The 118033-nt window shown below is 39.5% G+C and overlaps 1 protein-coding gene across 1 annotated transcript; it reads left to right on the plus strand.

Moving 5' to 3' along the window:
• Nucleotides 1-36841: 36841 nt before the first annotated feature.
• Nucleotides 36842-96780, plus strand: CDH17 (cadherin 17, LI cadherin (liver-intestine)). Its single transcript, XM_006884627.1, has 17 exons — nt 36842-36952; nt 41631-41729; nt 43595-43729; nt 46121-46259; nt 50387-50545; nt 50652-50851; nt 52354-52485; nt 53738-53888; nt 57798-58013; nt 61375-61451; nt 63534-63725; nt 75641-75885; nt 81578-81708; nt 86778-87014; nt 91239-91355; nt 91491-91604; nt 96683-96780. Exons 1-17 carry the CDS (start codon nt 36842-36844, stop codon nt 96778-96780), a joined length of 2553 nt encoding a protein of 850 aa, XP_006884689.1.
• The last annotated feature ends 21253 nt before the right edge of the window (nt 96781-118033 follow it).

Genomic DNA, 118033 nt, shown 5'->3' on the forward strand with positions numbered 1-118033 from the left:
AAGAAGGAAGGAAGGAAGGAAGGAAGGAAGGAAGGAAGGAAGGAAGGAAGGAAGGAAGGAATTTCTCTTAAGTGATTGGCTAATGTTATTGGGAGCTGACAAGTCTGAGATCTACAGGGCTGGCTGGCACATTGACAACATAACATTTGTCTGTTATAGTCTTGAGGCAGAATGCCTTCTCTCCTGGAAGCCTCAGTTTTGAGCTTAAGCCTTTCAACTGATTGAACAAGGCCCACTCATGTTTATTGAAAGCAATCTCCTCTACTTTAAATCTACTGACTACTAATGCTAATCACATCTCCAAAGTATCTTCATGGCAACATCTAAATTAATGTTAGAACAAATAACTGGGCCCCAAATGACAGCTTGGCCAAGTTGACATACAAAATAAACTGTCACAGGTGCATAATCATCGCTTCTGGTGGCAAAATAACTTCTGGGATTTTTTGCTGCTTCTGGAGCAATCAGGCACCATTCGCAAAGTTTGCAAGCTCTGCAAAAGAGGAAAGCAACTGTCCAGATGACCATCTAATCAGCTGCCAGCCAACGCTGGTGTTCCCACCATGCTTCCAGGGGCCATTCGGTCAGAAACCGTATACCTAAGCTGTATTTGTCACGATATCTAATGGTGGGTCTCAAGGTTTTTGAGTTTCAAAAACCCGAGCACTTTAGTTTCTGAAATAGAAATTTCTAAAAGGATTGAAATGTAAAGTTTCTGTGGTTTCCTTTTCATTAGTTCTGATGTGTTCACAGCACTGGATTTTAATTTTAGTTTCGTGGCAGCCTCTGTAATACCACAAGACAGGGTAGTCAGCCTTCTAGTTGCTCACACTCATGACAGAAAGAGGAGATGGTGGTCAATTCCTGGTCTGAACAAGGCTAGGAGAGGGACAGGAAAGTGCTCTGAAGGCAGGTGCTGTAGTGCTGTAGGATCTTTAAAAAAGGAATTTAGAATAAATATTGAAAATTCTAATTCCCAACTTCAGTATATTATTGTTGTGTTGCAACAGGTAGACGAAATAAGTTGGTATCATTACAAAGACCCATAGTTCATCTTAGTCTTTTTGTCTCCTTGTTTGGGTCATGGCAGTTATGAGTACAAAGTTGTTGTGTACCGTTGAGTCAGAACTGATCCATACCTGATCCTCCAGTGGATTTTCAGAGGCAGTTAATTGCACAGGAGGAAGTTGCCCATCCTTCTTCATGTGAGTATAGAGAATACAATATTGTGGATCTAATTTAAGATTTCAAAATCCATGTTGGCAATAAATACAGAAGTCAAGACTGTGGTGGAATTTGAATTTGGACCCCAATTTCTCAGATATTGAAGTCCATAGTCATGAATACCATACCTTAATGACTACTAGACTTAATCTTGTTAGGGTGCTGAATAACAACGGAGGGAGATAAGTTCTCATTGTCTATGTCAGGCTTAAAAAATGTGCCACAAAAGAAAAAAAATCAAAGCCACTTGGAAATGATCAGTCCACAGCACCAATGGACCTTGGGATTCAGCTTCCATGACTCAGATCAGAGGAACTAGACGGTGCCCAGTCACCACTGCTAAACACTCCGAAATGGTTACAGTCGCAGATCTTGGATAGTGTGAGAGATAAATGTAGTACAGAACTCAAAATCATGCTAAAGGCCATGCTTACATGTCTGACAGAGACTTGAAGAGCCCCCAAGAGTATGGTCCTTAGCTAACCTCTGTGCCACAACTTGCAGTGAAAGGATAGATCTATTAGGCGAATGAGGCAGGGGGGTAGTGAAAGTGCTCAACTATACAGAGTCACAAGGGCAGGATTTGTCCAAGAATAAAGCCCAGAAGGTGGGAGAGAACAGGATGGAACCATAAATGGAAACACAAACCACAGAGCAACAAGAAGAGTGAGGATACAATGTGGAGATTGTAGTCAATGTAAATAGTTGAACGGAATATCAATCATAAAGAAAAATAATGTGCCATGGATACCACAATGTAGAAGACAGATTCTCCATTCCTTTACTTCATGATCAAAGTCAATAATTTTGTATTTAAAAATAGAGAAATATTTGTTTTAAAAAGTGGTAGGCCCCTGTAGTGAGTTCTGATGGCGTGGTCCTCTCGTTGTACTGCTAACTAAAACGCTACATTCTCTCCAGTGGTTTGAAACCGCCAGGGACTTGAGGAAGAAAGATGGGTAGTTTCCTCCCCTTAAAATTTACTGCCTTGGAAACTCATTTTACCCTCATCAGGAAGATTTCTTGTCATTGAAAGATGGTTGACTTCAGTCAACTCTCAGAGCCAGGTATTGTTGGGAATAGCATGCTCATATACTCTTTGGGAGTGGTGCTCACATATTCTCCGATGGCCTAGTGATAAGAAGCTACACTACAATCTTGAAGGCATGCAGTTCGAATCCACCAGCTACTCCTTGGGAGAAGGATAGGCAATCAGTTTCCCCACACAATTAACTGCCTTAGAAAACCTGCTGGAGGATCAACTGTGGGTTGGTCCCAACTTGATTGTACATGACAACAACATAGTTTTGAATAATACTAGATGGTTGGATCTGAACACTCTGGTGGCTTAGTGGTAAGAAATTGTGTTGCCAACAAAAAGGTATGTGGCCCAAATCCACCAGCTGTTTTATTTTATTAATTTTAATGAACATTTGCAGAGATTTTGGATTTTCATTCATTCATTGTTGCACTTTTCTCCCTGCCCAGCCCTCACCCTCCCCACCCTGTTCGCTCCTCTCTTTGAAAAGCAAAAGAAAAATTCCTTCTTTGGTATACAATTCACCCACACCCCTCCCACCGCCCTGAGTACACTCCACTCCACTGTGCAACCTTAATTCTGGACACTTGTGATAACCATAATACCCTATCATATATCCCTTTTAAATTATTCTCTCCTTCATCTGTCTCAATGCAGTATACACAATTTATCCACTTTTCCTCAGTCTTACCCCAACCCTGATGTCAGTCCCATTCTACAACAGTGGCATCATGCAGTATTTGTGCTTTTGTGACTGAGATATTTCACTCAGCATAATGTCCTCCAGGGTCACCCGTTTTGAATAATATTGCATGAGTTCCTTGTTTTTCAATGCAACATAGTAGGCTTGTTTTTTTAAAAATAAAATTTTTATTTCATACTGGTTTACTTACAAAATTTATATAAATTGTTTTTCACAACAGACTTTTTCTATTTTCTTTACTCACCATTCCCTCCACTCATCAAACTGTGCGACTCTATGATTATTGCCCTGTGCCCATCCTCACCCCTCTGTTCCCACTCCCCCCACCTTGGATCCTCATACACGTTTTCTTAGTTATCTGTTTCTACAATGATGGTCTTATATAGTATTTGTCCTAATGGGACTGAGTTCGTTCACTCAGCATCATGCTCTCCAGTCCTTCCTAAGTTAAGTAGTAATTTACAAAATCACTGCTCCTGCGTGCTGCCTAGTATTTCATTGTGTGATGATCCCGTAATTTCTCAATCCATTCTATTGTGGCTGGACATTCAGTCTGTTTCCATGTTCTTGCTATGGTGGATAAGGTTGCTGTAAACATTGGTGTCCAAGTCTCTGTGCTTCAGTTCTCCTTCTCTCAGGGTATATTCCATGCAGTAAAATAGATGGAATTTATATATTTATATGAATTTTATGTTCAGCTTTTTTAAAAACATTTACTTTTTTTTTTTTAAATTTTTTTTGTGTGTACCCTCAAATCGAATCTGACTGGTACAGGAGAAGATTGTCCCTCCTTCTCTAGCAGAACATCCGGTGGATTAGAACCATTCACGTCTGGTATTGCAGTGCTATGTTCAGCTCTTTGAGGAAATACCAAACTGTCTTCTAGAGTGGTTGTACCATTTTAGAATCCCACCAACAGTGTATGAAAGTTCCTATATCGGATTAGGTATTATTTTCTTGACAAGATTCCAGAAAAAGAAATGTATAGTAAAATGGACTGTGGACTCAGGGCAGACAGGGGTGGGGGATTGTAAAACAATGAAAGAATTTTTTTTTCTTCAAAGAGATAAACTGGAGAGGGGAGAGGGATAGACAGGGAGGACAATGTGCAAGAATGAATGAATGAATGGGGAAAAATAAATGGAAAGAATATGCTATATAAATACATATATGTTGCATTTGAAAAATCATAAATAAATTTTAAAAAGAGTTCTTATCTCTCCACTTTCTCCACACCCTCTCCAACATTTATTACTTGCTGTTCTGTTAAACTTTGCCACTGCTATTAGAGTTAGATAATATCTCATTGTAATTTTGATTTGCATCTCTCTTATTGCCAGTGATTTTGAGCATTTGTGTAGCCATCTGAATATCTTCCTCTGTGAAAAGTTTTTCCATGACTTTTGCCCATTTTGTAATTGTGTTATCAGCTTTTTCTTGTAGAGGCCCTGTATGATTTTATAAACTTTTAATACAAGACCCTTGTCTGAAATGGTATTGCCAAATATTTTTCCCCAGTCAGCAGGTTTTCTTTTCACTCTGTTGGAAAATGTTTTTGATGCGTACAGGGATTTAATCTTTCGAAAGTCCCATTCATCAATTTCATCCTCTCCAGATTATGCATTTTTGGCTGTTTGCACTCTCTTTATACCATAGACTAGGCTATGTAGGCTTGATCCCAGTTTGTGTCTTATGACCTTTTTGATTTGGGGCTTCACCCCAGGTCTCTGATCCATCTTGAGTTGATTTTTGTGTTTGGTGTGAGATGTGGATCTTGTTTCAGTTTTCCGCAGGTAGCTGTTTTGCCAGTTTTGCCAGCACCGTTTGTTGAAGTGGTTGTCATTTCCCTGTTTGATAGGTTTTATTCCCTTGTCAAATACCAGTTTACCAAAGATAGATGGGTCCATTTCTGGATTCTCAGTTCTGCTCCATTGGCCTGTGTGCCTGTCGTTGTAGTAGTTCCATGCTCTTTTGGTTATTAGTGCTGTGTAGTGGGTTTTGAGGTCGGGGAGTGCTATGCCTCCCACTTCATTTTTGTTTTACAGACATGCTTTGCTTATTTGGGATCTTCTTCCTCACCAAATAAACTTGACAATTTCCCTTTCAATCTCCTTGAAAAAGAAATTTGGTACCTATATTGGTATTATGTTGAACATGTAGATTGCTTTTGGTAGTATTGCTATTTTCACAATATTGAGTTTTCCTATCATGAACAGGGAACATTTTTCATCTATCTAGGTGAGGCAAGTGTTTTTTACTAGTTAAACTATTGGGTTTCTATATATTTGTTTGTTTGTTTGTTTATTTATTTATTTAAGAACACTTCAGAGACTATTGTAAGTTTTAAAGACTATTTTAGGGCAATAGTTTCAGAGGTTCATCAAACACCATGACTGGACCCCATGAAAATTTAAAATTGTGTTCTATATTTCCCCCCTTTTGATTCAGATTCTTTAAAGAAACTTTTGATCAGGATGTTTGCCAATGGCACCTAGGCTGGACATTTTATGAGAGTAAACCACTAAGTATTTTCTCCTGTAGAGACTCTGGTGGGTTTGAACTGCTAACCTTTTGATTAACAGCTTAATGTTTAACCATTACACCACCACCACCAGGGCTCCTTCTATAAAATCATTCCTTTTTTTTTCTCCCATAAGCCTAGGGTGAACTTGTAGTTAGTCTCAGTTATTTTAAATTATTGAATGAAATAATTGAAAGGAATTCAATTCCAAGAAATATTTCTGAGTATTCATAGCAAAGTTTGCCTTCATTGTTGTTGTTGTTAAGTGCCGTCGAGTCACAGGCGACTCATAGCGACCCTATGAAGGAGAGTCCTTGATGCTTGGGAGTCTTTCATCCTCTCTCCAGGTTCATAGGGTTTCCGGAGGCAAGTTGTTATGGAAGTGGATGACCCTCCTCCTTCCAAGCTTATTTTTAATCGGGGAGCTCCACCCCAGTCTCAGTCTGCATTGGGTAACTGACCATTAACGCATTTGACACATCAGTGTCACAGTGTTCAGCCTCACAGCAACCACAAGGTACCGCTGTATGGCAACTTGTACACCAGGGCTAAACAACCTAGAGGAATGTCTGAACAAAAACAATGAAAGACAGGCCCGAGGGCCGTGGATTAAAAGTCACTCACCTTTGGCTTGGTCGCATCACCTTCTGTCCACTGGGCCAGCTGATATCTCTCTCTATGTTGATGTTATTATTGTTAAGTGCCATCGACTTGCAAGCGACTCATAGCCACCATATGAAGGAGAGTCCTCGACACTTGGGTGTCTCTCATCCTCTCTCCAGTTGCCTTCGTTAGGGTAGCAAAAACAAGATAGTCAACCAACAGTTAAAAAATACTATTGGGTGCTCTCGTGGCCTATTGGTAAAAATCCACACTGCAATCCCTAAAAATATTATTGAGGTTTGTATGTTAATAATGCATGATCATAGCAAAATATTTCCCAAATATATGATAGGCTAGACCCAGATTAAATGAATATTAAAATGAAAGTCTCTAGGTGGCACAGATAGGTAAGCAGTAGACTACTAACCAAAAGTTTGAATTCAAACCCAAGCAGCGATGCCTTGTAATACAGACCTCACCAGGCCTGCATTTAAAGGTCGCAGCCTGGAAAGTCTCATGGAGCACTCGGAATCTACTCTCACCATGTGGAGCCACCCCAAGTTGTATTTGAGTTGGCTGTTATGGACCTCAGTAACAATAACCTTTAAGCATATGGTAAATAGAAAAGCATAGGGCATATAAGTGTCCAGGTCTTTCATTCATAGGGTCGCTATGAGTCCTCTGTGGCTTGATGGCACTTAACAATAACAACATAGAGAGAGCTCTGTTGGCCTAGTGAATAGAAAGTTATGCTACCAAGCCAAAGATGGGTGATTTTAATCTGCAGCCCTCAGGCCTGGTTTTAACTGTTTTTGGTCAAACATTCTTCTAAGTGGTAAAGCACTGATCTGTCCATTTGCTGTACAGAAGTAACTCATGGTTGCTGTGATGCTGAACTCTGAGACACTGATGTGTCTAATGTGATAATGGTTACCCATGGTGGGCAGTGTTTGGTGGAGCTTCCTGATTAAAACAAGCTTGGAAGCAGGAGTGGCACTCACTTCCAAAATAGTTTGTCTCTGAAAACTCTATGAACTTGGAGAAATGATGAAAGTTACACAAGTGTTTAGGTCTTTTGTTCATTGGGTCACTATGAGTCGTCTATGACTCAACAGCACCTAACAACAACAACAACAACAACAACAACATAGGGTGTATAAATGCCATTTACTTTACATGTTGAAAAGAAAAATAGGGAAAATGTAGCATTTTTAATGTTAAGAAAAATTCCAGGTTCCTATTAAATTTTTGTTTGAGAGGCTATCCAGATTTTATCCTTTGCTAACTAGCATTGTCCATTAATTAAAACACACTGATGTCTTTTCTAGAGTTAATGTTAGGGAATTGTTACAACATTATTATACACAAAAGTGCTATAATGCTTTCAACATCATGAAGTTGTTAATAAAAAATTTTTCCAAGTTATTTTAACCATTAGTTTCCATTATGTAAATCATTTGTATCTTTTTTTTTTTTTTGCTCTGAAAAGGGGAACAGGTAATTTTCTACTAATTACATTTTCCTTGTTCATCCTCTTGAGTTAGTATTGAACTCACTGATATAAAAGGACTTGAAATGTCTATTTTATTCATGAAAATGTGATCCTAAAATACACACAGGTCAGAACATACATGCTCTTAATCTTTGGATTTCATCAGAAAGGTTGTATTAGGGACAGAGCATATAACTCTCAAAACTGTCGACTCGCTATTTTAGAGTGAGGAGAAGCCTCCATAGTTCGGAGATGCAATTACCTGCTAATTTCCCTAATAGATGTGTCTGGCCTTTTCAAATTTTAATCAATCTCATTTTCTGGCTTGGGTGCTAGAGGTGTAAAAATACACAAGGCCAATTTAGGAACTGGGATCCACCCACCATTTTCTAACCAGAGTTAGTTTTCTCACCAAGAAGACTCTCCCTATGGATTTTTAACTCACAGTGAGCTGAACGGACGATAATCAGACCGACTCTGTAGTTGTGGTGGATAGGTTAAGCATCGAGGCTAACATAGAGGCTGGAGCCCTGATTCTGTGGTCATAGGCTACATGGCTTGGGGAAAAGTTCAAACTTCTCTGTGCCTTCATTTTCTATTTATAAATCAGAATCTATTTAAGAAACACGTTGCAAAGATTAAACAAGAAAACATTTTTTTTAAATTGTGGAAGTGAAACATGCAGCAAATAGTGATTTTATTTCGCACAACATGGCAGTCGTACTAGCCACTGAAAAGGCAGAGATGCAAGAATTGAAGAAGAGCTTGGACATTTTGTTTTGTATAACACGGCAGTTGTATTAGCCACTGAAAAGGCAGAGATGCAAGAATTGGAGAAGACCTTGGGCACCCTACCCCCACCCCCTCCCCGACCTCATTTCCCTAAACATAGTGCTGTCTGTGAGGCAAAGGAAGAAGAGCCCTTCCTGGACCTGTTGGCTTACCACACTTGCTAACCACCAGTGTGTAATGTGGTGGTTTCATTTTTCAGGTCTCAAACTCATTGCCATTTAGTCAGGACTATCCCACAGCTGACCCTCCAGAGGGTTTCCAAGAGTGTATGTAAATTCTACCAGAGGAGACGGCCCATTTTCCACCCCTGGAGATGCTGGGGGATTAGAATCTCTAGATTAGATTCTAGATTAGAACTTCTCTGTGAACACCACCAGAGTGTCCATGATTTCATTTGTTGTTGTTGTGTGCCATTGAGTCAGAACCGACCCACAGCTCACTCCCCTGTGGAGCAGCAGATGGATTTGAACTGTGTTCCTTTGGGATTGCAGCATGGTTTCTTATCACTAGGCCACTAAAGCTCCCTGATTTCATTATTGTTGTTGCTGTTGTTAGATGCTGTCAGATTGAGTATGACTCATAATGATCCTAGGAAGAACCAACCAGAACCTTGACCCACTCTGTGCCATCGTCATCATCTCTGATACACTGAAGCCCATTGCTGATTTCATTACTGTTGCTGTTGTTGTGTACCATTGTTAAAATCGACCCATAGTTGACCTTCCAGTGGGTTTTCAGAGGCAGTTCATCACACAGGAGGAGATTGTCCCTCCGTCTCCCACAGAACAGCTAGTGGCGTCAAACCACAAGCCTTTGGGATTGCATTTTAGCTTCTTGTCACTAGGCCACCAGAGCTCCCTGATTTCATTATTAGGGTTTCTAAAAGAAATGCAATCTAGTCCCATGAGTGGTTTAGTGCAATCATGGAAGCTTTTCGTGGGTTCAGGGAAGGAGGGAGCCCATCCAGAGAGCTGCACTTTTGTGCTTACACTGTGCTACGGCCGCAACTAGACCCACAGCTCGAGCAGAAAACACCACTCCATGCTGGACGAGTCCCGAAATGAGCCAGCCAGGGCTGAGCAAAACAGAGCCAAGTTGGCACGTTTGACACAGAAGACACTGAAATGTCATTGAGCCTCACATTTGAGGTGGATTCCCAGAGTCACTGAAAAAGGGAAACAGGCTGAATTGTTTTGACTTCAGAAATCTGGGGGCATTGGCTCTTATTTGTAAGCTCCTTTTGAATGAAAAGCTAATTTTGCATGAGAAGAATGCAACCTGGGTTTTAGGTACGTCCATTTTCTGAACTGTGAAAAAAAAACCAAAAAAGGGGAAAGTTTTGGTTTGTCTTTGGAAAATGCAACTGTGGGTGGGTTGTTTCCTGCAGACTTTGAAGGGCAAGCTCGGGTTTCAGAAGCAGGTGCAGCCGGTCTGAGTCATTCACAGTACCTTTGTGGCTGGTTATCACTGGATGCTTCATTGCTCGCTTGGAGCCCTGTGCCCTGCCTTCTGTCTTTACAATGATACCTTCTACACAAATATTTGTTGATTGTGTCTTCTGCACAGACCTTAAGCTGGTTTCAGGCATGCAAAATAGGAATGAAACTCTGACTTTGACATCATGGCCCTCATGCTGTAGAGATACTTGAAGCCACACATTTCCCCCACCCCCCACCCCCTCTGATTTCCCTTGGTCTTTCTAATTTTCTTATCTGTGTTCAGAGATTGAGAAACCTGCTTTGAGAGAAATGAATGTGAATAACCTCCTTTGGTACCAACCCATTTCTTCCCTGGAGCGAATGTAATGATACCTTTTATGACCACTGATGGCAGCCTCAAGTCAATAAAGGATGATTGTGGTTAATGTTTGACTGAATGTGCAGGGAGAGACTGAGGAAGTAGAACAGCGCAGACAGAGGGAGTAACGCAGACTCTTTAAGTCTCAGCGAGAGGCTCAAGGACTGAGAGGAGGAACAGAACTCTCAATAGCCATTTCACTACTTACAGCAAGGTAAGGATTGGCTTGTCTTTGCACCATCAACAAAGGTTTCATTGGAGAACAATGGAAGAGATGGGATGTGAGTGGTGGAGAGGATCCTTCCACAGCAGTGTGGGGAAGGGTACTTTATTCTTGGCATGATCATTTTTGTTTATGGGACACCATTTCTTGACTAATAATTTTCTATTATTAACTGAAATTTTAGAAATTAAATTGAAGTGGGTTTGCTTGAATACTTAGCGCTGGTCAAGGAAAGATTGCGTTCTCTGGTGTTTAAAAACCCCTCAGGACCCTGATTACAATTTCCTAATCCTGAGATGACGTAAGACTCTGCCTTTTCTGGAGGAGTTAGAATTTCTTCCTCAAAATGTAGATCATCTTTTTAATATGGTGTCCAAATACTGGAAATTCTCTGTACTTCTCAATAACGTTCCATTTAAGATTCTTGGAACTAAAAGTACTGTCTGAGATACCACTCAGTACATGGGAGGAAAAAAGTCCCCCCTTTTAATAAGAATTGAAAACCAAGAGACCTACTTTCATTTTGCCTCTTCACTGTGTTGGTCAGTGGTCACACTACTTTTGGTCTGGTTGGTTGGGGTATATACCACTTGCTATCTTTAGACCTTAAGCCATGTATAGATCTATTTGGATCTTGGTCTTAACGCTTGTTAGGATATGGAGTTCATGGATAGAAAACACCACGCTTACCAGAGGAAAGATGGAAAATGTCCTGGGTGCAGGTCAACCAAAGGTCCAGTCCCTCGCTCTGTTTCTTTCTTTATTCTGGTTGACTTACTGGGCAGCATGTGTTCTTTGTGATGAAGGACACAGGTTGGAAGATTGGAAAGGCAATGAAGTCTCTGATATCTTCTCATCCTTATTTCTTTCCAAAATTTTGCACAGGAAGTGAGACCTGGTTATAAAGAGAAAAGCGAGAGTTTAGCTAACAAGGAAAATGGATGGCATTCAACTCTCCCCAGGAAACGAGTTCTTTACAGAAAGGGAGTTTACAGTGAAAAAAAAATTGCATTGGGTCAGGGCAGGAGAAGAAGACCCAGGATGAGATGGATTGATATGGTAACTAAGGAAATTGGGGTTGGTGTGTCTGAATTAGTGAGACTGGCTCAGGACTGGAAAGGGTTCAGAGCTGCTGTGCATAGGGGTCACTATATATCACAAGCGACTCAATGGCACATAACAACAATAACATACTATGACAGGTTTGGAAGCAGAAGTGGCATCCACTTCCTAAACAGCATGCCTCTGGAAACTCTATGAACTTTGATAAGTGTCGATAGCTGTAGAGGGCCTCTTGTTCATAAGGTCGCTATGAGTCATGCTTGACTTGACAACAGACAACAACAACAACAAATTGGGCTAATGGGTTGGGTGTGTTTTATTATACCCCAGCCAGCAGGCCCGGAGCAGATAGCTCAAATTCCCTGAACCTTAATTTTTTCATCTTTAAAATGGAGACACTTGACTAACTGGACTATTGTAGGAAATATATAAGCTTGTAAAGAATTCAGTCCTTTGCTCAACACACAGTAGACACTGACTTAATATTAATGCTCTTTTTCGTGAAAAGATTTCAAGTAGAGATTCAGGTAAAATTGAGATTCTGCAGGGAAAAATCCAAACCAAAACCCAAATCAAAGCCAGTAATGCTACAGTAATACATCTTCTGTTGTACAAGAAAGTGACTAATTTCACATTAAGGAAGTGGGATCCAACAAAATAAGAGAATTGTAAAGCTGTTGGCTTATGCCTTTTTAATAAGAGGTATTTAAAGGATCTTCTAAACAAAAATATCAGTTGCCCTCAAGTTGACCTGACTTATGGTGACTCTAGTGTGTGTGTCAGAGAAGATCTTTGATCTACAGGGTCATCAATGGATGCTTTTTCAGGCCCGAGCTTACTTCTTTTTTTTTAATTTTTAAATTCTTTTTGTATGTGTGTACCGTCAAATCAGATCTGACTGGGACAGGAGGAGATTGCCCCTCCTTCTCCAGCAGAGCATCTGGTGGATTTCTGAGATATGTCTGTTTGGACTTGAATCTCTGATCTTTCAGTTAATAGCCAAGCAAATCAACCATTTACCACTCTAAACACCTCTAATGTTTCTCATATTAGTCTTTGGGTTAGGTATGTAGATGTTTCTGAAGAAAAGTCAACATTGTTGAAAGTAAAGGTTACTTTCGATATTTCCTCTTTTCTAACAGAAAGAGTCTTTACTGGCAGCAATGTAAAGGAGATTTTTAGAAAGCAGAGTCCCCATTTTTCTCACATATTGAAAGACAACTCTGAGAAAGGAAGCTGGGGGAAGATGATGTTTCTTTTCTTGAAGGGTCACAAATGTGTGTCTTCACAGAGGCCATCCTATGTTTGGGAGGAGCCCTGGTGGTGCAGTTTGTAATGTGTTAATGGGATGTTAATGAAACAATGATTTCAGCCTGTCACCATTAGCTCTTTGGAGGAAAGATGAGCAGTCTCCTCCTAAAAAGATTTACAACTTTGGAAGCCATGGAGAATGGCTGTAAGTCAGAATTGTCTTGAAGCAGTGGTTTTGGGTGAGTTTATTTTACGTGAGTAGACATGTATGTATAGACGTGTTTGATGGCATAAAACATATTCACTCACATATCCGTAGTGCCAACTTGGTAATAAGATTAGTTGTTCTGTATTATTTGGTTATCTGTTTTCGTGTTTTATATTTTTCTTTTTGTTTCTATTTTCATTCTTAAAATAAAAATCCCATTCCCTTTACTCATCTTAATATGTGTACATTTTCTGTTTACTGTACTCCTCTCTCCCTCCCTTCCCATCCCTGTTAACCTGAAAATATTTCTTTCTGTGTGTAAACTCATTGATAACCAAGGAAACAAAAAATTATGCATCTGTAATTTCTTATGCCTAAAAAAATATTGTATTATACATGAAGAAGCGCCTTTTCAAAAATAAGCTGCCCTTGGCCTTAGTGGCATAGTCCAAAGCGAGTGCACTGCTAACCCAAAGACGTCCTCTCTCCAATGGTTCAAATCCACCAGCAGCTCTAAGAGAGAAAGATGAGCAATCTCCTCCCGTGTGATTTACAGCCTCAGAAAACCTGCTGGAAGGTCAGTTGGAAGTCGGTTTCTACTCGACAGCAATGAGTTTTCCTGATTATTCTTGAGAATTTAGTAAGAATATTCATACTTTTTACTTAAATAAGTTCCATGCTTGTTAGTTCTCTAAGGGAGTCATTTATCATCTCATGAGCCCATCTCCATGATCACTAACTATTAAAAAGAGCAAAGCAAACAAACAAGCAGAGCATTTGCTATCGAGTTAGGACTCAACTAGTGACTCCACGTGTGTCTGACTAGAACTGCGGCTACCTGGTTTCCAAAGGCTGTTTTTTCAGAAGCAGATTGTCAGATCTTTCTATTAAGATGTCTCTGAGTGGACTTGAACCGGCAAGCTTTTTTGTCATTAGCAAAGCACACTGATCATTTGCACCACCTACTTCTTGGCCTAGTGGACTGAAAGCAATGCTACCAAGCCAAAGGTGGGTGACTCTAATCCGTGGCCCTAAGGCCTGCTTTTCATTGTTTTTGTTCAGTCTTCTGAGTTGTATAGCCCTGGTGTGTCCACTTGCCATACAGAGGTAACTTGTGGTTGCTGTGAAAGTGAACACTGTGACACTGATGTGTCAAATGTGATAATGGTTACCCCTGGTGGACAGTGTTTGGTGGAGCTCCCCGATTAAAACAAGCTTGGAAGCAAGAGTGGCATCCACTTCCGTAAATCGCTTGCCTCTGGAAACCCTATGAACCTGGAGAAAGGATGAAAGTCGTGCATGCAAGTGTTGAGGACTTTTGTTCATAGGGTTGCTATGAGTCACCTTTGACTCTATGGCACTTAACAACACAACTGCTTGTTGCCTTTGAGCTGACTCTGACTTATGGTTGTCCCAAGTGCATGATTCAGGGACTCAAAAATAAAAAAGGTTAATCACCTCCACTTCTGCATAAGGGGGCTCTGGTGGTATAATCTGTAGGGAATGGTGCTGTTAATCCAAGAATACTGTCTCTCCGGAAGGTCGAATCTACTAGTATTCATGGGAGAAAGATGGGCAATCTGCTCTTGTGTGATTCACAGCTTTGGAGCCTATAAGACGGTCAGCTATAGCTATGAGTTTGAGGTTGGAATTCTGCATATTCGTAAATCTAGGTTTTCGTGTATTGAACGACTGACAATTCTATATAGGACCAAGTTTAGTGAGAAAAACCAAAAGTGCTAACTTTTATGTGGGTTGGAGTTGTGGGTGTATACATATCCCTTCCCTGTGTCATTCTCAACTCTTTAGACAAACTTCCCACCTGCCTACCTCCGCCTCAAGATAAGCAGCTGTGTCAGGCAGCAGCCCTGATTTTAGCCTGTGTGTTTGTTTCTAGCTTGTTAACAGCTGCTTTAATTAGGGCTCTAATTTGTCAAGAGTGTAAATTGGTCAGATTCTCTGTGATTTTCTGAACCTTAAGTAATGTAACTGGTTGAACATTTTTTGAGCCAGACAAAAAGAAGATGGGCATGATTTATGTGAACATTGCTTAACGAACAATGGTGTGATTTATTTAAACATTGCTTAATGAACAAAGGCACCAGCGAGCTTTTAATCTCATCTTTATTCATATCTGCCCTTGTTATATAATTTACACTGCTCTTAGGAATATACAATGCAGTGCAAAATAAATGATACTCAGGATACGTGATGCTGTTTGATCCTGACGATGCTATAAACTTTGGTCATGTCCTTTCCTGTCTGTTCCACCAATGATATTTTAAAATAGGTGTTGCAGTCCTCCACTTACAGACCTTTATTCTTCAGAGATGCAAGGTTCAAGCTTAGGGTTAGGGGAATTGTTTTGTATTTAATTCAAAGCTGCTAATGCTTTTCCTTTAACAAAAAAGGATGTGAGAAGACAGGCTTCACTTGACATTGCCTATAACTCAGCTTCATTTTGTAAAGAGAAAAAAAACCAAAAACAACACACCACACTGTATGTCTGTTCAATGACTTGTGTATATGGAGACCTGGGGTCCAGAGGTTATTTATCATTATTCAAATAAGTAGAGAAATAACTAGAATGTCTAAAATGTGCTCACAGATCTTAGAGACATTGGGGTCAGTAGGAGAATCAACCAACCTTAGAAGAATTCCTGGGCACCGCATATATAGTAAATGAACGACACAGCTACATCTGGCCTCAGACGGCTGTCCTTTACCCATTCAAAAGCAGAGATCCTGGTTTTAGTTGTTATTGTGCTGGGTACAGTTCAGAGTGACTCTACATCGAACACACTGAAGCCTTGCCTTTTCCTGCACCAGCCTCATGATCTCCACCATGCTGAAGCCCATTATTGAAGTCACCATGTCAATCATTTGGGGGAGGGGTCACTGAGGGTCTTCCTCTCTTTCTCTCTCATTCTATTTTCTGCAGTATGATGTCTTTTTCCAAGGTCTAGACCAAACTGACAACATGTCTGAAGTACGTGAGATGAAGTTTCTCCATCCTTGACTAAATGAAACACCCTGGTTGCACATCGTTTAAGACACATTTGTTTATTCATTTGGCAACCCGTGATATATTCAATACTCCTGGGTTTGATTTAAAAATGGGAAGCTGTTGAGAGAAAAGAAGATTTAAAATCCCTGGGATGATTCATTAAGCAACTGATGTTGTATACTGTTGAGTAAGTACCAACTTGTGTGACCTAATTATTGGGCAGAGAAGACTTACCCCTTAGAAAGGCTGAAATCTTTAGGGAAGCAGAGTTTGAAATCTTTTTTTCTTCCATGGATCAGCTGGTGGGTTTGAACCACTGAACATTCAGTTAGCAGCTCAGCTTTTGACCACTGTATCTCTAAGGCTCTTGGGGATTAAGAAATACAATTATATTATTGACAGGATGTTATTTCTTTGGAAGGGAGAACAAAGCATAATTTAGAGCATTAGTCACTCACTTCGGTTGAGTTGGGTCTGGTCTGACTCATAATGACTCTCCATCTGTTTTCTGAGGCTGTAAATTGCTATTGCAATGGGAGAAGACCCTCTCTCTCCTCTAAAGCCACTGTTGGATTCAAACTTCGAGAGACACAAACAGCCTTTGGGTTGGCAGTGCAATGCTGTGGAATAGAAATTAGCCTGGCAGTGCAACCCTGGGAAAGTCTCTTTGTCCCTCAATTTTTCTTTTTACCTTTGCACTGGCAATGCAATTCTTTCCCACTAAGCCACCATAATCGTTAAATCTTTCCAATCTTTAATCTTTCCATAATCTTTAAAAAAACAGATTACAATAGTAGCGCCTGCTTCATAAGGTTCTTATAGGAAATCAATATAACAGTTATCAAGGTGTTAGTACTGTGCGTGGGAAATTACGCTGTCAAGAAATGTTTTCAGTCTTCATGTTGGACCCAGCCTCAGGAGTTTGGAGGGGCTCAGGCTTTTCTGAACTCCAGCAGCCCTATTCTCTAGCATCAGTGCTGATGGTACTGGTCTACCAGGTTAGGAGAATTCACATTTGAGTGACTGAGGTCTCCTTTTCAAACTGCACCTCTTTTTCTTTCTTTAAAATCTTTGACCTGCGATACTACGAATATACTTGGCCTCTCACAGTGTTACCTTGGAAACTGTCTGAATTTAGTTCATGATCTTGAGAGAAAGGGAGCCATTGTTGGTACAGTGGTTAAGTACTCATCTTCTAACCTAGTGATTGGAGGTTTGAATCCACCAGTAGCTCCACAGGGGAGAAGACCTGGTAACTGCTCCCGTACACACTCCAGCCTAGAAAGTTCAATTAGGTAATTGCACTCTATAGGGACATTGTGAGTTAGAATTTACTGTCTACAAGTTTGGAAGAACAATGGTGTCACTCTGAAGACTAAGGTGTGCCTGATACAGGCTATGGTCTTTGCAATCACTTGCTATGGGTCAGAGAGCTGGACAATGACTAGGGAGGATAGAAGGAGAGTTGATGCCTTTGAGCTGTGGTGTTGGAGAAGAGTACTGAATATACTGTGAACTGCTAAGAAGACGAACAGGTTCATCCTGGAAAGGGTTAAACCAGGCTGCTCCTTGGAGGCAAGGCTTCTGAGGCTTTGTCTGACATACTTTGGACATGTTGCAAGGAGGGACCAGTACTTGGAGAAGGACGTCATGCTTGGGAGGGTGGAGGGACAGTGCAGGAGAGGAAGACCCTCCATGAGGAGGATTGATTCAGTGACTGGGGTAATGTGGATAGATGTGTGAGAGACAGTGAGACCAGCACAGGATAGAGCAGGGTTTAGGGCTGTTGTACACAGGGTCACTATGAGTTGAAGGCAACTTGATGACACATAACAATAACAACAACATGTGAGAAAGCTTAACAAACAGGAGAAGTTCTGAGGAGATGCCTGGGCCACTTGTGTCAGGTGATTTAGATTAAATGTTACAGAAATATCTGGAATCAACCCCAATTCTTTTCTTAAGAAGTGCTTATAATAACCCATATCTGGATGGTTTGCTAGTTCTAGGCAATTTCAGTTATAAACTAGACTTTTCCTCAAGCATCATTATGACCCAAGGTAGAATATTTGTTACTGAGTTGTGTGCATACAGAAATGAAATATAATTGAGACCTGTTTGAGAGGCCAAAGTCCACTTCTGTCATAATCCTAACATTAGTGCACTTTGCCTTGAATCAGTCAATAAGGCTTGGCTTTTCCATTCATCTGGCCACATGTGGTTGTTTTTATGGAGGCTGATTCTTGAGTCTTCTCATTAACACGATCACTGAAAGGATGGAAATTATAACTTTAGGTGGTGGGTGTATATTTTAAAATTTGATAAATATTGCTCTTAATATTAACCCCTCTAATCCTATAACTCTCAGAGGTAAATGCTAGTATTAGGTTTGATTTGCAGATGGGTGATGGGCAGTGTGCGGCCCCCAGTCAGTCGCTGGAGGAGCCAGAAGTTCAACCAGCCACTTTGACTTCATGATCCCTGCTCCAGCATGGCTGCATCATGCCATGAATTTATTTTAAAATATATAATACGGCCCATGAAAGTGGAAAAGCATGACTTAATTTTTCCTAATGGGAGCCAAACTGTGGGAGATAAGCTAAATGTAAATAACATAAGAAAGAATAAGTGTGTGTCTCTTCATATCAACACCCCTGTTCAGCATGAGAGTCTGAGCCAAGAGAGTCTGCGCCCCATTCCCAAATGAGAAAGCCACAAGTGAATAAGATAATTTCTTTGTTGAAACAAACAAACAACTTAATCATCATTGGTCTATGCTTACAGTTACCCTGTATCTTCTGGTTCCCACTGGATCTTTGTCATTTCCTTCTCCCACTACCCACCAAATTGTGAAGCCCTGTGATTTCATCTCTGCCATCCTCACTCTTCTGCTCCCAACCCTCACCCTCTTGTGTCCCCATACATGATTTTCACAATTAAAAAAATAAGTGAATTTATGCTTTTACTTTCTAGATTCCATTCAAAAGCCCCTCAGATGGTGGCTTACATGAACATTCGACTAAAATCAACAAGATAAGTCTTTTCTTTTTCTTACCTATCATTGGACCTACCTATGGAAGGTTAAAGGTGTTCCAAAAACAACTCAAGGAAAGATGATCTATTTCAGGTATTTACAGAAACCAAACTAGTGCATTTAAAAAAGAAGGGCTTTTTTTCCCAGTTAAAGAAAAATTTACATATATATATATACATATATATATATTGCCTAGAATGAAAATAAACTTTCAAATTTCACATTACCTTTCTTTCTTCAACTTTTTTCTGCTTATTCTGAAAGCTTTCATAGTGGAGTCTAGATTAATAGTACATAAATTAAAATGAGTTACCTTCTTATTGATTTCCAGTCACAGCAACCTCACACACAACAGAGTAGATCTGTGTCCCCTAGGATTTTCAGTGGCTAAATTTTCAATGCTCTTTGGAGGTAAGAATGATGAGGCTTTGTCTCACATACCCTGAGCATGTTGCCAGGAGGTGCTATTCTTTGGTGGTTTGTTTTGGGGGTTTTTTTTGTGATTTTTTTTTTTCTCTCTCTCCTCGGCTATGGGGTTTATTAGGAAAGTTAAGAGGTTGCAATTCAGGTTAGCAGCAGGATATAATTTCTCAACCCAGTGAGCTTCTGAAGTGCACAATTTATTCTTTGGAGAGGGACATGATGTTGAGAAGGGTAGAGAGTTGGTGAGGGAGGGGAAGACCCTCAACCAGGTAGATTGACATGGTGACTACTGCAATGGGCTCTTGTGTGTCAGGAAGTATGAGGATGGCACAGGATAGAGCAGGGTTGAGATCTTTTGTTAATAGGGTTGCTATGAGTTGTACTTGACTCGATGGCACACAACAACAACAACAACAACAACAACAGTTTTTCAATGGTATACTGCTAGACCTTCCTGAGGCATCTCTGGATGGACTCTAGCAAGTGAGGGCATTAAAGTTTGCACTGTCCAGGGTTTCAGTGCTCTTATTGCTGTTTTTGGGTGTCCTCAAGTCAGCCTGTGTACACAGAACGAAGGCCTGCCCTGTCCGTTGCCAGCCTCACAGTCGCTGCTGTGCTCACACTGTTGTAGTCGCTGTGTCCGTTCATTTTTTCAAGAGGCTTCCGTATTTTCACTGACCCTCTACTTTACCAAAGATGATGTCTTTCTACAGGAACTGGCCATACTAGACAATATTCCCAAAGTATGTGAGTAGGTGTCACCATCTTAACTTCTTAGGCACATTCTGAGTGCACTTCTTCCAAGATGAATTTGTTTGTTCTTATGAAACTATGTGGTGTATTCAACATTCTTCACCAACACCACAATCCAAAAGCTCAAATTCTTCTGCAATCTTCCTTATTTTACTTCGTCAACTTTCATGTGCATACGAGGTGATTGATTAAAGATACCATGGGTTGGGTTAGGTGCACCTTAGTCCTCAAAGGTGTATCCTTACTCTTGAGCACTTTCAAAATGTCCTTTGCTGAAGTTTACCTAGTGCAATGCATCATTTTGTTTCTTGATTGCTGCTTCCATAAACACTGGCTGTGGATACAAGTAAATTGAGATTCTTGAAAACTTCAACCTTTTCTCCATGTCTCATGATGTTGTTTATTGGTCCAGTTGTGAGAATTTTTGTTTTCTTTATGTTGAGTTGTAGTCCATATGAAAGATTTTAGTCTTAAAATTTCATCCGTGACTACTTCAGGTTTTCTTTGTGTCTTCCTCCAATCCCTATACCACATTCTTCTTCATATAATTCAACTAGCCAATGTTTCTCACACTCATTGCTGTGGCATCTAAACTGACTCATAGCTGACCCTCCATGTGTTTCGGATATTGTAAATTGCATTGAGGAGAGTGTCCATCTTTCTCCCATAGAGCTGCTGGTGGATTTGAACTACCAAAGATGCCTTTGGGTTAGAAGCACAATTCCCTATGGACTATGCTAAAAGCTCCCTTAGCCAGTGTTAGAGAATTGAAATTATTATTATTCTTTTTGTCCAGGGCATTGCTCTTCAATTAATTCTAAGTCATAACAATCTTTCTTGAAGCGGCAGAATTGCCTTTTAGAGGTTTTTTTTTCCCTTTGGAGCAGTTGGGTGGATTCAAACTGTCAACTTTCCAGGTGGATTCAAACTGTCAACTTTCCAGTTAGCATCCTAGCACTTAGCCATTTGGACCACAGAGAGTCCCCACAAACATTTCAAAATCTAATAAACATCTATCTAGGCTTTATTATGTGAAAGATAAAGTGTAAAGAGCTATGGGAAATGGAAATTTAAAATAAGATTTCTGTCATGGAGGATTTTGTTTTCTAGTAGAAATGGTATCACGGGCAGTTAAATAAACAAAATGTGTAGCAATAGCGAATAATGGTGCCGGTCAGCTATGAGTTGATGCCAACTGGATGAAACAAAGCAACACGAAGAAGCAAGAGGGCCTTTGATATGGAAGTCACTCTGAATGGAAATCAGTAAATTTTATGAAGGGATGAGGTGTAGATTTTAGGTCCACGGTAAATGCGCAACATAGTATCTAGCATATATGGTTGTTAGCCTCTGTACTATAGTTGGTTCCAACTCATACTGACCCTGAGTTCAATAGAACAGAACATTGCCTGATTCTGTGCAACCTCACAGTTGTTGATAAGATTGAGTTCGTTACAGCAGTCATGGTGCCAATCCATGTTATTGAGAGACTTCCTCTTTCTTGCTAATATGCTATATGATGTCCTTCATTATAAACTGGTCTCTTGTAGTAACATATCCAGAGTATGTGAGATAAGCTATTGTTATCATTGCTTCTAAAGAGCAGTTATTGTTTTTGTTATGTGCTGTCAAGTCACCTGAGACTTATAGCAACCCTATGTACAATAGGTCTGAAGCCTTCCCTGTTCTGAGTCATTCTCACTGACTCTGATACACCTATTACCATTTGCCCTAGTCACTGTATCAGTCCATCTCATCTGGGGGTCTTCTTCTCCTGTGCTGTCCCTTAACTCTTCTGAGCATGATGTCCTTCTCCAAGGATTGGTCTCTCCTGGTGACATGGCCAAAGTATGTAAGAAGGAGCTTCAAATTCCTAGACTCCAAGGAGAAATTTGGTTTTACTCTCTCCAAAACACATCTATTTTTTTTTTTCTTGGCAGTCCATGGTATGTTCAATACTCTTCTGTAGCATCAGACCTCAAACACATCAATTCTTTTATCATCCTTTGTCATTATGCAGCCATCTGATACATAGCAAGTAATTACAAAAATCATGTATTGATGAGGTGCACCTTAGTCTCAGTCTCTAGACTGATATTGTTGCTTCTCAGTACTCTGGAAAGGTCCTTGACAGCAGATTTACCTAATGCAATTCATCTTTTGATTTCCTGACTGCTGATGCCAAGAGTGTTGATTGTGGATCTGAGCAAGCTGTAACTATTAACAATCTCAATCTCTTCTCCATCTATCATGGTACTGCCAATTGGCCCAGTGGTGAGAATCTTTGTCTTCTTGATGTTGAGCTTCAGTCCACATTGAAAACTACAGTCTTTGACCTTCTGCAGTATGACCATAATTTTTCCAAGACAGTATTTATTGTTCTTCCAGCAACACAGTAATTCCAATCCATCAATTTTTTCCTTTGGCTTTTCTTATTCATCGTCTATTGTCTCATTCGCTTGAGGTGGCTGAAAATACCATGACTTCAGTCAGGTGCATATTAGCTTCAAAGTGACAACACTTCTGTTTTTGAACACTGTAAAGAATTCTTCAACAACAGATTTACTGATTGCTCCTTCCTGAGATGTTAAGTATGGATCCACAAATGAAATCCTGGACAATGGTGATCCATTCATTGATCCAGTTTTGAGTATTTTGAAGTTTTGTTGGTTTTCCTTTAAGTTGAAGCATAGTCACTTGGCACATAACATAAACTTTATTAAAACTTTAAGAATAAATTAATAATATGATAAGATATGAGAAATAGAGAAGTAGAAGTGAATAAGGACAATAGCAGGCTAGTTTAATTAAGCAAATATTGATTGTCCATTTAGTCTGGCTAGTCTTTGTGCCATATGGAGAGACCAGGAAGTGAGAAACATGGAAGGAAAGCTCAGGGTACAAAGTCTATGTGAAGAGCACTAAAGGGTGTGGAAGGGAGTGACAGATAAGGTAGGGAGAGTAAGGTGGCATTTGAAGTATTTGAAAGATCTGTGCCAAGATCTTCCCTAATGAGTTTGACAAAAAGATCCTAAAATGTGTCATAACTGTCTATAATTTTACTTCTATTAAACAAATATTGGTTGGTAGTGGATCAACTACATTTTGCTATAAAGGTCAGGGGAATTAATTTGATAGTGAAGACTGTAATGAGTTTTTGCATATTTATAGTATAGATCCCATTGAATAGGGTGTTCTGGTGTGTAGGCCATAGGCGTTGCAATGCTAACCCAAATCTGGTTCAAATCCACCAGCAGCTCCACTGGAAAAAGATGGGCAGTCTCCTCCTATACAATTTATGATTTCGGAAAACCTGACTGAGGGTCAGATATGAGTGATTTTCCGTGGCAATGACTTGATTGATACTATTTTATATATATATACACACATACATACATACATACATACATACATACATACATACATACATACATATATACATAGTTGCTGTTACTGGGTACTGTTGAGTCAGAACCGACCCATAGCTTACTCTCCAGTGGGTTTTTAGAGGGAGCAGATGGTGGATTAAAAATGCATAAACTTTGCATTGGCTTTGCAATTCCTTACCACTAAGCCACCAGAGTATTCTTATAATATATATACTATGTTGTTGTTGTTGTTAAGTGCTGTCAAGTTGTAGACGACTCATAATGACCCTATGAAAGAAAGACCTGACCACTTGTATAACTCATCATTTCTCCAAGTTCATAGAGTTTTCAGAGGCAGGCTATTTCAGAAGTAGATGCCACTCCTGCTTCCAAATATACACTATAGGATCTGAAAACCTAACGGAAGGCCAGCTATTAGTTGATTTCAAGTAGATAGCAATGAGAGAGGTGGGGAGGGGGAAGAGAGTTGGGAGAGGGGAGAAGAGAGAGGGGAGTAGGGAGAAAGGAAAAGGGAGAAGAGAGGAGAGAGGAGAGAGGAGAGAGGAGAGAGAGATACTAGGGTTCTTCCCACGGAGAACTACACTGAGGGAGAAAGATGAGCAATTTCTTCTTGTGCAATTAACAACCTTGGAAACTTGCTGAAAAGTCTGGACTCCAAGGCAAAGACATAAATGATATAAAGTTCACTCCACACTCTGACATGTAGATGAAACTATATGAGTGCTCATTTCTTTATCGCTCAGAATTTGAGAAGTTAAAATAGGAAAGCGCTTTTGCCTTTTTAAGACTCAAGTACAAGCTAACCAAATGCAAGGCATTTTCAGAGTCTAAGTTCTTAAGAGAGGGGCCCTAGTTAGGTAGTGGTTAGAGAATGCAGTTGGTCATGAGTTTGTACCCACCAGTCACTCCCAGGAGGAAAGATGAAGCAATCTGTTTCCATAAAGATGACAGGATCAGAAACCACATGGGTCAAGTTCTACTCCATTCTATGAGGTTGTCCTAAGTTGGAATTGGCTTAATAATGTGGGTTCAAGCTTTTTTAAAAACCTTTCTTCATCTGCGTATGAAAGCTGTGCAATAAATAAGGAAGAGTGAATAAGAATTGATTCCTTTCAATTTTAGTGTTGGTAAGAAAAAGAATAAATTAAAAAAAAGAGCATTCCATGCACTCCTAAGAGAACAAACAAATCTTAGGGAAAAAAATATAGCTAGAATGCTCCTTAGGAGTAAGAATACCACGCCCTTTGGATGTGTTATTAGGAAAGATTAGCCCATGGAGAAGGACATCGTGGGTGGTAAAGCAGAGGCCAGAACATAGGCCAAGGCCCCTGAATGAGATGGATTGACCCTGTGGCTACAACAAAGGGCTCAAACACAGCAACGCTTGTGAGGAAAGTGCAAGACTGAGTAGCAACTTGTTCTGCAGTAAACAGGGTCACTATGAGCTGAAATCAGCCTGACCGCATCTAACAACAATAAGATTTAAAATGGTTGGAATAAAGAATATTCACTTTTCCACAAATGTAGGGAGTTGTGCTGCTAACCCAAAGGTCATACCGCTCTGGCAGTTCGTATCATCTTCCCATCACTTCACAGAACAGGGAACAATCGCTTCCCACGCAATTCACAGCCTCTGAAACCTGAGGGAGTGTCAGCAACATTGGGTCAGTTCCAACTCGATGACCATGAATTGTTTTGCTGGGTCTCCCCTCCCCCCACTCCATTTATATTAATGATAGATGATAGGGTACTGTGATTGCAATTTTAGTGCACTTTTCAGTCCTTTGCCTCTTCTTTCTTTCTTTCATGGTTCAATGTTATGATAAGCAGCATCTCTGCAGGCAATGTGGAAAATTTATCTCAGACCTTAAAATCCCTTAGTCGTGATGTGTCTCAGGGTGAAAGTTATAATTTCTGTGAAATGTAAAGCCATGGGGAGGAAAGGGAAAATATTAATGGTGAACAGAAGAGGACAATTGCAAGGTGGGGTGGTTGTTTAGCTCCTTTTAGGATGATAAGTGCATTTTTCCCTTGAGTGTATGGCATAGGTGACAACAATGTAAAGCAGAAAAACGAGGCTGCAGACAAAGTTTTTGAGTGAAGGATTGTAAAGTTCTTGGGCTCTTTCCTCTTCAAGAACTTAATTTTTTTGCACTTGTGAATCAGAACCACCAGAATTTTAGTACCTTGTTAATCTAGTTCTGTTTTTCTTTGTTGTTGTTGTGTTAGTTTAGTTAAAGTGAAATCCTTGGGTCACACACACTGTTCTGTGTTTGGCTAACAACTGATGTGTTGGTAGAAAGATTACAACCTCCAGAACATTGAGTTGGTAACTGCTTTTAGGATTTGGAAGCTGCAAACTTTATGGAGGCGACTGCTCATCTCTGTCTCCTGGTGCAGTTGATGGATTTGAACTGTTGGCCTTTTGGTTAGCAGCCTGCTACATTGCACATTATTTCACCAGGGTTCTTAAGAAGTCATTGAAAACTTTACATGCCGACTAGCTTGATTTCAGTTTTTATCCTGGCATATACAATGTATCTTATTAGGACTGTAGAATCCTTTCCTTCCTCTCCTAGAATGAAGACTGATATGATCCAATCACAGGAGACAGCAGCTGTGGTGGTTTCTCTGTCAAGGATGTGAAACTGCTCTACCTCCTTTCCCAGAAATAATTAATTACCTGAGACCCCAGCCCACTTCCCCATCTTTTAAAAAACATTTGTGAGCATCCCCCTTGCCAAGTTCCTTGTAGGAGAATACAAAACCCTTTTATTAATTTTTGGGGGGCTGGTTTTCTACTTAAGAGCCAGTCTGGCAGTTTCATCCTCAATAAACTTTCTTGACCTGAACTGGGTTCTGTCCTTCCTGGGTGATCTTACACATCTTCCTCGTCTATAAACTTATTCTTGCTGTCCATCATTCAATGTATACTGCATTGAAACAGATGAGGGAGAGAACAGTTTAAAAGCGATATATGATTGGGTATTAGGGTTATGACAAGAGTCCAGAATGAAGGTTGCAAAGGGGAGTGTACTGGGGGTGGGGTGGGGGGGGATTGTATACCAATAAAAGAATTTTTCTTTTACTTTTCAAAGAGAAGAGTAAACTGGGAGGGAGGGGTGGGCAGGGAGAAAAATGCAACAACAAATGAATGGAAATCCAAAATCTCTGTAAACGTTCATTAAAATGAATAAAATAAAAAAAAGGGGGGGGAAGAAAATGAAGCACTTAAAGAAATGGGGTTACTGAGAGCCTGGTTTTGGGGCTTGCTGTCTTGGGAGTTGTGATGGTTGAGCAACCATGAAGCTTCTAGAAGCCCAGCCATTCCATTAGAGTAGAGGTCATCCTTTGGACCCCTCTCTTGGATTCTGCCAAGTTTCTAACTGGACTTTGTACAATGAGCCTTCTTGGCTGGATAAGCATGATTTTAATAAACAGATTCCTTTTTCATCTTTGGTTTATTCACAGAAACTTGGGTAAAGGAAAACGTGATGAGTCAAGCCCATCTCCGCTCCCTGGTCCTCCTGACACTTTATTTGGTAAGATAAGAGTGTATTTTGTCTCCATTCATTTCAATATTTTCTACTCCATACCATGGAAACAATGATTATTAAAATAAAATCAATGTCCAGAAAGGTCACAAAGTTTTCCCTCATGTGACATTTCAGATGAAATGATTACAAATCACATTCATACCTTGGTTGGTCTTAAACCTGTGAAGGAAGGTTCTTTCTTCTCAGCTCTTTAAAGCTACTATAATATATAGACAACGCTCAAAACAAAACTAATCTATTTGTTTTCCTTTGAAGTTTCATATAGAACTCAAGGAATCTGTCAAGAAAAACCTACTGATAGACATATACACGTATTTGTTTATGTCCCTTAATCTTGACTTTCTTCTTGTCTTTTTTTTTTTTTTTTACTTTGACTGTGAACAACAATGACTGCACCATTACGTAAAGAATTTTCTCCATTTTCAACCCTGCTCTCTGTTGTCATTTTCTTTACACATATGATTTGCTTTTTGTGGTTTGGAGCTTACTTGTTGAGTCAACCCCATTGATTACCAGTTTTCTAGAGTTTGGACTTGGAAGAGATCTGAAGAGAATCAGCTCTCAACCTTGGGTAGATATAAGAGTATCACTCTCATTTTACTCATGGGGTACCTGATATCTATAAATGTGATGGACTTGCCACAGGGAAAAAAAAAGTGATATTATGAAATAAACTTGTGGGAAATACTTTTTTTCTTCTTAGAAGGATGCTACTACATCCTCTCATCTCAACTCTTAATTCCTTTCTTTTGGGGTCCAAAATAACAATACCAAATTTCAAGTGCCAAATAGAATGAAATTTGTATACCACCAGAACATTCCTCCTAGAATGAAAAGCTACAATGAATTCTCGTAGACAGGGCTCCCACAGCCTAGTCCCAGAAACATGGAAGGCCTAGGTCACACATCCTCCCTTGCCTTCTATCCTCGCCCTGTAGTCTTAGATGTCCTTTCTAACCTGCATCATCCTACTCTGCCGATGAAGTCAGATCTGGTTTCAAACTAAGCATTGTCACATTCCAGATTTAGGAAGCTGCATAAGCTCCTAAGTAATTTTTAATTAAGTTTTGAACTTCATTTTCCTACACTGTGAAACAGAACTAATAATAGTACTTGCCTTATGAGTTGATTGAGTGAGACAATGAGTTTTTAAAGTCCTTGGATCTTCAATGTACATAGCCTAAGGACTTAATAAATGGTATTATTGTTATTGTTACTACAGCAAATTGAATATTCAGTCTGTCTTATACTGACCTTTACCTCCAAGAGGAAGTGACTATGCTTTAGTCATCTTTGCAGACTACATATGTACGATGGTCCCAGGAGTGAGATGGACAAGAAAGAAACTGTTTTATCGTACACATTTTCTGTGCATATCAATACAAAACGATTAGAACTTAGTGGTAAATTCTGTTACAATAGAGGAAGACCCTCACATAATAGATTGCTACAGTCACTATAGCAATGGGTTTGATTGTGTCAGCAGACAGGGTTCAAGCCCATTGTTCTTCGGGTCTCTATGAGTCACAGTCAACTTGACAGTAACAGTATAACATGTTCACTTGACTCATGTCTGAGGAAAGGACATCAAATTTTCTTCCTGGATTAAAGGTAAAGGTAAATTTTCCTTCATTTTTCTCTCACTTCCAGTGGGGTTTTTACCAAGATTAAGAAATTAAAAAAAAAAAAAAAAGAAACATTGATCAAGCCACTGCATGTGGCAATTTCCTTGCCCTGGAGACAGGTCACAAACAGAGCTTCTGGCAAAGACAGGGAGGTGCTTTCTAGTGCAGAGGGATTGCCGGCATGTTCAATTAGAACCACTTGCTTGATGGAGGTTTTTTTGGTTGTTTTTTTTTCCTTTAACACAAAAACATCACTCAGCAGAAGCAGAAGTATTAACTTAAAACAGTTGCCATACATTTATTCTATACTGTGAGTGACTTTCCTGTTCTTTTCCCAAGAGCTGGTTCTCATGAAGCAGTGGAAAAACAATATGAATATATTGGGTGCTAAAGGGGGGGGGTAGAGAGAGAACCAAAGGGTATGAAAGGATACCAATAATGATACTTGTAATATTGCTATTACTACTAGTAATGTTGTTGTTGTTGATAGGTGCTGTGGAGTCAGAGCTGACTCATAGCTGACCTTCCAGTGAATCTTCAGAGGCAATTAATCACACAGGATGAAACTGTCCATCCTTCTCTCAGGGAGGAACTGGTAAATTCCAACTATGTGCCTTGGGATTGCAACACTGCTTCTTACTACTAGGCCATTAGAGCTCTGTAAGTTATAAGTTATAAGATTATAAACTATTAGTAATAGTGCTAATAATATCACTAGTAATAGAGAGGCAGCTTGGATGGCCTAGTGGATAGGAAGTTGCAATGTCAACATGAAGATGTTGTGTTGTTGTTATGTGCCGTCGAGTCGCTTGCGACTCATAGCGACCCTATGTACAACAGTCCTAAACTGTGCTCCGTCTTGTGCCAATCTCATGGTCTCTGACACTCCCATCCCAATTATCCCAGTCATTGAATCAATCCACCTCATGGAGGGTCTTCCTCTCCTGTGCTGTCCCTCCACCCTCCCAAGCATGATGTCCTTTTCCAAGGACCAGTCTTTCCTCACAACATGTCCAAAGTATGTTAGACGGAGCCTCAGATCATGAAGATAGATGGTTTAAATCCACCAGCTGCTCTGCCAAAGAAAGATGTGCAATCTGCTCCCATGCTATTTACAGCCTCTGAAAATAGCTATGAGTCAGTTCTGGTGTACAACAACAGTAGTAATAGAGATGCAAGCAAAATGAAGAAGAAATGACTCAGAGTTTTGCCTGGGATAGAATAAGAACCAGAAGGAAGAAGAGTTTGGCATAAATACTACACGATCACATGAAACACTCTTATTGGAAGGTACAGTGAGGACTTTTCTCATTAAAGTGAGAACTCTTATTGGAAAATACTACCAGACTGGCAAGCCTGACATTTGTACATGTTTTTGCTGGCCCAAAAGGTGGGATAGCAATGTACTCAAGAGTTTGAGCTCAGGGACCCACAAACGTCTCATTTGAGTCTCATTTTAGCACTATATATGGACGCTGCCTTAATTGTGGAGATATTTTCCTGCTAGTGTTGTGGGGATCAGAAGAAATGATACATACATAGTCTAGTTCCTATAAGAGCTACCACAGAGGAGAGACCCATAGTCAGTTCAATTTCTTCCCTGTCTTTCACCTCTGTGCAAGGAGGTGGGTTTTATTCTAGTCAAATCCTTCATAAACTCTTTCCCATTTTTTTATGATACCATTCTTCCCAGATCTGGCAATACGACTTGCTGACTCATAGCACACACATGCATTTTGAAATCTTTATGGCTCCAATAGTCATGTAGATTGGCAGGAAGAGAGGTGTATTATCCTGATAGAAGAACTCCACTTTGAACTCTGCAATTAAGACCACAGCCCCTCTAGTCATCATCATTTCCTGTTAGGTGAGCTAGTTAGTCCACATAGGAAACAGGCAGGGGCATTTATTCATGAGACAACTTGCCTACTGTAGATTTTTGGTGTATATCAAATGGAAAGGCTCATGTTTGCTGATGTTGGTAGAAAGTTGACTAAAGCAGTTTGCTGTTAAGTATTAGACTCATGAAAACATTGCCTTCCCTTGAGCAAACTACAGAGGCACCTGGCTGTCTATACCCCGTTCTTGTGCCACACCTTCCAGAGGAATTAATGGAGCTGAGGAAGGGGTGGGAAAGAGTGCCAGGGGAAGATAAACACAGACATGAGGAGACAGTTTGACTTTATATTGCTCATTGTATTGTTCTCGTTGAGTTGGAACTGACCCATGGCTGATACTACGGCAGGTTTTCAGGGGCAGTTAATCATTTGGGAGGAGATTGCCCATTCTTCCCCCATGGAGGAATGGGTGGCTTCATACTGTGTGCCTTTGGGGTTGCAGCACAGCTTCTTGCCACTAGGCCACAAGAGCTACATATTGCTGATAGCTCTCCAAGAGCTAGACAATAACTAAGGATGATAGAAGAAGAGTTGATGCCTTTGAGTTGTGATGCTGGAGAAGAGTGTTGATCATAACGTGGACTTCCCCAAGAAAACAAACAGGTCTGTCCTGGAGAGGGTGAAACCAACTCGCTCCCTGGAGGAAAAGATTTTGAGTCTCCGGGTCACATACTTTGGGCACAGGGCCAGAAGAGAGCAGTCCTTGAAGAAGGACATCATTAGGAGGGTGGAGGAACAGCATAGGAGAGGAAGGCCCTGGGTGAGATGGATTGACTCAGTGACTGGAGAAATGGGATTAGGTCTGTTGGAGATGATGAGACTGGCCCAGGACAGGGCAGATTTCAGCACCAGTGTACATAGGGTTGCTATGAGTCACAGGCAACTTGATGGAATATAACAATAGCAACAAAGATATTCTTAACTAGCACAATAATTTTAGATTACAGCTTTAGAGGGTCTTAAATAATGAGGTTTGTCTCAGATAGCAAAAAGTCAGAGCCAGTTAAGCACCTTCAAGATGTTAGCAGAGGCTCCAGCTTCTTCCCCTTGTTCTACCAACTTTTGAATTCGTTTTTCTGTGCATGGTTTCATAATGGCCACCATAGCTAGAGAGATACAAGGTTCACTATCAGGGCAAAAGAATGAGGGAGAGAGAAGACATATGCTAAATATATCTGTTTTATTTTCATCAAGAAAACAAGAACTAGATTAGAAGCCCCTAATCTACTTCCCGTTTTCTTCACAAATTGGAACTGGGTCATTTGGTCACCTTGTTAGCTAGTTAGGGGAGTCTGAGAAAGAAACTCAACCTCTGTAACAAAGAACAGTCAGAGAAAAAAACAACAGTCAGAGAAATGGCTTCTCACTGAGAGGTTAGTGATTCAAACCCACCCAGAGGCTCCATGAGAGAAATACTGAGGATCTGTTCTTATAAAGATTATGGATTAAAACCTCTATAGAGTAGTTCTATTTTGTTACACAAGATTATTATGAGCTGAAACAGCAGTGTACACAGTAGAAGATAATGACAAAAACCAGATAAAAAATACATAGAAATTGGATTTAATGCTTTAAAGGAACCTTCACAGAGAAGTTTAGAAGGAGAAAATATGTATATTTAAAATCAGGATACAATTTTCTGATGAGACTAACATGTAAGCTAAGGTTGAAAAGACACAGATGAAGAGTAGGGCAAAGAGTGTTTTAGGGAGAGGAAACGGCAAGTGCAAAGTCTTAGAGGCAAGGAAACCTTGGTAAGGTTGAGAAACTGAAAGGAAAGCCTTGAGAGCTGGGTAAGAAGCCTTGCACTGAGGGCTCGGATGGTGGACTGAGTACAGTGAAATGCCAATGAAAGTTAATGCACCTGAAGCTGGTATAAGGCGCCCACGTGGTACAGTGCTTAATGCAGCAGACTCACCATCCAAAGTTCAATGGTTCGAATCTACCAACTACTTTGAGGGAGAAAGAGGGTACTTTTCTTCCATAAGAAACCTAATGGAGGAAAACAACTATGAGAAATCATTCACCCCAGACAGAATAGCAAAATTTAACAGACCAGCAAGCAACAAATCTTGGCAAGGTTGTGGAGAAACTGGAACCCTTATTCACTATTGGTGGGACTGTAAAATGGTGCAACCACTGTGGAAGGTGGTATGGCACTTTCTAAAAAAGCTGCAAATAGAAATACCATTTGACCCAGCAATTCTAATACTGGGAATATACCCTAAAGAGACCATAACTGACATCCAAGCAGATATATGCACACCCATGTTTATTGCGGCATTGTTCACAATAGCAAGGAGTTGGAAACAACCTAAGTGCCCATCAACAAACGAATGGATAGAGAAACTGTGGTATATTCACACAATGGAATACGACACTGCATTCAAAAACAAGGAACTCATGCAATATTATTCAAAATGGGTGACCCTGGAGGACATTATGCTGAGTGAAGTATCTCAGTCACAAAAGGACAAAGACTGTTGGTGCCACTGTTGTAAAACAGGACTGACCTTGGGGTTGGGGAGAGACTGAGAAAGATGGGCTCAATAATGTATACTGCATTGAAACAGATGAGGGAGAAAACTGTTTAAAAGGGATATGAGATTAGGTATTTTTGTCATGACAGAAGTCTATAATGAAGGCTACATGGTGGAGTGGACCTGGGGGAGGGTTTGTAAAACAATGAAAGAATTTTTCTTTTATTTTTCCAAGAGGGTAGTGTACTACTAGGTGGGAGGGTTGGGAGGGGAGAAAAGTGCAACAATGAATGAATGGAAACCCAAAGTCTCTGTAAATTTTTACTGAAATTAATTAATAAATTTAAATTTTAAAAAAAAGAAACCTAATGGAGGGTCACTCTGGGTCAGAATTGATTTTGCACCAGTGGAGGGTAGTGCTAGTAATAAGTAACTTCAGGAGGTGGTTATAGGTATAAAATCTAAATAGGCCCAAATGTATTTTAAGTTTAAGGCATTTAATAGATTTTAAATAAATTTAAAAAAACCCAACACACCCATCTCAAAAGGGGGAAATATGAAAAAGAATTTCAGCTTCTCAAGGAATCCAGAATTTCTGGAGCCACTGACACTGGATAAATCCATGAGACTATGACCTTGAGAAAATTTTCAAACTAAAATATTCCCTAAGGTCTTCTTGAAATAAAATAAAAGTTTAAATTTATTAGTCTAGAATTAAAGAATATATGCCTTGAGCTCTTTTTTTTTTTCTTTTCCTTTTCTTGTGTACCATCAAATCAAATCTGATTGGCACAGGGGGAGATTGCCCCTCCTTCTCCAGCAGAGCATCTGGTGGATTTGAACCATGTGCCTTTGGGATTGCAGCACAGCTTCTTGCCAGTAGGCCACCAGAACTCTTTTGCCTTGAGCTCTTTTATGGGATCAAATAACAACAGCATCATGAAAGGCAATATGCGTAACTTAGAGGATTTTGCGTTTACCCAATGTGCTACAGTTTCTTTACCCATTCATCTGTTATTGGTCACTTGGGTTGTTTCCATTTCTTTGTTATTGTGAATAATTCTGCAAGAAAAGTTATTGTTGTTGTGTACCATTGAGTCAGAACAGACTCATAGCTGACCTTCCCATGAGTTTTCCAAGCAGTTAATGAAACAGGAGGAGATTGCCCATTCTTCTCTCACAAGGAACGTAGATGTGTGTATATCTGTTCACATAACAGATTTTATTTCTTTAGGCTACATAGCTAGTTATAGAATTGATGGATCAAATTGTATTTCTATTTCCAAATTTTTGAGAAAGTGCCAAACTACTTTCAGTAGTGGTTGCACCATTTTACATTCCTACTAACAGTGTATGGGAGTTCCCATCTCTCTACACCTTCACCAACATTTGTTGTTTATGGTCTTATTGAACTTGGCTATTGTAAGGAACTATGTAAGGTACAGTCACACAATGGAGTACTAGGAAACATTGAAAAACAATGAAGAATTAATGACATTTCATAAATCTAGAGGACATTATATTGAGTAAAATGTATCAGTTACACAAGAATTATATAAGAATACTATTATAGATAGATATATAAATAGAATTATACTAGTAAGTTTACCAGACTTGTAAAAGGAGAGAAGTAGATTAACAAGTGTAGAATAAACACTTATTAAGATGGGTGAGCTCTAGCGGGCTAGTTGCAAGAAGCTGCACTGCAATCCCAAAGACACACCGTTCGAGGTCATCAGCTGCTCCGGGGCAGAGGGATGGACAATCTCCTCCCGTGCAATTAACTGCCTCTGAAAACTTGCTGGAGAGTCAGCTGTGGGTCGGTTCTGGTTCTAATGTACACAACAACAACAAGATGGGTGAAAAGAAAGGCAAAATAGAGTAGGTGGATGATCAGACATGGTGATTATTACAACTGATGTTATAAAACAAAACATGAACAATTAATTAAAAAAAACAATATGCTTTGTAAACTTTTAATCAAATCACAATATTAGAGGTGAAAAATGGAGAGTGAGGATGGCAGCACTACTTGAAGAATGTAATCAATATCACTCCGTTGTACATAAGGAACTGTTGAACTGGTACAGGGTCTGTTGTGTGCATATTCAACAACAGTGACAATAACTAAAAAGAACTGTCTGTATCCTGCTCTGGGGGATAGTGACTGGTGTCATAAAGCTTGCAAGCACTCAGCCAGGATGTATCTCTTGGTCTCTCCCTGCCCAGAGCAAAGCAGAGGGAAGAAAGGCAAAGACTCGTTGATGTCATTAGTGGCTAGCACTGATCTCAAGAACCTCAACTTCCACAACCCTGGGACCAGAAGGACTAGATGGTGCCCAGATACAGCGCTGACCACTCTAAAAAGAGCACAGGAAAGCAGCCTGGATAGTTGTTGTTGTTATGTGCCATTGAGCCACTTGTGACTCACAGCAACCCTATACACTATAGCCTGAAACCTGCTCTATCCTGTGCCAACTTTACTGTTGATAAAAAATATGGAACAAACCCCTCAAAAACACAAAAATGGCTTACAGGTCTGGTAGAGACTAATTGAACCCCCAAAACTATGACCCTTTGTCACCTTTAAAACATGAAGCGAAATTCAACCTTGTGGCTCAACTTTCAGTCAAACAATAAAAAATGAGGCTGCTGCCATTGGTTGTTGTATCTATTCCAACTCATAGAAACCCTCCGTCATGTTTTCAGTATGTAAATCTTTATGGGAGAGATTGCTCATCTTTCTTCTATTGACTGGCGGATTCGAACTGTTGAATTTTGTTCTTGTTATTGTGTACTGTCTAATCAGAACCAACCCATAGCTGACCCTCCAGCAGGTTTTCAGAGGCAGTCAATCACATGAGAGGAGATTGCCCATCCTTCTCCTTTGGAGCTTGAACTGCTTGCCTTAGGAATTGCAGTGCAGCTTCTTGCCACTAAACCACCAGAGCTCCCTGACCTTTTGGTTAGCAGCCCAATATACTAACTACTATGCCAGTAGGACTCCTGGGGTAATTACTAGATAGTTCTAGAAGATGAAAAGAATACCAGGGAGCCACTCACTCCTTAGAATAGCTATAGGATAATATCAAAAGAGCAGCGTTTGCTCAAAGGTAAAACTCAGAAGGAAGGAAGGAAGGAAGGGCTAGGAGAGAAGATTAATGGAAATGAGAGTCACACGGAAGAAGCGAGAAGAACAATTATATACAAATATATAGATAGTGTAGATAATGTAATAAATATGTATAAATGATTGAACGAAAAATCAATTCGCTTTGTAAAATTTCACTCATATAATATACAAAAGAAATTAATGAATGAATTAATAAGACATTAGCTCCAACAGTGCATAAACCATAAAATTGTTATAAAGTGTTCAGATCTTGTGGTCTAGTCTGAGAAGCACTCGAGTTGAGGAGGATCAAGTGATTGAGTGATCAAGACTTAAGAGGTTTTTGCTACTTGCCTATTAATTTTTATTTCTTCATTTGTGTTTATTTCAGTAGTGTATTGAGCGGATTGTTACGTATTGTTGAGTCAGAACGCTAGTGGATTTTCAGAGGCAGTAAATTCTTTGAGAGGGGACTGTCTGTCTTCCTTCTGTGGAGCAGCTGATGGATTTGAACCACAGAACAATTCCTTACAAGATGCAATAACAGATGCAAAGCCCTTAGCCTAAACATAGAATCTCCAGGACACATAGCCAGCACTCAAAGCCTTAGCTAATTCCATGTTCTCCTATGATCTGCTCCATGGCGTCATGCCAGAGAAGATAGGACTTGTAGGGGTTGAGATCCCAGAGAGAATGATCTCAAGCAAAGTTGAAGAAGCATACACTGCAAACACAACAGCAAGTTGGATGAAGTTTCTGGTAATAGACTTTTGCATTAAATAAAAATGTCTACCTATAATCAGAACAGTCAGCTCCTAATGAAGCAAAAAGGAAAAAGTATTTTGCATGATGGAGAAAGCAAAAAAACCCTAGAAAAACCCTCAAGCTTTATTTTAAAAGTGCTCCAGATTAAACTAATGGCTATTCTCCATTTGCTTGGAACTCATTTTAATGAAGATGTATTTAAGTCTGAGATTCATAAAAATTCTCTTTGTGTCTTGCTAATGGATTTTTATTAATGAAAGTGCACTACTGATGTCATTAGGAACCATCAAGTTGGTGCTGACTCCCAGGGACCCTATACAAGACAGAACGAATACTACTCACCCCTGTGCTGTCTTCACAAGGCAGCTGAGTTTGAACCCATTGTTGCTGTCACTGTGTCAATCTCTCTTGTTGGGGGTCTTTTTGGCTCTTTGCTTTATCAAGCATGATGTTCTTCTCCATAAACTGGTCCCTTCTGATACCTTGTCCAAAATACGTAAGAAATCTCTCCCCCCTTACTCCGAAGGAGCATTATGGCTGTAAATCTTCCAAGACAGATTTGCTTATTTTTCTGGCAGTCCAGAGTGTATTCTTTCCCAGCAGCATAATTCAGAGATGTAAATTCTTTTTCTGTTTTCTATCCAGCTTTCAGCATGCTTGTGAGGTGACTTGAAATACCATGATTGGGGTGGGCACATCTTAGACCTCTGATTAACATCCTGGCTTCCACCATTCCTAAGCTGATTTATGCAGCAGACGGGCCCAGGGCAGTGCAGTGCTTGAGTTTTGATTGTGGCTTTCATAGATGTTGATTGTAGATCCAAATAAAATGAAATATTTGACAGCATCACTATTTCTCTCAATTATCGTGCTGTTGTTTATTCGTCCAGTTGTGAGAAATTTTGTGGTTGTGTGTGTTTGTGCGTGTGTGTGTGCGTGCGCGTGGTGGAGTATAATCAATCCAAGGTCTTTGATCATCAGTATTTCAAGACCTCTTCACTTTCAGGAAGCTAAGCTGTATCATCTGCTTATCATAAATTGTTAAGAAGTCTTCCTCAAAGCTCTGTATGTTCATCACATAGGCCAGATTCTCAGATTATTTGCTTTGCATACACACTAAATACATGTGAGAGGATAGAACCCTGATATATATCTTTCTTGAGTTAAAATCACACAGTATTATCCCCCTTTCCTGTTTGAACGCTTGCCTTTTGGTCTATGCATAAGATCTACATGAGAATAATTAAGTGTTCTGGAATTCTCATTCTTCACAATGTTGCTCATAATTCATTACATTTCTTCTAATTAATTGAGTGCTTTTACATAGTCAATAAAACACAGGCAAACATCTTTCTAGCATTCTTTGTTTTCAGCTAGGTTCCATGTGGCATCAGCAATGCTATCCCCAACTCTACATACTTTTCTAAATCTGACTTGCATTTCGGGCAGTTCCTTGTACACTGCAGTAACCATTTTTGAGTTATCCTCTGTGAAATTTTACTTGCATATGGTATGAACGATATTGCTTGACAATTCTTGCATCTTGTTTTAGGAATGACCACAAACATGCATTACTTTCAGTTGGGAGACCAGGTATCTATCTTGCAAATTACTTGCCATGAACAAATGACTCTTTCCAGTATTGCATTCATTTTTTTGAAAATCTCAGCTGGAATTCCAGTAGTTCCTGGAGTCTTGTTTTTTTATCACTGCTTTGCGGGGCACTTGAACTTCTTTCTTCTGTACGGCTGTTTCTTGAGCGTATGCTGCTTTCTGAAATAGAATGGTGACCATTTTTTCTAGTTTGGTGACTCTGTGCAATTCTTCCATCTTGTTTTCTTTTTCAATATTTCCTGTGCTTTTCAAGATTTTGGCCATATTGTTGTTGTTAGGTACTGTAGAGTTGAGTACAATTCATAGCGAGCCTATGAACAAAAGATTCCATTCTGCACCATCCTCACACTTCCTGACACACAAGAGCCCATTGCAGCAGTCATCACGTCAAACCATCTGTTTGAGGGTCTTCCTCACCTTCCTTCAATATTACAACTCTTCCTGAATTAGCAGCTAATGCTCAACCACTATTTCATATCCATGAGAAAATACTTTCATGGTTCTTGAGCTCTGGTGGCCTAGTGGCAACAAGCTGCACTGCACTCCCAGAGGTACTTGGTTTGAATCCATGAGATGCTCTGGTGGAGAAGGAGGGACAATCTCTTATTGTACCAGTTAGATCTGATTTGACAGTTACACACACACACACACACACACACACACACAGAGTTAGGATAAGCATACTCTTATCCTTTGTTTTTGCTCTTCTAATAGACAATCTTGGAAGCAGGAGTGGCATCCACTTCCTAAACAACATGCCTCTGGAAACTCTGAACTTTGAGAAATGACAATAGTTATAGAAAGGCATCAGGTCATTTGTTCATCAGGTCACTATGAGTTGTTCTCGATTCTACTGCAATCAACAACAACAACAGTAGACGATCAGATCAGCCTAATCAAAGTTCAATAAACAAAGAGAAGTGTGTAAGAATTTTTTCCCATATCGACTGTTTTTAGGTTATTCCCAGCAGGTAATAATTTCTTGGCTAGGACGTAACTTTCAGACTTTTCCAACAGATGTGGGAAGCAAATTCCCCTTTCCTGTCCATGTTTTTCCAATTTTCTTGGTTTTTTCCTGCATAGTTGCAGAAAATCACAGACTTGTCATATACACTTCTGCTATTGAATGATTCTACCTTTGACTTCGATTCCTAATAAGAAATTTAAAGAGCTATTTAGGAAGGAGTGGAGATAAGCATTGGCTATTGGGTGTTAAATTCTTTATCCTTTGTCTTAGGGATCTTCTCTATGGGAGTTTGTGACTGGCTGGTACTTCCTGTGAGGTTCTTGAGTGGTACAAATTGTTAAGTAGCTCAGCTTAGAACCAAAAAGTTGGAGGCTCAAGTATTCCCAGAAAATTCTTAAAATCCTGACAATCTACTTCTAGAAAACTCAGTCACTTGTAAATTTTTTTATTTTTTTTTTTTAAAGTCTTGGAAAATATAGCTAAACTCTGACACAAGGGCACAACAGGAATCAGACTTAATGTTTGACTACTGGTTTGGTCCCTTTTCCAAGCTCTCCTCAGCTCTGCTCTTTGTTTCCTCTCAGTGGTGCAGCCCTGCTCAATGATGGTGGGATGATGGTGATGCTAGGGCTGCCCTTAAACATCCTTTGTTCTCCATTGGTGAGAATGGTGGGCCTCATACTGTCACACAGATACCAAGTGAGCAGTCTAGTTGGGCTAGCTTTTCTGCAAAATTGTTTCAGCCAAGTTTGGTCCCTCTGGTGCATAGTAGCTATAAAGGGCAGGTTCTGGAGTCAGGGGTTCAAATTCTGCTATTTAGATACTATTTAGTAGTACAAACTACTTAACATTTTTCACCATAACATGTGAAAATAATAGTAAATTATTAGTTGCTTTGTGAATAAAATGTCCTTAGACCCAGCTGTGAGGATTAATTATACTTAAAACACACTTCTTGTTACTGTTTTAGCCTGAACCTACAGCTATGACAGCTTATGTTTGAGATTAATATCTTTCAAGTTTAGGATGTTTGGATTTTTTTAAAAATAATTTTATTGATTTTCATATAATAATTCCTTTACATTATGTTTCATTCATATACATTGTGTTTTATACAATCTTTAATTTGCATTGTGTTTTATACAATCATTCATATACATTCTACTTTACATTTTAAAAATTGATTTGTTTGTGAAATTTATATACATTGTGTTTCACACTATTCTTCATTCAAATTGTTTTTCATATAATCATTCTCATATATTATATCTTTTTTCATATATTATATTTTATAAAATCAATCACCATTGGACTTTGCCTGTCATTACCTTGTATTCTTGCCCGAATCCTTTCCATTTGCTTTCCCCCTCCCTTTACCCAGCAAACCAACCATGGGGTTGCTATGAGTTGTCGTTGACTTGACAGCACCTAACAACAACAACAACAACAATAATATGTGTGGTATGTGTGTATTTTAAATGGAATCCACTGCTTTACTATTTTCTTTTCTATCACTTAGCTATGTAAGTAGGGAATTCGGGGAATGAGGGAAAATAAAAGTAAAAACATCCTTTAAAATTGTCTTTAAACTAAGTAAGTGTGAACTCCAGAGCATTAGGAATCTGCCATTAATCTCTTTATAAAATAATGAGAATGTTTGAGATGTTTTTAAAAAGCTGGTGTAAACCAGGATAGAAATGAAAGCAGAATGGCCTGTGTCAAGTGTGTGACCTTTTGCTTAGGCGGACTGCAGAACATGGACATTTCACTCTGGGCAATCAGCTTAACCTCTCTCAACCTCATTTATAATGTGAGGATGTTTCTACCCTCCCTAAGGGAGAGTATTCAGGTGGTTAAATGAGAAAAGTCATGCAAAGCACAGGCTACATCACCCTGATAGAGTAGAGCTTCAGCATACACCATACCTGTTTCTCCTGTGTGGACTAGACTCCAATTTGTTTTGAGACAGGATAGAATCCTGTTTCATATCTCAATTCTGAAAGCCTGTGTAAAATGAACAACACACACACACACACACACACACATACTAACAATAAATAATGATTCTAGTTTTCTCTTTCTTTTTACCAGCTAACTGGATATTGCCAAGAGGGGAAGTTTAGTGGACAACTGAAACCCATGACGTTATCTGTTTATGAAGGCCAAGAACCAAGCCAACTTGTCTTCCAGGTAATGACAACCCTTGGGCGCCACTGAATTGATTCCATGGCTTTTTCTCAGTGGACTTTACCCCCTTATCTAATTAGGGAGCAGGGAATAGAGGCAGGGCATATCTCAGTATCAAAATGATTGCAGAAAGCTAAGTTGAACAGTGAGATGGCCTCAGCATTGTAAAGAATTGAAACTATGTCCTCATGCATGATTTCCTTAATTCTCCCCAGGCAAGGTTGCTTGAAACTTTAAGTGCCAGTTACCCACTATGCATTATTTCATTGTTTCTTATGTTGCTTCATAATTCATAGAACAAAAATTTTGATGACTCATATTATGAATATTCTACTGAAGTTATACTATAATAATTTATCCATATTTAGTTTTTAACCATTTAGTTTTACCAATATTATAAATAGTGCTGTTTGTACTTCAAGTATAAGGATCCTTGGTGGCATAGTACATTCCATGGCAGGCTGCTAAGCTAAATATTGGTGGTTTAAATCCACTAGTTGATCCTTGGAAGAAAGATGAGGCCATCTGTTTCCCTTAAGATTTATAGATTCAAGAATCTACTGGAGGGTCACCATAAGATGGAATCAATGCAATAGCAGTGGCTCATATGTTAAGCATGCAGTTTACTGTTCAACGGATATTATTTTAGGGTAAATTCTGTAGGGTAATATTTGTTATCAGTGACTACAAACATTTTATGTGTCAAATTATTTGCAAAAGTATTCTACTAATTTACATTTGCTACCACAATATATGTGCTTTCTAATGTCCTAAGCAACACTGGCTGCTATTATGCTTTAAATTGCTCATTTTAAAAAGGTACAAAATGGGAAGAGAACTTTGTTTGAATTATTGATGGTATTAAATAATTCTTATGTCTACTTTTGTGTCAATAGTGTATTCTTTGGGTCTTAAACATACCATAACTAGCCCATGAATAGTAACTGATGCTTACTTTTGAAAAAGTAACTAAAGGATATTAGACAGTGACTTATCAAGAAGACTGTGACTTTTTGCATTCGAGTTGATTCCAACTCATAGCACCCTGCAGTGGTTTTCTTAGGCTGTAAGTCTTAATGGAAGGATACGGCTAGCTCCCTGTCTTTCTCCTGTGGAGTGGCTGGTGGGTTTAGACCACTAGAATCAGTCACCTTTTGGTTAGCAGAGCAATACTCCTTTAACAAGTACAAGTCACTTTTAAATGGTTTTCCTTAACTCTAAGACATCTTTCAATCTTGTCACACTTTTTAGAAACACTAAGGACGTTCTTTTCATCCTCGCAAGAAATCTACCTTCACCAATATTTCTTAAAAATTAATCATTTCATGGCTTTCAGATATTCCCAAGAAAACTTTACCACAATGACGACAGTTATAGAAAGGCTTCAGGCCTTTTGTTCATAGGGTCGCTATGAGTCATGCTTTCCTTCTTTTGAGTTTTCCTATGAGTGAAATAATGGATTATATAATAATTCTATTATTAATGGCAATCAACAATAATATCAAGTTGACTTTTGTCGAAATATTGAATGACAGTATACCTGATTTCTTTTTTTTTAAATAACATTCAGTTTATTACAAATATTTAGTATTGGCTTCCCATATTTCCCCCCTTTTGTTTTTATCATAATTATGTTCTCATCTAGATGAGCAGTATACCTGATTTCTTAAGGAAATCCAAATATATTTTGAATACTAGCCAGCTTGCAAACAAACTTTTAGAATGCATTAATTAAATAAGGATTTCTTATTTAGAAATTGTGTAAATAAAACTTTGCCTGAAATGAGTGACTTTGTACAAATTCCATAACTTTATTTTTCCTCATATTTTCATCTATTCCCCCCCCCTTTATATTCTGTCCCCTTTAGTTTAAGGCCAAACCTCCTGCTGTGAACTTCAAATTAACTGGGGAGACATATGGAATCTTTGAGATACAAACGGATGGATATCTGTATTATACCCAGGCCTTGGACAGAGAAACAAAAGCTGTTTACAATCTGCAGGTGAGTTGAGACAAGAAAGTTTGCCTGCAACCTCTGCAAGCCTCCTTTGACTTGAAAACATTGCTGGTATACATACCTTCAGCCCTTGTGAAAAATTCTATACAGTCTCCTGATTTTGACTGTCTGGCTTGGAAACCTCCAGGCTCAATTTCTGTTTATCTACAGGGAAGCATAGTCCTAGACTTGGTGACCAAAGTAATTCCATTCGCGTGGTGAAGCCCTCAGCACTGCATCTAAAAGTATGGCTGTACTCAGCAGCCAAGTTCAAGACCAGACCAACATTTCTTTGATTCTGCATTGGCATCTACTAGTGGCTATTGCAGAGACCTTGAACTCACAAAAAGAGTAGGATCGGTTTGGGGATGGTTTTAGAACTTAGAAGAGGAAAAAAAAACAAACTAAAGATCAGAGGGTGACTAAGGGTGACTCCTTTGTCTGTTTCCACCCTAAATTGCCTTCCTGGTTGCTGTATGTCTGAGTACTCAGGGATAGTGGAAAGCTGACTAAGAGAAAAACATGCCAGGTATCTGCAGCTGTTGATTCTGCCACCATAATGGTCCTGTAAGAGGGCGTGCAATTCCATAGCCTCAAGGTCAAGGTGCTTTCATTTGACCCCAAACTGCTGGATAATTAGAGGCATTGTTAACCTGGGTTAGCTCAGTGTCCCCGATTACAATTTAAAATAATTATTGTTATAGTGGCTCAGCTGTTAATGGGAAGATTAGTGGTTCAAGCTACTGCCGCTTCGTGGAAGACAGATAGGACATTCTTCTGGAAAAATTATGGCATTGAAGACGCTACTGGACAGTTGTAATCTGTAGTAGAGATTTATCATGAGTTGGATTAACTGGATGTCCATGGCTTTGGGGAGCTTACTAGATATAAGAAAAAATTTGCTTTCTAAACCATTTTTAGGGAGTTCTGGGGGCCTAGTGGTAAGAAGCTGAACTGCAATCCTGAAGGCACATGGTTAGAATCCACCAGCTGTTCCAAGAGAGAAGCATGGGCAAATTCCTCCTATACGATTAACTGCCTCTGAAAACCAGCCAGAGGGTCAGGCATGGGTCGATTCCAGCTCTATGGTATACAACAACCACAAACACAGCCACAACCCATTTTTGTGTGTACAATTCAGTGATGTGAACTACTTTTCACTATGTTATGCTACCCTCGCCACTATCCACTTCCAAAACTTTGATATTATCATTGAAAACTTTGACCTCTATGCATTTGCCTATATTCTAAATACTTCACATGTGTGGGATTATATAGGTCTACAAAGGAGCTGTTGGATTCCAACCACATACCTTCAGGATTGCAGTGCAATGTGTAACTTCTTACTACTAGGTCACCAGATTTTTTTATATGTACATATATATATATTTATATACTTACATATTTCTTTTTATATTTATAAATTTATATTTTTAGATATATTTATATTTATATATATATAAATAACACAGACACACACACACACACACACACACACACACACACACACACACACACTTGTTGTGTACTGTTGAGTCAGACTCTCCAGAGGGCTTTCAAAGGCAGTTAATCATATGGAATGAGATTGCTCATCTTTCTCTCACAGAGAAGCTGGTGGATTTGAACTTCCAGTCTTTGGGTTGCCAGTGCATATACATAAAGATGTTGTTATTGTTGTGTGCTATCAAGGTAGAACTGACTGATAGCTGACCCTCCAGTGGGTTTCCAGAGCAGAGTCTGGACTGACTTGTAGCTGACCTGCTGGGTTTCCGTGACTGTAAACCACACAAGAGATGTTTATATCAAGTTGCTGCTGATAGATTTAACCCCCAGAGAGTTACATCCTTTGGGTCAACAGTGCAACTTCCTCTGAACTATGCTGCCGCTGAGCTCCCGTGTGTGTGTGTGTGTGTGTGTGTGTGTGTGTGTGTGTGTGTGTGGTGGGGGGGGCGTGTACACACAATTTTGTTTTTCCATTTTATTTTGTACTTGGATTGTTTCCAACTTTTGGTTGTTTGAGTCTTTGCTTTCCTTCTTTTGAGTTTTTCTATGAATGAAATTGTGGATTATATAATAATTCTACTTTTATCTCTTTGAGGAAACACCACACTTTTCTACAGCAGCTGTTCCATTTTTCATTCCCATCAGCAAAGCATCAAAGTCCTTATCTCTCTCTAGTGTTGGAAAAATGTATTACTAGCTTTTCTGATTGCAGTAATTCTGGTGCATATGAAGTTAGCAGCTCCTGTTTTGAGCTTTATGAGGTACTTTTTTCCTTTCTAGTCCACAGACTGTTGGTCACTTGAGTCCTAATTTCCTCTAAGTGATGTTTGCCCACGTGCTGTGGAATCCAGTTTCTCCAGTGTGGTTTCTTTTTCTTTCCCCCTTTAACATCAGGTTGAAGCTCTAGATGCCAATGGAGTTACAGTGGAGGGTCCAGTAATCGTCACCATAGAAGTGAAAGACATCAATGACAACAGACCAACATTTCTCCAGCCAAAATATGAAGGCTCAGTGAGGCAGCATTCCCGTCCAGGTAAAACACTGACCACTGGAGATCTTGGTGGAGAAGTAGAAGGTTATCAGCCAGAAAAGGCAGATTAAAGTGGACAACATTTCAAGTTACCACTTAGTAAGCACTTATTCCAGGGCTGCATCTGTTGATTGAAACAAGTCAATTGGTATCCCATCAATTTCTGGGGCTTTATTTTTTGCCAATGCCTTCTATGCAGCTTCAACTTCTTCCTTTCTTACCATTGGCTCCTGCTTATTTGGTACTTCTTGAAATTTTTCAGCATCAATCAGTTCTTGTTGGTATAGTGACTCATTGTATTCCCTCCATCTTCTTCTGATGTCTCCTGGGACATTCAATATATTGAATTGCCCATAGCATCTTTCAATATTGAGACTTCAAGCTTAAATTTGTTTTTCAGTTCACTCAGCTCGAGAAACGCAGAGTTAATCCTTCCCTTTTTATTCTCCAATTCCAGCTCTCTGCACATTACATTATAATACTTTCTCTGTCTTCTCGAACTGCGCTTTGAAACTTTCTGTTCAGTTATTTTATTTTGGCATTTTTTTTGTTGTTGTTTTTGTTTCTCACCCCTCTAGTGCAATTTTCAGAGTCTCTTCTGACATGAGTTTCAGTTTTTTTCTTTCTCCTCTGTCTTTGTAATGACCTTTTGCTCTCTTCATGGATGACATCCTTGATATTATCCCACGACTCATCTAGTCTTCCATCATTGTGTACAATGCTTCAAAGCTATTCTTAAAATGATTTTAACATTTAGATGGACTGGCTTCAAGATCATATTTTGGTTCTCATGAACTTGTTTTCCTTTTCTTCAGCCTCAACTTGAATTTGCATGTGAGTAATTGATGGTCTAACCCACAGTCCTCCACTAGCCTAGTTTTGACCATAGGTATTAAGCATCCCCAATGATATATCGATAAATATAATCAATTTGTGGAAGGAATCCTACACACACCATCAGATGAGGTCCATGTGTAAAGTCACCATTTGTGTCTTTTTAAAAAGGCATTTTTCAATGAATAAATTATTGAAAATACAAAATTCCATCATTCTATCTCCAGACTTATTTCTATCACCAAGCCCATATTTTCCAACCTGTATTCTTTCTTCATTGTTTCCAACTTTTGCATTCAAGTCACCAATTACCATTAACGTATCTTGATTGCATGTTTGGTAAATTTTGGACTGCAAGATTTGGTAAGAATTTTCAGTTTCTTTCTCTTTGGTTCTAGATGTAGGAATGCATATTTGAATATTTGAATAGTAGTCATATTAACAGGTCTTCCCTGTAAGCCTATGGATAATATCTTATCAGCTACACCATTGTATTTCAAGACAGAACTTGAAATTGACATTTTGGCTATGAAGACAATACCATTCTGTTTTTCATTCTCAGAATAGTATGTCATGTGAAGATCTGACTCAAAGCAGCCAAAGCTAATCCATTTCCTCTCACTAATATTTAGAATGTCAGTGTTCATACAGTACATTTCATTTTTTACAGTTTCTAGTTTTTCAACATTCGAGCTACATACATCCCATGTTCTAATTATTAAAGAACGTTTGCCATTATTTTTCCTCATTTCGACTGACTTCCAATTTGGGCTCTACCATTAATACTGTAACTATCCATGTTCCTCTACAGGGTCTTCAGAGATCTTGTTATTTAGGAAGTAGGTAGCCGAGAGGAGTGAACTGGTTGGGGGGGAGGGAGGGGGGCTGGGCAGGGAGAAAAATGCAACAATGAATGAATAGAAATCCAAAATCTCTGTAAATGTTCATTAAAATTAATAAAAGAAAATGAAAAAAAAAAAGAAGAAGTAGGTAGCCAATCCTGCTTCCTAGTCTATCTTAATCTGGGAGCTCTACTAACACCTGCCCACCATGGGTAATACTCATGACCTAAGGACTCCCTGAGTGGGACAGTTGATGCATTTGGCTGCTAACTTACACGTTGGAAGTTCATGTCTACTCAGTAGCAAAACCGGAAGTCTGGCTATCTCCTTCCAAAAATTCCACCATTGAAATCCCTGTGGAGCATAGTTCTAAGGTTCTGAGGAACTAAAATTAACTGCCCTGTAACCAATTTGGTTTATCTTATTTAAATTTTCCTGCTATAGTTCTGCCTTGACTGCACCCACAACAAAAAACAAGAAGTGATCCTCTGGGAGTTTGTTTCATTATCGCTAGAGGAAATCCCCTCCTGTGAGATTTACTGCCTTTTAAAACACGCTGGAAGTCAGCTGTCTCACACACTGTCCAATTTGACAGTACACAACAACAATAATATCACACTAGGTTTGGGCTTCCTAAGCTTGGCACTATTAATTTCTTGGATCTTTTGTTGTTGCTGTTGTCTTAAATGTCAGAGACTCTACTGCTTTGTAGGATACTAAGTAGTATCCCTGACCTCTGTTCTACCAGATGACAGCATCTGCTCCCAAGTACTCAAATCATTGGAACAAAATTTCTCCACACAAACACACAAACTACACAAATATTCCTTGAAGAGAGACAGGCAGAATGTCCCGCCTTTGAGAACCACTGCTTTAGAATGAGGGAGTTCTCCATAGGGAGCTGCACTAACTCCAAGGCTGGGCCTCTCTCATGGTTTGAGGGCACCAATGACTCTAAAGGAGACAGATAGATGTTCTTCTCTCATGAGATTTATAGCCTTTGGAGTCCGATGGAAGCTCAGAGCTGGTTCTGACTCAATGGCAATGAAATATGTTAGGGAAGAACTAGGACTAGTTAGTGAGAAAAGAAAGTCAAGTTCACTATTTCACATCCTCCCAGAATCTAGATCCCAAAGAATATGTCTAGCTCCCAGTTCTTTCCCTTGTCTTACATCCAACTCCCAGCAATAGCTCATCTCTTCTCTATGCTGTATTGATCTTCCTTCTCTCCCACAAAAGTCCCTCCCTAAAGTACATGTAGTTCAGCAAGTTTGACTGAAGATTTGGGGCGATGAAGAAATGTCACATTAGAGTAGTTCTCAAAAGAAAAGTGAATAGTTCTCAGGAAGACTATTAGCCATTTCCACAAACTCACTGTCAAGTTTCCTTCTGTTTCTTAATCTTCCCTTTCATTTTCAATGCTTGCTTCCATTAGCTCAGAGAAACGTCCTTTGATTTTATTATGAAGAACAATTTCACCACCTCTGTGTCATGGTAATAGTTTTGGTCCTTGAGATTGTGCATCAAAGATTCACTCATGAACTTTGCTAGTAAGCATTCTTCTCTAGGCTTTACTCTTTCTCTCTTCACCAATTGCATCTTTTAGAATATGAAAACTCCTTGGTCTCAAGACTCCTTTACTCTCTTAAAAAATGGCTAACAATTCCAAAGGACCTATGTATAAGTGGTTCATTGTCAATAATGTGCTGATAAATTTCCAATAATTGCCCTGGGGGAAAAGTTCTGATTTGTAGGATTTACCAATTTCAATAGTGTAAATACTCCCTCCATAGCCATGTTACAATACCTTGCAACATTTTAAAATATTTAACCATTGACTTAAAAAAAACCCCATTACATCCATTGCACTTTGAGTAGATCTTGTATGTATGCATGATTTTGACTTTTATGGGGCTCTTGAATCAACCTAAGGAACTCTAGAAGCCACCTGGCTCCTTTTTTGAGAACTTTGATTTAGGAAAAGAGTTGTTATTGTTGTTGATTGCCGTTAAGTCAAGTACGACTCACAACGACTCCATGAACAAAAGACCTAATGCCTTTCTATAAGTTTCTCCAAGTTCATAGAGTTTTCATAGATATGAGGTTTAGGAAGTGGATGCCACTCCTTCTTCCAAACCTGTCCTACAACTGTGAACTCCACAAAACACTGTCAACATTGGTAAACCACTATGGTATTTGATACCCCAAAGACACAAGATTCAGCATCACAGCAAACACAGATGACCTCATTACAGCAAATTGACAAGGAGTGATGTACAAAGTAGAAGGATGTTCCTCCAAAATATACATTAGAATCATTTAGCAGAATAAAACCTCATTTCTCTTTGATATGACTTACATCATTTCTCCAGTCAATCTCTACACCTTGGAAGGCAATGGTTGGTTTAAGTGTTAACTTACATTTGTTTTTCCCTGGGTTCCTTTTTCACACAGGGAAGCCATTCTTATATGTCAATGCTACGGACTTGGATGATCCAGCTACTCCAAATGGTCAACTTTCTTATCAAATTCTCATCCAGCTTCCCAAGATCAACAATGCTATGTACTTTCAGATTGACCAGAAAACAGGAGGCATCTCACTTACCCCAGAAGGTAAGTCAGGGGCTATCCCTATAGGACCTCTGAGTCAGAAAAAGGGATGCATGTCTATATTACCTTTGAAACATCTGCTCTGTTATATCTCCTTTGTCTCCTTCAGGATCTCGAGAAATAGATCCTGTTAAGAATCCTTCTTACAATCTGGTGGTCTTAGTGGCAGACATGGATGGCCAAAGTGAGAATTCCTTCAGTGACACCACATCTGTGGATATTTTCGTAAAGGAGAATATTTGGAAAGCACCGGAGACTGTGAAAATTGAAGAAAACTCAACTGAGTCTCACCCCATCAAAATCACTCAGGTTGTGCCCAGTTAGTACTTAAAGCCCACTAAAGAAATGACTCAGGGTCTTTGCTAATATTTATTATATACAACTTTTTAAATGTGCACTTTTAATTTTTATTTATTTATTTTTTTAAATTTGCTTAGAGGCTTACAAATCATCCTCCATACATTCACACATGTCATTAGGTACCTTTTTGCACAACCTAATTACTAAGAAAATTTTGATGAAAAAAATGTCTGGAATTTACTGTCGTGGTCAGAAAAACTTTGATTCTGGTATAGGTTTGAATTTTAGGAGAGAACTTCTCTGACTTTCACCTTCGAAGGTACTACTACTGATTTCTTCCTATTGGCAATATGGGGCCTGGTTGCCATAAAGTAGGCTGTGTAAGGTGCATGTATCAAGTACATGAAGACACTCTGATGGGGTAATTGTTCTGCTAACTGAAAGACTTTGATCTCATTAACCACTCCATGGCAGCGTTCCACCATCAACCTGAAAGCAGTTGGTATTTTAGTTATCCAATACTTGTTTGGATTACTTTAAGTCTCAAATGATTTTGAAAGGCTACTATTGATTCTTCTGGGTAAAAATCTTGCTCCAATAGACCTATCCCATCAGAGACTGATGATCAAAGGGCCAAATAGGCAACTCTTGCCCTTAGAGCTGCCCAGCCCTGGCTCCTTCTCTGTGTGTCTGTTTTCTCTTCCAGTGTCACTCTACACTGCCTTCCATTTTTCAGTCTCCTCCCACATCAGGGCCTAGAATCTACTCTGGGATTTGGTTTCTTACACCATGAATTTATCTTAAACTTATAAATAGCAGACAACTCTTGTAAGATCGTTTGATGATTAAATGAGATGGCATATAAAAAGCATTTAGAATTGTATCTGGCATGGGGTAAACCCAAATTGGCATTACTGATAGTATTAATTCATCAGACAGGCCAGACTATCTATAGCAAGTAGACTAATCTTTCTATTGAGTTTAATTTTGCTGGATTATTTGCAGAACAACTCCAGGAATTTGTAGTTATTCTTGAAGTCTTTAAGGTTAAATATTTAGGGATTTAATGTGACATGTTTATGTACCAGCTTTATGTAAATAATAGCATGGAGCATAGGTTCAAGTGTTTCTTATTCCTTTTATTCCTCTTCATTGGTGAGTTTTAGAAGCTTGTCATAGATCATGGCTTATTTCTTCAGATAATGTCAACTACAAGTTACATTTTATGAAAAAGCCTTCTCAAACAGAATATCAAAATGAAAATATCAACAAATTATTTGGAAGATATGTATATCACTACTTTAGGGAAGAAAAAACACTCTAATGTGCGTTTTTGAACAATACAATTTGGTAAAAACAGAGTTTGGTTTTGGTTGCAAATTAGAATCCATAGACATAAAACAAGCTGGTCAGAAAATTTCCATCAAGGACCATAAAACAGTTTCTTTTCTTTCTAGTTCTCTTGGTCCTGATGTATCATTTTTCCTCCCAATTACCTCTGGACCCTGTAGGTGCAGTGGAATGAACCAGGTGCCCAGTATTCCTTAGTGGAACTAGAAAAGCTGCCAAGATTCCCATTTTCAATTGACCAGGAAGGAATTATCTATGTGACTCACCCCTTGGATCGAGAAGAAAAGGATGCGGTGAGTAATAGAAAGATTTCATGAGTCGGAAGAAAAATTCCTATGACCAACTATGGCTGAGAGCAAAATTGATTTTCCTATCATTCTAGTGGCAACGTTGGCAGGAAGTTGTGCTGTTAACTCAAAGGTGGCACCTCTCTAGTGGTTGGAACCCACCAGTGATTCCACAGGAGAAAGATGGCAGTTTAGTTCTGGGAAATTTACAACTTGGAAAACCTGCTATAGGAGTCAGCTATGAGTAGATTCTGACTCAACAGCAGTGAGTTAGTTGAGTTGAGTTGAACTGACTATTGTAGTAGCAGAAAGTGCTGGTGGTATAGTACATAATCCACAGGCTATGCAAACCTACTGTTTGTTGTTGTTATCGAGTCACTTTCGACTCATAGCTACCCTGTGTACAACAGCCTCTAACCCTGCTCTCTCTCTTGCTAACCTTATTGTCTCTGACACACCTAACCCCACTACCCCAGTCACTGAATCAATCCATCTCATCAAGGGTCTTCCTTTCCTGTGCTATACATCCACCCTCCCAAGCATGACGTCCCTCTCCAAGGACTGATCCTGCCTTGCAGCATGTCCAAGATAGGTCAAATGGAGCTTCGGAATCCTTGCCTCCAAGGAGCAGCCTGGCTTCCCCAAAAGAGAAAGATGGGTTCTTTCCTCCCATGCAGTGCACAGCCTAAGGAATTACAGAGACCCTTCTCCCACTGGAGGGTCAGCTATGAATGGGAACCTACTCAAAAGCAATGGGCTATGTTTGAGTTTAGTACTCTATCACTAATGGTGTTCTGAGCTGCAGCATATCACGGGTTCTTAAAGACTTGATAATTTCTCAGTTCTAATGGGGGAAAAAGCTGATGAAATGGATATAAAATATCTGGGTTTTTTTTTTCTGCCTTTAAAAAGAGGATGGTAACAGAGGTAAGAAAGAATGGTCTAAAATGAATATATGATTAGACATTATATGTATGACAACAGCCCAGAATGAGAGCTCTATCATTGCAAAGAGGGCTGGAGGATGGGGAGAAGGTAGGTAATTCTGCAACAATGAATGAATATTAAAAAAAAAGTGAACTGGGGGAGGGGGGAGGGAGAGCGAGGTGCTAAAATGTTCAACAATAAATGAATGAATGAATGTAAATCTAACTTCTCTGTAAAAGTTCATTAAAATCACGATTAAAAGAAATTTTAATTTTTTAGAAAAGAGGTTGGTGACAGAGGCATGTATTAATTTTGACCTTTTTTGTTGCAGTATGTCTTCAATGCCGTTGTAAAAGATGAGTTTGGAAAACCACTTGCATGGCCTCTGAGAATTCATGTTGAAGTTCAAGACATTAATGACAATCCACCAACATGCCCATCTGCAGTGACTGTATTTGAGGTTCAGGAAAATGAGAGAATAAGTAAGCATTGATAGCTAATTAAATGTTATACTACCTGTTCTTCCTGTGTTATCATTATGATCCCCTTTTCCTCTCTGTCTGATAAAGGGTAGGCAGATGACTAATCAGACATCAGTTGTCTCTATCTAGAGGCTGAATGCACAATGTGAGTCACACAGATACAGTGCTTCTGCTCAAACAGTGTCTAGGACCAGTTGCTGTCAAGCTGATAGTGATCCATGGCAGAGTAGAATGATCCATTGGGTTTTGGGGTTTTTTACAATTTATTATTAATTTCAATGAAAATTTACAGAGACTTTGGATTTCCATTCATTCATTGTTGCACTTTTCTTCCCTCCCAACCCTCCCCATGCCCTAATACACTACCCTCTTGGAAAAGTAAAAGAAAAATTCTTTCATTGTTTTACAAACCCTCCCCCCAGGTCTACTCCACGATGCAGCCTTCGCTCTGGACTCCTGTCATGACATAAATACCTAATCATGTATACCTTTTAAACTGGTTTCTCCCTCATCTGTTTCAATGCAGTATACATTATTGAAGCCCATCTTTCTCAGTCTCTCCCCAACCCCAAGGTCAGTCCTGTTTTACAACAGTGGTACCATGCAGTATTTGTCCTTTTGTGACTAAGATACTTCACTCAGTATAATGTCCTCCAGGGTCACCCATTTTGAATAAAAATGCATGAGTTCCTTGTTTTTCAATGCAGCGTAGTATTCCATTGTGTGAATATACCACAGCTTCTCTACCCATTTGTTTGTTGATGGGCACTTAGGTTGTTTCCATCTCCTTGCTATTATGAACAAAACCACGATAAACATAGGTGTGCATATATCTGCTTGGATGTTGGTTATGGTCTCTTCAGGGTATATTTCCAGTATTGGAATTGCTGGGTCAAATGGTATCTCTATTTGCAACGTTTTGAGAAAACACCATACTATTTTCCACAGCAGTTGAACCATTTTACACTTCCACCAACAATGAATAAGGGTTCCACTTTGTCCACAACCGTGCTAGCATTTGTTGCTTGCTGTTCTGTTAAATTTTGCTATGCTGACTGGGGTGAGATGATATCTCTTAGTTGTTTTGATTTTCATCTCTATTAGAGCTAGGGATTTGAACATTTCTTCACATGCTTGTTAGCCATCTGAATGTCTTCTTTGGTGAAGTGTCTGTTCATATCCTGTGCTTATTTTTCAATTGGATCATTTACCTTTATCTTGCTGTGGTGGGTTAGGAGTTCTTAATACATATTAATTGAGAGCTCTGGTGGTACAGTGGTAAGGACCTGCACTGCCAACCCAAAAGCACTCAGTTCGAATCCACAATTGGCTTCATGGGAGAAAGACGGGAAATCTCCTCCTGTGCAAGATACGGCCTCTAACAACCTGCTAGAGGGTCAGTTTTGAGTTGGTTCTTCCAACTCAATAGCACATAAAAACAATAACAACATTATTCTATCTACTTAGGTTAAAAAACTACAAGACAAGGTATTTGACCATTGAAGATAGACACAGATGGAAACATAAGCCAATAAAACCTCAATACTTTACTAAATTATTCCTTAGTGTGCTTGCATTCCTCTCTCTGAAGTATTGTGTTATAAAACCTTATAGGAACCATGTGTCCAAGACTTAGTAACACTAACCTTAATTGTTGAATTCCACTTGTTGATAGGTCCTACACGTTCAGAAGGAACTTGAGTCTCCTAATAAAACTCTAATTCACTAAAGTCTTTCAGGATGTTCCCAGTGAATTCTGTATGTATCCCTGAATCAACTATGACTGTCACTCGTTCCTAGCCTCTGCCACTAAGAGACATCACACCTTTGTCCCTTCATAAAGCCTCCTGTCCCTATCCCTCTAAGGGGAATGGCCAGTCAGAATTTTCCTGACCTCTAAAGCCAAGAAATCTCGCAGTACTACTGATGCATAGATTTTTTTATCCTGGAGTGAGAGGAGGACAGGGTCCTTTATGCTGTGATCACGAGAGGATCACAGAATTCAGTAGGAAATCTTTCACTCTCTGATACAGGTATTTTCTTTCTCATAGAATACCACCCACACTACAACTGTAACTTGGTTGCAATAACAGCTGCCATTACACCATTACACTCTTTTCTGCTCTTGATGGCTCTCTGTATGTGCCCATTTCCATTATAGACACATCATAGATATGTTTATATGTATTTTTATGAAAATCAGTGGGTGCACATAGTTATAGGGGAAAGGGTAACCTATCTTTCACAAATGGGAAGTATTCAGGTTTTAGCTCCAAGGTAGGACTACTGATGCATGTGAAAAGACCTACAATTTTAGTCTCGCAGAACAAGATGATCCAGAACCTAATGAAACTTGCTCACAGCTGAGTAGAACACTGAGTCATAGCCACTGACTTTTCTTGGAACTGCCTGGACCGAGACCCTCACAAGATAGAACATTTAGAATCGTAAGCTGCAGCTTGGCAGAGGGGAAGCACGATAGCCCTTTGTCTTCTGTTATTGTCTGAATGATGTCAGTCTCTGTGATTGTTCCTAACATTGCACAGAGCAACCTTAGGAAGCAGGTTTCTCCTTATATAACCACAGAATGTATCTTGAAAGGACTCAAAGACCTAAAAGAAATCAAAGGGTCTTGGTTTACTACTCATATCCACTTTTAGTATATAGCCTATGAAACCATTTTAAGAGATTAATGCATTATTACAAGATGTATTTAATTTCCTTTTTTACATTTTATACTGACTTATTTACAAAGTTTGAATACATTGTTTTTCACAGAAGATCCACCCCCCATCCTCACCCCTCTATTGCCACCCACCCCCTTGGATCACCATACTCATTCTACAATAATTCCATATGACCCAGCTAATGCATTGCTTGGAATATACCCCAAGAAAATGAGAACTGAGGCTCAAACATTGTATACACCAATGTTCATAGCAGCATTATTCACCATCACAAGAAATTGAAACAGCCCAGATGTTCAACCACAACGAATGGATTGAGAAGTTCTGGTACATTCATACAATGTAGCACTATGCAGCACACAGGAGCAATCATTTTGTAAATTACTACCTAACTTGGGAGGGACTGGAGAGCATTGTACTGAGTGAACTAACTCAGTCCCACAAGGGCAAATACTCTATAAAACCATTATTGTATTTAATTATTTAATGTGGTTTCTTTATTATAAGCCCTGTAAATAATACTATTACAGAGTTTATATTTCATCCCAAAGGTGGTGCCACTCTGCAGTTCAAATCCACCATTTGATCTTTGGGAAAAAGACAGGCAATCACCTCTCGTGTAATTTAAAGCCTCTGAAACAGCACTAAGGAGCAATGATTTAGTAAAAATATTACATAACATGAGAGACTCTAGGAAGCATTATGCTACGCTAACTAATGCAGGTGCATAAAGACAAATACTGCATGAGACCATTATTGTAAAAATAGAGGGATAACTAGTAAGATGTGTATGGAAGTCCAAAAGGGGAAGAGGCGGGGACAAAGGAGTAGCAAGTGGGAGGAGGAAGATCACTAGGATAGCTGAGTTCCTTGGGTGGGTATCGAGGATCCATTCTTCTAGGTAGGAAGAAATGGAAATGATCAAATCTGGACCTGAAAAGATGGGGTAACGGTAGGCACAGATCAATGGTGATTGATTTTATAAAACACAGTGTATATAAATGATTGTATGAAACACAATGTGAATAAAGAAAGCACAACATACATGAATGAAACACAATGTCTACTAATCTTGTTTGTAAACCAATACAAAATAAAATGTATATTAAAAAAAGAAAACAAAAACCTACTGGAGTGTCAATGTGAGTCAGTTCTGACTCCACAACATTGAGTCCGAGTTTGAGTTGAGTAATGGATAAATTTCTTCTTTCTTTCCCCACAGGTAGCAATATAGGGACTTTTACTGCCCATGACATGGATGAAGAAAACACTCTAAGTAGTATTTTAAAGTACAGCATTTTCGGACAAACTCCCAATATTCCCAAAGATGGACTCTTCATGGTTTCTTCTCACACTGGAGTGTTACAGTTGGCTAAGCAGTCCTTGAAGAAGCAAGATTCTCCTCAGTACAACTTAACAGTGCGGGTGTCTGACAGTGGTTAGTATCCTACAAATGGTGTGAGTAAAAAAAATATTGTTTTCCTTCTTGTAACTACCTGTTATTTTTTTTAAAAAAATTATTGTTGAAGGGAGCTCTGGTGGCCTAGTGGCAAGAAGCTGTGCTGCAATCCCGAAGGTGCACAGTTCAAATCCACCAGATTCTCTGCTGAAGAAGGAGGGCAATCTCCTCCTGTGCTAGTCAGATCCAATTCAACAGTACACAAGAAAAAAGAAAACTAAAAAAGAAGAACTTCTAAAAAAAAACCAAACATTATTGTTGAGTTGGAACCAACCCATGACTGACCTTCTGTTGAGTGTCCAAGGCTATAAATGGTACAAGAGAAGATTGTCCATCTTTGCCTCAAGAACTCCAGGTGGATTCTGATTTGCAGAGAAGCAGAGCACTTGGGTTGACAGTACAACTCCTTATAGACTCTGCCACCAGAGGCCCCTTACTACTTGCCAGGGTATTTTATTCTAAGGTATATTAGAAGATAAAGTCATTGAAGAATTCTTTAGTTTTTATGCAGAACACACATGGAACACAGAATTAGTATTGGCTCAATGTTAGAAATTGGTTTTAAGTGCCTTCCTGTTGACTCTGATCCCTATCTACACTATTTACAATAGAATGAAACCCTGCCCAATCTCACACCACACTTACAATCTCTCCTGTGCATAAGTCATCATTATTTCTGTCACTATGTCAACTTACCTCCTTGACGTTCTTCTTGTTGGCTGACCTACCTTTCCAAACACCATATTCTTTTTCAAGAACAGGCCCCTTCCCAAAGTACATGAGACAAAATGTTACCACTCTTGCTTCTAAGGGACACTTTGGCTTTACTTCTTCTGAGATAAATTTGTCCTTTGGAAGTCATTTGTATATCCAATTATTCTTTGCCAACCCTACTATTACTATAAAGGCCAAAGTTATAGAGGGTGAACTTGTAATGCTGGCAACATTGTTGTGTTGGTCCCAGCCTTTCAGGAAAGTATTAAGATACAACTAAGTGTGCACAAAATTTATTAGAGAGAAAATGAGGAGAGAAATAAGGAAAACTGGGATAGCCATCAGACTTCAGTACAAGCCGAGCCCCAAGTGAAAGAGACAAAGAAGGAAAGGGTGAGAATATTCCAGACCACTGAGCAAACTCAGGAAGACTCAACAAGCTCTCGAACAACAGCTGGTCATCAGGAAAGACGAATATCTTCAGGAAGGAGTCTATGTTTGCAGCTACCTTTACTGAAACAGCCCACCATAAGGAATACCTAGAAGCAAATGTGGCAATGCATTTCAGGTCAGCTGCAGGATCATCTCTCCAGTCAGATCCCTTTTTTTTTGGAAGTCTTCAAGGCACACTATTAAGATTGTGAACAAAAAAATGAATCTCCTAATTCTCCCTTTTAGACTCAAAAGTAGTGTATTGTAGCAAAGTGAAGGCTAAATGAATCTCTTTTAGAGTTCTACCTTCTATAATTTCTATTGATCTTTCAACAAGTTTAATTTTATTTGTTCTTTTGGCAATTCTTCACTCTTTAGAAAATTTCAGAGCAAATGGTTATTCATCTTTACTGGTCACGATAGTCTTTGAGAATTTGATGAAAACAATTCTCAAGCAAACACTCAAATGCACAGACACATTTAAAACAATGCACCTATTCAGAGATAACTCAAAGGTGAACAATCCTTTCATGAATTTATTAGCTATGGTTCTTAGGTTGCCAAATGGGTTCCTGTGAAATTTATTCTGAGCCTTATTTCATTCTATACTTGAGACTTATCCTTTAAACATTAATATACTGGAGAGGGCTAGTGTTCAGTAGGCTCCCTCATGTAGATCTTAGAAGACAACTGTTGAGGACCTAGTATTTGTTATTATGTTAAGCAATAATGAGCATAATGAATCATCACCACCCATCATGAACCAACCACTTCATAACATCAGCCATCCATTCTATCAGCAAGCACTTACTGAGTGTTTATGCAAGGTACTGAGGATGAAGAAGTGATTAAGACTGAGACTCAAAGGCAAGGGCATCCCTTGCTACAGTTCAAAAGGCCAATATCCCTGATGGAGAGCATATCTAGAGGGTAGAGATTGAATGGGGTTGAACTGTCATGTAAACACTGATTGCAGTGTGACTTTGATACAGTTCTCTAACTTCTCTGTGCCCTGGCTTTCTCCTTCGTAAATCGGGATATAACAGTACCCACATCATGAAGGTGTAGTCATGATTGATGCAACTGCAGTGCCTGGCACACACAAAGCACTAGCAATACATGCTGTAACAAGACTCTAGGCTCTGTTCCTACCTACGTTTTATAGAGAAGACGGCAGAGGCACCGAGACAGAGTGCCATATACAAGCTCCCACACATCTAGTAAACGGCAGAGGCAGAATTCAAGAGTTGAGATTCTAGAACCCAGGGTAGAAATTCCAAAGCCCAATGCAAAACTATCCTTCCAAAAAGCTTTCTCTGATCGGGTCAGCCACCATCTTTCCTTCTCTGAACATACCCAGTGTATTCAACCCATTCAACCCTATGGATCCTCTTCCTGGCATTATATAATTGTAGTATCCATGTTTATAATAATGGCTACCCCAAGGAAGAGTACCTTTTCTATTTTCTCTTCCTTTCTGCTCCTTGTCCTGGATATTTGTCCTCTTGCTGTGATCTAATCTCCCAGCACCTACATCCCTAAAACACCTCATGCTTATCTGGAGCCCAGATTGAACCTACCTCCCTGACTTGGTCTTTGAATGGTCACATTCACCTCACCTAAGCAGTAAGCCTGTGCTCGTTTTCTTGGTTCTATGAACAGGTTGGCCATGTATACATGGTGCTTTGAAGGGGATGGCTTGTATCATTGCCTCCTTCATTTGGAGAAGAGGCTAGAGATACCCTTCAATTTCTTTTCTATAGCTTCACGCAGAAGAGCTGTCAAGTATGTGCTGGGTATGTTCCGAGAAAGAAACAGAAGGCTGAGCTGGTCAAGAAAGGCCTTCTGGAAGGCTGGACTTACAAAGGCTTTGAGGCTACGTAAGCTTTACTAGTCAGAGAAGAAAGGCTGTTCACACACACCCCAACTTTGTCAGGAACAGTCCTTACTTAGGCTGGAGACAACCAGAAGACAATGGAGCCCAGAATGTCACCCGTTGGTGACTCCTCAAAGCTTATATGTATAGATAGTGAAGGAGGGTGAGAAGGGGGAAAGGAGGAATCATTTCCTCACACAAATTGTTTACCAACTGCATAATTGTAGCTGTAACCATTACCTCACTAATGCTTTTCAAACAGGCTTCTAATTTTAATGTTTAATTTTCAGTGACAATGTCTACAACTTTGATTTTCAGATTTTACGACCCTCTGCCTTGTGCAAATCAATGTCATTGATATCAATGATGAGATCCCTATCTTTCAAAAATCAAATGTGAGTAGTTGTTACTTTTCACCTTTTTTCCTCTTTTTTTTATATGACTTGATTTATACTTGCTGCTTAAGAAAGACACAGACTCAACTGAACTCACCTCACCACCATCAAAGCAGAATTGATTCATAACTGACTCTCCAAAGGGTTTTCAGAGACTGTAAACCACATAGGAGGAGACTGCCCATCTTCCTTCCTGGGAATGGTTGGTGGGTTCAAACCACCCACCTTTGGGTTGCAGCACAACTCTCTATCCACTAAAATTCCACATTTCACAGGTCGCCTTGGAAAACGTACCAGTAACAAGCCCAGACACCATTGTCTGTGGAAATCTCCTAAGAACAATACTCATTGTTATAATATCTGAGAATATCTGGTCATAAACTCTAGTCACAGCTTATTTATATACCTAGAACTGGTTAAAAATTACAACCACAAACTTTTTAAAATTAAAAATTTGTATGACCATTTACAGTTTGTTGCTATAAATTTTGTGCACATTGAGATGATAAATAGATTATTGGAAGGCCTCAAATGGCATTTTTAGTATTATAAAATCCTTAGTATTTGGAGTATTAAAATTGAAACTCACTGGCCAGTAATTGCATAAGAGGAAAAGAAAACAAGAAAAACCCTAAAACTTTAACATGAGCCAAAGAAAACGGCTCAAGATGCCTGCAAATATTAGGGGAATTGGTTAGAATCTAAGAAAAAGACCAGTTTAAAGCATCAAGAAAACACACAAATGTCTATTATTATTGGTGTGAATTTTAAGCTTATTGGTAGTTTTATCACTGCGTTTCTGAAAAGGAATGTCTCTATTTGTTTCTTTTGAAGCAGAGAGAATCTCATTTAACTAAATTGTTATATCATGTCTGAAGCCAATTGTGAGACAGCCCAGAGTCCTGTGAAGACATTCATAAATCAAAATAGGACAAGACCATGACAAAGAAAGGGAATTGATTTATGAGCAAACTTAAGGCAGTAAGAGGTGTGACTGGACGCAACTTGTCTAACAGGCACTGAGGTTAAGCAAGCATGAAATAGTCTTCTTTCTAGTCCCCAGTCTCCTGAGGCCTTTATTCTTCCCTCATTGATGATTTCTCTGCATTAGCTGGTGTTTCTAAGATTGAGGATATGAATCCTGGTTTGGAATAGCATGAGATGTGAGCGTCAGAGCTTAGAGTTCAAATTTGGTTATACAGGTAGACTGAGCCTCCTCTCATTACTCTGGTCCTCCCCTGGGCCCCACCTGTCATCATATCTAAGATCAGGATGCCAAGATGACCTGAGGGATCTTCAGTAGAGACTGGGAGATGGTGCTGGCCAATGAGGCTTTGGAGTTTGTTCATTTGAATATGCATTTGAATTTAACTTTGTGACTTATATGCGTCATCCTGGATGGATGTAACTTCTTCATCTGGGTAAAATAGACATGATAATATAATGAATTTCTAGAGTATTTTTTTGCATATTTTATTGAGCAGTTACTATGTGGCAAGAATTCAAAGGTTTTACATGCATTATTTATTTTAACTTTTGTTGCAAACATCAAGCAGATTCTATTCTTATTCTCTTCATTAGACAGATGATGAGTCTGATACTTAAAGAAATGAACTTGCTTCAAGTCCCTCAACTAATTAATGGCTAGCCCTAGGAGTCATACACAAGTTGTTTGACTCCAAAGTTTAATCATTTCAGTGTGTCTTGAATGATTTAAGAATTAATTAAAATAATGTATAATGTGTTTAAAAAGTATCTACATTGTGTTTGTTTATGTCATTATTATTACATAATTAAAATAATTATAATAGTTACTAAGCAGATCAGGCAAGAGAGGGGAAAATCTGTTTTAGGATTTTGACAGTAGCTCTCTGAACACAGCTGTATTCCTGGGTTAAATGTGCATCAGCCTTGAGTATTACTGATGTAAAAGTCAAGTTCAATAATTCCCTAACCAGAGAAACACATTTGATAAACATTGATATAAACAATGATGATTTCGATTTTAGCACCAAACAGACTAGCTTGTCCTTTGACAGTTTTGTTTGATGACAATAAACATTCTCATTATTTCCTCCTTAGTATGGGAACTTGACTCTTGCTGAAGACACACGTGTTGGCACTACCATCTTAACCATTCAGGCCACTGATGCTGATGAGCCTTTTACTGGGAGTTCTAAAATCCTGTACCGTATAATAGAAGGTGACAGTGAGGGAAGACTAGAGATTGACACAGATCCCAGTACCAATGCTGGATATGTCAAGATTAAAAAGGTAAGGAAGCAGTCTGCCTAGTGGAAGTTGTCTCTTTGTGTATTAACATGCTTGTGATCACTGGAGGGTCTCTAAACAGAAGTGCTGGATTAGCACTGGTGTCAATGACTCTTAGAATGTGACCCATCATTCCTGTCATCTTGAAAAACAGAAGGCCAAGTAACCTTTGAAGAAGAAGTTAAGGTTGTCACATAAACTATAAGACACCCAGTTAAACTGGAATTTCAAATAAACAAAAATTGCTTAATAAACATGTGCTTCAAATGTTGCTTGCATGGAATACATGGAGGCTTTAAAAAACAAAAACTGTTCATTGTTTATCTGAAATTCAGACGTGTGTGTGTGTGTGTGTGTGTGTGTGAATGTACCGTCAAATCAGATCTGACTGGTACAGGAGGAGATTGTCCCTCCTTCCCTGGCAGAGCATGTGGTGGATTCGAACCGTGCGCCTCTGGGATTGTAGTTGCAGCTCCTTGCCACTAGGCCACCAGAGCTCCCCTGAAATTCAGATTTAATGGAAAGGTTTTTAGATTTATTTGCTTTATGTAGCAACCTTGGAGGGGTTCACTTGGCCTTACAGAGTTTTATTCCCCCATTGCAAATGTGGTCATTTCTCTGCATTACTCCTATGACCTCTCCTGACTCAAGCCATAGTGTTTTCAATTGCTTCCTATGCACATGAAAGTCGGACAGTGGACAAAGAAAACCAAAGAAGAATGGATGTCTTGAATCGTGGTATTGATGAAGGATATTGAATATCCCACAGGCTGCCAGAAGAATGAACAGATGTGTCTTGAAAGAAGTGCAAGCAAGCTGCTCCTTGAGGCAAAAGTGGTGAGACTTTGTCTTGCATACTTGGGCCACATTGTCAGGAGTGTTCAGTCTTTGGAAAAGGACATCATGCTAGGAAAGGTGGGGAGGCAGCAAAGGAGGAGAAGATCTTCAACAAAACGGATTGACCGTGACTCTAACAATGGGCTTACTTACGCACGGTGGACAGTGTGAGGTTGGCACCTGCTGGGTCAGGATTCTGACTTGCGGTAGATGGGGTGACTATGAGTCAAAATTGGATCAATGGCATCTGATAACAGCAACAACAACACACAAACTCACAAATTTAATTCTTAAGGTCTTACATAAAAATCTTCTATAAACACTTTTAGAATAAGGACTGGAAAATTGCCGGTTTCTCATTAAGATTTATAGGCAAGCTTATAATTTTATTTCAACCCTCTCCCCAAACTTTCATATGGGATAATGTTGTTCAACTCTCTGGCTCTTATCTCTTCCACTGCAAGGGTTGTGTAGTCTAGAGGAAAATTTACTTAGTATTTCTTTGCTTCTTTACACAGGATTTCTACTCCCTCCCCAATTCCTTAACCTACTCCTCTTTTGCGATGCATACCTGATTTAAAAAAAAAAGTTATTTAATTTTACATTGATTTGCATACAAAGTTTGTGTACATTGTGTTTCACACTATCCTTCATTCACATTTTGTTTCATATAGTCATTCTTATTCATTATGTGTTATAAAATCATTCACCATCAAGCCATACCCATCATTACCCTGTCTTTCCAGATCCTTGCTGGATCTTTCCCGTTTCCCTTACCCACCCTTCCACCCACCAAATGGTGCGACCCTTTGATTTTTTCCCCCTGTCCACTCTGACCTCTCTGTTCCCACCCCTTCCACACTTGCATCTCTATACATGTTTTACTAGTTATCCTTTTGTTTTTACAATAAAGGTCCAATGCAATATTTATCCTTAGAAGGTCAAGTTAGTTTACTCAGCAAAATGTCCTCCAGAATATCTGAATTCTTTTTTTTATTTAAAAAAAAGTTTTATTTTATGCTATTTTACTTACAAAGTTCGTAAAAAATGGATCTTTTCCATTTTATTTACCCACCCCTTCCTCTACCCATTGGATTGTGGGACCCCACCATTACCTCCTTGTCCATCCTCATCCCTCTGCTTCTACCCTCACCCCCATTTGGATCCTCATATGAGTTTTACTAGTTATATTTCTATTTCTACAATAGTGGTCTAATGTAGTATTTGTCTGATGGGACTGAGTTAGTTCACTTAGCATAACGTTCTGCAGTCTCTCCCAAGCTAGGTAGTAATTTTCAAAATCATTGCTCCTGCTCGTGCTGTGTAGTATTCCATCATGTGAAGGTACCATGACTTCTCAAGTTGTTTGATTGTGGTTGGATATTTGGGCTGTTTCTAAGTTATTTGCAATGGTGAATAATGCTGCTATGAATATTAGTGTACAAATCCTTGTTTGTGCATCAGTTATCACTTTCTCAGGGTATATTCCAAGCAGTAGAATGGGTCATATGGAATTTTTATATTCAGCTTTTTGAGGAAATGCCAAACTGCCTTCCAGAATAGTTGTACCATTTTACAATCTCACCAATAATGTATAAGAATTACTATCTTGCCACATCTTCTCCAACGTTTATTACTTGCTATATTGTTAAACTTTGCCACTGCTACTGGAGTAAGATGGTATCTCATTGTGGTTTTGATTTGCATCTCTCTTATTGCCAGTGATTCTGAACATTTCTTCATGTGTCTGTTGGACATCTGAATATCTTTCTCTGTGAAAATTCTTTCCATGTCTTTTCCCCATTTTGTAATTGTGTTATCAGTCTTTTTCTTGTGGAGGTCCTGTAGGATTCTGTAAACTTTTTATACGAGACCCTTGTCTGAATGGTATTGCTAAATGTTTATTTGCAGTCAGTAGGTTTTCTTTCCACGCTGTTGGAAAATGTTTTTGATGTGAATTTACTCTTTAGGAAGTCCCATTTATCAATTTTATCCTCTCCACATTGTGCATTTATTGCTGTATTTGGCATTCTCTTTATAGACTAGGCCATCTAAGCCTGATCACAGTGTATCTCTTATACACTTGATGGTTATGGGCTTTACTCCAAGGTCTCTGATCCATTTGGAAGTGATTTTTGTGTATGGTATGAGATGTGGATCCTGTTTCTGCTTTCTGCAGGTAGCAGTCCAGTTTTGCCAGCATCACCGGCTGAAGAGGTTGCCATTTCCGCATTTGATAGGGTTTATTTCTTTGTTGAATATCAGTGCCTGGAACTCTGAATGGCACCAGCTACTGGACTAGCCAATTGCTTATACCTCTTCAGACAGTGATCATGATAGATAAACTACATTTTTATCCAAAATGCCCATCTTGATCACTATGGGTACCAGTCAGAAAAAGATATTTTTCCAAGGTCATTTTGCCAATTAAAAACCTTCTGACAGAGATACCACTAACTGAAGACCTGTAGTAATGAACTCTAGAATATGGAACCCTGATTTAAAAAATCAAATCCACTGCCATCAAAAAATCAAATCTACTGCCATCAAGTGAACTTTAATTAGCAGTCACACCATAGGACAAAGTAGAACCGTCCCATGGAATTTCCAGGGCTGTAAATCTTTGTGGAAGCAGACTACTATGTCTTTCTTCCGTAGCACTACTGATGAGTTTGAACAATGGACCTTTTTTGGTGAACAGCTGAGTGTTTTAACCATTGTGCTACTGAACAGTTTCTTAGACCCTTGCAAATTTGTTCATCTCAGATAAAATTAATAGTAGAACCCATGTAATGTAACCTCAGCCCATTGCATGTCACAAGGCAATTCTGCATACATGCCCCTTTCTTCTAACACTGAGTCTGATGAAGTTAGGGGAGAAAGATGCCACCCTCTGCATAATGAGGTTCAGGCCCAAGAGAGGTACAGTCAGGTAACCCTACAAATTGATGGCAAGGCTGAGAGGACTTGACTCCAGCTCTGACACCCCTTATGGTTTATAGTGTCATGTATTGGTTCTATGATCTTAGAGAAATGATATAACCTCATAGGCCTCAGGGTTTTTTATTTGGAAAAAAAAGTATGAAATGGTTGTTGTTGCTGCTGTGTATCGTCAAGTTGGTGCTGACCCACAGCTGACTCTCCAACAGGTTTTCAAAAGCAGTAAATGACACAGGAGGAGATTGTTCATCTTTCTCTTACGGAGTAGCTGGTTGGTCTGAACCAAGTAGCACTTCCTTGGCAACCACAAAAACTTAGTGGTAAAATCACAGCAACTTCTTAAAAGATGAAGAGATGCTAAAGAATTCCAGTATACAGATGATTAAAAGTAGACAATAATCTCAACTCAAACTCGTTGCTCTGGAATTGGAACTGACTCATAGTTGACTCTCCATTGGATTTCTGAGGCTGCATATTTACCCAGGAGGAGAGTGTTCATTTTTTCTCTCATGAAGCTGCTGGTGAATTTGAGCTGCCAGAGGATCAGAGCCCTTGAGTTAGCAGCACAAGTCCCTATTTGATCCTAAATCAAAAGGCATGTTGAAGTGGAAAAATCAGCAGTCAAGTACCTTTCCAAAATGTGAAAGAGCAACAATGTCAGTTTAAAGATTAAGATTTACTGGTTTTGAGTCATGGTATTTTCAGTTGCTTCTTATGTGTCTGAAAGATGGACATTGAATAAAAATGAAGGAAGAAAAAAAATTCAAGAAGAAGAATCAATGCCTTTGAATTGTGATGTTGGAGAAGAGTACTAAGTACCCTGTGAGCTGTTAAAGGAATGAGTCTGTCTTTTTTTTTTAAAAATTTTTTTATTTTTATTTTTATTTTTATTTTTGTGTGCGTGTACCGTCAAATCAGATCTGACTGGTACAGGAGGATATTGCGCCTCCTTCTCCGGCAGAGCATCTGGTGGATTCGAACCGTGTTCCTCTGGGAGTGCAGTGCAGCTTCTTGCCACTAGGCCACCAGAGCTCCCCTGGAATGAGTCTGTCTTTGAGGAATTGCAGCCAACCTAACTCCTTAGAGACAAGAATGGTCAAACTTCTCACTACTTTGGGCACATTATTAAGAGGAGCCAGTCCTTGAAAAGAGAAATCATTCTGGAAAAGGTGGAGTGCCACCTTTTCTGGAAAAGTGCCACCACTGGAAAGTGAGGAAGACCAGAGTCTGGTAACAATGAGCTTGAGCATATCAGAGATCATGAGGATGGTACAGAGTAGGACAAGGTTCATATCTATTGTTCATGGGATCATTATGAATCATGGTCAACTCTATGACACCCAACAACAACAACCCACCACTAGATCTCCCTAGATGAGAATCACAGAACGTAAGCAAGAACAAGTCTTGTTAAACCACGTGCATCATTTTCTGTGGAACTGAGATTTCATTTGCAAATCCAAGTCAGTAGACCTATTTGCATTTCTGTCAATGAAAAAACAAATACATACATAGGTTTTAATATCTTATCCAGTAGACAGTAAGTTCAATAAGTGTTAGGCTTGATCTTAATTCTAGTTAAAGAAAGAGCTAGAAGCCAAGCTTTCTACCTCTGGGATCAGTATGATTTCCCCTAGCCCTTCAGGGGGCCAAAAGGAAGACCCTAGACCAGGTGAATTGACATAGTGACTGCAGCATGGATTTAAGTGTGTCAGATTGTGAGAATGACATGGGATAGGATAGGGTTCAGTTATGTTGTTCACAGAGTTGCTATGAGTCATACTCAATGGCACCTAACAACAACAACTTAGGTTGCCAGATGAGGCAAAGTCAGCTCAAGGCACCTAACAACAACAGCAATGATATGCAACTGGGATTGCTGATCCAGGTCTTTGGGAGTGAGGCCTGGAAATTATTACTCTAGTGATGTTTCACAAGTGACATATTGCAGTGGAGTTGACCCCATATTTATCAGAGAAGAACTGTACTCCATAAGATTTTCAGTGGCTGAAAATTTCCTAGGCAGATGGCCAGATTTTTCTCCAGAGGCACTCCTAGGTGGATTCAAATTGCAAACCTTTTTGTTAATCAGTAAGCTGAATGATAACAACAACAAATATCTGAGACAGGTAGACAGAAGAAATATACTGACATACAACAACAAGAATAATAATAATAATAAATAATTAATAATAATAATAATAGTAATAATCATTTGAATCATCCAAGAATTCCTACTGATTTAGGACTGAATACATTGCTTGCTGAAAGAGAGGATGACTAGAAACACTTGGTTGCAGGGGTTCAAGGAATGCAGCCTTCAATATGAATTGCATCTCAATGTCAAGAAAACAAAGATTCCTCCCACTAGACTGATAAACAACATCATGATGGATGGAGAAGAGATTGAAACTGTCAACAACTTCATCTTACTTGGATCTACAATTTTCAACCATCAGTCAGTAAATAAGGAGACACATTGCCCTGGGAAAATCTGTAGTTAGGGACCTCTCCAAAGAAAGGACAATAGAAGAAGTATTGATGCCTTTGAGCTGTGGTGTAGGAGAAAAGTATCGAATATACCATGGACTGCTAAGAGAATAACCAGGTTAATCCTGGAGAGGGTGAAAACATGCTGCTTCTTGGAGGCGAGGATTCTGAAGCTTTGTCTGACGTACTTTGGACATGTTGTAAGGAGGGACCAGTCCTTGAAGAGTGACATCATGCTTGGGCAGATGGAGGGGCAGCGCAGGAGAGGAAGACCCTCTATGAGTTGGATTGATTCAGTGACTGGGGTAATGGAGGTGGTGTGTTGGAGACAATAAAATTGGCAAAGGATAGAGCAAGGTTTAGGGCTGTAGTACATAGGGTTATTATGAATTGCAGGCAACTCAATGGCACATAACAACAATAACAAATCATTATGTCAGTTTGAAAACTAAGGTGGGTCTGATCCAGGCCATGGTCTTTCTAATCACCTGCTATTCATCTGAGATCTGGACAATAATTAAGAATGACAGTAGAAGAATTGACGCCTTTGAGCTGTGGTGTTGGAGAAGAACAGTAAACATCCTACGGATGGCAAAAAAACCCCAAGTATATCTCGGAGAGGGTGAAGTTGGAGTGCTCTTTAGAGACAAGGATGATGAGGCTTCACCTTACATACTTTAGGCATGTTGCTAGGAGGGGCTATTCCTTACAGAGGGACATGATGCTGGGAAGGGCGGAGGGATAGTGAAGTAGAGGAAGACCCTCATTCAGGCAAATTGACACAGTGACTACCGCAATGGGCTCTACTCTGTCTGAGGATGGCACAGGATAGGACAGATTTAGTTCAGCTGTTCAGAGGGTTGCTATGAGTTATACTTGACTCGACAGCACCAACAATAACAGTAACAACACAACATTTTGGAAATGCTTTCTTTCCTCTGTATTTACTGCTTCCCAGAGCTCTGGTCAGTGCTGTGACAAATCCTTTTGTCCCCAGGACTGCAGTGGCGTCAGGAACAAAAAGGCTATTTTTTTTAGACCTGCCTGCCTCATCTGTAACCTTCCTGGAAACCCATTTCCTGCCACTACTAAGTTTGACGTTTATAGTTTCATTCTTTTTAATTAAAATAATATCTGTCTCTTCTCTGGAAAGTCTGGTGATTTTGTGTTCTCAGTTCATGACGTATTTTTCAACCAGCCTGTGAGTCATCTGGGAAACTAATGTGCACACTTTTGCCCCATCTTCAAACATTAGTAAAAATGTTAAATATCCCCAGGTATCAGCCTGATCCCTTAGCATTTTGTCTCTGCCTCCAGGTAGAATCTAAATCACTGGAGTTGACCTTTGAAGCAGTTGTGTGAAGAAGAGAAATTGTGATATAAATATCCGTTTATTTATTAAATACCAGTTTATTTATTAAATACCAGTTTATTTAATAAATATTTTGCAGCAGATGGGACCCAAGTCCATCCCAAGAGGCTGGAATGGTCTGTTGACTTGATTTTGCAGGCATTATCCCTGTGTCATGGAAGATGGTCAATGCTTCTCTCTGATTAGGTTCTGCTAATAATCATCTATTTATTTTGTTTTCCCCACGTTTAATTCTTTCCTTGGGAGATTGGTGCCATGTTTTTCTAGTTGTAGAAGTTAAGCAGGCCAATTAATTTTTTTACCCCTCTGTTCTTACATTCAGTCAGGCCTCTGGGTGACTTGTGCTTGGTGGTTAATCCAAAATTTAGAAGTAAGAATTTAGCCAATGGCTCTGAGGAAGAAAGATCCTATGACCTGCTTCTGTAAAGATTACAGCCAAGAGGTAGATCTTGTAGAGTTCTACTTTAACATGTGGGGCCACCATGACTGGATTGAACATGGTTTTGTTTATTTGTTGCATAGTTGGCAAAGTCTTATCAAGCTGTTAAGCAAGTATTTAACACTCATATCTGGTTTCCCTCCCCAATCCACATCTTTCTCAAATTCATGTGTCTTATTTATCTTGTTGTTTCTGTTATGTGCTGTTGAGTTGGCTGACCCTTCAGCAGGTTTTCAGAGGCAATAAATTGCATGGGAAGAATTTGCTTATCTTTCTTCCATGGAGCAGCTGGTGGATTAGAACTAGGTGCCTTTGAGTTGACAGTGTAGTTCCTTACCCACTAGACCACCAGAACTTCTCCCTGTTACCTGGTGCTGCTATAGTGAAAATCCCACAAGTGGATAACTTTTACAAGCAAAAGTGTTTTTTTCACATAGTTACAGATGCTAGAAGTGTAAAATCATGCTGTTGGCTCTAAAGAAGGGTACCTGTCTTCTCATGTCATCTGTGGGTTTGACATTCTTGGATATCTCCAAGGGATCAGGCTTCCTCCCCTGTGCTACAAGACGCTCAGTACAGAATCCCGGAGTCCGCTCCAGGCTGTTCTCTCTTAATACTAGTCAGTCTTTCCTCCTTATGTGCTTTGCTCTCCTTTTGTCTCGTGTAAGATAAAAGGTATGATTTGAATAAGGGCGTATCTTGAGCAAGGGTAAACTCGAGTCAGACCCTCTTGTAAGGTTTCGTCTTAAGGAAAAAAAAAATTCATCCTAATCCTTCCTTACTAATATATAAAACCCCCAACCAAGCCTGTTTGCAGTTAATTCAGATGTGATCCTATTCCACAGAGCGTAACTGCCCGTATCATGTTAAATCGTTACAGACGCAGACTTCTGCATCTTTCTTCCTTGAAGAAACTGGGGAGTTTGAACTGCTGACTCTCTGGCTAGGAGCTAAATGTTTTAGCCATTGTACCACCAAGGAGCCTTCGTTAACATGTAGAGGTTAGGATTTACCACATATTAAAAAAATAGATACTTTGATTAGATCCCAAAATGGAGGACAACCGCAAACTGCTGGGAAAATGACCTTACTGAGCTGACACATGCTTCGGGGGAGCACAATGAACCCACGGCATCATCTTTCACTTACATGGCAGCTACAAGAATTATTTCCCTAAAACGGAAATAAGACCATGTCAGTCTTGTATTGAAACATTTTTCTCTGCTTGTCAAGGGTAAGGTCTGAATTTTTTGCCTTACATACGCAGTCTTCTCTCACTTCCTCACTGCCTCACTTGTGCGATTCCCCTGACACAAGCTGCTACTCTTTCCCAGGCATACTGTCTCATTTCTTCAACTTTCAGCCAACAATAAACATGGTCTGTGCTAGCTGGTCATGTATTCGTTTTGATAGAAAGAGAACCTCCCAAGTTGGGAATTTATTGTGTTTTTGAGACAATTCTTTCTTGAATAGCCTCAACTGGCCAGAATTCACATCTGTTGTTTGTAGGGATATTCTTCCCCATGCTAAATTAACAATGGTCTCTTGATTTTCTATCCTGGGTCTGTGCAACACAAGTCTGGAAGGAGGGCAGAGTATACACACACTTTTTGTTCTGTCTCTGCTCACCTCTTCTGCTTTCTCAAGGACTTTAAAGTCTATTTCTGTGTCTTAGCTTTTAAGGTCCTCCAGAAAATTATTCTCCTTATAATATCCCTATTGTCCAGTTTATATCTCATATATTTTCCAAGATCAATATGGAAATTTAAAAATCTTTAGATTTCAAATTTCTCTTTTTAAAAAATTTTTAAATTTTTTAAAAAAGGTGTGTGTGTGTGTGTGTGTGTGTGTGTGTGTGTGTACCGTCACATTGGATCTGACTGGTACAGGCGGAGATTGTCCCTCCTTCTCCAGCAGAGCATCTGATGGATTCAAACTGTGGGCCTCTGGGATTGCAGTGCAGCTTCTTGCCACTAGGCCTCCAGAGCACCCATAGATTTCAAATTTCTATATAAGAATTTTTGGAAGCAGGAGTGGCATCCACTTCCTGAACAATATGCCTCTGGAAACTCTATAAACATTGATAAATGACGATAGTTATAAGAAAGGCTTCAGGCCTTTTGTTCATAGGGTCACTGTAAGTTGTGTTCAACTCCATGGCAATCAACAACAACAATAACATATAAGAATTCTCCAAACTGTCTTCAGAGAACTATCCTCATTAAAATATGTCTACCAGTGTGCCAGGCAACCAGGAGACTAGATCTCTGTAACTCACAAATATAAAAAACCACTCGTCATCTAGTTGATTCCAACTCACAGCACCTGCATATATGTCAGAGTGGGACTGAGATGTATAGGATTTTCAGCATCTGAATTTTCAGAAGTAGATTACCTAGCTTTCTTCTGAGGCACATTTGTATGGATTTGAAACCCCAACCTTTTGATTTAGCAACCAAGTACATTCACTTTTTTGTACCACCTAGGAACTTTTGACAAATACACTTGAATGTTATTTCCAGCATCTACCATATTGCTCAGAGAGATGGTCAGTTTCCTCCTGTGTGATTAACTATCTCTGAAAACCTGCTAGAGGGTAAGTTATGGGCCAGTTCCGACTCCAAGTCTCTCAATAACAACAACAATAACATATTGTACAATGAATTTCTTCTGAAGAAATGAATGAGTAATATTATTCTATTAATAAATACATTTAAAGAGTACTGCTTCTATTTTCTCTCGTTGGAGAGTTATAAAACATGTCAACATATTAAAAGCTCTGATGAGTCCTGGTGTGAAGACTCTTCACAAATCTTTTATCATTTCTCCACGTAGCAGGTTTTTGCTGACATTGGCTATAGAATTGTTGCTCTGAGTGAGAGTTTTCCAAATAGCATAAGGAGTGACTATTTTTAGAAAGTCAATAATTGTCCATTATGGAATGTCAAATATGGTGACAATGGCACAGGATAGGACAGGGTTTACTGTAAGTCATACTTAACTCGATGGCACCTGACAACAACAACAACAATCATTGCCAGTTTGAAGACTTAAGGTGCACCTGATCCTAGCCATGGATTTTTCAATTGTTTCTGAAAAATTAGTTATGCATCTGAAAGTTGGACAATGAATAAGGATGAGAGAAGAATAAATGCCTTTGAATTGTGGTATTGAAGAGGAGTGCTGAATATCCCATGGGCTGCCAAAAGAATAAACAAATGTGTGTTGGAGAAAGTGCAACCAAGGTACTCATTAGAGACAAGATTGGTGAAACTTCATCTCACATACTTTGCACATATAGTCTGGAGGGGACAGTTCTTGGAAAGAGACCTCATTCTGGGAAAGGTGAAGGTTTGGAGAAAGAGAAGAACATCCTCAACAAGATGGATAGACAGGATGTCTGTAACAATGAGCTTGAGATCACGAGGGTGGTAAAAGTTAGGGGAAGGTTCAGATCTGTTGTTTGTAGGATCTCTATTAGTCGAAGTCAACTTGATTGCACCTAACAACATCAACAAAAACAATCATCCAAAGTTGATAACCAGAAGATTAACAATTTGAACCACTGCATGGGAGAACATTGAGGCAGTCTCTTCCCATTAAGGTTTATAGCCCTGCAAATCTGATGGAGTTGGGGGGGGGGTGGAATTTGACATAATTTTGCATCTAATTGATAGCAATGGATTTGGGTTTCTGGTCCATTAGTCAATCAAAATCATAGTTTCATTAGGGTCACTATGAATCAAAATTGACTCAATAGCAATGACTTTGGTTATTTTGGTTTAAATATCTCAAAATTAATTTTTTTTTCTCTCTCTCTCCCCCACCCCCCATACACAGCCTCTTGATTTTGAAACAACACCTGTTCACAACATCGTGTTCAAGGCAGAAAATCCCGAGCCTTTAGTGTCTGGTATACAGTACAACGACAGTTCATTTGCCACGCTCAGACTTATTGTGACAGATGTGAATGAACCACCCCTTTTTTCTCAACAAATGTTCCAAGCAAAAGTCTTTGAGAATGTGACAATAGGCACTTACTTGGGCAACGTGACTGCCAAGGATCCAGAAGGTCTGGAGATAAGGTAAAGGAGAAGAGTGCTGGGCACTGTTGCATGCCACAACCAATGCCATTGTGAAGGAAGACAGGGCTGGGAGGGGCAGAGGGACTGGCCTGACTCCAAGACTCTTCTCTAGTGAAATAGCTGGCAATTGAAAACACTGTGTTCCAGTGCACATGGAACTTGGCCTTGGTTCAAGGAAGTATCAGTACCCCAGTGGAGCGTTATTTTCGTGGGTGGTTCTTGCTCTCCGAGGATCCAGGCTTTGGTGAATGGGAGGCACTACCCTGCTTCTATTCCAGGCAACTTATAACAAAAGTCTCAGGTCAGGAGAGGGGATCTATCTCCCAAGGACGGACTGACCACGGCTAAACCTAATGTGTGAATCAATCATGTGGGTTGGCCTTGGTGAAGAGTTTTAGACCTAAGATGGACCAGAGGTCCAAACAGGGAAATGAGTCAAACACTGAACTAAAGGCTTAGCCATCTGGCAAGGTGAGGGGAGGCATCTAGATCAAGGGTACAAAAGTGTCCTAGCTCATTCTCATTCTATACCCATCCTGGGGAGGTTAATGCTGAGCCTGTCGGGATGGGGTAGGGCCATTTTGATGCAGCAGGGAAGATGTGGAAAGGCAGTATGGTTCTTCTGGATATTTTCACTTATTGTGGCTTTATTCAATAACTATTGACCACTCAAATTATTTTGGAAGAAAACAATGGACAAATATTTCATTTCAACTGAACTGAGCTTACCTTTTAGAAGTAGGTAAAGTTGAATAAAGAAGCTATTCTAGTTCAGTGCTAAATGCTGTAACAGCGCAATGAAGGCCCTTGAAGGAAGGGAGTCCTGGCAAGGATGTGAGGTGGCAAGGAAGGCTTCAGGGAAGACAGAGGGAAGCAGGACACTTTAGCTGAGCTAATGTACAAAGATCAGTAGTGAAAGAGCACAGACAGTTCTGGAATACAGAACCCTGGGAGGCCATGGATGGAGAAGGATGTGTTCTGGTGATGGTGCCATTGCTAAGTCAAAGATGTGTGTCTTTTTTTATAATTATTTTATACTGACTTATTTACAAAGTTTGAATACATTGTTTTTCACAAAAGATCCTTCTCATTTCTTTCACCCCCCCATCAAATTGTGCAACCCTATGATTACCATCCTACCTTCCTACTTATCCTCACGCTTCTATTTCCAACCCCCCCCACCTTGAGTCCCCATACTCATTCTGTAATAATGGTTCTATACAGTATTTGTCCTTGTGGGACTGAGATAGTTCACTCAGCATATTACTCTCCAGTCCCTCTCAAGCTAGGTAGTAATTTAAAAAATCATTGTTCCTGTGTGCTGCATAGTATTCTATTGTATGACTGTACCACAACTTCTCAATCCATTCAGTTGTGGTTGGCTATCTGGGTTGTTTCTATTTTCATGTGATGGTGAATAAGGCTTCTATAAACATTGGTATACAGATTTCCATTTGAGCCTCAGTTCTATGATGTCTATTGATCTTGCTGTGCCTCTCAATTTCCTCACTGATTAAAATGTGGTAGTAAAACAAAATGTTTACTTTCCATCTTAGAAATTACCAGTTTTCAAATATAGTAGAATCCATATAAACTTTCTCTAAAACTTTTTAATGTCCTCAAGGCTCCCTCGTGTTGTGTAATGTTTTATTATTTCATTGCTTTTCAATGCTGCATAATACTCCATCGTGTGGCTATACCATAGTTTTTCTATGCATTCATTTAATGATGGACACTTGGGTTGCTTCCATCTTTTTGCTATCAAGAATAACTGAAGGGGTGGATAGATAATGAACACTGCATTGGAACAGATGATGGGGAAAACTGTTTGAAAGGAATATATGATTAAACATTATATTATGAGAACAGTTTGGAACCAGGGGGGCATTGTAGGAGGTAGGGAAGATGAAAGGAAAGGAGGAGAAAATATGTAAAAGTTAATAAATTGAGAAAATAAAAATAGATAATAATTATTCATTTGTCCAGGACACATAGGTATATGAGTATATCTATACTTTGGTCAATTTCTTTAACATATTGAAGATTATTTAATTGATGTGTCTCTAGATTGGACTCAAATCCATATCTTTTGGTGGTTTTCTATATTAGCCCTAATGTTCATGGTATAACAAGTATTTTTAGCATTACTTAAAGCAAAGCATGTGGTTCCTTTAGTTTCTCTAAACATTTGTGGGAGTCCTGCTTCCTGCTGAATGGTCATTTAGACATCTGGAATGAGTTCCAGGGCCTTTATCTGATTGTCAGTTAAAGAGTATGTTCCCCACCTAGTGATTTACTCTTTAACCCTTTCTCTAGTTTCAGAAAGATAAACATAAGACTGGAAAAAAGGGTGGGGTTTATATTGTATACTTTGGTGTAGATAGTACTCTGTATACCAGAGATACAAATGATATGGGGCACTATGTTTAAGATTTCACAATAATTTATTGTTTAACAAATCTCATGAGAATGCTATAAAAACTACTGGTTGCAGAGTGGAGTATACTTGGGGTGGGAGTGGGGAGGTGGGGGGCGGGGAGTGGGTACAAATGAAGGGGTTTATCTTTTGCTTTTCAAGGAGAGGAGCGGGGAGAAAAGTGCAACAATGAATGAATGGAATTCCAAGATCTCTGTAGATGTTCATTGAAATTAATAATAATTTTAAAAAAAGAAAAAAAAACAACTACTGGTCAAAGATAAGTGAACAAAAATCTGAGTTTGTGAGAGAAACAAATAAGAAATTTGTCATAAGCATGCAAGACAATCCCTATGAAGGGTCAAAAAGAGTTGTAATGTGTACATCCCCAAATTGATATCAGGAAGATGAGGAAAGACCAGCAAGGGAGAATGAGAAGGGAAGTCTTAAATTAATTGGCCTTGGGGACAAAAAGGAAGAAAATGTTTCCAGAATAATAGACCAATTCAGAATTAAAGCTGAAAGAGTGTATACAAATGTGGAAGTATTTATAGTAATATATAAATTATTTAAATACATATTATATTTAATATAGAAAAATATATTTATATATGAATCCAAACCATTGATGTCGAGTTGTTTCTGACATACAGCAACCCTCCACTGAGTTTCTGAGGTCGTGGATTTTCATGGTAGGAGTCTGCCCATCTTACTTTTGTGATTGGCTAGTGAATTCAAACCGCCATCCTTTGGATTAGCAGCCCAATACCTTGTACACTATACTACCATACTGAACATATTACCAAAAGAACAAGCACATTTATCTTGGAAGAAGTGAAGCCATAATGCATCTTAGAAGTGAAGACAGTGAGACTTGGTCGCACATATTTTGGGTCTATTATCAGGAGAGGGGTCAGTCAGTCTCTGGAGAGGGGTATCATGTTTAGGGAAATGGAGAGTCAATGAAAGAAAGGAAGACCCTCAATGAGAATGAGATAGTTTGCTACAGTGACTGGAACAACAGGTTAAGCAGAGCACAGATTTGAGGATGGTGGGGGATTTGGAAAGTTTTGTTCTATCGTACACAGGGTTGCTAAGAGTCAGAGCAGAGTTGACAGTTCCTTATAACAACTATAGATATTTTGAGAGAGAGCGAGAACACCCCTCTTTGGGAGAGAAGACCTGGCCACTTGCGCCTATACAGATGCTAGCTTCGCACATCTGACTGAGCAGTTCTACTCTGTTCTCAAGGCTCATTATGTTTCAAAATGGGCTCAATGGCCCTGAACTACAACTAGATTGTATTTTCAACTTTATTCTAACTTGGGGTTGTTTCAAAATAAAATATTGTTGTAAAAAAGAATGAAAGATAATTCCAGCTGTTTTAGCCCGAGAAATTGTATTATCTTCCTCTTAGTCCCACTAGCGTCCAGTGGATCCTAAACCAACTCATCAGCACCTGTAGATACTTGGACTGATACACACTCAGAATTCAACCACTTCTTCCTACTTCCGCCATGATCCGGTCCACCGGCATCTCTCTGGTGGATCCATCTTTGGCCCTCCTCTCCTCCTACCCAATTCTATTTGCTAAGCTGTGAGCAGAGAGATCCTTTTAAAAATGAAAGCTCATCATTCCACTCCTCTCTCAAGACCCTAGAAGGTTTCTCATCCCGAGGACAGAGTCTAATGCAGTCCTTGGCATATCAAATGCACTTTTAAAAAAATTGAAAAACAGTTAATTTAATTAACTAACGTGACATCACTTTTTAATCATTCTTATTCCTGGAGTCAGGTTATTTCCAGTACTTTATTATTTTAGAAAGAACCCTTTCCTATAAATATTCTATAGAATTCTTTTTAAAATTTGTTTAAATACTTTTTTTAAAAGGAAACTTTCTAGGAGCAGGACTATTTGATCTAAGGAATATCATCATGACTATTGAGTGTTGGTTTTTCTGGAGCTTTAATCTTATTCTTCTCAGATTTAGCTTTCACTTAGTTGGCTACCCTTGAGTTGCTTTGAAAACACCTATTTACTGGGCCACCTTCCTTCTTAGTGCCATTCAGTGGGTACTCATTTCTTCCTGGGATGTGGCTCTTTGGAGTTTCTTCTGTCACATCTTTTGACATCCATTCATCCCCATACCTGTTGAAACACTGCTGAAATACTCGATTCCCTCTACACACCAAGACATCTTTTGATTCTTCTGTCTGAGTTTAGAACATTTCTTCTACTTGACATGTCTTGCTTTAAAAGAAAACAAAGAAATTAAATCAAGCCAGATTCCTTCGAGTTGATTTCAACTCACGGTGATCCCAAGGGTTTCAGAATAGAACTGTTATCCACAGGGTCTTCAATGGCTCTGTTCTTTGGAGATTGCCAGGCCTTACTTCTGAGTCTTTTTGCTCTGTTTCTTCAGAAACACATCTTTGATTTCCTTAAACTTAGACTTTGATTATTATAAACATTTCTGCAGTCCCATAGGGTTCCTTCCATTATATTCATCATATTTATTTGGAATTGTCAGGGTAGACTATGTGTCTGTCTCCTTTGCTGATCTAAGAGCTAACCTTTCGTAGTCTCTATCCTTAGTCCACTGCCCAAAATGTACAAGCCTCCAGTGGATCTTCATAGAGTCTCCACGTTCACTGCACCACCAGCAGTCTGCGCACACCTATCAATTTCACACAAGGCTGAGTCCTGAGTTTGTAAATTTTCTGGTTCATTTTTTGTGGAGTTAGTTTGCTAATAGGTTTAAAAAGATTCTTTTAGTTTGTTTTTGAGGGTGTTGATAGGAGAGCCCAATCCTTGGAAAAGGACATAACGCCTGGAAAGATGGGAGAGTCATAAGAGAGGAAGACCTTTAACAAGAAGGATTGACCTGGTGACTGTAACAATGGGCTCAAGTATATTAGAGATGACAAGGATGGCAGAGCCCAGATCTGTTGTTCATAGAGTTGCTATTAGTTCTATTCATCTGCAGGCGACATTTTGCTTTAATTTTTGTTTCTTTTACCAGACTTTTCCAATGTATGGCAATCCCTTTCCTAACAAACTAAATACAGCCACTGCTTTGTAAGGATGAATTAAGCTTTCCCCTTGCCTTCAGGTGATACGTAAATAATGCACTAAAACCATTAGATGATTTTAGCTGTAGTAGAAATACCATGAAATGATGCTGTTGACATGATAGTAAAATGATGTATAATGTGTGTTGACATTTTCACACAGAGTAAAGCAGGTATTCTTTTTGCTCTCTTCACCCAATTAAGTTATTCCCTGAAAGACGACAGGAGAGGTTGGCTCAGAATTAACTCTGCCACCGGTGAGATCTTCAGCGCGGCAGCACTGGACAGGGAAGCTGAAAGTAATTATGAGGTACACGTTGAGGCCACTGAAAAAGGTGAGCAGAGAACATAAACCTGGGAGACTGGAGGAGGGGGAGGCAGGCGGGAGAAGTCACTGGGCTCATGGGGCAGAGTACTAGCTCCTTGCAGTGGAAGGATACAAAAACGTAGAGAAATTGGGAGCACATTCTTGGTTTTGTTAAAGGTAAAAATTACTTGTGCTCCTGAGAATGCCTTCTTCGCAGTAGACTATCAAGAACTATCAAAAGAATAAACAAAGTATTATATTTTAGGGCATTATGTTTATCATAAGAGTACGGAATGAGGGTTGCAGAGTGGATTATATTTGGTGTTGGGGGATGTGCGGGGGGGGATTGTGTACCAATGAGGGAGTTTTTCTTTTGCTTTTCAAGGAGAGGAGCAAATGGGGGGGACAGCGAGAAGGGTGTAACAATGAATGAATGGAATTCCAAAATCTCTGTAGATGTTCACTGAAATGAAAAATAAATTAATTAATTAATTAAAAAAAAGAATAAACAAATTTGTCGTGGAAGAAGTGAAACCTGCGTGCTTCTTAAAAGCAAAGATAGTGAGGCTTCATCTCACATATTTTGGACATGAGTGGCATCCACTTCCAAAATGGCTTGCCTCTGGAAACTCTTTGAACAGTGCTCTGGTCTTTCATTCATAGGGTCGCTATGAGTTGTCTACTATTTGACAGCACTTAACAACAGCAACAACAATCAGGGCTGTCTCTTTAGAAGGATGTTACTTATGGAAAAGTAGTTAAGGTTAGCAGGAGATGAAGACTCTCAGCTAGATAGATTGATACAGTGATTTCAACTAGGGGCAGAGGTTGTGAGGATGACGGAGGATCAGGCAGAGTTTTGTTCAATTGTCTATGTATGTTGGAGTCAGCCTCAAGGTACTTAATGACCACCACAGTATCTGGAGGCTGGCCAGGCTTCTGGGATATTGTTCATGCCTGTGGTTTCCTAGGAGTTACAACTTCCAGGAAGGTTCTTGATTCTCTGGATAAATTACTCACTCCTATCCCTTGCTTCTTAAGTGATTGTTGTTATGTGCCATTGAGTCACTTATAAATCATAGTGACCTCATGTACAACAACAGCTCTGAACCCTGCTCTATTCTGAGCCAACTTCATTGCCTCGACATACCTACCCCCATTACCCCAGTTACTGAGTCAATCCATCTCATCTAGGGTCTTCCTCTCCTGTGCTGTCCCTCAAACCTTCCAAGAATGATGTCCCTCTCCAAGGGCTGGTCTCTCCTTGCAACATGCCTGAAGTATGTCAGACGAAGCCTCAGAATACTTGCCTCCAAGAAGCAGCCTGGTTTAACCCTCTCTAGGGTGAACCTTTGTGTTCTCCTAGCAGTCCATGGTATATTCAGTACTCTTCTCCAGCACCACAATTCAAAGGAATCAATTCTTTTATCATAGTCATTGTCCAGCTCTCTGAGGCATAGTAAGCAATTGCAAATTTTTTTTTTAGTAATTGCAAATTATAGATCATTATTTCTCCTTCAGTTCATTAGGTTTCATCCTCTTTGAATTAAGAAGGTAAAGGTCCTTACTACTTGGCCAATAGGCAACACCATGATAGATGGAGATAGGATTGAATCTGTCAAGGATTTCATCTTACTTGTGTCCATAATCAACACCCCTGTTACCAGCACTCAGGAGATAAGGAGATACAATGCTTTGGGAAAGTCTGCAGACAGGGACCTTTCCAAAATACTGAAGAGCAATAATGTCAGTTTGAAGCCGAAGGAAGATATATTGGATTCATACCATGGTCTTTTAAATCACTTGCTGAGCATCTGAGAGCTGGACAATGAAAAAGGATAACAGAAGAATTGATGCCTTTGAATTATGGTGTTGGAGAAGAGTACTGCAAAACCCATGGACTGCCAAAAGAATGAGCTGATGACATTTTAGAAAGGATGCAGCCAAAGTGTGACAAAGCTTCATGTCTCATATTTTGGGTGTGTTGCTTGGAGAGGTTCTTCCTTGAAAAGGGACATCACTCTTGAAAAGGTGGAGGAACAGCAGAAGACAGGAAGACCCTCAACAAGATGGATAGATATGGTGACCGCAGCAATGTGCTTACATGTATCAGCAATGATAGGATGGCACAGGATAGGGCAGGACGCAGGCATGTTGCTCATAGGATTGCTATGAGTCATACTCAATTTGATGGCACCTAACAACAAGACATTTCTTTTCATTTAAGTGGAACTGAGCCAATATAGAGTAGGAATTCTGTTGTTCTTATGCTGATTAACTTAAAATTTACTCCTGTCAAGTTGGTTCTGACTTGAAATGACTCTTCATTGGGTTTTTGAGGCTGTAAATTGCAATAGAAAGAGGAGAATGCCTATCTTTCTGCTGTGGAATTACTGGTGAATTTGAACAACATGGTTGAATTAGCAACAACTTGCTACACCATCAGACTGTAAATGTATTTGGCGTCTATACTGGCTTGTTATTGTATACCATTGAGTCAAAACAGATTCATATATGATCCTCCAGAAGGTTTTCAGAGGCACTGTATCATAATAGAGGAGTTTGCCCATCTCTCTGCCATGAAGCATCTGATAGATTCAAACTATATGCCTTTGGATTAGTAGCACAACTCCTTACTACCATACCACCATATATTACCAAAAAGACAGAGAGAATATTGAATAAACAACTGCTAGAGAAATACACAGGATATGTAAGGTCCAGATCCATTCTTTATAGTGTCACTGTGAGTTGTAGTCAACTCAACAGCATCTAACAACAACAGCAATAGTTAAATAGAGTCTGAGAGTGCTAAGTAAACTAAAGTGTGAATCCAGGGTTTGGAATTAGAATGAGGAACAGGGAAAGGAATCATAAAAATGATTCCTGCATACAGAAAGATTAAGAAGAAGGAAAATGCTGTGATCAAGTTATACCAAAGAAGGTAGGAAATAGAACTATATACCAAGTTGGGGACAGAGGTATGGTTGAGCCCATGGGCCTCTTTAAGGATCCATCTTTCCATCTTGCTTGCATCAAACCAAGCACATGCCACCTCCACCTTGTATACATTTAACACTTGATTTAAACACCGCTGACTCACCAAGGAATATGTGCCTGATGCCTCCCGTACCACATACCAGGGGAATCAGCACTCTGTTTAGATACTTTTCTCTGAGCCTCTCTCCCATTATAGAAGCTTCATGAATCAAAACCAGGCTCCAAAACTCTGCCTCATTTCCAGTTCTTGGAATGGAAATGACATAAATAAGTGAAATAGTTTCAAGAACACAAGTGGTTTTATTCTTCTTTGATTACATGAAATCCTGGCTAAAAGAAGATAGTTGAGAAGAAAATCCAGAAAGGCAGGCTTACTAAAATGGAAGTGGTTGGTGTTGGAAATTATAAAAATGTTATCTGTGACTGACATCAGAGAGAAAATGAGAAAAGGTCTTCATTGCAGTTATAGCCCTCTTCTCAGCCTTGAGGATATTATTTGATCTCTTCCTCCCATAACACTGTGAGGGGAAATGCTGTTATTGACCACATTTTATAGTTGTGAGAGCTCTGAGAAATTAAGTTCCTGGAGAGCAACTATCTACCAAGCTGTAGGCTTCTTAAACCAAGTCCTTTACTACTTATTGTTGTTATCTGTTGCCATTATAAAGATTCCAACTTAGAGCAACCCTACAGGTTAGAACAGAACTGCCTCTCTAGAGTTCCAATAGCCATAATCTTTACAGGGAAGACTGTCAAATTTTTCTTCTGAAACTTAACTCAGTTGTTGAGTTCAAGCATCTGGTCTTTTGGCTAGTGACCAAGTGTTTAACCATTGCACCACCAGGGCTCCACACTGTGTTATTCAATGTTGCCAGTACAGTCCAGGTTTCCTGGAACCCTCTTGCCATAACAAGACAAAATATGGTCTATTCACACACCATTTCTATGACCTCTCACATGTCATACATCTCTATGTGAATGGGGCCATTTGTGGACCATTAGGAAGCTCTGGTGGCCTAATAAGAAGAAGCTGCACTGCAATACCAAAGGCACATGGTTCGAATCCACTAGCTGCTCTGCAGGAGAAGGATTGGCAATCTCTTTCTGTGCAATTAACTGCCTCTGAAAACCTGTAGGAGGGTCTGTTATTGGGAGCAGGGAGTGAGTTCCAATTTGAAGGCAGACAACATCAACTGCAGGGTTTCCTCTGGCTGATTTTCTGAAGTAGATAACCAGCTCTTTCTTCCTAGTCTTTGTTAGTCTGGAAGCTCTGTTGACATTTGTGCAGCATCATACTGAGGCAAGCCTCCCCTGACAGAGGAGGGTAGCTGCGCTTGAGGTTCACTGGTAGGGAACCGCCCATGGATCTTCTGATCCATGTCGGAATGTGAAAATCCCACCATGGACACACTCATCTGCCCTCTCTGTCACTGCACAAGGGTAACTAACCTTAAGGGACCCTTTACTGTGTTCGGAGAAGATTCACCTACATTCAGTTCTTATAAAAACCACATATTACACAGATAAAGAAATAAAGCTTAGAAAGTTGAGCACCATGTCTGAGTTGAACACCATGTCTGAGGACAAGGTCTCTCAGACTGGAAGCCTCTTTCCTGCTTACCGGCTATGTGTCCTTGGGCAAGATGCATAACTTCTCTGAACCTCAGTTTTTCTCATCTGCAATATGTCAGAGTTGTTTGGAGGTAATGTAGGCTAAATATTAGCACAGTCCTTGGCACATAAATCTTGATTTTTATTCTCATTAAGTCATTTTAATCAGTTACAACATCAGTTCTCTCTTGACTTTCAAAACATGTTTTCTTGAATTATATTTTTTTGATGGCATCCCTGGGTGGTGCAAATAGTTAACACATTTGGCTACAAAATAAAAAAGTTGGAGGTTTGAGTCTGTTTAGAGGCTCTTTAAAAGAAAGGCATTATAATCTGCTTCTGAAAAATCGGGCACCGAAAGCCCTTTGGGAGAGATCTACTCCACGTGAGGTCACATTGGGTTGGAATCAATGAAACATCAACTGACTTTCTGCTTTATTAAAAATAAAATGAATTGATATGTGTTCCAATCTTTCCTTTATTTAGATGGCCTTTTGAAATCCAGTGCAAGTTTCTACCTGACCCTCGATGATGTGAACGACAACGCTCCGCGGCTAGCCAAGGAGTACACGGGCCTTTTCTTTTGCTATCCCCTCAGAACATCTGAAAGTATCATTTTTGAAGCCACTGATGATGACAGGCAACCCTTACTAGGCCCACAGTTTACATTTGATCTTGGAAGTGATAGTGTGAGAAATGACTGGGACATTTCCAGAATCAATGGTGAGTTGTCAAAAAGTTGATCAGGAAACACATGGGTGATTAAATTAGGGTTCATCCCTCGGTGGGCTTGCAATATAAACACAGAGATTTCTTGCATGTTCCAAGAAGGAAGTTTATGTTTCTGAAAACTGCATGGGAAAGCGCTTGGGGGAAGAAGGCCCTGACCTCTGGAGGGAGGACAGAGTTACCACACTGAGTGTTGCCACACCACATCCCCTGAGTGTAGATGGAGAGTTGCACAATCTAAGAAGCATTTGCAAATTTTCCGAAAGATTTAAAAATAGCTCTATTATTTAAGCATAATGGATATGCAATAAAGGGCCCATGTTTAAAGTGTACGTTTAAGATTTAATATATGTATTTATGTGTATTTTGAAGTCATCACAACTATCAAGAGAATATTTCCATTATACCCAATTCTTTTCACTCTCCATTGGAACCTCTCCTTCCCACATCTTCTTGTACACCCTCCAGGCAATCATTGAGCCACTTCCTGTCACTCTAGATGAGTTTCATTTTTAAGAATTTTATCTAAACAATATAATACTGTATGTATTCCATGTCTTTCTTCTTTTTACTCCACATGATTATTTAGAGATTTAGCTGTATTGCAGTGAGTACTTCATTCCTTTGTATTTTTCTGTAGCATTCTACTGCATGAGTACATTTCCTTTAACCATTTGTGGCATGAGGGCCTTTAAAGTTGTTTACAATTTTGGGCTTTTGCAAATAAGGCTAATATGAGAAATATGCTTAATAGGGTCACATGTTTTCATTTTTCTTGGTTAAATATCTAAAATTGGACTGACTAGGCTGTATGTAAGTGTACAGCTAAGTTTTTAAGGAAATGTCAAACTGATTTCCAAAGTGTCGGTAACACTTTATACACTTGCCAGCATATGAGAGTTTCAATTGCTCAACTTTTTCTCTACCTTACCAGTTTTCATAATTACAGCTATCCTTGCAAGAATATGATAGTATTTAGTTATGGTAGTAATGTGTACTTAGTGATTGGTGGTGCTTAGTTTCTTCTCTTTACTGGTTTGCTATCCATGTATCTCTGTAGAATGGGCAAATATGTTTATTTTAAGAATTAGATGATATGAAAAGAAAAAAATTAGATTATATGACTCCTATTGTTAAGCTGTAAGTGCCTTTTATATCATCTAGATACAAGTCTCTGTCAGATACCAGTTCCACAAATATTTCTGCCAGTTTGTGCTTCCATTTTTATTTTTTATCAGTTCTTTTGAAGAGAAAAAGGTTTAACTTTTAATAATATTGAAAATATAATTTATTGATTTTTTTTCTTGTTTATTTTGTGATTTTTGTTTTGGCATGATGTTTAGGAAATGTTGGTTAAATGCAAAGTTACTAAAGCACTCCCCATAATTTTTTTTCCCCAGAAGTTTTCTAGTTTTAGCTTTTACATTTAGTTCTTTGATTCTGTTTACTCCAAAGGAATGTTTATACATGTTGTTGTAGTTGTTGTTGTTGTTATGTGCCGTCGAATCATTTGCAACTCATAGCGACCCTATGTACAACAGCCCTAAACCCTGCTCTATCCTGTGCCAATCACATTGCCTCTGACACACCCATCCCGATTACCCTAGTCACTGAATCAATCCACCTCCTAGAGGGCCTTCCCCTCCTGCGCCGTTCCTCCAGCCTACCAAGCATGATGTCTCTCTCCAAAGACCTGTCTCTCCTTACAATATGTCCAAAGTATGCCAGACGAAGCCCCAGAATCCTTGCCTCCAATGAGTAGCCTGGTTTAACCCTTTCCAGGATAAATCTGTTTGTTTTCTTGGCAGTCCAGGGTACATTCAATACTCTTCTCCAGCACCACAGCTCAAAGGCATCAATTCTCCTTCTATCCTCCCTAGTCATTGTCCAACTCTCTGATCCATAACAAGTGATTGCAAAGACTATAGCCTGTATCAGGCAGACCTTAGTCTCCAGAGAGACACCGTTGCTCTTGAGTACTTTACAGAGGTCCCTAACAGCAGACTTTCCCATCGCAATACTTTTTTTGGTTTCCTGGCTGCTGGTGCCAAGAGTGTTGACCATGGAGCCGAGCAAACTGAAGCTGTGAACAATCTCAATCTCTTTGCCATCCATCCTGATGCTACCAATTGTTCCAGTGGTGAGAATCTTTGTCTTCTTGACATTGAGCCTCAGTCCATACTGAAGGCTTCAGTCCTTGACCCTCTGCAGCAAGTGCATGAGGTCCTCCTCAGTTTCGGCAAGCAGGGTTGTGTCATCTGCATAACGCAGATTGTTAATATATCTTCCACCAATCCTGATGCCACACTTCTCCTCATAGAGCCCAGCCTCTCAGATAATCTGCTCTGCATATGGAAAAATATTCATTTTCTATTGTCTTGTCTTGGCAACTTTGTAAAACACTGTGTAACCATATGTATAGTTTTCTACTTCCTTTTATATCCATCAATCTATTTGTCTATCTTCCTACTAAATCCACAGTCATGATTATTGCAATTTTGTAATAGTATTTTAAATCAGGTAACATAACTTCCCCAATTATTTTGTCCTTTTCTACTGTGTAGGAACCTTTCTGACACAGTGGTTAAGCCTTGAACTGCTAATTGAAAGGTTGGTGGTTCTAATCTGCCAGCTGTTCTGGGAGGGAAAGATAAGACAGTTTGCTTTCTAGAAAGAAACTATAAAGCGCTTCTACTCTATGTGATAGATAAGGTTGTTGATTCAGATGTGAATCAACAGCAGTGAGTTCGATTTGGTTTTAACTATTTACATCATATGTTACTTCTAGGACAGAGTTAATGGTATTTATTCATTATGGTAATATTTCCCGCTTTCTTGCATAGCCACTAATTTTTATTAGATATTCAGGCCTTGAATATTTTACCTTGCTGGATGTGGAATACTTTTTGTATTCCCAAGAATATTCTTGAGCTTTATTCTGAAATATCGATAAATTGAAAAGCATTATAACTCTTTATACATGGATTTTTTTTAAAAGTTTTATTAGGCAGGACTAATACAGCACTTATTTTTCCAAACTCTTGAGACAAGACTCTTCTGGGTACTCTACCTGATGTCCCATGAATGATCATATATTCCACTCTGGCTTGCAGGAACAAGAACTATTTCTGGTGTTTTGTGAGTATCAAGGATATTTCCCTCTTACCCTTTTAAGACTTGAAGGGACTCTCTGCACCATTCTCTTTGTTTTGATAGTATTTTCTGTGAACTCTACCCCAGCTCCCTCTCTTCTACTCAGAAACCAGCTCTCTGGGGCAGCTTGAGGCCTGGACATTCTCTCTAGGTCATAAACTGGGCGAAATGATAGGCCTTTCTTCATTTGTTTTATCTTGGCTCAGGAATCCTTCATTGTCTAATCCCCCAATGTCTTTATAAAATATGGTTTTCTCTTTTTAAAGTTGTTTCAGGTGAGATTGTAAATCTAGTTCATGTGACTCCACCTTGCCTAGGTTTTGATGTGTAGGTCATATAATTTTCAAGTATAAAAATATCTCCCAAAACTTCTGGGAAAAATCTAGAGAGAGATGAATGGAGGAGGGTCTAAGAAGACAGAGTTACAACTAGAATAAAATCATCTTTAGAAATTTGAGCCTTTCTGTTATGTCTTCCCTTCATAACTTTCTCATAGAAAAGGGGCAAAAATACCTGAAAAGAATTAACTTGCTTTTTTCAGAACTTGAAGGGCTTATAGATGTTACAGTTTATTCTGTGTCACATGGTTTACTCGTGGTTTGAAATTCAGGATCAGGCCTATAGATGCTCTCGTCCCATATACTCTCCAATAACCATGCTATAAATGTTTTGTTTCCTTTCTGTAAGGAACTCTAGTGGCCTAGGGGTAAAGAGTAGTGCTGCCAATCCAGAGGCAAGTGGTTTGAATCCGTAAGCTGCTCTTTGGGAGGAAGTAGGGCAATCTCCTTTTGTGTTATTTCCAACCCTCGAAAACCCATTGCAGGGTCAGCTATGATTTGGTTCAGACTCAATAGCACATAACAGCAACAGCAACTTTTTTATTTGTTTCTGTTTTTACATTGTTGGAAAGTCCCCACTAGCACTTTAAATTTTTTAACTCCATGTACTTATCTCTAACCAATTCCCAGTCAACCTTAGTATCTAATGCAGAGACAAAGTATTCCTGGTGACTTGGGGATCTGAAGTTATGCTTTTATACCACTCATTATTTTTGTTTTCTGACAGGAACTCATGCTAAACTATCCCCCAAACATATAAGTTTTGAAGAGAGACTTTACCATGTCCCAATCCGCATTGGTGATAGGGGTCGGCCTCCCATGGAAAGGACTGTTTCTTTACCAGGTAGGTATTTTACTGTACGCTATTTAGAATGGAATCTGGCACCATCATTAATTTGAGGGAATTCCTGTCTTTGATGAAGGATTATGCAAATAGTCACTTAAAAGGTTTATGACCAAATGTTCTTCTGCTTTCTAGTTACTTTCTGCACATGTGTAGATGGACATTGTTTCCGTCCAGCGGGTGGTCAGTCCGGGATCCCCACTGTGGGCATGGCAGTCGGAATAATTCTGGCCACTCTTCTGATCATTGGTAAGTGTCTTTCTCAGCTTCAAGGATTCCTATCCTGGATCTCAGATACGTGATCTCACCTCGGGTGGCAGCTCTTTCTGTCCTGTTCTGTGTGGCAAATGGCAACCTAGGCAATCAGCCAATGATTTATATCATCAAGAAACCATTTTAATGACGACCATACTTAGAAACACATTTTGCTGTAATTTGCGGCAACGTGTTAAAGGTTCCTGGTTGGAAGACACTGTTTCACCCTCCAACTATTTACACCTTGTAGGTTAGTTGGAAAATGGAAGACAATTTAAGCCAGTTAAATCTGCTCATTGCCAAATTTGTATGATGAAAGAGATAGAGGTGCAGTTATACACTCCCTGGCTATGTGTTAGGCAGGGTGTTTGATAGCAAGACTATGGTGATGAGGCAGTTTTCAAGAAGAATCTCATTGCTTTCTCTCAGATCTGAAATAAAGTGCTTTGGATATTGGGGGGCAGAGGGAATGTAGTGATAGGTGAAGAGGTCCACAGATCTTACACTCAGAGTTAAACTGTCTAGTCTGTCATTGTTAAAAAAGTGGACGTTAACCTTACAGGGGAGATACTTGAAATACTGTGGACTTTTTCTGTATATTTTCATGTTTCTGGACTTTTTTTATTACTTTAGAATCGCTCCACTGTATCACAACCTTGACTCTGTCTTGGACCTTGGCCTGAAAACATAGCAGAATCTCTGTTCTAGCTGTTGCTTTTTTCCTTTTTTTTTGTGACAAGTACAATGTTTACTATAGTAATTATTCTTTTTTATTGTGGCCTCATTACAAGTTAAAGCTTAGAAATGGATACTTCATCAATCCATGTGCCCTCAAGTGAAGGGTTTAGGATATATAAGGGCAGAATATATTTTTACCTTTTAAAAGAACACTGAGGTTTTTCTAAAAAGTCCTATTTGTTCTCTCTGTATCTGAGCTTTTTCTCTTATCACTCATCCTGTAAGCCTGCATTTGACTCATGGGTCTAAAAGGGACCTTGGTTTTTTTATACCTGTCAGTCCAAATTCCTTATTATGAGATGGAAGTTTCTTCATTCCTTGGACATCTGACCATCCAAATGTGCATTGTGACCATTATTTTTGTCCAAGAACTTCTGCTTTATGTATACTTTTCATACTGTCTCTGTATCTTTTTTACCCAATTTTCTCTCCTACTTTGAAGGAGTTTGTTTATTCACCAACTAGCATTTTTTAAAATTTATTTTATTGGGAAAAACATGTTGGGGATACAAGGAGGTGAGGGTTGGGGGCAGAAGGGTGATGAAGAGCAGGGGTGAAAATTGCAGGGTAGCAGTTTCAGAGATACACAATTTGGTTGGTGGGGGGAGCAGGTGAAGGAAATGAAAAGGATCCAGTGGGGACCAGGTGATACAGGGCAATGGTAAGCATAGTCCAATGGTGATTAAACAAACTGTCTTATTCACTTTTGGGTTTCTCGTTTGGGAACTGGGCATAGACTCTCTGGCTTCTTCATGCTGAACAGGGGCGTTGATGTGAAGGGGAAAGGGAATACATTTTATCATCTTACTGGTGGTCTTGGGTTAAAGCTGCTTGCCTTCTTGTTCTGTTAGAAGATATTTTCCTGACATTTACTCCCCTCTGGGCTGCAAAGTGTTTTCCCAGGTGGGTCCAGTGGGGATGGCTGGTTGAACCCAGAGGCTCCATCCTCCTTTGCTTCTTTAGCTGGCAGTTGTATTTCCTTTTTGTCACTGGAACTGGGTTTAGGGTCAGGTCTGGAGTAAAACTCAGTATTAAGGTTACCTAGAGGAAAGGGAGCAAACCTAGAGAGAACAAACTTGTGAGTTACAAACAGAAGGGCTTTGGGGGTGTTACTTATGGGTGTACTAGGGGAGAGGGTGGAGGAAAGTAGCCTAGATAAAATTATCTGTATACCCTAGGCAGTTTTTTCTACCCAGGGGTCGGATGGAACATCCTGAGGGCTGAGGAGCTCACCCCAAGGGCCAAAGATGGCTTGCCTAGAGCGGGAGGCCAAAGACATCTTGCCCCAAGCTGGGGGCTGAAGGCAACTCACCCTGAGCCAGGGGCCAAAGGCAGCTTGCCCCGAGCCAGGGGCCAAAGACGGCTAGCCCTGAGCTGTGGGCTGAAAACGGCTTGCCCCAAGCTGGGTGACACACCCTAGGGGCTGGCTAGCACATTCCCCCACCAAAGTCCCCCCCCCCAAGTACAGACCCCTCACCTGAATGAAGACCATGTGGCCAGAGACAACATCCCCAATTCCAGCACCGCTACCTTTCCCCCCCCCCAATAAGTGGTCATACTGTAACTTGAAGTAGGTGTCATTGCCCTCCCCTTTATAAATGGAGAAGGGGACCTGAGAGTGGTGAACAGACTCCCCCTAGGTCTAAATAGTTCTTGGCAGAGGCATTCAACAGATCAATATATGTGGTGCATTTAGGATGTCTACCGTCTTGGACACGCTGCCCCTGATAAGTGTCATCAAGTAGATGGCTCACAGTAACTTTCATCAATTTATTGTACTGGTGATCGTCTTCTCTGGCCTGCCCAAGGAAACCCAAACCTGTGGTGCCTGCATCTCCTACTGCCTCCATCTTGGCTCCAAGGATTCTCCTCTGAACAAGTCCACTCTGCAGCAGTGTGGCGGCTCCACTACACCAGTTGGGGGTGGGGGGCAGTGCCTACCATCCATCTCGGGTGAGGGGATCCCTGGGGTCTGACGGTGGGAGCTTCATGGAGCTGTGGCGGTGGCACAGGCTCAGCAGCAGAGGGCTGGGAGCTGCGGGACTCACACATTCCTCCCTGGGAATCCTTGATCTGATGTTGAGCCTAGATCCGCATTGAAGACCAGTTATCAACTGTTTAACTGTTCAATTATCAAGAAACAGAGGTCTATAGAAGGCCATGGTGGCCCTCCTCCAAGTGGTCCACTGCTCCCGCAGCTCGCCAGGTTGTCTCTGCCTCTGGCACCATCTTCGATCTTCCAACTAGCATTTTTTAACAGAACATTTAACCCTATAATTTGAATACAAGCTATGGTTGAAAGAGTTTGGGAATATACAGAGGTAGAATTAACAACATCTTACCGTTTCCTATCCCTGCCCTTTTAAAATTAGACTTGAGATTACATGATTCTTAAGCTTCTAGTCTTTTCTGCCAGGATTCCTTCTATGAAGTTACTGCCAGGTCAATATCTGAAAACAATTGTCCCTTTTTAACATATTTTTAAAAAAATTATATTGGTCTGCATATAAAACTTTTGTATTGTTATTCATTCATGTACATTGTATTTCACACATTCCTTCATTTACAGTATGTTTTATATGATCATTCCCATACATTGTGTCTTATAAAACCAATAACTATTGATCTATGCCCACTATCACCTTGTCTTTTTCAGGTCCCTACTGGATTTTTCCTAATTCCTTCAATCCTCACTCTGCAATCCCTTAATTTCCCCTTCCCACCTTATTCCCTTGTTCCCCCATGGCCCTCCTCTTCCTCCTTTGGATTTTTATACACATCTTACTAGTAATCTTTCTATAGCTACATTTATGTTCTTTTTTATCTTATTACTATCTTTTATTATCAATTTCAGTATAGCTACTATACCTTCTTCTGGCACTTTTACACTGGATTTCATGCTATAGAGTATACATAAGAAGCAACAAAACAAATACAAGATAGAAAATGACAACTTACACACATAAATGGACTTTTCGTATTTGTTGTTGTTAGGTGTCAAGTACAACTCATAGCAACTCTATCAACAACCTACCTGAACCTGCCACACCCTCTGCCGTCCTCATTATATCTGACACACAGATCCCATGTTGAAGTCATTGCACCAAATTCATCTCACTGGGGATCTTTTTCCTTCACTGACATTCCATCTTTCCAAAGGTCCTTTTCCAAGGAATAGCCTTGCCTACTTACACATCCAAAGTATGAAAGATGAAGCTTTGCCATCTTTGCCTCCAAGGAGCACTCTGGATGCACTGTTTGCAAGACTTTTCTGTTTGCTGGGTTTTTTAAAAAATTAATTTTAATGAACGTTTAGAGAGATTTTTGATTTTCATTCAGTCATTGTTGCCTTTTTCTCTCTGTCCACCCCTCCCCCTCCCAGTTCACTCTTCTCTTTGAAAAGTAAAAGAAAATTATTTCATTGATATACAGTCCCCCCCACCCCCCACCCCCGAGCACGTCACTATGCAGCCTTCATTCTGGACTCTTGCCATGACCAATTATGTTCTTCTTATGTAGAATTTTTTCTTCTGAGACTGAGTTAGTACACTCAGCATAAGGTTTCTAGCCTCTTCCATGTTACAAGGTATTTTTCAAAATTGTTGTTCCTGAGTGCTTCATAATGTTCCATTGGGTGGATATACCACAGTTTCTCAGTCCATTCATTTGTTGATGGACATTTGGATTGTTTCAATATTCTTGCTATTGTGAATAATGCTGCTATGAACACTGGCCTCTGATCTTATTGTACATTTGGAGCTAAGATGCACATATAATTTTACAGGTGTTCAAAAATAAATGGTCTACTCGGGCTTCTCAATAGTGTCGCTGAAGTCATGAGGAAAGTAACAACAACAAAAATGTGATACTTGATGTGGAACAAAGAAAGTATGTTGTAGGCAGGTGAACATGCCACACCTATGCCTAGTCATTCGAGAATTTTTTTCTAAGGAAAAGGAAGAAGAACTAGCATAGATATTTCAGTGAATACAGAGTGCAGGAATCCTTTCAGATATTACTTTCTTATTTTAGTCTTTCATGTAGGCAGAACTGTAGGTCATATATTCTTTGACAGAAATCCTATAACAGTAATTAGGTTAGGTATGATTTGGAGCTTGATAGACTACTTATTAAAATAAGAAAGTGATATGCTTACTTGCCTAAGAAAGCAAACACCTGGGGTTGCTTATTCATCAGGGCAACAAAACTCTGTTGAATCACAAACAAAAATCAAGTTACCATGAGTCATTCCCCCCCCCAATATTGCTTTGATTAAATAAATGTAACAGTGCATTTTAGATTCCATCTATTTGATCATGACTTTTCCTTTTCAGGTGCAATTTTAACAGCTGTGTTTATTCGTTTGAAGAGGAAGGAAAAAGCTAATGCTCAGAAAGCACAATCAATTGAAGCCAGACCTCTGGCCAGCTGAATTGGAAGAGGAACTGAGTTGATGTTCTGAATGGTGTTTCAATAGTACAACCATTTAATCCCACAATTTACTTTTCATCCCACATATGTGTATAATTATTTTTATTTTGCTACCCTTACATATTTCATGTGATGTAGACATTAGAGATGTTTTCCATATTTCCATGACATTTCTCCCTCTATAAAACCGTAGCTACTTGACCAAAACCTGTATCTGTTTTTGCCCCTTAGGGAAAAATAGGCTGATTAAATATTTTGTACATTTCTTCATAAGGAACTTTATCTGTTATCCATCACAAAATGTCCAGGATCCCATTTTTGCTTTCCAGTTCCATCCTATACCCTACTTATCTGTGTCTCCTTTGGTATTTCATTACTTTGAAAACGTTCATCAGGGGAAAGAACAAAGTGGGGATGGACTTTGCAGGGAAAATTGAGTAAGTGGTCTTCTTCCGTGGTGTGAACATAAGATCTTCCGTGTTGTGGTTAGCCTTTTTAACCCAGTGTGGCCTTCCATGTCATTCTATGATTAAGAGGAAACTTTGGAAGCTTAGCCCACAGGGAGCTGCACTGATAACCAAAAGACAGCACTTCTCTATAAGTTCGAATCCACCAGCCTCTCCATGGGAGAACAATGGGCATTCTTTTTTGGTGCAAATTATAGCTTCCTGAAATCTCACTGGAAGGTGAACTATGATTCAACTCAGACTCAATAGCAATGCATTTGAGTCTTAGATTAAGGGTTTTTTGTTTTGTTGTTTACCTTTAAACTTGGGAATAGAGATTCATGTAAGGTATTCTTACAAGCTTCTGTATTTCTGGAGAAGCCCACTTATTAAAGCTTGTTACAAAAACCCAATGACTGGCCAGGCTTACTCACTGTCAACCATGTTGGGTATTTTTTCCCCACATGTAGACTGGGAAAGTTATTAGTTAGGTAATGGATGGAGCAAAATAAGGAATGTATTCAAGAAGTATGGATACAAATCAAGAATAAAGGTTGATTGTATTTGTTTTGGCTTCTCTGATCTCCTTGGCTGTGGTTCCAAGTTCTTTTTGTTTGTTGGGGGGAAGGACTGATTAACAGTGGTCACTCGTCATTTATTAAAATCACTTCCCATACAGGAGTCTAAAATAAAATTAAAATGTCACTGCTGACATGACTGTAGATTGAAGTGTTCAAGGTAGAAACACTTGGGAGTTTACATTTTTAAGTGAAAGAACCTTGACTATTTGGAATAATTTCTAAACCTGGAGCTACTGCCTGGATCCTGATGTGAGCCTTAGAAACACTGAACATTATTATATAACCTCCCAGAATTTTCAACTGTGAAAAAGAACACATATGTGAAAAGATACACTTACAATGACTGCTGAAGAAGCCCATTGGTTGTGTTTTCCACAAATAGCCTAACTAGAAGTCCATCTATTACATCTTCAGAGGTAAAACACAGGAAACGAGAAAAAAAAAATACTGAACCTTTTAATTTTTAAGACCCAGTATAGTTTTTTGTTGGTTTTTTTTTTAAAGGTGCTTGCTGTGTTTACGCAGTGTAAAAACACTCACGTTACTTACAGGAAGGTCAAATGACTCAGTTACTTCATAGTAAAAAGATGTGACGGTCTGCTTGCTTACAGATTACAGCCTTGAAAACCTGGAGAGGCCCTTCAGTTCTGTCCTAGTGGGTCACTATGAGACAGTCAACTGGACATACTGGGTTGCATTTTGCTTATAGTTTTCTTGTCTAATAATAACTTGTGAATCAAACCAATCTACTTGTCCTTATACATCGAACTCATTGGGAGTCTTATACTACACAAAAATCTCTTTCTTACCTCACTTCACATCAAGAGACAAATAGAATATATATATATTTTCCCCCAGAGGTTTTTAGAGGCTATAAATCTCATGGGAGGAGATTAAGCATCTTTCTCCTGTGGAGCAGATGATGGCTTTTAATTGCTTGCCTTTGGATTGGTGAGCAACTGCTTACTTGCTCGGCACCAGAGCTCCTGGTGAAATTTTCACATCTCATCTAGGGATCTCTGGTGGCCTTGCGGGCAAGGTGTTGTGCAGCCAATTCAAAGACGGGTTGTTTGAATCCCCAGCTGCACCAAGGGAGAAAGATGGGCAATCTCCTCCAGTGCTATTTACAGTCTCTAAAATTCCACTAACTCAGCTATGAGTTGGTTCTTACTTGACAGCACATAATAACAATAAATCTGTATTTATATCTGAATAGATAGATAGACAGACTTTTGCCATGTTTATCATTGAGGTGGAACTGACCTGACCCCTGACCCGGTCCTGCGCCATCCTCATCTTCCCTAATGTACTCTAACCCATTGCTGCAGTCACTGTGTCAACCCATCTTGTCAAGCATCTTCCTCTCCTTCTCTGGCCCTTCACCTTTCCAAGCATGAAGTCTTTTTTCCAAGAAGAAGCCCCTCTTAACAATATGTCTAAAACACGAGAGACAACGTTTCATCGTCTTTGCCTTTAAGGAGCATCCTGGCTGCACCTTCTCTGGGACATACCATGTTTGCTCATGAAAGTCTGTCTTACCTGCTGTGTTCAGGTTAAATGACCAATTGTCTAGTACAGAGGTTCTCGGGGGAAGTGCTTTTAGGAACTATTCATCCCAGAGTCACATCCTTAACTGAATTACATATTTAGGAGAGTTTCTTTGCCTTTTATATTTCTATAATCTCCTCAGAGGATTCACATGTGCAGTCACGACTGAGAATCCTTCTCCTAGGTAATCCCTGGAAGATCAAGCTCATTCTGTGTCAGTATGAAATCTGATCGCTTTCTGGATCTGTATGGGATGCTTCTTTACAAGGTAGGCTTCCCCATTCTCCCCACTTCCGGGTATCTTTAAGGTGATCTATTCTTGACACCAAAACAAACTGTGACCAGGAACTTAAAGCTTGGTCGGAGATATTCCTTCTTGCAAAATTGTTCTTTTCATCCACAGGGATACTTCCACCAACTAACACAAGCAGCCTGGGAGAGGCAGGGATTCAGTGGTGCAGAGCCCAAACCTGAAACCGCCAGGTCAGAAGCTCTTTGCGGCTCAAAGTAGCAGTACTTTCCTTTCTGCCATAGTGGTGGTGGTGGTGGTGGTGGTGTGTGTGGTTGAGTTGACAATGACTCAACCCTATGAATGCACAATGACCCTATGAATAACAGATCTGAACCTTGTCCCAACTCTAAAAAGGACCTCTAAAAATACAAATTTGTGTAAATAAGTCTCTTATGCCTGTGTTTGGAGTGGACCTTTGAGAAGTTTTATGTATACTGTTTTTTTTGAAAAGGCACTTTTATAGTATATTTCCCCCTTCCATTTTAGTACTTCTAATTTTCATATTTATGTTTGTGGATCATATTCTGCATTGGCCAGGACCAAAATATACCAGCATGGTACAAGCTCTTTTCAACATTTTAAGAAGATTTCCTGAATAGCAATTCTGTAGGAAAAGAAACTATCTGGAATTAAACTGTTCTCCATCTGTATGACAGGGACACAGAATGGAGATGGGGCTGGTAAGGGTGAATTTGTACGTGGAAGGTGGGACTGGGCCATTATTTCTGATCAGCACCCCCAGCGCCCTCCCCAAGGGGTGGGGTCAAGGATGGGATGATGGGGAAATGGACTATCAGGATGATTGACAACAGTGATACCAACGAGAACCTTTTAGTTTGAGTGTATTCTATGCAACTGGGGCAGTGGTAAGTCTATGATATATGTCAGTGACTTTGTATTATGACTTTATTGTATCTCTTTCAAAATATGTGTCATAAATCTTGGCCTGTATATTTGTGGGAGGAGGGGGAAATAAACTATAGCCTCCAAAATATATGTTGAAGTCCTGTTGTTGTTATGTGCCATCAAATCACCTGTGACTAACAGCGACCCTATGTACAACAGCCCTAAACACTGCCCTACCCTGTGCCAATCTCACTGTCTCTGACACATCTCTCCCCGTTATCCCAGTCATTGAATCAATGCATCTCATGGAGGGTCTTCCTCTCCTGTGCTGTCACCCTGACAAGCATGACATTTCTCTCCAAAGACTGGTCCCTCCTTGCAATATGTCCAAAGTATGTCAGACGAAGCTTCAGAATCCTTTCCTCCAAGGAGCAGCCTGATTTCACCTTCTTCAGGGCAACTGAGGTGGAGCTTTCAATTATGGAAACACAAAGGAATAGTTGTAAGCAGATACTACTGATTGGAACATGGAAAGTGAGAACCATGAATGCAGAAAAATTAAATATTGTTAAGGAAGAAATGGAAAGCATAAATATTAACATACTAGTCACTTGTTATGCATCAGAGAGTTGGACAATGAACAAGGAGGATAGAAGGAGAATTGATGCCTTTGAGCTGTGGTTCTGGAGAAGAGTATTGAGGGTACCATGGACTGCTAGGAAAACAAACAGATTTGTCCTGGAAAGGGTTAAACCGGGTGGCTCCTTGGAGGCAAGGATTCTGAGGCTCAGTCTAACATACTTTGGACATGTTGTGAGGAGAGACCGGTCCTTAGAGAAGGACATCATGCTTGGGAGGGTGGAGGGACAGCGCAGGAGGAAAAGGCCCTCTCTGAGGTGGATTGATTCAGTGACTGGGATAATCGGGATGGGAGTGTCAGAGACAGTGCGATTGGCACAGGACAGAGCAGAGTTTAGGGCTGTTGTACATAGGGTCGCTATGAGTTGCTAGCGACTCAACGGCACAAAACAACAACAGGTATTGATGAGATGAGAAGGACTAGCATGGGGCATTTTGAGTCAAATGATCATATGATCTATCATGCAGGAGATGAAAAGGTGAGGAAAAAAGGGGTTGCTTTCGTAGTTAAAGTCGTTTCTAGATACATCTTGAAATACAATATTGTGAGTGACAGGATAATATCCACATGCATACAAAGAAGTCCAGTTGAAGTCCTAGCCTGTTACTACCTGTGAAACAGTTTAACAGTGGGGTCTTTGAAGATGTTATTATCAATGTAAGTTAATAAAAAGTTTTGCTGGAGTTGGTTGGATCCTCACCAGTCTGGGTGGTGCTCTTATTAGAGAAGAGACCTAGAGAGACATAGAAGGGCCATACAAAGAAGTATCTATGAACCATGAAAGAGCTGAAGCTACCAGAAGAGTGGTGAAACAAGACAAGCTTCCCCCTAAAAACTTTAGGAGGGATCCTGGCTCAGCTAAGACATTGATTTGGTTTTCTACCCTCCAGAACTGGGATAAATTTCTGTGGCATTGGGATAATTCTGGAACCCCTGATAACTGATAGAGACACTACTTTGAATTCTGGCTTAAAGATGTTGATGGTTAAATCACACGCCATGTTCAAGTATATCACAATGTTGTTGTTGTTGTATGTTGTTGAGTCAATTATAACTCACAGTGACCCTATGACTAACGGAATAAAATCTTGCCCTCTTCTGTGACTTTGTCACAATCTCCACCATGTTTTTATAGTCTTAAACACTGACTGATTTCCTGGGACAGAACCCAAAGTCTTTTTTGTCACATGTTTTGAGATAGTTAGCTGAGGGGGCAGTGAGATGGGGAGAGGAAGTAACAGAGAGGTGAAGTATAACAGCAAGCATCCTCAGATTCAGGAAAAGCATTTCACATTTTCCATTGCAGCAAGTGGGCTAATGTTTAAGTCTAGGATTTGAAAGTCTAAATTTCGAATAGGAAGCGGGTATGCACTTGGAGGTGGGAATAAAAATAGCATGTGTGTTTATCCAGCATTTTTAGTTACTCTCTTGAATTAAGCACAGAACTGGGATGAAATGGAATATATTCTTGCTTACAAAAGACAAAACTGGGCCTTTCTGGCTCTTAACCAAGGAAATACCTCAAAGGCAGCATTGCCTGTGGATTTGCTCAAGTGCAAGAGTCAGGCATTGCATTGGTTCATGGAGTGGGGGTGGGGGTACAGAGAACAAGTGGGAGGGTGTCAAAGTGGCCCGCTCACTGAGAGCGTGAGAAGCACACTGGCTGCTGAGGGTGACCAACTAATTTCTGTCTTCTGTGGTAAGATCTCAGACAGTCTTTTTGACGCCTACAAGGAGAGGGTAGAAATTTCCCTGTGTAAGCAAATGCCTGCTGACCCCAGCGGCCTTGTGGCCTAGTGCATACTGGCCAAAGTCCTGGCACAGTTTGTGCTAAATGTTGGCACTGAGTGCTCTAGTTTCCTAGGACTGCCGTAACAGAGTACCACAAGTGAAGTTGCTGATCAGAAAAGGCATTTATTCTCTCATGGTTCTGGAAGAGTCTAACATCAAGGGTTAGCCATGTTGAGAACTCTCAGGGGGGAATATGCTCCATGCCTGTCCTCTAGCTTCTGGTGGCCCCGGGCAGTTCTTGACATTCATTCATAGTCTTACAGCTCTGCCTTTGGCTTCACATGACTGTCTTCCCTCTGTCTCTCTGTGATTCTTTTGGAAGGATACCTGGTATATTGGATTAGGGCTTACCCAGCTCCCGTAAGATCTTGTGCTAACTTAAATATTTCCTTTCCAAACAAAGTTTTATTCACAAATATCAGGGGTGGGGACTGAAATATACATTGGTGGTTGTTGATGTTTAGCAACCGACCCATAGATGACTCTCCAGTGGGTTTTGAAAGGCAGCAAATTGCATGAGAAGAGATTGCCCATCCTTCTCCCACAGAGCAGACGGTGGATTCGAACTGTGTGCTGTTGGGACTGCAGCACAGCTTCTTACCTGTAGGTCACTAGAGCTCACAATTCAAAATAACACTAGAGTAAGGCTGAGGAGCCCTGGTGGCATAGAGTGTTATTTATCAAGCTGCTAACTGAAAGGTGGGGGATTCAAATCCCCTAACTGCTCCTCAGGAGAAAGACAGGCCATCTCCTCCCATAAAGATTTGCTGCCTCAGAAACCTGATGGAGGGTCCCTGTAAATCGGGACAGACTTGAGAGCAACTACTGAGTACTGACTATCTCATGGACTGCCAAAAGAATAAAGAGGTATGTCTGGGGAAAGATAAGCTTCATCCTTGCCTCCAAGGCTGGTACAGCCTCATCTCTCATACATTAGACATACTGCTAGGAGAGTCTATTTCTTGGAAAAGGGTATCATGCTTGAAAGGGTAGAGGGTCAGCGAAAGAGAGGAAGACCCCCATTAAGATAGATTGATATGATGCCTGCAGCAATGGATTCAAGTGTATCAGAGATGATGAAGATGGTTCAGAATGGAACAGGATTCAGATCTGTCATTTATTTGGTCGCTGTGAGTCATATTCAACTTGATGGCATCTAACAATAACAACTGTCATTATTTTTGTTAGGTGCCATCAAGTCGATTCATCATTTTTCTATTTATTATTTTATATTCCCTCCTCTCAATCCTCCTAGTATGGAATAGATCTATATTTGTTCCCATTCCAAAACAAGGCCATCCAACAGAAGGTGAAAACTGTTGATTAATATCATAGGGGGTGAGTAAAATCTTGCTGAAGGTTATTAAAAAATACCTGGAACAGTACCTTGATAGGAAATTCAGAAATTCAAACTGGATTTAGAAGAGGCTGTGGAACAATACCACAATACCATTGATTACATGACATATAATTGGGTTAGGTGCCTCTAAAAAATTCATTAACCTTAATGAGATGAAGCTTCACATCTTCTTGACTTCAAAGTTCAGGTCCAGTCTTCTGGATGCTTCTCAGAGTGAATGACTAATGAGACATGCTTCCCAAATTCATTGTTGTTGGGAGTTGTTGTTGTTTGCTGTTGAATCGAGCACAACTCATAGTGACCCTATGAACAAAAGATCTGAACCCTATTCTAGAATTAACATTTCTCTAAGTTCATAGTTTCCAGAGGCATGTTATTTAGGAAGTGGATGCCAGACAGCTCTTTAAAAATTTGAGGAAAAAGTTAAAAGTCAAGTTAACTTTAACAGTTTTTTTTTTTGTTAAGTCTTTGGGTTTGAGTTTTCTGTGTACACTATCTTATCATCTGCATATAGCAACAGTTTAACCATCTCTTTGCAGATCTGGATGCCTTTTATTTCCTTCCCCTGTTGTATTGCCCTAGCATGCACTTCCAACACAATATTGAAAAGAAGTTGTAACAGTGGGCATCTCTGTCTGGTCTCTGTTTGCAACGAAAATGTTTATAGTCTTTCTCGATTGAGAACAATACTGGTTCTTGTTTTTGCATATATACTTTTCATTACATTGAATGTATTACTTACTTCCCTTCTATTCCAATTTTGCTGAGTATCTTTATCAAGAAGGGGTGTTGGATTTTGTCAAATGCCTTTTATGTATCAATTGCTAAGATCATATGGTTCTTGATATTTACTTTCTTAATATGGTGAATTATGTTGATTGTTTTTCTAATGTTGACCCATCCTTGCATACCTGTTATGAATCCCTCTTGGTCATGGTGAATTTTTTATGTGTTTTTGGGTTCTATTGGCTAGGACTTTGTTAAGGATTTTTGCATCTATGTAACAGGGCATCAGGTAATAAATATTGGAGAGGATGTGGAGCTCTTATACATTTTTAGTTGGATTGTAAAATGGTACAACCATTCTGGAAGGCAGTTTGGCTTTTCTTTAAAGAGCTGAACATAGACATTCTATATGACTCAGTTATTCAACTATTTGGAATATACTCTGAGAAAATGAGAACTAAGGCACAAATGGAGACTTGTACATCTATGTTCATAGCAACATTATTCACCATCACAACAACATGGAAATAGCACAAATGTCCAACCACAAACAAATGGATTGAAAAATTATGGTACATTCACATGATGGAATACTATGCAGCATGTAAGAGTAATGATTTTGTAAATTATTACCTAACTTGGGAAGGACTGGAGAGCATTATGCTGAGTGAACTAACGTAGTCCCACAACAATAAATACTGTTTAAAACCATTATCGTAGAATGAGTATAAGGATCCAAAAGGGGTGGGAGAGGGTGGAAGCAGAGGGATGAGAATGTGTGGGGTGGGGGGGAATGAATTATGGGGTTGTACAATTTTCTTTGGGGGGAGAGGGAAATTGAAAAAAAATATGTTCTTGAAAACAATGTTTGAATTTTGTAAATAAACTATTAGAAATTTTATTTCAAGTCAAATTAAAATCATAAAATGCCTTGTAATTTCAACTGGACTTTACCAAACAAGCTATTAGAGCACAATATGACTTAGATAAGAAAAAAAGCAAATAGGAGGGGGAAAGCTAATCCAATAGAGCCAAGAGATGTGCATGTTACCTTATAAGGAAGCTATCAATGCCTTAGAAAGCTGGCATGCACAGTAAGAATTACCTCCAAAGGAACCTAATTAGCATCTAAGGTAGTTGAGACAGAGCTCACCAGCAGTGATGTTTTGAATAGTAGTTGGGAAACTCCAGCAACAACTTTGCATTGACCAAACACCATTCAACTGTATTGTATAAAGATTGCCCCAGGAGGAAGTAAAGTGGGTATATAAGCACCTAACCCCTCATAGCCTGTTGTCCTCTCCACTCCTTTTCTAGGAGAGTGACTTGTTCCTCCCTCTAGTATTGCCTTTATTTTCACTAGGAACCTGACTTTTTTTCCCCCTTCTACTTTTTCTCCTTGTCTTCCTCCTGGGCCAGACACTCTGGACTTTGCCAGTCATTGAGTTTGCAGAATCCTGGGTCCTGTAACACCAAGCATTGGCTCTTTGAAGAGACACTGAAATAATTAAACACTCCCTAGCATGGTGTCACCAACTTTCCTGTTGTCCCCTACCCAGCTCAAACCTCTTCCCCCGCCCAGATACAGAAAATGCAAGTCGGAGTATTCACTACCTGGTAACTTTTTGGTGTCAAAACCTGGAAGCACAAACTGAGTGTGTGATCTGTGTGTTGAATGTGGTAACCCTGAGAAGAGGCATTTGAGAATCCTGACCCATGTAGAAATTGGGCAGAGGATGGCTGATGGACAAGGAGGTTCTGGAAGTGTTGATGCAAGAATGGAACCCTGGGTCTTCACAGCTGTTGACTATTGTATGAACATTGCTGGCCAACTAGGAGACTATTGAAGGAAGTATAATAATGATGGGTTCTATCATTGTCTTGCTGGTCTGGCTCTCCTCACATTCCCACTCCTTCCCTTTTCCACCATGCTTCACTCAGACTGGCTATTTGCCACTTGATGTGGTAAAGCCCCTTCCATTTCAGTCCCTTCACTCAGGCTTCTCCCTGGAATGTTCTCCCACCCTTTGCCCCTTCTGCCTGGCTGGCTCCCCCTCAACCTTTAGGTTTCAGTGTAGTTAACACCTCAGAGATGTACTGCCTGTTGTTGGCATCATAGCACCTTGTTAATATCTTTCCCTGTTTTCACTAATGTATTATTTTGTTAGTTTGTCTCTTTAGGGGTAGAGTATGTGTTCACTGTTGCATCGCAGTGCCCTCCATAGAGAAGGTGCTCATATTTGAATGAACATATTACTTCATTTAAAATATAATTATGGATTCAGCAAGTTTCTCTATGACCCAGAAAGTATTTAAGCACTGAGCTGCTCCAAAATACAGACATTGGTATGTGCCAAAGCATGCAGAAGACATGAGAATTGAACAGGGTGGGCAAAGTTCAGAGAGTTAGAGTTGATCAAAAAGGAAAAAGGAGCTGTGGTGGTGTGGTGTCTATGGTGTCTTCCTGCTAATAAAAAGGTCAGTAGTTCAAATCTACCAACTGCTCCAACGGAGGTGGACGGGCCATCAGTCTCCTCCCAAAAGGAGTTACAACCTCAGAAATCTTGTGTAAGGTTGCTGCGAGTTGGAATCAATGTGGTGATGGTATGGGGATTTAATGAGGGGAAAACCAATTCGAAGAAGCGAGGGCCACACACAGAAATCGTATCCGATTCTCTGCAGTTCTCAGGTTTGAATTACTTTCTTTTCAGCAGATGAAATCCCTCTAGTTTTCTTCACCTTTGGGCCTCTCCTTCCACCCACTGGAACATGGGAGTCAGGCCATACTGATCAGGTGTCCAGTGTTTCTCTCCGCAGTGCCTCGGTGAGCTCCCTTAGGGGTCAAACACACTGAGGATATTTTGGAGAAATGATTATGGTTGCTGTCCCTATGTGTAATTTGCAAAATGACACTCCCAGAGCCCAGAAAGACTCTCAAAATGTCCATATTTTGGAATCCCTTCAAGATTTTTAGAAGGGGAGATGAGTTGCACAGAGTGTTCTAGATTATAGTGTATTCAGTCTGCTGTTTCTGTCCCCCACCCCATTCACGTAAATCTTTAATCATTTGATTCATCCATTGAATTACGAGCTTGCACAACTTCTAATTTCACAAATTTTATATAAATAAAAGCCAAGAGTTATACATCTTGGGAATGTTATACGTAATCTGATGTTCACTAGACATTTCCTTCTCTTACTTGTTTAAGGAGTCTTCTCTCTATAGTGCACAAAGTCTTAGTTTTATTATTTACTCTCGTGTTTGCCACACCACCCTCCATCAGCCCTGCCCTGTCAAACACTTTCGTAACATTTCTGTTGTTACCAGAAAAGAATCTTCAATAAACCAGATGCTTGGTAAGTGTCAAATTAAATTGAAGAGTTCCTAGACCTTCCAGTTCTGTTTCTGTTCTTTTTTTAGTGAACCAAGTTGACTCAGTTCAAGCTATGTTCTCCTTAAGAAGGACTGCTCAGAACAGAAGTCTCATTTTAGCCTTACCATATTTGCAACTTAATTTGGGAAGCCGTTTTGACCCAAGATAGACATGATTAAATAAGAATAATAATAAAGGAACAAAAGTAACTTTCTACGATAGTGGGATACCAATTTCAAAAGCTAAGCCCTATCCTTTAAGAAACTTGTAGCTATTTCAGAGTTTGAAGGGAGTATTAACGGCTGCATTTTGGCCAAGGACAATATCATGCGACTGAGCTAGGAATGAAGTTATTTGGGTATGTGTTTTCTGGAGACTTGCCCTGACTGGGTTTCTTTTTTACATATGTCCAACCCTTTATTACAACTGAGCATTAGGAATGTGCATTATCTTTTTTATAAAATCATGTTTAAATATAAAGGAAGCACAGAAAAATGCTTCGGGTGAATGGAAAGGGAGAATAAAGAAGAAAGCATTCCTGGGGGGAAGTGAGTGTTCACCTTTGATAGTCCGTAATAAACTATTCTTTCTCAATGAGATCCTTAGAATCTTCTCAATAGCTTACGTGACATTTACTCAGTCTCTGCTTTAGGATACTCCGAACTTACTCAGCATCCTCTTCTTCAGAGTTGTTATTATCAACCCACAAATGACTATGACTTTTAAAATCTCTAATAAGAAGGCAGAAGAGACCCTTGATGTTTCAGTGGTAGACTTCTCATCTTCCATGTTTGAAGCTCACATGTGCTTCCCAGGCAGGGCACCTCACAGGCAGTCAACACCCATCTCCTCTGTCAGAGGAGAGGAGGCTTATCTGCTGCTATGAAATTGAACAGACTTTGGCAGAGCTTCCGGACCAAGACATAGCAGGGGGGAAAAAGTCCAATAATCATCTACTCAAAACATCAGCCAGTAAAATCCTATAGACCCTTCTATTTTTACATGAATAGTGTTATGGAGTATTCATCCTTGGGAGGCTGAGTTAGTTCACTCATCATAATACTTTCTAGCCTCTCCCATGTTATACAGTGTTTTCTGAAATCATTCTTCCTGAGCGCTACATGGTATTCTATCGTGCTAATGTAAGATGTGTAAAAAGGTCCAAAGAGGGAAGGGGAGGGTGCAGGGGACTTCTTGAGGATGTGGAAGGGGGATATCATGGGGTCACAGAGTTTGGTGGGTGGAGAAAGGCAGGGAAGGAATTAGAAGAGATCTAGTGGGGATCTGAAAAGGCAGGGTGATAGTGAGCATAGAACCACAGGGATTAAATATATAAGACACAATGTATGGGAACAATCATATGAAACACAATGTGAATGAAGGAATGCATTAACTACAATGTATATGGATTTTAAAAAATCATGAACCCTCCCCTCCCCCAACAACAACCTGTAGGTCACAACAGTTTGGTCCACAACCGATTAAAGGGATGGTACGGGACTAGGTATAGGGTTGCAACTTGACAGCCGCAAGCAACAATAATAACAAATAAGCAGAAAGTTGTAAGAAGTAAGACAGTCCTTGTCCTTAAAGCTTTTGTTCTCATTCCGTTCACTTCATTGCTGAACAGAACACTGTCAGGTTTTTAGAAGAAATGTGGATGTCTCCAGACTCCTGGCTCAAGGACTCTTCTACAAAATAGCTAGCAAAAAAAATTGTAATACTTGTAAAGTTGGATCACTTGTGTTTCTGTTATTTCACAAAAAAAATTGTAATACTTGTAAAGTTGGATCACTTGTGTTTCTGTTATTTCACCAAAATCACATCCTGAATGCAAGACCAACAGAAAAACATTTTCAAGGAAATGAAAGGTGTGAAAACCCCTCTACGTGAGGCCTGTCCTACGGCAATGCAGAGAGAGTGGTAAAGGCTCTTCAGCAGCTGAGAACAGTCAGTAAGAGAGGGCCGCGGGATTCAAAAACTGTGCGAAGAGCTTCAGTGCCCTGGAAAAAACCCTGAAGTGTTCCAAACATGAAATTACCCAACTTAAATCACTTTCAGATGAACAAATTCAGGGCAAACATTACCAACTTTTTCAACTCCATCTTGAGTTCCAAAAGCAAAATGAAAAACAATAAAGCCGAATGGTCAATTCTTATTCAATCTGCTTGTACACGTGATTTCAAATTTAATACAAGAAGAGTGGAGAATTTTTTTTAAAGTCTCCAATATGTCTGTTTTTGCAGCCAATAATGTGAATATAGACAAACCTGGACCACAGATTCAAAAACATGTAGTCTTTTTTTTTTTTTTAATGAGGGTGGAGTATTATTTTTCATTATTATTATTGTACTAGTTTATTTACAAAATTAGAATACATTGTTTTCTAGAACAGATTCTTCCAATTTCCCTCACCCCCACCTATCAAATTGTATAAGACCATGATAAATTTCCTCTCCCCTGCACATTCTCATCCCTCTGCTTCCACCTTCCCACCCCCACTTGGATCCTTATACTTATTCTACAATAATGGTTTTATACAATATTTGTCCTTGTGGAACTGAGCTAGTTCACTCAGCATAATGCTCTCCAGACCCTTCCAAGTTAGGTAATAATTTACAAAATCATCGCTCCTGCGTGCTGCATAGTATTCCATTGTGTGACTGTACCATAATTTCTCAATCCATCTGTTTGTGGTTGGACATTTGGGCTGTTTCCATGTTCTTACAATGGTGAATAATGTCACTATGAACATTGGTGTACAAATCTTTGTTTGTCCCTCAGTTCTCATATTCTCAGGGTATATTCTGAATAGTGAAATAGCTGGGTCATATGGAATTTCTATGTTCAGCTTTTTGAGGAAGAACCAAACTGCCTTCCAGAATGGTTGTACCATTTTACAATCCCACCAACAATGTATAAGAGTTCCTTTCTTGCCACTTACTCTCCAACATTTATTACTTGCTTCCCTGTTAAACTTTGCCATTGTTATTGGAACGAGATCGTACCTCATTGTGGTTTTTATTTGCATCCCTCTTATTGCCAGTGATTTTGAGCATTTCGTCATGTGTCTTTTTGGCAAAAAGAATGTAGTCTTAATTAGTTTTATCAATTAACACCAAGATACTTGAGACATTGAGGCTGCTTGGAAAATATTTTGTTATACACAAATACACAATCACAGATACACACATACAGAAATCTGATGAAGAGAAAGTGAAAAAGAAATAATCTGAAAACGCTGCCCTTAAGGTTTGACAGAGTAAGATGGCCTGACAGAGGAGAATAAAATGCATTGGCAAAAAAGGTAGGACAAAAGTTAAACAGTCTAAAATGTTGACAACAAAGAAAATTTTAAGAAGTGAGTAGCTGACAACATCAAATACAGCAGAGAGGTCTAGGCAGGAAAACTGATAAGTGGATTTAACAAGGATGTGTTCATCTAAGTGGTAAAAGTTGCAAGACTGATTCACTAGCAAGATTGGTTGCATCTCCTGGCACTCATGCCCCTGGGTAATCCCCTACTGCGAGTGTGGGATTGAGGGACTCAGTTATAGTGAAGAGGGTCTGGCAGAAGCGATGGTGTCACTGCAGATGTTAGGTAACATTAATGGCCTTGTGCTAAGAAGCTGTACTGCAATCCTGAAGGCATACATTTTGAATCCACCAGCTACTCCATGGGAGGAGGATGGACAATCTCTTCCTGTGCTATTAATTACATTTACAAAAGAACACAAGGAATAAATTCCACAAATAAAGAGTATTTTTCTGTCTACACCATAACCAATTTAAAGAGTAATGTGATAGACACACACTTTTCTACCAAAGAAGGACTGAGTAATAATCACATTTCTCAAATTAAATTGTTGTTGTTGTTGTTATGTGCCGTTGAGTCGCTTGCGACTTTATAGCGACCCTATGTACAACAGCCCTAAACTCCGCTCTGTCCTGTGCCAATCGTGCTGTCTCTGACACTCCCATCCCAATTATCCCAGTCACTGAATCAATCCACCTCATAGAGGGCCTTCCCCTCCTGCATCGTCCCTCCATCCTCCCAAGCATGATGTCCTTCTCCAAGGACCAGTCTCTCCTTACAACATGTCCAAAGTATATTAAAATGGAGCCTCAGAATCCTTGCCTCCATGGAACCGCCCAGCTTAACCCTTTCCAGGATGAAACTGTTTGTTTTCCTAGCAGTCCATGGTACTCTCAATACTCTTCTCCAGCACCACAGCTCAAAGGCATCAATTCTCCTTCTATCCTCCTTGGTAAGGTAGTAGAGTTAAACCTAATTACACTTATAATTAAATCAAACACTATAACAGTATAATTTTTAAAATCTTGGTCTATTTATTTTAAATGAAAAATATTTCAGTATTTAAAGTTTTGTATTAAAACATAAGATCCATCATGTAAATGTACCATAATTTCTCAATCCATTCAGCTGTAGTTGGACATTTGGGCTATTTCCATATTCTTATGATAACGTTGCTGTGAGCACTTGTATATGAATCTCTGTGTCTCAGTTCTAATTTCCTTGGGGTTTATTCCTAGCAGTGGAATAGCTGGCTTATATGGAATTTCTATATCCAGATGTTTGAGGAAATGTCAAAATGCCTTCCAGAGTTGTTGTACCATTTTACAATCCCACCAACAGTGAATGAGACTTTCCACCTCTCCATATTCTCTTCAACAGTTCTTGCTTGCTGCCCTGCTAAACGTTGCCACTGCTACTGGAGTGAGATCGTATCTCATTGTGGTTTTGATTTGCATCTCTCTTATTGCCAGTGATTTTGAGCATTCTTCATATGTCTGTTGGTCATCCAAATGTCTTCCTCTGTCAAGAGTCTTTCCATACCTTTTGCCCACTTTGTAATTGGGTTATCAGATCTTTTTTTCTGGAGGCCCTGTAAGATTCTGTAAACTTTTGTTACGAGGCCCTTGACAGAGATGGTATTGCCAAATGTTTTTTCCTAGTCAGTAGGCTTTCTTTTCACACTATTGGGAAAAAAAGGTTTTGATGCACATAGGGGTTTAATCTTTTGAATTGCAGTGCATGTTCTTACCACTAGGCCTCCAGAGCTCAGATGGATTTAATCTTTAGAAGGTCCTATTCATCAATTTTATCCTCTCCAGATTGTGCATTTCTGGCTGTATTTGTCAGTCTCTTTATACCATAGGCTAGTCTTTCTAAGCTTGATTGAGAAATTATGCTACATTCACATGATAGAATACTATGAAGCACTCAGGAGCGATGATTTTGAAAAATACTATATACTTTGAGAGAGGCTGAATAGCATTATGCTAAGTGAACTTGGTCTTAAAGGGACAAATAATGAATACGACCATTATTGTAAAAAAAAAAACAAAACACAACCAGAAGGATAACTACTTTTTTAAGACTTTTTGTTGTTTGTTGTTATTGTTGTTGTTGTTGTGTACCGTTGAGTCAGATCTGACTGACACGAGAGGCATTTGCCCCTCAGCAGAGCATCTGGTAGATTTGAACCATATGCCTTCGGAATTCAGTGCAGCTTCTTGTCACTAGGTTATCAGAGCTCCCTGAAGGATAATTATTAAAATATATATGGGAATCCAAAGCAAGAAGAGGTGAGAGCAGAGGGGTGAGGATGGGTAGGGGTGAAATCATAGGTTTGCACAATTTGGTGAGTGGTGGGTAAAGGAATTGGGAAAGATCTGACAGGGACCTGGAAAGACCTAGTAATGGTGGGCATAGTCCAATGGTGATCAATTTTATAAAACACAATGTATGGGAATGATATTACGAAACATAATGTCAATGAAGAGACAGAATACATCCCTGGAGGAGATCCTCCTCTATTTTGAACCATGCATTGTCTCCTAGCTCTGTTCTGATGACTGCCTTTTGGTCCAAATATAGCTTTTGCATAAGCACAATGAAGTGTTCTGGGATTCCCCTTCTTCTCAGAGTCAGCTAGTTTTTGTTTTTTGTGATCCACACAGTCAAAAGCCTTTGCATGAAGCACAGATAGACATTCCTCTGGTACTCTCTGCTTTCTGCCAAGATCCATCTAACATAATCTATAATATTCCTAGTACCATAGCCTCTTCTAAATCTAGCCTGCACATCTAGAAGTTCTCTTTTGACATGTTGCTCCAGTAGTTTTTGGATAATTTTCAGCAGAATCTTGCTTACATGTGATATTAATGATACTGCTCTATAATTTCTACTCTCTGTTGGATCACCCTTCTTTGGAATGGGAACATCAATCTCTTTCAGTCAGTTGGCCAGCTGGCTGTACTCCAGATTTCTTGGCACAACTTAGTGAACACATCCAGGGAAGTATCTGTTTGTTTAAATATGTCAATTGGTATGCTGTCAAACTCTTGAAGCCTTGTTTTTTGCCAATTTTTTCACAGTAGCTTGAATTTCCTCCTTCATCACCGCATGCTCTTGTCAGGGATGTATTCTGTCTCCATACCTTTTAAATCTGTATGTACAACAGATAATCTGGGACGCTGGGCTGTATGAGGAGGAATGTGGCATCAGAATTGGAACATTCATCAACAACTTGCATTGTGCAAATGACACAACCCTGCTTGTTGAAACTGAGGAGGACCTGAAGCGCTTGCTGCAAAAGGTCAAGGACTGCAGCCTTCAATATGGATTGAAGCTCAACATCAAAAAAGCAAAGATTCTCACCACTGGGCCAATTGGAAGCATCATTATGGATGGTGAAGAGATTGAGATTGTTAACAGTTTTAGTTTGCTTGGTTCCACAATCAACACTCTTGGTATCAGCAGCTAGGAAGTCAAGAGACGAATTGCATTAGGAAAGTCAGTTGTTAGGGACCTCTCCAGAGTACTGAAGAGCAACAACATAAGGCTGGAGACTAAGGTGCACCTGATCCGGGCCCTAGTCTTTGCAAATGCATGCTGTGTGTCAGAGAGTTGGACAATGACTAGGGATAATAGAAAGAGAATTGATGCCTTTGAGCTGTTCTGCTGGAGAAGAGTGTTGAATATACCATGGACTGCTAGGAGAACAAACAGGTTTGTCCTGGAGAGGGTGAAGTCGACTGCTCCTTGGAGGCAAGGAGTCTGAATCTTCATCTGACATACTTTGGGCATGTTGCAAGGAGGGACCAGTCCTTGGAGAGGGATATCATGTTTGGGAGGGTGGAGGGACAGCACAAGGAGAGGAAGACTTCTCAATTCAGTGACTGGGGTAATGGGAGTAGGTGGGTTGGAGACAGTGAGATTGGCACAGGATAGAGCAGGATTTAGGGCTCCTGTACATAGGGTCCCTATGAGTCACAAGTGACTAGATGACACATAACAATAACAACAATATCAATGAAGGAAAGTGTGGAAAAACTAATATTTTTCAATGTCCATCCTTTTTTTTAAGCAAAAGAGACAATATTTTAATTATAGACCATAACTTTAACAAGGTCTAAAAAGCATTTTATACACAAGTCAAAATATCTTAACACAAACATGCTTTACTATTCTTCGAATATCTACTTAATAATTCTTTTATTGAATAGAATAAAATTCTGTTCTAATAAATAGTATAAATAATAGGATCTAGTTGCTACAGAAGGATTTCAAGCTAGGAAAATTATAAGGATAGTGAAAAAGAAGATGACCTGTAAGAAGATAAATTGATACAATGACTGCCAATTTGATCTCAAATACCGAAAAACTATTTTTTAATAAAAACAAAAAAAAAACACATCATTCACATGAACTAACTGTGCCCTAAGTTTCTCCTCTAAACTTTGGAGTAACTATTGCTAATTTGACTCCATTGAATGAGCAGACTTGAGGAAATAATTTTGGTTTATGGTTTAAAGATTATCTCAGAGTGAGTTATAACATAGAAAAGAAACATAAGAATGTTACACAACATGAATTGATAAAATTTTACAGAATTGTGCAATTTTTATTTGTTGAAATAATGTGTTTTGCTGTATACATTTTTAACAATAAAAAACCTTCTAAATTACTAAGCAGCAAAGCAAAACACCAGCGTCTTTGTATTTGTGTTTTGCTGTTCATTTATATTATTAAAAATTTCAAATCATCAAACATATATGACCTGAATATATCCTATCTGCCTAAAAAGTAATTTTTGGTAAAAACATGTGAAACCATACATTGTCCTAAACAATAAAAGTGCAGAAATGACTGTACACGCATTTTCACTTGTCAACATGGTTAGGTTCCAAAGAACTGGTTATTGTGTAAAAATTGTTGTTATGCAACAATAGAAGAAGGCTACATTGCAAAATGGAGGTTAGCTATATCATTAGTTAGTGACGTGGTAACTGTCAAATTCTATTGCATAACTGCGGAATAATAGAAAATCATAGTGCAGTCATGTTGACACATAACCTTAACCATGACAGCCAACAGTACTCCTACTTTGCACCTTGGCATTCATTACTACCAGATATACATCATCATATACAAAATCACCAAATTTCCTTTTTTTTTTCTTCTTTAGTTGATTTGATAGACCAATTCTTGTTTAGGAGTTGTAGAAATACCACATTCAATATTCAGATGTGAATGTACTTGTACAAGCTTTCTCACCCAACACAATTTCCCAGTCTCCTCCTCTTTGCCTGCTTTCTGAACCACCGTGACAGCTGGGCAAGAGTGACCACTTGCCACCTGTCTGGCAAATGACTGGGGAAACACCCAAATAAAAGGGGCCATTGAGCCCATTCAGTAACCATTTTGCAAATAAAAAAATGGCAAAGATATGAGTCCTGACACTACTGAGTTGTAAGTCAATAACAGTGGTAATGATGGCCCTTGGTTTTTTGCTGTTATTGTTGCTATGTGGAAATAATCCTCTTTTAAAAACCCAAAACATTTATTCACCTTGTGCTTTAATTAACTGGCAGCCAAACAGAATCTTTATACAACAGAAAACTAGGACACATTTATAAATCATTTCAACAAAGGAAGAAAAAAATAGCAACAAAAATGTCAATGAAGGAAAGTGTGGGAAAAACTATTTTTTAATTAAAATAGGAAAAAATAAGACACATCATTCACATGAACTAACTTGTGCCCTAGGTTTCTCCTCTAAACTTTGGAGTAACTATTTTTGAAGCAAAAATAAAAATATTAGTTTAGGTCTTTACCAGACTGGCTATGAAATCTTAGAACCATTTCTTGGTATCAATGAATCTTTTATTACTAACAAATAGTGATATTATTATTGTTTATAATAACATGATTGTTATAATAAATTAATACTCTCTATGGACTCATAGCAACTCTCCATTTGGTTTCTGAGGCTGTAAACCTTAATGGAAAGATTTACTCCTGATGAGTAACTGGTGAATTAAAATTGTTGACCTTCTGGTTAGTTGCCCAACATGTTAAGAACTATCCTGCCAGTCACGCTTAGGAAGGTGAAGGGTCAGCAAAAGAGAGGAAGAACTTGAACCAGGTGGATTGACACAGTGACAACCACAATGGGCTCTAGTGGGTCAAGAAGTATGAGGACGGCACAGGACAGGGCAGCGTTCAGATCTGTTGGTCTCAGGGTCACAATTCAACAGCACCTAACAACTACCACAAAAACATGCCACTAATAGAGATGAAGTATTTACAAATTTGTAATAAATTATGATATCTGAAATAA

The sequence above is a fragment of the Elephantulus edwardii genome, unplaced genomic scaffold, assembly GCF_000299155.1.
Source record: "Elephantulus edwardii isolate Elephantulus edwardi_28Jun2011 unplaced genomic scaffold, EleEdw1.0 scaffold00036, whole genome shotgun sequence".
Taxonomy (NCBI): Eukaryota; Metazoa; Chordata; class Mammalia; order Macroscelidea; family Macroscelididae; genus Elephantulus; species Elephantulus edwardii.

Excerpts from the sequence above, each read along its gene's own strand:
- CDH17 (XM_006884627.1), top strand. The coding sequence starts at position 36,842 with ATGCCAGAGAAGATAGGACTTGTAGGGGTTGAGATCCCAGAGAGAATG. Across the intron at positions 50,852-52,353 it reads ACCCCATCAAAATCACTCAG|GTGCAGTGGAATGAACCAGG; the intron begins GTTGTGCCCAGT and ends TGGACCCTGTAG. Across the intron at positions 75,886-81,577 it reads CCAGAAGGTCTGGAGATAAG|TTATTCCCTGAAAGACGACA; the intron begins GTAAAGGAGAAG and ends CACCCAATTAAG.